The sequence below is a fragment of the Lepidothrix coronata genome, unplaced genomic scaffold (assembly GCF_001604755.1).
Source record: "Lepidothrix coronata isolate B3197 unplaced genomic scaffold, Lepidothrix_coronata-1.0 Scaffold11, whole genome shotgun sequence".
Classification (NCBI taxonomy): Eukaryota; Metazoa; Chordata; class Aves; order Passeriformes; family Pipridae; genus Lepidothrix; species Lepidothrix coronata.
Window position 1 is genome coordinate 1,884,723 of NW_016690191.1, and position 144,179 is coordinate 2,028,901.

The 144,179-nt window shown below is 39.5% G+C and overlaps 3 long non-coding RNA genes across 3 annotated transcripts; 2 read left to right on the forward strand and 1 right to left on the reverse strand.

Annotated features, from left to right (window-relative positions):
- The first annotated feature begins 12,313 nt into the window (after nucleotides 1-12,313).
- LOC108492582 lies at nucleotides 12,314-16,296 on the forward strand. The gene is made up of 3 exons (XR_001873160.1): nucleotides 12,314-12,492; nucleotides 13,363-13,437; nucleotides 16,016-16,296. It is a non-coding gene; the product is annotated as an uncharacterized LOC108492582 (long non-coding RNA).
- A 22,003-nt stretch (nucleotides 16,297-38,299) lies between these two features.
- On the reverse strand, nucleotides 38,300-57,540 carry LOC108492540. The gene is made up of 4 exons (XR_001873140.1): nucleotides 57,456-57,540; nucleotides 43,792-43,922; nucleotides 41,468-41,602; nucleotides 38,300-38,422 (listed from the first exon to the last, which is right to left on the reverse strand). It is a non-coding gene; the product is annotated as an uncharacterized LOC108492540 (long non-coding RNA).
- Nucleotides 57,541-65,120: 7,580 nt separating this feature from the next.
- Nucleotides 65,121-68,629, forward strand: LOC108492556. The gene is made up of 3 exons (XR_001873146.1): nucleotides 65,121-65,210; nucleotides 65,471-65,513; nucleotides 68,563-68,629. It is a non-coding gene; the product is annotated as an uncharacterized LOC108492556 (long non-coding RNA).
- The last annotated feature ends 75,550 nt before the right edge of the window (nucleotides 68,630-144,179 follow it).

Consider the following 144,179-nt stretch of genomic DNA (forward strand, 5'->3'; position numbering starts at 1 on the left):
AAGCCAATTTATACTTTAATTAGTTGTAACACTTTACTTTCTTATTTGAACAACTGATACTTCGAAAAAATAAAAGCTAAAAACTAACTCTCAAAAACTGAGTGAATACTCATAATTTTCTCTTTAATACTTGCAGGTCTTGGGTTATCTCATGCAACCTTTCTGTGTTGACTGCTCTGTGTTAGTTTTGCTCAGACAGAAGGTAGAGGTAATGGATAATTTCTTTATGGATGAAAGCAACAAAGTTTCCTGATGTCTAGTAACTACTCAATACCAGCAACTTACACATCCCTCTGTGCTACTACTATTGCTTTGAAGCAATTTATTTAGTCACTTGGACTTTAACTACTCAGATGCATTCCTTCCTGCTGCAACAGCAGGGATACAGGAAGGGGTGTTTGAAACCACGCGGTGATTTCCACCCTGGATTTCATGAGGGGTTATTCTTGTCTCAGAGATGACGCATTCAAATATCCTTCTACAGATTCCAGGTGAGTTAGTCACATTTAGATGCTTCCAAGTAATACACAGAAAGGTGCTGAGAAAATGACGAGTCCCTGCCTAGTCAGAAAAAAAAGCTCAGCAAAAGTAGATCAGAGCAAATTACACGGACCAGCCCTCAAATTTTTCTAAGAAAACCTGGGACCAAAGGGCTTCTATATTCAAAAATGTATGGCCAACAGGGATGCACAGTATTTACTTTACTGACTGACCCATGAGCTGCTCTCTGTCCCCAGAAACAGTTCAGGAAATGACTGGAAGTATCTGAAGACATAAAAAGGATAATTAAGTTTCATTGTGGAAATAAGAGGGTAATCTGTCCAGACAAATCTAGGATCTAGTACTGAAAGCTATAGTATCTGGATATAAAAAATGAGTAATTTTGAATAAAGATGTCTATCAGGACTGTAAATTCAGAGAGTAAAAAAGTAGCTTTGCTTAATAGACCATCTCTCTCTCCATCTCCCTCTAACTCATTTTCTTATTCTCTTTCTTCCTTTTGTGTTATTGCAAAAAATGCGTGTAAAATCTGATATTGAGAATGCTTTAGCTTCATTTCAATCTTCTCAAAATGTTTAGTTCCACTGGGAAGATTCTCCCTGTGAGATAACCTCAGCCGTGACCACGAGAGGCTTGTGGGGTGACTTATTTGCAGAGGAACAACTGTATTTTGAGGTGTCTCTGAGGCAACCACATCCCCCACTTTTCTGAGGCTCTCAAAGATGTTTTTGAGCTGGCATGAGAAATCACCTGGGACTCAGAGCAGACCACAAGTGCTTAGGACAGTGTTTTCTCTGCACCTTTTTTAGCCGAGCAGAATCACAGCACTATAACCAAATGTGAGTTTTGCCTCATTCTTAGGTGCTGTGATTTATGAAAGCCCACTCCAGATGTAATGAATGTATAGATCATTTTGACCAGATCATAATCCATTAGTAAATAATGCTCCCTGTAAAGGTGTGGGTGAAATAAAGAACTTCTTGCTACTATTACTGTATTGGTATCAAGGATTACCAAGGAGGCCAACATGATCCTGCAGCTTTGTGCTACTGATATTTAAATACAATGCAGAATTAACTACGGGGTTTGGTTAGCAAATTCCTTCCTGGATTAGGATATCCAGGATTTATACTGCTGGAAACAGAACCCAAAACTATACAAAGCTTACCTGTCCCTTGGCTTTACCACAAGCCCCAACTTCAGCTCACCGACACTCTCGCGTAGCATTTAAAAAACTTTCCCATTTGGTTCCCCTGATTTTGGTAGTGATATTAATAAGCAAATCACACAGAAATTTTCAGAATGAGTTGATCCTGATAGAGCAAACCCCTGTAACACCTGTGACTTTTCTTCACTGTCCCTGGAGGAACCCCAAGGATACCAGACTAAGACCTGAGGCCAATTGTCAGCACAGTCTATGGGCCATGGGAAGGTTAGGTTTAAAGACGACACTTAAGGGAAATCTATGTGACACATGCTGTGGTGTCCAGAGATTGGAGACTATGTATTGTGCTCTAAATCTAGAGAGGAAGTCACTAGGAGGAAAAAAAAAAAAGAAAGAAGCACGGGGGAATAAAAGTACTTTTGAAAGAGAAGAAATCTACATTTCAATGAAAATCCTTTCAAGGCATTTCAAATAAGAGTCTGAGAGAAATAATTACAAAGTTTGGAGAGAAAGACTGTTAGCTTTGATATCTTTTTCTTCTATGAAGCAATTAAAATAAGCAATTTTTCAAATACTAAGCAGAAAATTACTAATGGCTGAACCCAAAAGCTTTCATTTCCTTTTTGGGGCCTTTATTCTTCTAAAAAAAGACAAAAAAAATGGGAAGGTGGTTTTCCAGATAGATTAATGCATAAAGCAGTCGCTAGTTGGATGTCATAAAAACTACAGCAGCATAGAATAGCTGAGATTAAGAGCTAGATTTAAATCATGCAACAGTCCAGTTAATATCAATGTCTAATTAAGAAATGCATAAGAAGTCTGTAATGTTGATTTGATGGAGAAAAACTCTAATAGGGTTTCTTTTGGAATTTTCCATTTCAATTGCTGTGTAGACTTTTAATGGATGTCCTATCCAGTCTTTGGTATTAGCAGGAATCATGCTCAAATTAAAACCAAGGCCTAAAATGGAACACAGGTAGACAAATTAGCTGGTCTGGGAAGCAGTCTGGGTAGAATGACAATGTGAGCTCAAGCCGAAATTTTAGTACAAATAAAAGAGAACTAACGTCTCAAATCTGGTGTGGAAACCCTCTCTGCTTATCGTTTTAAGCAATTTAAAACCCTGTAATTTGAAACAATGCAATGTTAACCCATTTCCCCACCTCCCTAAGCCTGCAGAAATCCAATTCATACTTAGACATCCAGACCACTTGGCATTATTAATTAGTCTTTTTTTATTTAAAAGACTTCCCATAGTTATGCATATTAGTAATATGTAGAGGTGGGTTCCTCTTTGCATGCAATGGGATTCAGAGCTCACAGGTCCCTGTCATTACCAAAGAACACCATTAATCTCCCACCTCTCACTGGGTAACTAAAACTCTTAAACCCTTTCAGCAAAACTAAACCTTCAGCATCCTCTGTGTCCCATGGATCATCCAGGACATTTGGGCTCTGGATATGAAAGAGGAACTGGTTGTGCGATGAACGTCACTAGTACCCTAAAGTTGCTAAACCAGGAGCAGTGTAACTCTTGGTATGCACAAATCCACTTTGCAAAGAGGGGGAAAGCACAGTGCTGGATTAAAGCAGAAGTGTATTTGTTATCACCACTTTGTTGTTGACCCAACAAATCCAGGGGGAACTGTCTCAAGAATCCAGGAAGATGGCAAACTCAATATAACCCCTCTGAACCAGGCAGCAAGCACGCTGGGGAGTAATTGTTAAGTTCATTAGAACACATTAAAATACAATACATTGGCCACGATAAAGAGAGCCATGTGATTCCACCTCTCTCTATGTTTCTTTCCAGTACTAAATCCATCCAGAATTATATCATTAAGTCTTATCACTTCCACAGAGAGTGGAAAAGACTAGAGGTAAAAATCAGAGTAACAGTGAAATTTTGGCACTCCTGAGCCACTTCTTTTTTTAGGTCATTGCCTGAAATGTCACGGTCCAAATTCATGCCTGACATTGCTCCATTGATCCGTGAGGCACAAATATGTCGTGTTAAGCAGTGATACTGTGGCCCTAGGGGATGCCCCAAGGATTTTTCTCCTTGAAAGACATGGGAACTAGGATGTTCCCAGTGAGGTATCTGCCTTCTGAATGATAGAGAAGGTCTAATGTGAGGACATTCAGGTCATCAGAAGAGTCTGATTTTTTACTCTGCTCCTGACTGTGTGACTGGGGAGGTACCATGGGTAGGGATGCTGATAGATGATTGTTCAGGTGGAGCACTGCTCTAGCAGGGTGATTTGTCTGCAACCTTTGTTAGATTTATGCAATGTTTAAGGAAAGAACAAAAGTATGAAGCAGATTGGCTTTTGCAAAAGAATGCAACAGAAAAACAAGCAAACCTTAACTTGTCCAACACACTTGAGAGCCACAAATTCTGTTACAGTTTTTCTAAATGAGAGGAATATTTCTCCTTTCCTCCATAAAACCATCCTTTTAGACATTACTGCAGTCATGACCTCACTGCAGTTCCTGGATTCTTTCTGAAAAGATTGAAATGAACTAATACACCAGTGATCTCATCACGGCATAAAGGACATCTTACACAGGGGAAAAAATAATCAGGAGAACTTCAGTGCTTTGTTTGCAGCAAGAATAGAAAAAGCACTATAATATCAGTGTGGAAAACACTAAAGGTACAATGCCAGAGAGGCATTTTTCCATCTTCTTGTAAACCATTTGGATTTGTCCTACCTGATCCTGCCTGTCACACCTGTCATCCTTTTAGCTGTCTCCACATCAATCATCTTTCCTTTTTTCCTGCCTTAATCTAGACCTTCCCATATCTTTTCTGTGCCCTTCCCACCTGTTTTACTGTACCTAATAACTCTGAATTGTATGTACCACTAGTCTCCAATGCATCCAAAATGCATTTTGCAGGGTACACACATGCAATCATGTTACCTCAAGGCATCTACACATACTTTCATCTGTAGCCTGTGTTGTTCTGGGGAAGAACACCTTTCCTATGTGTACACACAGTTCTCAGGCCAAGGGGTCATGGTTGATGGCAGATCTCATCTGCTTTGGAGCTGTTGAATCTTCTAACAGAAATCAGAAAGATGAGTAGGGTCAGATGCTTTGCTTTCTTTGGTAGGAAAACCTATAAATTAATATTCCTGTAACTAAGAACCCTTCCACATTTTTAATATATCACATTTTGAGGTTGAAAACTAGAATATCCTCAGAACACGATGAGTATAGACTCAATAATGTCATCTTATCTTATCTAGCCCACAGGTGCTCCTCAGCTCTGCCTTGGGATGGCACCATGAAGCAATGAGGTGACAAACCGGTTTCCTTTCTCAAGCCAAATGTCACGTAACTGCCCAGGGGCCTGTTTTGGTGGGGGTTGCACCCCCTGACTTTTCAAGGAGAGATATGCTGCTGTGACCCATCCCCACCCTGTACACCTTGCTGAAGGAGATAAAACTGCTCACTTCCACCTCTGACATTTCTCAGCCAGGAAGAAAGGCAGGAGGCATCAGGATGTAGGGAGATATCCGAGCAGCCACCTGACGCGCTGACAAAGAAACCTCCAAAACCCATCAAGTGGAGATGAGTTCCCAGGGCTAGAGCAAGCTGATATAAAGGATGATGGTACCCTTATACCCACCCAAAAAATTTACTACTCCTAAACGGGGCAGCAGACAAATCCGTCCAACCCCAAATGCTCTGCAGTTGATAGATCTGCTTTAGTGAGGAGAGCCCCAGTCAGTGGTGAGTGTTGTAGGAGAATGCATGCTGCAGCATCAGTAAAGTCCAAAAAGTCCAAGGAGCAGTGCAGAACATCTGTTACCAACAAGAAAATAGTATATGAAAAGCTGTTGTAATTCCTGGCCCCAACAGCCTAACTGGAGGCACAGACTTCCCAGGGCAGAGAGGACTTGGAGAACTCGGGATGTTCAATGAGGTCTCTTCCTGCTCCCACAGATTTACCAGGTCAGCTCAGTCCAGGCCAAAGTTGCCGGGAAAGGTCCTGGGCTCTACTCCAAGTTCATTGCTCTATTGATTGTGAAGAGGTATTTATTGTAGGTCAGGATCTTGAGCCAAGGCAGCTGAAGCCGCACGGACTAAATCGTCTATTCCCCACCTACAGATAAAACAAATGGCCAGTTTTGGCCTAATCATCACTTCTGCCAGAGGAAAGAGAAACTCTTTGAGGTAAGTTCCCTTGGACATAATTCTTTCTTTCTAGGTTAAAGAAGGGCTGGAGCTAATACATATCCTGAGTTGTAATGTGGATTTGCACCTTTCCTGTTAAATATAGCTGGTTTGTGTCCAAAGCATCACTCCTATCCCTAATGCTCTCTTATATTGTTACAACTTCTACATTAGTTGCAGGTGTGAAATGCCAACTGATCCACACTTCTCGTGCTGTCAGCAGGGGAGTAATGTATGTCAAAGGCCTGATCCTCAGAGGGGAGGTCACCTGGATCTCCATTTGCACATCTGCTTTCCTAAACACAAAACTCTGGAGGTTTGAAAAGCTCCAGTATTCACAAAATGGGATGAGTTCACTGGAGGCCATACATAAGAAACTGTTTGTGCTTGTCATTCAGTAGGCAGGCCACAGAATTTTCCCTCTGTACAAAATACTTGCTGTTTTACAACAGGCAATGTTTCACTAGTCCTTATATGTGGATACTTGTATGTTTTATATTAATAAGGAAAAGAGCTACACTTCCCCATGTTACAGGATATAAGAGAAGTCAGGATACCAACAGGATACCAAGAGGCTAAAATAGAACCACATATATTAAACAACTCCAGAAAGATGCTAATATTCAGCATGTTCCTGCTTGGAGTGTGCAGACATGAAGATCAGGAAACTGCCTGATCAGAGATCCTGGAGGGACAATGTTGCTGGAACTTGTCTTAAAAGGCATCCCGGTTTGGTTCTGAGGATTTCAAGAGAAGCTTACAAATATTTCTGTTTCTTCCTGCTGTTGGGGGATTTTTTTCATACCTTGGAACAAGACTTCCAAAGGTAATATGTTTGCACCGGATGCCTAGATAATGGTTCTTGCTCAGGGGACCTCTAATACAGAGTAGTGCCTTCTACACTTTGTATAAGATCAAAGACCAAACCTACATATAGGGCTAACTCTTTCTTGATTTCTGCTAATCTAGAATATCCCTCAATATCTGCAATAAGGATTACCACAGATAATCTATACAGAAGATCTTTTTGTCTTCACATTTTTGGCCTTTTAATGTCATCTGTTTATGACATCATGATTCTGGTTGCTCTGGACATATAGGAGATTTTAAACATATGCATGCAAACATCCTTCACCACTATGCACTATGTTTTTTCTCCCTCAGCTGACTACTTCTAAATATTTTGGATAGTAGAACCAAAATTGATTTTACTATCCAAAATGAGAAAATAGGGAATTGCTCATCAGCTTTATGTTTTGTTACGTGGAATTTAGACTTAACATCCCCATAGTGACTTAGCTGGAATTGAAAATAAGCTCAAAGTATATTGGGGAAAGCCATGAGCTGAACACAGAGGTCAGAGCATGTTCCATGAACACCTCAAATTCCAGCCCCGAGGAATTATCGCTTAAAAAGGACATCTCCACAAGGAAGCTGTTAAAAATAATTTTCACAAGAATGAAGAGAGGTTCACTTTTAATATCAAGGAAGGGAAGCACTTGTTTTTAAAGAAAAGTTTGATTCTGAAAAAGTCTCATTATGTTGGTAAGTTAAAGGAGCTGTTCTGCAGCAGACAGAGTGGTTTGTTTGGCTCTTCATGGAAGTGGCTGTTGAATTCTCAGGTGGCCTTTCCCCTTGAAATTTACACCAGAAATTCAGGGCAAAAATTTCATGTTTGATCAGAACGACTTCATTACCTTCCTGACTAATAGGAATTGCATATGTTTCCCTGGGCTGCAGATTGCAAACCTAATAGACCCATGAAAAGAAAGGGAGAAAGAAATACTGATTTTCTTGGCATGAAATACAGAAAAATTGAGCCTGAAAAACGTTTGAGTATAATATGCTGAAAGTTTAAAGAAGCATTTATAAAGAAACATTTTCCAAGAGCATGCCTGTTAGTTTTATCTCCATTTTTTTGCCATGTATAATTATGAGAAACACAGACAACTCATAAGATTTTTAGTTTCTGTTGAGAATTGTCTTTTCCAAGATAATTCTGTACACTATTACTTCAGCCCACTGGGTATCATGTAGGTAAGGTATAAGATTATGCACATGAATATTTCTGTCTACCACTTATGTGTGCTGAGACAATATCAACTTATACTTTCTCCTGTCATTGGTCCTTATTCCATAGAGGATATTCTTAATTACCAGCAAGACAATTTGGTAATATCATGTAAAGTGTAACAGCATAATTTCTGTGATGATTTACACCTGCTCAGGATCTGAACACTGAATTTTAAAACATATTTTAAGTTCAGAAGATCGATGATATTTTTTTCTATGAGACACTGTTTCTATTTTTAATAGAAATACTTTCATTTATTTAATTTATTAGCATGGTTCTTCTAAGTGAAATGGAGCTTTTGTACAGGAAGACACCATTTTTACACATTTGCACTGCCCTGAAAAATTTAGAGCACACTTCTGTACTGGATTAAATCAACTCAAGCCTAAATGCCTAAACACTATTTTTGACAACGGTGCATGAGGGACATACCTGTACAGGGATTCTAAAGAACAAAACCCCTAAAAATATCTCAGTTGCAAAGAAACTGTATTCCTTTTTCCACTTTGTAATTATGGTTATATATATTCTTTTAACCCTTGCGGGTTTATTCCTAAATCTGTTAGAAATGATTGAAATTATTCCACTAACTCCAACAGACTCTGCTTCCTGCTGCATTAAAGGAGACATTTGTGTATCAGATTTGCTGGTGATGTCCCACTAATGAAATGGGGAATTTTATAAACAGGTCAGGGAGGGTAAGTGCCCAATAAAAAGATGTCAGATAGAGATCCACAAATTACAGTCTATTTGTAACAGAAATAAAACAAGGAATGCTTACTAAAGAGTCATGAATTTCTTTATAATTGCTTCCACATTTGGGCCAACTTCTTCCTAAATCGTCTACAGAAACCCTGCAATTCATGGGACTTTTGATAGTGGTTATGATCACAACAATACATCTCATTTATGATAAAAATTACTTACTTTGGAAAGGATTGTTTTTTCCTCAAATTGCTTTTCTCAGTCTTTATTTCAGTCTCCAGCTATTTTCTTATCCTCCTCCTCATTTTCTATTTCTAATATAAAAACCCGAGTTCTTATCAATTTGAAAAAGAAATAAAACTAAAGAAAATTCAGAACTGTAAAGCAAGGTCTATTTTAAAGTTCCAGCTCAGATAATAAGACTGGTTTGTGCTGTACCTCACTCATGAACTCAGTTTTCCATAGCGCATTCAGTGTTGTAATAATGCAAATCAAATACAATTTTAATAACTCCTTCCATTAAAATGATCTATTAATGTTTTAAGACTGCAACACTTATGAGCATGATTCTAATTGCATGATTTTGCTGCAGGCAAGTTTCATAGATCTGCCTGATCTTTGGATATTTGCACTGTTTGGATTATTTTAAATAATTAATTTTTGGAAGCGTTTCAGTCTCTGTAACAAGAGTTGGGTTTGATGGTGGTTGTCTTGTCAGTAATTGTATGTATCTGCTTCCATTCAAAGGAAAATGAGACAAATTTAGAACTCTTTGAAAGGAGATCACTGAGGTGTATACTGTGACAAACATTATGAAGAGCATTGTGAAGAGGGGAATATTTATAGACTATGTTAATACAAGGAGCAAAAGAGGTTTAAAGTGAATAAAATTTTCTGTCATGCAGCACAATTAAATTGCAGGATTTTCTGCCACAGAACACCAAAAATATAATCAGGCTAGAACTAAACATTCTTGGTTTATGAAACTTCTGTTGTCAGTCTGTAATGCACTGAGTGATAGGAACAAGGAGAATACCTTATGAGAAGAATTAGTTTTGACTTCTGACATTTTCCCATATATGTGCTGGGGGTTTCTGCCACAGAGATCATAGAGTCATAGAATCATGAAGGTTGGAAAACACCTTTAACATCATCAAGTTTAACATTAACCCAACATTCTAGGTCTGCCACTAAACCATGTTCTTAAGCACCATATCTATTTATTTTTTTAACACTTTCAGGGATGTTGACTGCACTACTTCACTGGGCAGCCTGTTCCAATGCTTGACCACCCTTTCAGTGATGAAATTTTCCCTAATATCCAACCTAAACCTCCCCTGGCGTGACTTGAAGCTGCTTCTTTTTGTGCTATTTCTTGTTACTTGGAAGAAGAGACTGACACACACCTGACTGCAAACTTGTCTCAGGGAGTTGTAGAGAGTGACAAGGTGCCCCCTGATCCTCCTTTCCTCCAAACACTCCCAGTTCCCTCAGCTGCTCCTCATAGGAGATGGTGAGGGGATCGCAGGACCTTTGGTCGAACACAGCTGCTGCTTCTACGCAAGACAACCCTCTCTCCAGAAACATGTGCAAAACCTCAGGTTTTCCTGTCGTTCTGCAAGGTGGGATGAGGAAAACGACCGCGGGAAGAAGGTAAGCAGGGCAGCAAGAGTCAGGAAGAAAACATTTCCTGAGTGGCTGGTGAGGGCCCTTACCTTGACACTGTCCCCAGGGTTTATCTCTAGTGGTAGGCTCTTGGCTCCCCTCCTTGTACGTGCTGTTCTTCCCCTTGAGCATCACTTGAGATCTACAGCAGAAGGTTCCCTCCTTCAAGATGAACAGAAACATCAACACAATCTTGCGCTCTTGATTCAACATTTCTTCCGTAGAGAGTTCACTCCAACTTTTGCTCATGACAAAATGCTTACAAGGAGGCTTGAACAAACGAGCATTAAAAGTAGCAAGTGGTAATTTACTTTGGGGGTTAAAAACAGCTATGTACCAAAAGTTGCTAATTGTATGCTTAGAAGTGATCTATTGTCAGCAAAAAATAACGTGTTTTTTAGTAAATGGGGCTGAACCCACCCCAGTAGTGCAAGTTCTTCTGTCTGTTTGGTGAATTCTGTGTCTGGCATGACAGAATACGAGGACATTTAATCTGAAATATCAAGTGTGCACTTTCCTTGCAGGACAAAGTTCTAACAGACTTGCTGTAGAGTTTACACAGTGGCAAAAAAAATAGTGTTCAAGTTGTGCAAAAGCCATGATAAATTTTTACTTCAACAGAAACACTTTAGATCAATCTTATTTGAGAGGAACGAAAGGGGTCACAGGCCCTAAGAAATGCAGGCTTTTCCATAAATGGATACTCAGAAGCATGAATAATTTCAGCAATATTTGAGAATTTCAGTACTGGATCAACTCAGCATGAAATTCTCAATTATTCCTCCTCAGAAGTCATCCCAAACAAGAACACCCTAATATACTGAATTGATCATAAAAGTGGATTATGTCTAGGGTTTTTCATGAAAAATTTGTGCTGAAACATGCCAGACAGGCAAAAAGATTGGGATTAAATAACACAGTCTTCATGAAGCTTCTCAACTGGAAAAAAGATGTTAAAGACTTTTCAAAATAATTGTAAGTGTCCTGATACATGTTTTTCTAAGTGGACATTTATTTGCTTTGATATATATTTTAATTTTAATTTTTAATTTATAAGTGAAAGCAAAAAATTTGAAATATTTTGAAACTCCTGAATCAAATGGCTCAGTTATATTTTTTTACATTTTAGCAGCTTATTGGTTAGCCACAGAATTAGCTGAAAAAAAATGAAATCTTGAAAACTCCCAAAGGACAGAAAAAAGCACTTCCCTGTCAGCTGTAAAATGAGAGAAAATTATAATGACATTTTCATTTAGCACAAAGATTTACTAAAACACCCACATTTTCATAGAAGTTGCAAAGACTTGAACTTGGACGCACTTTGGGTTTCTCCCCAGGTGTGATGCTTACTTATGGTAAATGATAAAGTTTTTACTAGGCCTGGTCACTCTCAGATAAATAGCTGGGGATATTCCAGCCTCTACAAGGGTAATAGCCTCTGTTTCATATGCTGGCATAAGAAAGAGGGCAGGAAGCATGAGCAGGAAATGTCGCAATTTTAGTCCAAACTAATGCGTTTAAATAGAAAATTACAATTCTTAAATAATTTAGAAGTGAGCTGTCCAAGGAGAAAGAGCCCTGGGTGCCAGGAAGGGTTAAGCTTTGTAGGGGAGAGAGGGAAGGCCTGTATAGCTTCACTGTGCTGGTGGTGTAGGGCAAGAACATTCTGAGATGCCTGCTCAATTTGTCAGGAATTTATCTTCTGAACCATTACCTCCAGCTTTCCCCAGAACACCCTCCTCAGCCCTTTTATCTGCGAGCTATCTCCAAGTTAACTGTCTGCCTATTGCCTTGGCTGAACCACACTAATAGTCAGCTAATTACATATGAACACTCTAATTTGCTTTGTCTTTCTCAAAAAAAACCCACTCGTGTGCGGGCATGCACGTGAGTGCACTTCTGCTCATGCCATGAAGTTGCACCAGCTGCAGCACGATAAAATTCGTTGCATGTTTGCTGCCCCCTCTGATGCTGCTTCCCCCCACCAGGCCACCACCAGTGCTTGTCATTCCTGATTTGCAACATCACCTGTTGCTCCAACACCAGGCTTCTGTAGAGCAGAAAACTGGAGCAAAGAAGAGAAATACGTGTTTGTCATTGAACTGAGCTGAGAAGAAGGAAGAGGAGAATGATAAGATCATAGCCTGCAGCACTTTGTTTATGAGAACATCCTTCCAGTGATATATGTCTGCACCAGGTGAAAGTATTGTGTCACCCCTAACATATTTTAAATGCCAGGGCTGTCATGCAAGAAGACAATGATGAACAAGTTTAAACAGAATATGGTTTTGTAGCCATGTACAGAGTTACCCTTTGAAGGTTTGCACTGGTAGTGCTTCTCAGCAAAATGTTTCCAAGCTCTGTTATGTTCCCCTTCAGAACCTCTCTCGCGCAGAATTTATACTAAATGGAAATATTTCTATTGCAGACAAACCGATGGGGTTATACAGAAAGCAGTGTGTTTCCTCAGGCAGGATTTTCAGGCCATTTCACATGTCCTCATATCCGAGTTTCTTACAACCCCTTGGATAGGAACCCTGCTCTGCTTAGCAAATAGGCAAATAAAGGTACGTCTACGCTGTGCACTGAAGAGCAGGGACTGGCCCCAGGTCACTGCATGTCAGAGGTTTACTCAGACCAGTCCTAGCATGCTCCAGTGGACTGAATCCCCGTTAGCTACTGGAGCTCCCAGACCACATCACCTGGTTTGATTTCACACAAAAGAATTCCGTTTGCGTGTTCTGAGGCTGCCTGGCCTGGTGGGACGGGGTAAGCAGGGTCATTTGGAGGGTTCACTTCAAAAGTGCACTCCTGGGCCAAAGTGAAAGGCTAATGTAGAAGCACCTTTCCTCACAAAGCAGATATGCCCAGAGCTATCATCACATGGCAGTTTTCTTCCCAGATATTTATCTCGAGCTCAACTGCACGAACGCCGTCCCCGTGTTATAACACTATTGCACAACATGACTCATTTGCTCAGACTGACAGCTCAAATTGAGCCTTGGGAAAGCCAGCATCCAACACATGATATTGAATATGGGCATGACCATATCCACCTTGGATTTAGGTGAAAGAGCTTTAGCCATGGGTGTCACATGGGAATGAAGACAACTGTGACACTGCGGAGCTGTATGTCTTTGAGGTGAGTTAAGGTCAGAGGCACTGCATGACCCATACAGGACAGCATTAATAACTCTTTACAACAGAGAGGAATGGGAGCTTCTCATTGCCTGAAAAAACATTCAAGGAGGTAGGATTTCTTAAGCACTTATTAAGGTCCTGTGTGGGCTTGTGTAACGTGTTCAGCGTCTCCCCCTCAGATTTCCTTTCTGTAAAATGGAGATTCTTTTTTTCTCACTAGGTTATTAGGAGGATTTTCCTATTAAGATTCATCATAAATGAAAGTATCCTCCAAACATTATTTAATCACCTGACTGAAAATTGTCTCCAACTTCTTTGGGCAGAACATCAGTTTTTATAGGGACTAGTCACAGTGTCCAGCTTAACATAAGGCTATGGGATCACATGCTGCATCTTTAAGACAGAGTTTACTTCTGAATCAGTAAATGTACTAGACAAAGCAGCCATTATTTATGCATTCCTGCATACATGGCAAGGTGAAAATAATAGAATAAACATCATATACTTCATTATGATATCGGTTTACACTTCCAGGGTACACAAAAAGAGGCCATTTCATCAAGCTAATTGCCTGAAAGTAAAAGAGAGAGAACTTTAGCTATTAGTCTATTATGGGGCTTTTTTCTTAATCACAAATAGGGGCCGTGTGTCCCCAGGGGGATGTGTATTCTAATTTACAATTGAACTACAGATCAGAGCAATCAATCTTGTGCAGCACTTTTACAGTGTAATTGCTGCAACATAACAAATAAAAAAAAAAAAAAAAGCAGCCTAAGTCGAGTTTCAGCTTGAGGTGGAGATATTTACCAGGCATTGGTTCGGGGTGGGAGGGAGGCAGAGAGAGGAGAGAGGCGCCAAAGCCATGAATATGCAATGAGGGCTCATTAGTGCCCCAGTGTTGCCATGACGAATGGCATTATCCCCAGACTGGTGCAGCCTAAACATGAATTTTATAACGACCCATTTATCATGACTTGTCATGGGTTTCTTTACTGTACTTTCTACTGACTCTCACACCTTCCACCATTAGCACCTCAGAATCCCTTCCTTTTGTTCTTTTATCTTATTCCAGCTTAGTTTTTGGTAACGATTCTCCACCGATAAGGGGAGGAGGGCTGCAAGCAGCAATATGCTGCTGTTGAAGAGTTTAGAGATTCCCAGGCTTAGGACCCACCGCCAAACATGTTGGTGGTCTTCAGTCCACTTACTAGTGGATAAGTGTCCTTCTTGTCACAAATATCTGCAATCTTGTCAGTTGACTCAGCAGAAAGGTCTCCGATTGACCGAGCATAGAGACAACTATCTTTCCATTCTGGCAGATGTGATGGATGAATCTGTTTTGTTGACCTAGGCCTGTCTAAAAGTGCTCTTCCTCAGCCCACTCCAGCTACATGCACAGTATAACAATCCACCCCTCATCTTTACATTGAAAAAGGATAAATAAACAAAACCTGCTTTCTCCCCAGTTTCACTTAAACTAAAAAAAATTGTACTAGGTGTAAAATCTAAGTGATAGGAAAAGCATTTACCTTGAAGGAGCAAGAGATATTAGTCAACCCTACAGGAAAACAAAATTACTGTGAAGTAATTAGTGTCTGACTTTAGCTCATTTTTTGTCACTGCACGTTGTCTCTGTTTTGCTGCTGTCCCTTTGGCCTACTGGATCCCACATTTAATATACCACTGCTTATAAAGAAATCCCTGTGGCTCAGAAGGCTGAATTGCCACTGCTGGGCTAGGGCCTGCTCTCTAGTATATAGAGGCTTTCATTTCCCAAGTTATGAATCTGACATCTCATGGCCAAATCCATGCCAGTTTATTTCTGAGAAGTCTGTCCTCATTATTTACCCCAAATAGTTTCACTGTCAGTCTGTCTTTTTTTTCCCACTGTGAAGTGGCTGGAATATCTGAAAGTATCAAGCCTCTCTTTGTTGGATTTTACACTTTTGCTATTACAAGAATTTGTCTTTGGGGATAGAAAAATCAAGCAACTTATTTCCAGCTATTACTTGGATAGGACTTCATGTTCTTAAACAAGTTGTGAGCTCCCATGATCTCTGAAAACCACTCTCCCGAGGTCTTACATCAGGGTAGTCCTACAGTTCTTTCATTACTCTACTGGATGTTTGAAAATATTAAAAGGCATCCAACATCCCAGTCCAGCAATTTATAGACTCGGAGTCTGGCGCCGGAGCCCTCAAAGCCTCTATTTCTTCCACAAAATCCGCACTTCGCTGTTATTGTCGCCAAGACAGGCACGTGTTTCACTAGGGGTAGTTTGTCAAAGCAAACAGTCCATTATCCAAAGATTCATCACAGGTTCCCGCTTCAGCACAGGATGGAAGAGAGGTTGGATGTCAGAAAGGGAGGTGAAAGGAAGGCTTCCTCTCAAAAAGGTGCATTTGGGAAATGACACACCTTCATTAAGCAGAGTATAGCTGATTAGGCCAGCAAATGCTGATGTGTTCTTGCCATTTTTTTTTTTCAAACCCCTCTGTGTTCCTTTGGAATATATATATATATATNATATATATATATATATTTATACATGTGTATGTATATCTATGTATTTTTTAAAGTCCCAGACAGCATCTTGCACAAGTCCCTGACCTTTGATGGAGAACTCCAGCTCCCACTACAATACAATGTTCTGTTAATTATCAGGAGACAAAAGAAGAATAAAAATCTCTTTTAAAGAAGCAAACTAGAGAAAATTTCTAATATTGCAGAAAATGTCCACTGCCTTCACAAGGACTTGAGACACGGCAAATATTATCATTTTTCCTAAGAATAAATGTTTGCCCTATGACCCAGGTGATCTGATCATCTACTGAGTGGGCAGAATGGTGAGTTGTCACAAGCAACATGGTATAATTAAATTATATTCATTTAACTCCTATTAGGAGTATTAAAACTTACTGTAGTCAGTTTATAAAATCAGGTTGATACACCTGATTGCCATCTGTAGTTTATATGATAGAATAAGCAGATTCCTATTTGAGTTGATTGTAGTAATGCACAGGTCCCATCTATGGAGCTTATTCCAGTATTTTATACCAATACTTTCTGGTTCTTTTGAGGAACAAACCCATCATTCTTCCACTCACCCCATCAAAGACGTGAACAATGAAACAAGGAATGCTAAGGGCCAGTCAATGCAGATGATATTGATCTTGATGTCACTTTAATGTCCAGTATCACAGCAATCATGAAATCACATCAGAGATTTCTAGTTTGAGATCAACAACCATATGGAAGGCAGCTGCCTAAGGCAGGAAAATGTTCGCTATTCCTCAGTCAATCCACAAATGGCAACTATTAAAACAAAATAATTGCAATCTTTAAAATATTAAGTCCTTGGTTCTAAACCAACAGGCCTCTAATGATAGGAAACACACAAATTTCAGGAAGAAAAAGACAGCTTTCATTGCTGTATGAATCCAGCTTCCAATAAAAATATCAGATGTGAGATTGTTTCATAGAGAAATTAAAAAATAAAAGCAGAATTTTCAAGTGGAGTAAAAATTCATAAGGTGGGACCAGTTGTTTATCCCAAATACAGGGGAAGTTTAGTGACTGACTACTGTAGGATCAGAAGTAACCTGTCAACAGACTCACATGAAAATTCTGCTTCAGATATATATTTTAAAGTAATAAAATTCTGTCCATATTGTAAAAATCTGCAAAATTATATGCAGTAGTTTTCTATATTTACAAATAGAATTCACAAACTTAGGATGAAAAAGAACCTGGAAAAAAACCACTTCAGGTGTGATTACTATTTAATGCTTTTCAATATCTGTTCAATTGCCATATTTAAACGAGAAAATGTAAAAAAACCCGAAGAGATTCTATTTCCCTTTGTAAAGAGACACACTTTTAAAGACACGATAAAATGTTAACCCTGAACACAGAACTTATTCTGAGTGAATACTGAAGTGTCTGAAGAGTGAGGCAGTACCAGGGGGATCTCCCTCTGTGCTTGTGAGGGCTACTGATTGTGCTGCATAAACCTAACCAGCTTTTTGGGCTGTTTCCTTTTTGTTGTTTCTTTTCTGTGGAGAAATTCATCCCTCTTTCCTCAGCTGTGTTTCAAATATGGCCCAATATTTTTTCTCCCTTCAAAGCTTGGCTTTAGTCATCCTAATGAGCCAACAATCTTTTCCTCTGGATATCCTTCAGCATTGTCTTAAAGATTCCCCACCTTTCTCCAAGTGGAGCCAGTGGCTTGCTGCTCCCCACTTTTAAACAAACAAACAAAATGTCTTTCTCCCCCCTCCTTCCCACTTTCCTTAATGACATCTTCAGTCATTAATGAGTTAATAAAAATCTCAAAGTCATCTGGGAATAGATAAGGGGGAAGAAAGAAGAGTATTGTACACATAATGACAGGCTCCCTGCTGGCCCTAAGATGTCATGGGTCAGCCATGTCAAGAATGTGTGTGCCCAATCATCTCCTGATTTTTATCAGCAAGGCCTGAAGCAGAATCTGACACGCCAGTTTGGGAGTTACAATGAATAAACAATGACTTCTTGGATTGTTGGCGGCTGTATGATAGAGTGAGAGGGTTTATATATACTAAAACATGATGACATTAGCAATCAATATACCAATTACTGGACAAGTTATTGGACGAAGAATGCACATGTCTTGAGCTTTGTGCACTTTGAGCATGCTACCAGCCATGGAGACCACAGAAATAATGTTATTTAACCCTTTCCAAACTAGGTATGCTAATACCTAACGATGCCTTAAAGTTTCTGAGAGCATGAGATACAGGAAAACCTGGTCTGATACAGCACATTAGGCCTTTCAGATAGAAGATGTAAGCCTGACAAATTTATTTTTCATTACGACTTGAGGAAGAAAGGAATAGATTTTTTTCAAGTGAGCAATTGATTCTAACAGATTTAAATTGTTCTCTGTAAAATTTCACCCAAACACCCCCCAGCACATTACAGAAACTTCATCACTGAGAAATTACAACATGTCTTTTATAGGTTGGTTAAGGAAATATCTCAACAGCTCTCACCTGCCTGTTCTTCAGTGGAGAAAAGAAGACAAAATTCTAAACTACTTTTCTTATTCCTGTGTGACTGGAAACACATTTCTGCATCTGATCAATGATCAGCCTCTTACATTCTTTATTCAGCTCAAAATATTCAGTGTTTATGAGTTTGTTCTCAGTTATTCTGGAAGTGATTGCGAAGATTCAATGCCAGTGTTTTAATTGAAGCCAGAATATAATGGGATTATGTAAACCACCTAATTTCAAAGTACAATTTAGAAAACAAGTACGGTGGAGATCAACGCAGCAGGCAGATCTATTGGATCTGTGGGCACAGCAGAAATGTTGTCTGGATTGAAGTTAAATGGTGTCAACTCTCCATTAAGATGGATAAGTCAATGATGTAATGTAAAGCTCATGGGTTTTGCCCTGAAAAGCGTCGTTAAAATGATGTGGAAAGACAGGTTTTATGATGGTTCCCCATCCTTTTCTGTGTAGAATGACAACTTTTACTGCCATCTGAGAAGCAGCAGTGCCACATACCCTTTGACTTTTGCTCAGGTGAGAGCAAACAAGGCAGGGTGTAAATATAAGATTTGTCTGCCAGGGCATCAACCAGCACAGTAGAAATTGTGCAAAAGTAAGGAGGAGAAGAGTTCAGACATCAGAGTGGCCCCGTGTATGTGCTGTGTATCAGGGGCTGAATAAAATCTGAAGATACATCTCTTATAGATAATTTTTGTGATGTAAGGGCTAAAGTGTTACTCTAAATTACAATCAAACCTGCTCCTGTTTCTCAGAGCACTAAGCACTTCTCAGAGTTGTGTTGAATGGTGATGGCAGAGGGACCAGCCTCAGACAAAGGGGGAAAATAGATGAGACTGCATCTGGTTTTAACTGCAGTGCTTATGGAGTGTTCAGCTGGATCCTTTCAAATGGCTCTTCCCTTCCCATTGAGTAAGTTCTTGAAAAGTTTAAAAGTGAATTTGTCCAGCATGTGTGATATGAATAACGAAATGCTTTTAAATGTAAATGTTTCATAAAATAACACCATTACCATACATTACAGTGAATACAGTTAAAAAAACAACTCAATAATCCCTCCTCTGTAATTTACAATTAACTTTTTGCCTCAAGGTAACAGCTACATTCACAAAAATAATGGTAATAGATTGACCTTGTTATGAATGGATAACAAGCTGGAAACAATATAGTTTGTCACAGAGCATTAACTGTTACTGTTGAAATTGTAAATAATGTGTATAGAACTTACAATGTGAATGGCTCCCCTTAAAAATATTAATTATGCCAATTAAACACTTGATGCATAATGGATTATTCTGAAACCTATTTAAGTCCATGTCAGACTGAGTACACCATTTTCTAAGATCCCATTCCCAGACTACTGGAAAATTTGTGGCTTTGCTTTGATTGCTCAAGGTGGAGGAAGGAATATCGCCTTAAATTAAGGATATATGGCTGCTTCTTTTATTTGGATTGCTTGCATGCTTTCTCACTGAGTATATAGCATCAGCAGATTAGACTGTCTGCAGATACAAGATGCTTTTAGGCTGCTTTGGAGATTAATGAAAAGCAAACCTCATCCAACAGAGCTGGCCATCACTTGAGGATGTCCATGGGATACAGAGCACGCCGCTGGCTTTTATGCTGATTTGTAATCACTGATGATGGGACAGGGGAATAAAGATCAGTTCTGCTGGTTTCTCACACCAGAGTGATGTAACTCATCACTCACAAGCTGGTGGAAGCTGAGGGCTGATCTCCTTCTCCTTGTGTGTCCTTTGGAGCCCAGGCTGTGCTCATCCAGGAGGAGGAGATTGCATCACATGGCTTTAGGGAGTGATCCAAACCTTGTACATAACACATGGCATATTAAAAATTAGAGTTTTCTCCCATGCCTGAGGACCAGTAACTCATGAACAAGAAACTAAACCACATTTTTTGTGCTTCCCAGACACAATTAGTGCTCCTCAGCTGTGGCTCAAGACCGGACTTAACAGCACAATACTTCAGTGTTCTGGCCAATTACCATGTGTAGACTGTTGCCTTATAAAGGAGGGATTCCCACTAGATTATCCACATAGAGAAAGTGATACTAAAATGACAAGCCACCAAGAGGTCAAATAACCAGTTGCCAGAAGTTAAAATAACTAGACTGTGGAGCAGCAATATCTGAGGAGCTGGCATGTATCCCAGGACTGGTTGTCACACAAATGAAAGAAAAGACAGCTGGAATCTTTTTGGATTGACTGTGAATATAATGGAAATCTACCACTTTGGTTTTTCAACCAAATGCCTGAACTGGGAGTTGAGGAACTGATTCAGTAAAATATGAGGTCTCTTTATACCTCGTTTTTCCATGTGTGAGCTTCAACTACTTTGTTTAGCTTTATCCTTTGGGATCAAGGACTGTTCAGACAGTCTAAGCATAAAGAGTCTGATTACAGTGCTTCTGTAATCCAAGCTAATACATTACATCCTCTCTTGCCAAAAGGTGTGTTCTCCCATCTGGGCAGAAATAAAGGCACTGCACATGTAAAACTGAGCAGGCACCTCTACCCCCACGATGGGGTCAAAATCCCAGCACGAGGCTGGGTAAGCAACACTCGGATTTCCCTCCTCCCACTGCTTTTCTCTGGGCAGCTCTTGTTTCACCTTCAGTTAAAGTTTAGCTCTTTGCTATACATTCAGTGCCATCTCTTTAAAGATGTACATCTGAATGGGCAAGAAAGTTAGGGATTAGCAATGGACAGAGGTCAAGTCCGTCAAGACTTTAAGCATGTTGCTGGTTGTAAAAAAGATTACATTACTGGCAGCCCTTTGCCAGATCAGTACATCGATGCTGAATGTTAATCCTTGCTGGGGACAAGATGGCTTGTAAATGTTACGGGAGAACATGGCTTTTCCTGTAGAAAACAGGCATTTATGGTTAAAACACAGATTGTTTTCTCATGCTTATGTTTGCATTTCATGCCAATTCGCTCTTGCTAGCCATGAGCCTCGCTTCAGTACTTATATTTAATCACTTAAGATCTTTATTTGTATAGCTAAGGAGAGTATGGTTGAGTTCTTGAAGCACTGGGGAGCAGAAGAGCCAGAGCTCAGCCTCAGTCTTTGCCAGAAGAAAACTCTAAAACTGGGCAAAGCCTGTGTGCTTGCTGAATCTTAGTTTTCTCATCTGTAAAATGGAGCTCTATTTAAAAAGGATCCTGTAAAATTATATTTATGACAGTCAGAAGTACAGTGTTTATTGGATTTATAAAGCAATCTACCTATTTTACTGCGGCTAACTTTATATCTGTTACTAAGTAATGTCCTTTCCTACAGTCATAGTATCACTGAATGGTTTGAGTGGAAGGAACCTTCAAGATCATCTTGTTCCAACTCCTTTGCTGTGGACAGGGAACCTTCCACCAGACCAAGCAGGATCCACCACTAGGGATGGGACATCCACAGCTGGACAGTTTTGGGTGAGCTCAAGTTTCCAGGTCAGATGTTTGCACAAGGACAGCCAAGGCATAAGCCAACACTGGATTTTAAAATAACAGAAGATTCAGTTGGCCCAAAGTTTATTCTGCTGTGGACTGAGAACATAACTGGGTGTAAGCAGCAGCTGTTATTAAATGTGTGCAGGACACTGGATATGACTGAACATACTCAAGAAAATTAATGTTGTACAGTAGATCTCCAGCAGCTGACAACGCTCATACAGCTATTCCAGTGACCAAACTCTAGTAAATCCTTTGGCTGTCTCACCTGAAAGGGAAAGAAGCAGATTTGGGTGCAAACTACCCTCACACCTGTTTTTGGGATCTAGAGATCCTCAGTGTCTCTGTGCCTCAGTTTTTCATCCTATTTTTGGAGGTAATGAAACTCTATGCTAAGGCAAAATCAATAAAGCTTCACTTTAAAGGGTCTGATGAGGTCAAGAAAACACTAGTGCCTAATGCAAGTGAGTTCAACAGTAAAGGGGACCATGTAAGTTCCCAGGTAGATTTGATAACAGAGTTCATAAAATAAGAAAAGCAAATTCAATCTGGGGAAACCTGAGCTTCTAGGTTTCATGCCACGTACATTTAGTAGCTATAAAATTAGAATACTCTGGTGGAAGGGGATTCAACATTTTTTCTGGCAAGAAGTAAAAAATGATATGCAGCATACTAAGTATTAAATTGTGTTAGTTCAGTTTTGTTATGCAGATGGATTTTTTTTCCTTCTTCTCTACTCTTTAAAATGTTTTGAATTAAAATAGCTTACTCAAGGTCACCGAAGGCATATGGTCCTGCTCAAAACTTTAAACAAAACATTAGTTTTTACAACCTTTTGTAATTTGGTATTGTATACAACATGGTTATAGACGGAGTTTCTGTAATCTTTGCAGTGGGTGACAGAAATATGAGAGCCAAATTTATAAGCCATTTAGTGAAGCATTTAATCAATTTCATGCATAGGAAATAACTCCGATTGCTTTGCTTTATCAATCTTGCTTTCTCAGAGACCTGCAGTCACCCCAACCTCAAAACACTCCAGTGGGTGTGGGGGGAACCATATGCAAAACTCTAATGCTGGACACAGTGTCAGGGACTTCTGAGGACTGATTAAACTTGCCAGCATCAATAATCCCTCTTGAGGCTGTTCATATATATTTCAGAAGGAAGGCAGAAAGCCTAATATTTATAGGAAATTGCAAGGCCTCTTTTTTACAGAGTTTTTTCATTAAACACCCTTTGTCTGGAATGAGTCTTTGACACTGTGTAGAGTTATGCAGATTGAGCTTGCCTCTAATACTGAAGTGTTTGTGAATGTTGCCTTTAATCACTTAAAAACACTTAAGCACCCTCACATGTCCCCGTTTCCATAAACTATGACTAGCATATCATTTGACAAATTCAGAGACACTGCTTGAGATGAGACTGCTCACTGTGGCCACAGTAAGAGAGACACAAGGTCTAGACTGTCTTGAAGCCCACATAAATGTCAGACCCATGACTGTAACTGTGGGATTTATGAGACACAGTTGAAGAATTGAAAGAGTTCTTCTTCTTCTGGTCTTCAACCCATGGCTCTGCATGGACCACCTGACCATTGGCACTGGACAAGAAGCTGGGAACAATGTTCCTCAGCCCTTCCACAGGGCAACTGGTGGAACTGGAAGTTTCTGAGCTCTGTTCTGTATCTGGGTGTGTCTGTACTCACAAGGAGATGGGACAGGTCTGGTCTACTGGTACATCCCAGCAAGAATTACTAATCTTTCTACAGAAGGCAAAGGAAAACATTGTCCAAACTAACCTCATTCCCTTCTCCTATATCTAAAATCCCTGTCTGGAGTAAGAGATAAGGCTTAAGAGACTGTTTCAGAGCACACTTTCTTCTCATGTACTACAACAGCTTGTACAATACCCTAAGCAGAGTACTACTCAGTGACTTTTTTTCCTCAGTGAAAAATTCCTGAAGGAGCAAAAAGCCAATCTCTCTGATAATCATCAGCTGCTCAACTATATTAAATTTAGACAAGGCTACAATAGTGCCAGAGTTGTCCCCTGCCCTCTAAAATTAGAACTGAAAGAATGGTGGGCATAGTGCTAAATATATAACTCATTTAAAAATAATGTGCTCTCAGGCTTTCGTAATGCTTGAAAAACTGATCATCATAAATCCCTAAAGATCTGTTTGCACAGCCAGCCTGCCTCCACCAGCCCCAAACATGTTTCAGTAGGATATGTCCTTTCCTGAACATCCACTTTTCTTTGTGGTATATAGGAAAACATGCAGAAAAGTTTTGCTGCAGTTAAACAACAGTCAAACAATACACCTCCTAGTTATCTTTGAGGACAGAGGCTTAACCTGGCCTCTGCTTTCTATGCAGAAGCAGAAAAATGCTCATAAGCACTAATCCTGGAAGAGTTGATAGGGACCATCCATTTGAAATGATCACAAGTGTGAGTTTTAGCCCTTCAAGTTGCAGAAAAACCTCAACAATCCTCTACATAATAAAAAAAGACCCCCGACAGATTAAGAAGCCTCATTTTTCTCCTGTTTCTCAGCTCTAGCAAAACCTTGTGCTAACAATTTCAGTATCAATAAAATAAGTAAGGTGGATTAGGAATATTTTTTCATAGAAACGAGGGCATGGAAAACCTACATCTTTCCCAGCTTCAGGCTTAGAACAACTTCTAACTAGAAAAATCCCTCTCCTTTCCTTTCCAACTCCCTTCTAACAGCACACAGGATCCCTCAACGGGGAGGGGTTGCATGGAGGGGTTGCATTGAGGGGTTGCATTGAGGGGAGCAGCCCTGGGGCTGCACTGAATTTATAGCAAGTGGGGACCTGGCTGCAAATGGGACCAAAGGAATTCTGAGATCTCACAGGACTTAGAAATCTCTGTCTCGTGAGGCAAGGGGTATCTTGGAAAATTTAGGCTTTTATTTGCCAGCTGTTTCTCTTTTTGTTTATTCGAATTATCAGAGCAACACACTGTGAGCCTTTGAGAATGACAGGAAGGGATGGGAAATATTTGTTTGGGAGTACTGAAAGTACCAAAAAACCCACTCCTCTGCTTAGTGCATTTCCTCCTTGAGGTGGGAAGAACACATCTTGACTTTATAGAAAGAGAAACCAAACTTAGCTGGAAAAATTAGAGATGGAGATTGTGTGTGAAGTTGGGGGCAGGGGTTAAAGGAGATAATGCTGCTTCACCACAAAGTCTGGCTAAAAAGTAGTGATGTGGGGTTTTTCCTTCTACTTGAGCTACTCTACCCCCCCTCTGTGCTTATGGGATGCTGCAGAGAGCTTAGGTCTGTGCTCATGGTCTCTTGTAGAGCTGTGAGAGGTGCCTGTGCCACGAGAACTGGGTCTGGACTTGATCTGCTGCAAACATAAATGCTTGTTAGGGAAGCAAACAGGTCATATTACACTATTCTTGTACCTTAAATAAATCAAGAAAGGTGTAAATGTGCTAGTCATGAACTTATTTCTCCCTTGGGCTACTTTCATGAGATGTTTCTTTCTCTTCCTTCCCGCCCTCATTCTACCTTTGCTCTTTCGAATGCCATCAGCTTATTGGAAGGGTTTGCTGAAAATAGAAATATTAAAAAGGCATGTTTTCTGTTTGTTCATCTGGAACATTCTGGGGAGGATTAACTCTTTGAATTCTTCACCCCATAAATATGGGGATCCCTTTTTAGTTTTGCCTTACAGAAATATTAAGGTAATAGAAGTATAAGTAAAAGTAACTGGAAGGGGTTTTTTTTTCCTACATAGATATACCTTTTGCAACCTTAAGCACCATTTGATTTCCTTTCTTTTCTTTCTTTTTAGATAGCAACTTGGATAAAAAATACTGTACTCTTCTGCTGAAGGAAGTCAGATCTTTCCTGGAAAAGTTTATCACAATATGAATGCAGGTTTTTGTGGGGAGAAAAACAGTATCAGAAGTCAAGGTTAATTTTTTATTTTTATTTTTTTAAAGGGACATAGTGATTAACAAGCAGGTGTCAATGGGCTGTTTGTGATGAAACTGGTGTTTTTGATGACCTTACTCTGAAAATTATCATTGTGCCACTACTGGGAACTATTTGCTACTCCGTAGAATTCTCTGAACTTGGTCTAGAGCTGCTCAATGTTTACTAATGAAAGTAAATGAGAATTAAAGAAATGCTCCTACCTGCTTTGTCACCAAAGGTGGTTTTCTTGAAGCAGAATAGGCACAATTTGAAAAGCTCAATCAAGTTTTTTTACTGTTTAAAAACCACAGTATTTTATGGATGTAATTTATAAGCAGAAAAGTAGAGGGCTATTCCCAATATTATCTTTATCTTCTAGACATAAATAACAAACAACTCCAGTAATCAAAATTTACTGCAATTGTAATAGGTTTTGGCATCGTTTATGTATCGCAGGGAATGTTAACATAATGTTGACTTTCAGGACTGAGGCCAATTTTTTTGGTTTTCCTCTCCCTCTTTTTTTTTTTTTTTTTTAGGCTGGGTTCATTATATATATATATAAAACCCCCAGTATATTTGTGACTTTTATGGCATTTGGGAGATTAATTCTCATAAATAACACTGTTTATATCTCCCAATCAGAAAGTTGAAATTATCTGTGACAATGTGAACACTAAAAAGTTGTATACTATGAAAATATTTCAATAATTAATGCATGCACTATCTAGAGCAATTGACAGTGAGGTCATAAACATAATGGGCCATCTGTGTTTGATTTGTATCCGAAAATGCTTAAAGGGAAAGGCAGGTAATTCAGGCTTCTCTTACAAATGTAAACAGGCAAGATTTTTCATCTTCTCAAAAGGTTGTTGAACCATTTCATTACTTTAAAGAAGAAGGGTAAAAAAGGTTTTTCCAGGCTAAAGCCTTTTAACATACTTGCATTTTGCTCCTGTATTCTCTGACAAGCAGCGCACACCAGTGGGGCTTTTAGTTTTCTCTTAGAGTACACAGAGGGTTGTCATTCTCCTTTATTTACTTTATATTGTTTGCTCTATAAAAAAATGCCACTTCAGGCTCCTGAGCAATCCCACCAGCTCACTTTGCATTCTGGGACCTGGGTTTAAATAGTTTCCTTTGGACCTTTCCAAGTTCAAATCTGCGCTGGGCTGTTGAAAGACAGCAGAAGGTACACGCAGGGATCTGGCTCGTTGTGCCTTTATGACCCTTCTCGGGATTTGTCCCAGCTTGTCTTATGAACCTTTTCTCCCTTGTGAAAGTCGAGGTTCAGGTTACCTGCATATCTGGGCTTGGATTTAATTTAGCACTGGATTTCTGTGCTGTAATGGGGGAGAAACGGATTGTCCTGCTATCGTCAGGAATAACTCTTTATCTCTGAACTTATATGCATTGGCATAAAGCCAATATCAAGCTGGAATGACTCAATAAATAAACAACCAAATACCCCTCTTGTTTTCACTGGCTGATCCGATGACAGTCGGGCTCCTGCTCTTGGCACCGACTGAGGCTCTACTGAAGGAAATGCCATTATCTTTCCTGTGCCAGGCAGAGATTAATACATTCTTAGAAATTGAATCCAGACAGGACTTCTAAATGATTTCATGTGACCTCCTGTATATCAGGGCTATTAAATACTACAAATTACCTATGATAAGACCAGAGATTGCAACCTATTTAAAACTCTGTACATTTTTTTTTCCCTTCTGCTCTGCCCTTTCTTGTTCCTCAAATATTAAGTGTAGGCACAGAGTGGGTCTAGCAAGGTAACACTAAAATCCAGAGAAACTGGCTTAAATATATCTGGGTAATCCCCAGAACTCCCTCACTCTCCCTGATAATCTGATCTGGGCTAATTTCCTCCTCAGATCTGAAACTGGTGATCAATGTGATCCTGAGCATGAAAAGAACAGTCACCAGCTACCACCTGTGAGATCTCTCCATTGCTCCCCACCCTGATTTTGACCATCTCTTCAACATTTCATATCTAGCAATGCAAAATCTTGATTGTAGCCAAGGGAAAAAATACTGGAATGAAGCAAGGCCAGAAGCTGAGTTATATCACCAAGGTGTGAGAATTATTCTTGATGTTGCAAGTACCTGTTTAAAGCTCAGAACTCTGAAGCATAAATATTTTTTTAATGTTGGACCACAAGGGCAACAAGAGGAGACAAAGCAAAGCCCCAGATTCACAGAGTGGCAAGAGAAAAACTCTGGTTTATGGATGTTGAACATATGCGTTTCTCTCACCTGCATAAGCATCCACCTTCTTTCCCCATATCCTCTCAAATAACAGTGTGTAGAAATTGCTGGGTGTTCCAAGTCAGACCATGAAGAAGATAAATTCTGTGTTGTCTCAGCTGAAGTGGATAAACACCCTTCACCTTTGTTTGCCCATGTTTATCTTCAGCTGTACTGTTGTATCTACAGATTGAAGAATTTCTTCTAAGAGCTAAAGAAGAACATTTTTTTTTTTTCCTTTTTAAAGAGCAAATTTTGCCTTAAACACTTCAAGCCCACCAGCCTCAAAGTTTAGCAGGTTGCAGCACTGGGAAACTGCATCTTACTTCAAAGCTTGGTTTCTGTAACTTCTGTTTCCATTTTTGCATCTTGTCATGTTGTTGGCAGCGAGGTCAAATGCCCCATGTTATCCAATATTCTCCCTGCGTACAGGTCCCACTGCTTAGAAATCAAGTCCTCTTCCTTCTATTTGTTAAGCTGAAGAATTTGAGTCAATATGTTGCACAGAACTGCTTGTTTCTAGCACCTAGATTCTTTTATTCTCCTATGGTCTTACTTTAGTATGTCTCCCTTTAGAAAGTAGTGTTGGACCCAGCTGTCTAATGGTCTATATTACCAGTTGTTTTTGTCAGAACAAGACAGTTTCCTTGTTTCTACTTGAATCTTACTTTTTTTTTTTTTTTTTCCATTCTAGCTCTAGACTCCAGAGAGTTTTGGCCTCCTTATGCTGTAGCACTGAGTAGAGGTGGAGATTAAATCCTTCAGGTTCAACTGTTTTGAGACAGTTTCCTGCTCCATAAAAGTAACCTTGTTCCCTGATTTTTGCTGTATTTACCAACATTGCAGTAAATACAGAATTGCTCTGTATCAGAATCTCATCCTTTACCACCACTTGCTAAAATAATAATTCTTCCTGTCATCTGGAGGTTTTATTAGCAGGATTTTATGTACTTTGTGAAAATTTAATAATAAAGTTCATGATACTGTAAACTGCAAGTTATGTCAAGCCAAAGTAAAACCTGACCCAGTCATAGTCTGTGACAGATGCTTAGGGGAAGATTTTTAGAAGGAGAACTCTGTGCCTTCCTGATTTCATAATCAGCAGTTAAAAGACAGCCAAATCTGATGTTTAATATTACTCAGGGAAGCTTCATGTTTTTAAATTCCACATATACTTTTGTTCTCTCTAGTATTTTTGAAAATGAGTTCCGCCATTTAATTCACACCGAGGAGAAAAATACATAGCAGGTGCCCTACACTGTATTATGAAAAAGAGTGAATAATCATTCCCTACTTATCCTCTCTATTCCAGTTTTTATAGGTCAGGTATTGTGTCCTCTCTTTCTTTTTCAGATATTCTGTACTTAAAAAAGGCAGGAAGGTGTTATAATTTTCTGCACCTATTTTGAGTCAGAATGACCAGAACTACCATGGTTTTATACGTGGCATGAGGATATTTTCTTCATTTTCATTCTCTGCTCATATTCTTGTATCTTATTTTCCCTTTTGTGGGGCATTGAATTGATGCTTTACAGTGAATTATTCACAATCACTGAGATCTTTTCGGTATAGATGCGTCTACAGCCTGTGTGTGTGTCTGTATTGCACTTGTATTACTCTCCACCCAGTGACACTGAATTTATCCTGTTTTTCTAATACTCTGGCACTTAGTACAGTGAGACTTTTTAGCTTGGATAGTGTTGGATAATTCTTTATCATTTATCCATATATGACCAGCATAGTTGGTGACACAGACTCCTGGGAGGACCCTGCTCAATAACTGCCCCTAGTATGAAAAGTGGGTAATTTTTCTTGTAACCATCTCATCCTCTAACAGCTCAGTTTAAGGCATTTTGCTGTGAAACCTCCTCAAAGCCTTTCTAAATATCTGTGTGCCCTTGCTGGAGTGAAATTACTGATTCCTTCAATAGAACTTTATTAAAAAGGCTTTGTGCAGAGCAAGGAAAGATTCTGAATATCACTTGGCATGAAAAACTGTGGTGGTTTTGCTTGGTTAAATTTAAGATAATTTCAAAAGGAGAATGTGTTTTTCTACATAGGACTGTGATCTGGCATTTGGGATATACAGGTTGTACCCTTTCTCTGCCAAAAATCTGTCTTACTGAGCAAGTTGTTTCGTTTTCCTGCAGTGCAGTTGCTCAGAGGTGCAGTCATTACTTATTTCTTCCTCCTCCTCTATTTAGCTTCTAAGCTTTCCAGGATAGGGGCAGCATATTTATATCTAGAATTTTCTTCAAAACATTTTGTTTGGTAACTCTGGATGATGTCATAAGCCAAGCTGATAATGCTTTTGTTAAGGTCAAATAGTCTGATAAGGGCATTAAGTCACTGTTTTTAATCAAGCTCCATTTCACTCTTTCAATTAATATATATTTTTTAATTTTGGTGATACATTTTCTCAATGGGAATATTTGTTTTGGCCACTAAATCAACCAGCAGAATAAAACATTCTGTGTTATTTCAAGCAAAATTAATTTGCTTTTATTCTGCTGTTTTAAAGAAGCTGGTTGGACTCTAGCAGTAATAATATCAGCCAAAAAAAAAAAAAAAGCTAGGTACTTTTTTCACGAGATTTCACTTAGGTGTGATAATTAAAAAATGGGAAGAGGACAAAAAAATCACGGTGCCTCTGCACTGAAGATGTTGTGCCTTAAGAGTCTGAGTAATAACTGTTGGGTCAGTGACCATAAACCAGTCCTATAAATGCAGAATATAAGATCTGAAGGGGGGCATTTCCTCACAACGAGTATGCCACCAGCTAATGGTAATATCCAGGGGGTCACTCGTCCTTCCTCCCTCCCCATTTAAAGTGACACCATCCCTGTTTTCACTCTGCATCTATCATAAAGACACATTGATTTCCTTTCGGAGGAAAACACATATTTCTTCCCTCCTGCTAAGAAGATAAATCTGACAGATTTTAATCAAATGTAGTTGTTCACAACTATAGAAATGTTTCCAGTGTCNTTTTTTTTTTTTTTTTTTGAAAAAGGAGGGGGCGGTTCTGGAAGTCAAGTTTATTTGGAGAGTGCACCTGTGGTAAAAATCTTACTATATGCACCAGCAGTTAACATTTGGGAATGCCCTATGGGCAGGTTTAACTTTACTGCCCTCCAACATAATGCCTGTCTTGTAGTGGTAACCATGAATACTGTGACAGTTAAGGGTCTGTCAGTGGTTCTGTCATAAACTCCCCTGTTTCCAGGGTTTTTATAACTCAGTCATAAAAACTCTCTCCAAGCTAAAGCTTAGCTTACCAAGGCAGACCTGATTCTGATCTTGGAAAGGCAGATGATACATATCCCTCTGTCTCTTCTGAAATTAGCTATGATCCCCAAGGAAGGGCTCTCACAAACCATGGGTGCCATACATGTCCAGCAGTATATGATAGATGAAGGGAAGAATTGTGTCTTAGAAAGGCTTTCATCCTCTTCAAATGGCAAATAAATTGGCCTTTTTGCTTTGAAGCAAGAGAAGTCAAACAACACAGTGCTTTCCAATTTAAATTGTATTTTTGCTTTAACCTTTTATTTCTTAAAGTAACTTTAGGAGTTCATTACTGCTTAGCCTGGGACGTAGGAAAATATCTGATAGCATTTAGAAATGTGGAAAATAATTCACTATTTAAGTATTAGTCTGGATTTAAATCAGTAGGAATGAATGTAGAAGTGGAAATCCTGAAGAAAATGATCACTCAAATCTGAGTAGAGCCAATGTTCAGAGCAACATAGAAACCATGGCTATTGTGACCCGGGAAGAAAGGGAGTGGTGTTAAAAATGTAAAATTACACTTTGAATTTCTGCTAATTTGTCTATAGACTTAACCTATCTTGTAGGCAAGGCTGGCTGCAACGAGCTCCAGAAGTAGAGCAAATATTGGTGCATAATAATAATATTCTGTAATGGCTGCTAGGATAGGTTTGTAAATAGGTTACTCATTCCTCAGTAAAATTAGAATGTGATAGATAGATGCTAGCTGTACTACAGTTCTGATGCTATCTTAATTCCCACCAATTAAAAAAAGTGCTGCAAAATTTTGGATACTGGATATATTTGGGTTGTGTGTTTTTCTTTTCTCTTGGCAGCAGGAAGAAGTGTTAAACTCTGCCAGGGTATCCGCAGGCTTTCCATTCTATGCTGGTAGTTATCTCCTGATGCTTGAGGTGCTCCAATCCTCTTTATCCCATTCCTGAGTGCCCCAAACCTGAACACTCATTAAATCTTTTTGATTTGAACCTCCATTTACATCTGATCAATGATGAAGAGAAAATATAGGAAATACCTTGAGTGTGACTATTTAGATCAAAGAACAGCAGGCCAGTGCTGAGTCCTGCTGAAGTGTTTGGCCAGTATTGGCTAATAACTGACTAATAAAGCTCCACCCATGATCATTTTAAGCCTGTGCTCTATAATTTTAAGACATTTAGAGGTTCTCCAACATTCTGAATTTGGTGCAACAAGTCTTTCCACTCCCGAGTCTGATTTCAGCCAGTCTCCAGCTGGGTAGTAGCCAGTGGGCTCAATGGCTGAGTTTGATGGGGGCAAGAGTTGCATTAGGCAACCTGCTACAAGAGCTGGCACCTTCACACACTTATTCCTTGTGCCAGCTTTTATCTCCAGTATTTGACATTTTTGCTGTATTAGAATTTGGGCTCCCAGGAGCAGGAAGATAATGACTCAAATCGTCGCCTCTCCTACAATGTTGTTATTTCTGGGTGCCACACGAGGCGTGTGGTGTCTAGGAAGGAGGGAAGTTTTACATCAGATATTAGGAAGAAATTCGTTGCTGTGAGGGTGGTGAGGCCCTGGCACAGGTTGCCCAGAGAGACTATGGACTCCCCATACCTAGAGGTGTTCAAAACCAGGCTGGATGGGGCTCTGAGTAAACTGGTCTAGTGGAAGGTGTCCCTGCCCATGGCAGAGAGTTGGAATGAGATGAGATTTAAGGTCCCTTCCAACCCAAAATATTCCAGAATGATTCTGTTGCTACTCCAGTGCCTAAGTGAAGAATATTTTCTTTGTCCCATCCTCTGGTTGTCATTTTGGTGAAGTCCATTTGGCTTGACCAGGGGAATAATGTGGGCCATGACATGAGCTGGGAGAGGGGAAGAACAATGTGGTTTGGTTCCTGTTCCTCCCATGTTCTGCTCCTGGGACAGTCAATCTGCTTGGTGCCTCCGACTGCTTCATGCTCCAACCCAGGGGGGCAAAGGAGAGGCAGGAAAATGCCAATCCATCTCTTCCAAAGAGACGTTTATAACAGTCTAAGGAAAAACTATGAAAAATGAAAACAAATTAAGTAGGAAGGGGAAAAGCGCCTTTTATTTGCTATTTTACGCTGATAATGGAACATTAATTTAAACCAAGATCCTTTTTGGAAATGAGTCAGAAGTAAGTCCTGGATAAAGCTATTCTTATTTTTAAAGAGTATTTCTGCTTCTGTGTTGTGGGGGACCTTCACGGCTCCTATCTCAAATCAGATCATTCAAGCCTTACTCTTGCTTAGATCTAAGCCAACAAGATGATGTTTTGGTGACCAAGGTTTCCTCTAACATTTCTGCCTTTATGAATCTTCTCTCTTCAAGATATCAAGGAAGTTTCTCCTTTTAAGGAGTCTGGTCTCCCAGTGATCTTGGGGTGGATTTGCACATTTAAGTCCCATCAAATGCTAATAGGAATTCCTTGGTCAAATCCTCTGCCCTGTCCCTCTTCATGCCTCACTGGGAGAAAAGAACCATTAGTGTGTTTAAAAGTAAATTTCAAGGTTTCTTTTTTGTGTGTTCCAATGGCTGAGGTTTATTCCTCTCGTCCTTTTTTATTTTATTGTGAGGCACCTTGAGTTATTTGCATGATAAGACACCCTGTAAATGGATTATATTGTAATGCATTGTGTAGGTTTAATGCTGACAACAGCTTGGTTTGGAAGTAAGATAGCAACTTAGATTTTTAGTTTCTGATGTGCCGTGCAGAGAAATGCCTTTTGAGAAGCATGAGGCGAAGCAGGAGGGATGAGGAGGAGGCAACCAGAGTTAAGTTGTATGAATAACACGAGGGAAAAAGAAGAGCTGCATACATTAACTTCTCAGCCTCCAAACTGGAGAGAATCCACAGCACAAATGCGAGTGGCTCCCCCTTCTCTGTTCTAGCATTTAATGTCTTTTTCCCCTTCATTTTTTTCCAAGGGTAGCAAAGGGATGGCAGTGTTTTTTGCTAACAACCTTTCGCATGTGATGGGTGTACCTTTGCAGTCACTGTGCCTAGAATGTTATGTCATTATATACTACCTACTTATAAGCTGAAGTTGGTCCCCTGGAGAAGCCCTATATTTCAGAAAAAGTGGTGAAATGAATAAAAAGTCTGGTTTTGGGGGGAAGTAGGTTGCCCTTAACTCTCACTGGACCATGTAATGGGTGCTGGTGCAGGACGTTTGGTAGTCTGAGCATAAAGCATGGAAAACATACATTTCCCTGGAATAGCATGTTTAAATCCTGCAGAAAGAGCTTGGGTTTTCCTCAGAAGGTAAATATGCAGCTTTCATTAAGTGGGTCTTTTAGATAACACCATAAAACCATAAACTTGGTGTGGAGACTACTTGCCATGTCTGCTGAAGTCCTGTACATGGCTGCATTTCTTGTTGCGTGCATGAGATACTCTGTGCAAGTGGCAGAAATATTCCTCTTTCTCCCTTTCATTTACAATAATAAAACTTTCAAGTTTTTTAAACTTTTGTTCCATACAACTCGAAGCTTGAATAAAACAGCCATTAAACCAAAGGTGATGACTCTGTTTCACTTGTATCTTGTTGGCTGAATTCTTTGTGGCATCCAGCACCCTTGTGCTGGTTTAAAGATCTCAGGCATCTCTTCAGCTTTTGGGATGCACATGGTATCATTTCACACTAATAGAACTGTTCACATATTAAATTGCAGTTTGATAGGTAATGGTAAATATTTTAACTAACTGTTTATTACCTATAGTGGTTGAAGCTGAGCAGTCATGCAAAATTTATGCATCACTTAAATTAAAATGAAATGCTGCTTGGAATCACTTTAGGTTTCATTTTTTAGCTTGAAGTAGTCATGAATAACATTTCGAAAAGCACTTTGATCATTGCACTCTTAAAAAAACAACAGAGCGGAGAGGGGAATATCTTTTGGGAAGAAGCCTTTGAAATCATAAAGTGTAACTAAACTTAGTCAGCATACTGTGACCTGTCAGGAAAGAGCTGATCCTATTAAAGCTCCACTGCATGCAGCCAAAATACTTTAAAGAGAATTCTGTAGATTTCTGTGTTTCCTGACGTCAGCGTGGCACAGAGGGAAGATTGGCTGCTTGCGGGTTTCTTTTCTTTATTATTTTAAGTGAAAAAGGCCTAAGAAGTGCCACCAAAGCCTTCCTGATTTATGCCACTGTATTGGTGACAATGCAGTTTCTGGGACACACTGTCACTTGATTCAGCTTTCTGAATCTGTGACTGGAAAAAGGCAGATTTTGATTTACCAACCCATTCTTTTCAATTAAAATATATAGAGCTGTTTGTCTTCCCTGCAGTTTGGATAGACTCCATGGTTATGAGGAAAGAATCAGGCACTAACCCTCCCTTATGGATGAGTGGTGTGTAAATCTGGATTAATTCCAGCAATCTAAGGGAAGTAATGTAAGGATATGTCTCACTTCAGTGCATGGTCTTTATGCCATTGCACTCCTACGCTGATAAAGAGATGCTGTACAGTTGTATATCCAACAGCAGGCTCAGGGCAAGAAACTTTTAATATTAGTTTAAATTAAAACAACTGGTGCTTTGAAGAGAGGAAGAGGTTCTTTGTGAAGTGCAAATAAATTCTCCATCTCTCTCTGTGAAGACGTCACTAACAACTCATTTAAAATCTTTTCATAAAAAGAGTGTTTGTGTTCTAACAAGAAGTTTTGCAATCTGGAACAAAATGTTACTGATTGGGGAATTTGGATCTCAGCTGCTCCTGAATGACTCCAGATTGAATTCCATGCATGTCAGTGCTATTATTCCAGACTTGCATAAGGGCAATAGACCATTTGTTAGAGAAATCAATGTTGCTGAATTGTTATTTGATTAAAAAAAGAAAGTAGAACCTTCTGTTGTCCCCAGAAGCAGTAATTTGATGGCCTTTTGCAGATGAAAATGTCTGATGAAAAGTAGGTGAAAACAAAGCTGTGCAACTGGTATTGCATTCCACAAATTATGTCATGTCACGTGCAGTGTCCTTTCCTTTCGTGGGTTCACCTGTTTTTGTGGCTTCTGCTCTATGCTGGGTGAGAGCATTGGATCTGAGACACCTTAAGATGCAGTAAAATATTGTAAAATAAATCAGCCAGCATTTGAAACCTGAAAGAAATTTTGCTTTGTATACAGGGATACAAAGGCTGATAGAACACTACTGTTATCCGAAAGAAAAACAGAGCGATCAAAATTGGCAATAATTCTTCCATTAAGTGACAGATAAAACTTTAATTAAGACAGCCTTCTCGAAGCTCGGGATGCTTCATGTGTGACTAATTCTGACTGGCAAAAATATTAATTTTAAGAAACATTAATTAGCAAATTCTTGTCTGTGACTGAGAAGACAGTTGTTGCATGCAGGTGTACGTGCATGGGTACATCCAGGCTTGCACATTGGAGCGTGGGACATGCAGTGAAAAGGAGTGAGGGTTCTCACATGGCCCCTAGTATTTAATCCAAGGCTGTTTGGTGTTTAAACAATGTGTCTGAAGACATGCACACATGAATTTATCTGTACAATAGGGTACATTTAGCATAGGTAAACACCAAAGAGCCAGTGGCCAACGCTGGCTGTTTGCACGTGGGGCTGCCTCAGCACTTTCCTGTGGTTCATCAGGTGGGCACTGATTTGGAATTTCTTTATTTTCATGTGCCTCAGCTGAGATAAACTGGGTGAACTCTTGTGAGACCTCAGCAGGAGTACTGCATCCAGCTCTGGGACACCCAGAATATGAAGGGTGTGGACCTGTTGGAGCGAGTTCAGAGTAGTCCATGAAGATGATCCAAGATTTGGAACAGCTCTACTATGGAGACAGGCTGAGAGAATTAGGGTCGTTCAGGCCTGGAGAAGAGACGGCCCTGGGGAGACCTTACAGCATCTTCCAGTGCCTAAAGGGGCACCCAAGAGAGCTGAGAGGGACTTTTAACAATGACATGTAGTTATAGGACAAGACACAATGGCTTTAAACTGAAAGAGGGCAGGTTTAATTTATATTTATGGAAAAAATTCTTTACTGTCAGGGTGGAACAGGTCGCTGGAAGTGTTCAAGACTAGGCTGGATGGGGTATGGAGTGTCCAGGTCTAGTGGAAGATGTCCTTGCCCATGGCAGGGGATGGAATGAGGCGATTTTTAAGGTCCCTTCCAACCCAAACCAATCTATGACCCTATGATAGCCTGGCCCCACTGGTTCAGGTTCCTGGCAGCCATAGGGAGAGGTTACAACTCTGACTTTCTCCTTCAGCTGAGGCCTCTGGGTCTGTTTTCATCTTCCAGAGCCCTGGAGTTTCCCCATGGCTTGTGGCCTCAAGGGACTGCACAGCTGCTTGTCCTCGAGCCTGATCAGACCGAGGTCAACGGCATAACTCGCCCTCCAATTTCTGGGGACTAAGGTTACACCACTGATGTTACAGGAGAAGTGCTAAATGGCAGAATCAGCTGGATGGAGTGGCTACTTTAGAGTAGTTTAGCCTTGTGGCTTGAGCATTTGGGTTATATTTTAGCAAGTGAGATGACCATTCTTTACAGATATTAAGAATGCAGAGCCTTGTGAATAGCGGAAAATCCAACATTTCATGGATATCACAACTCACGCTCTTTTTTCCGTAATACTAGTGTGTTGTAATTCTCTTTTGCCCTCTATTATCCTTTTACACTGCCACAGAATGTACTTTCATCTTTTGGAAATGACCCTTTAATGCAGTGGCTAAAATTTAATTTAGGATGTTTTGTTTTAAAAACTGTGCATTTTGTCGCACAGGAATAACAATGGAGATTCCACGGTTTTTATTGGGACTGTTAGAGAAAATATGCATTTTTAAAACAAATTTGTGGGATGTTTTTCCTGACTGCTCAATCTGCAAACTGCTCAGCCTTTTAGACCAGGCTGTGTTCCTGTTGAGGTGTGAGCTCTTGCTACCAACACGAATTCCGATATCACATCCTTCCAGTGATGGCTTTTTTGCCTCCTTCATGCTAAAAGAAGCATAAAGTAATTAAAACTTAACTTTTTTTATAAGATATGAAAAGAAACATGATTTTAAAGCACCTTGGGATTTTTGTTTTGAGAACCAAACATCTTTTTTGAATAGAATTGTTTCATTTTCCCCAGTGTAAAGCAGAACTTTGAATTTTGAATGAAGTTCCCCATCCTGTGTGGGCCCTAATATGAAAGTTGTTACCCACTCTCAACTCTTGGAAGTTTTCAAACGATGTTTAACTGGAACATCAGAGACAGTCCCTTCAGCTGGTCAGAATAATTTCAGTTCCAAATCTCTTTATAAAGAAATGAAAGAGCAGATGTTTGTATCTTTTTATTGTCCTAGTGCCTAAGTTATTCAACTGCAGTAGCTACAGAGGGCCTTTTCCAGTATCACTGTAACTTTTAACATTTTTTCTGTGTGGTTATCAAAGTTTTCTTCCATTCCAGCTACTGATTTTATTGCCTAATGCTGGCAATACTCCGTTATCTTTATCTCATCTTGATCTGCGCTTTTTATTTGAGTTGCAAAAAGACCACAGCCACAATTCAGCCTAAGAAGATAAACTAAAGTAATTCAAGCTCAGTGAATGGTCTTATTCTCTTGTGTTCGTACTTTCATAACTTACTACTTGTCTGATCCATTTTCAGCTGTAATGTACATATAATCAACCTTTTCAGACTCCTCACAAGAAAAGCTTTTGTTCACTGGGCAGTAATCAGTATTAAAGGCCTTTAAAATGGGGAAAGTCAATGACACTGGCTCATTGTCCAGATACATTGTTGTTGATGAAGAGAACTGATATTACTGTGAAAGACCAATTTCATCTCAAAGTTTCTTCATCTGCCATGATCACAACATTTTTCACATATTGTTCTTCACAATCATCTAAGTTGGTGTCCACCTCTGATATTTCATTCCAGCTCGGGTAATTTTTTCCCCAGAATAACTACAGAATGATTTGATGGCTTGGAATAAAGCATTGAATGGTCTCAGTCCATTAATGGAGCCTCTACAGACACCATTATATATGAGCTATATATATTACAGCATTTGAATCAGTGAAGAAAAAAATCTTACAGCAAGAAGACACTTGATTACAAATACAGTTGTGTCATTAGTAGATTTTAAACGTAAAAGAGCATCTCTTTAAAAAAAGAATAAGAGGAGTGAAACCATCAAATTTTTTTCTAGGGGGGAACACTGTACTATAGGTCTAATTATAAACCTAAAACTGGTACCAGAGACCTCAAATCCTTTAATATTAAGCTTGTGATTAGATGCATTGATGTTTGCAATTGTTGGGGAGATAATCAAGTATTCTTCTCCCAATTTTTAAATGTTTATATTTGACCCATTACAAACCGGATTTCTACGGTGTCAGGGAGAAACACGGTCCTTTAAATTTTACAGTCAGCAGTCAAATGTGCAGTTTGTGATGGTCCCCACTGCTTTACATCCTGTTGACTCCAATTACAGTCAAGATTTGGATCTAACACAAAGGTGGGGAACTCCCTCACGTCACTCAGACCCGTCCCACGGAGGAAAAAACACTCAGTGGAGTTTCTGGCTCTGATTGCTTTCTGTTTGCCTCAGGGTGTCCAGTTTTACAAGTCTGTGAAACAGCTTCGAAGGTAGTTGATTTTGGGACACCTTTTTGACTGGAAGTCCTTCCAGGAGCTGACCTTTAGAACTAACTGTATCAGACACAGGTTTATACCTTGATGGTGCCCTAAATCATATTTAGATGCAAACATTACTATTTTTTAAACTAAGCCAAAGGCTGTTAGGGGCGATGGCTTTTGTTAGATCCCATAGTAAAGCTGGAAAAACTACTGGACATTAGAAGCCTTCATTACATCTGAAACACAGCAGCAGACTTGGCTAAATACAGTTGAAAATAGTTGCCACATGTTCACTGTATTAGTCAATTAGACAGTTGCTGACAGGGGAATAGTTGGCATCCACAAGAAAAGAATAAAACAAAAGCTTCTTTTCAGATTTTCCTATTTCTATCTTTTATTTGAAACAAACATTAAACACCTATTTCCCCATTTGTCCTTTTTTTTTTTCCCTCTAAGAGGATAACTAGTAGTTTGGATTTTCCCCTTTATTTTTCTTTTCCCTCCTTTTGCACTCCTCATCCTTCTTCTCCCTATTTTTCTTATTTTCAAACTAACTCTTACAAATCTTGAATTTTGGAGAAGTTACAGAAGAGAACAAAGGAAAATTGAAACTCTCTAAAGTGGTTAAACTAGTTTCATTTTTCTTTCTGCTGTTATAACTTTTCCAAACCAAACTGAAATTTTGGATATCGTTCACTTATTCAACTAAAGTAACAAAAAGGAAAAATGAAAGGAAATGGACAGGGAACAAAAATAATCCCAGTGCTTACAAAAATATCATGTAAACAGTAGGAAAAAAAATTATTACATTTCGTACCTTGTCAAGGGGAAAACAATGGAGTTTTGAATTTTTTAATGGAAAAGTTCTTCCATTTTTCAGCTGTTCTGAGAAATCCAAAGACCTCAGCTGATTTCATCACTGGTGTTACTGCATTTCTACTTGTCTTGGATCTTGCTTTTACAAGATGCTATCACAGCTATGCTGTGTCTCTTCTGAATTAACTGAGCTTTTCAGCTGCATATTTCAAGTCTACATGAGTCAAATGTTCATTGGACTCATCAGTCATCAGCTCCATATATCACTAATGCCAACTTTGATACTAAGATGACTCATGTCCTAATTATTTTGAATAACAAGTGTGCTCTTGTGGTAGGACAATATGATTTTGCTTGCTACAAAATGGATCAGCAGAAAGTGGCCACATAATGCAGGCTTGCAAAACAATCATGAAATTACACGTTGGTACAAAATTGTTCACTGTTCTTAATTTTCACAAGGATGATTTTTACCCCCAATGGGTCTGTTAAGCAATTCAACAGGTAGTTGAAAGTCTAATCTTGACAATAAAGTTCATTATTTTAAGTTACTTTTATGCTGTAAAATTATTTCATGTGTAAAGTACTATGGAAAATACCTTGGCAAATGATCCACCAAAGAGGCTGTTGCTATGTTATATTTTGGTGATCATAATTTCCTTTTTGATTGTTCAACCTCTGTAATTCAATAGAACACTGGCAGTACCACTGTATGCCCACTGCACCTTCTATACCTGTTAACAAAAATGAGGAAAAGAAATCTCAGACAGTCCTGGCAAGATTAATCCATTAACACTTATCACGCAGGAGAAATGTGGAGCCTGAGGGCACTGCTGAACTAGGCTGGGCTGTGGATCACGGTGACTTCAGTGGTGGCATGTCCTGTTCAGAGCGTGGCACAGGATGATGAGTGGAATGAAATGCTTTGGACTGTAACTGCCTTCCCTGTCCCGGTTTAATGCAACACCTCAAGAATTTTCCAAGAAGTAGGTGGTGCTGATCTTTGGTCTCCTTCAGTCTCATACCAATACCTGAGCAAGCTGCTTTAGAGTCTCTCTCTCTCTCTGCTGTTCTTTGGTTCACTGAAGACCTTATCTGTACTTACAACATCAAACACAGCAAGCCATCTCTTATTTGCAATCTTTAGATGTTATCAAAGTGGTTGTTATGTTACAACAACGTCTTTCACATTCATGTGACCAGGAAGGCCGTTTTGCAGTTGTTACCCCCACCTCTGTATCCTGTAGCTACATGTTAATAGGTGGAATTATTCAGCAGTTTTACAACTGTTTTTACCATCGATTATATTACTACTTCAATGAGCAAAGTTTTACTTCCGAGTTAGTGTCTTTGGAAGTTTTTCTTTCGTTCTTTGAGATGGGAGGTTGTCTGGACTGCCCACGTTGTAGGCGGGAAACAACAAAACGCTTGGCAAAGTTATGACCCAAATCCCCATCAACTGAAAAAAAATTGTTTCTGAGATGAGGTTGCCTATTTCAGCTCAGATGGAAAACTGGAGAAGGTAAAACATAGAGGACCATGTGGACCACACAAAATGTAAACAGGCAGCTGATCTTTGGCCTGATCCAAACAAATGCTGTTGAAATAATTGAAAATATGCCAGGTGACTTCTGTGGGATTTGCAGCAGGTTCTAAGCTGGCAACCACCCTTTCTAGCAAACAAATCTTGTCTACTTTTAGGTTTCAGGCTTATAGTTAATCAAGTTACTGAGACAGAAATGTCTTTGGCACAAACATGTTTCTCTGTTTCTTTTCCCTGCAACTAATAATGTTTCTCCAGGAATTGCTTCCAAAAAACTCAAAGGCCAGTATTTAGATAAGCAATATCAAAATGCTTCAGCATTAAGCTGCGGTAAGTATTTCCTCCTGTTTGTTGTAATAAAGAAGGTTTTACACAAGCCATGTAGTCTTAACTTTCACCAAGTTAAATAAAGGTTTAGTAAAAGGATTTTGTGCCCTTTTAACCCCCAATAACCAGAGTGCATCCTGTGTGACCATTCATTACATATGAAATGGCTGTAATTTATACCAAATGGGGTAGGTGAATTCAAACAGAAAGATACCATCGATGATAAAAAGATAACACTTCTCTGTAACAGATGCTTCATTTTATGATGGAAATGGGGAAGCTGAATGCTGCAGGTGCCGGGCTGACACTAGGCCTGTGGAGAATCATTAGAGCCTCCTCAGAGATCTAGGTTTACTCTGTGTTTAATCAGCCACAGTCAGAAGAAATGGCTTCATTTCAGCTTGATGAGAGCCAGATTACAAAAGGAAGATAGATGGCCAATAAGGTTCATCACTATAAGCATATTGTCTTAATTTGAAGAAACAAGCTGGCATTCTGTGCTGAGGAAAAGTGAAGTGCAATATGGCTAGTATCAAACCCTAGTTATTTCAAGTCTCTATGCTCCCCACAATGGAAATATTCTGGCTGCTCTTCCTTTGACTAAAATAGTAAAAAAAAATATTGCAAACACTGCAAATGACCACATTTACTCATGATACCACTGCTTTGGGTTCCAAAGCACTGAAACCTCTTGAAGTAGTTCTGCTCATCCTAACAATTCTCCAACCACTTATTTATACATACATATGCTATAATCATAAATATATTTGAGTGTATCCATGAGTGAAAATGTTTGAATTGACTATTGATCAAAAAAGGTCTCTGAGCATAATATGAACACACAACTCCTAAAAGGGTCGTGGTTTAGCCATCTATCATGACTTCCCACGACAGCCATTGGGACAATGAGGCTGTCAGCTGGGGTGTGATGGGGGATGGGACTTTCAAAAAAAGATAGGAACCCAGACCAGGGAACTTGTCCACACAAAAGATAAACAAAACTGGAGCTCTCTGCTTTCTGAGTGAAATACATGATTCATTGCTACTGCTTACCTTATCCTTAGTGCTGGCTTTTTTCCCCTTGTGCACAGATAGACTTTTTGTATAAGCTATTTCTTCAGGGCTCTCCAGAAGAAAGAGTGCTCCTTCAAGCCAGGGAGTTCTCAGGATAAGAGTAAGGGAGCCTAACATTAGGATGGGAACAGAATCCAGATGATTTTATTGAAGTCAGAACCATTTAGCATCAGGAAATCTTCGATATCCAAACTGACTTTTCAACTCATTTTGAATTGTGAATCCATAGGATTTTTTTGTTCTATGGCACATTTAAGCACTCTAACAAACAGGTTTACATATCTAAATTGCTTCCCACAGATCTCTTAAAGGATGTTCTCTGCCACAAGACTAAACAGATCATTCATGCAGAACTTGAGATGCAAAATCTCTCAGTACTATAACTGAGGTAAATTTGGAGTGGCTGCAAATGGATCCCTGCCCCAAAAGAAATTGTTAATTTGTGGAGTTTGAGAAGTTTTGAGACTGCGATTGCTTCAGGGAGATGTGTAGAGTCAGGTTTGGTTGATTTGGGACAAAAACAGCTGAGAAGAAGGATATGGGGGATCTAACTTGTAAATATCTTGGTTCAAAACAAGAATTTTGTGCCTTAATGCAGTGGATGAAGCAGAAGCACTGATGGAAAATACGAAGCAAAGGCATGATAAAGTCAGAAGAATTGGGCCAGAAGTCGGTCTTAAATAATATTTTAACAAAGTCTCAGAAGATATTATGCTTTGTGTGAGGCATGTACAGCCCAGAAGAGTCACCATGGCAGAGGAAATGGAAAAAAGATGAGCAGAGGACTTCTCAGATGCCAATACCTGAATAAGTATTCTGAGATAAAGAGTATGTTATGCAGAATAGTAGTGTTGTTTTGCTTTTGTCCCTTACACCAAGAACATTACTGTTTCTTTTGGTCTTCCTTAAACTAGCTTTATAAAAAAAGCTTATTTATTTTTTTCCACCTTCCTTTGTTCTAACTTCACCCATCTTTGCATGTTAAGATGAAAGCGAAGCAACTCCCACTGACTTTGCAGGTCTGAAGGGAATCAGGAATTTGACTCATCAAAATTATCTCTCCTCCCACGCTTTTCCCCCCCTGAAACACTGAAGGAACACACTCCTTTGTCCCTCACACGTTTTCCTAATGTCTATTTGGACTCAAAGCAGAGAGCTCACAAGGAGGGAGCCACTTTTAAAGCTCAGACCCGGCACATCTGTGTTTCTGCAGGACCTGCTACGCTGCCAGCCCGAGACAGCTTGAACGGCCGCCTCATTTTATGGCTGCACTGACACAACCCTGCAGTGAACCATGCGACCCCTGAAGTGTTTAGAAAGGTGCATTTGTGTAAGGGAGACTTTTTTTCTCTGGAGTAAATCAGAGTCTCCAAGATAATCTGCACAAACGCATTATTGACTCGTCCCTTTTCCCCAAGCAAGGAAAGCTGCGTTTTTCAGAAACCGATCCGCTGAAGCATTTGCAAAGTGGAGACTTAGGAAGCTTAACAATTGGTAGAAATATTATCATCAGCTATCAGGGTAACATTATCCAGCCATTCCCACCCACAGATACACACACACGCTGGATTTCGGCTTAGAAAGCCCTGCAAATAACGCACTGTAGGTGTGTGGTCCTCAAAGTGTTTAAATGTTTGAAGATGAAGTGAGCAGGAACATCTTGCGTGCACCAGCTGAAAGAGGGTTGGGAGGAGTGGGGGGTGGATTTCCCTGGACAGATGATAATTCTCCATCCTTCTATGTGCTGCCAAACTACCTCAACTGGTGGGGGTTTATAAACTTTTTTTTGGTCTCTGAAGAGCAGCTCTTCTAGTGTTTTTTGGAACACATCAAATGCAGTACAATTAAACAGGAGAAAAAAAATATTCCCAGGGCCCTTCATTGCCTTCCTTTCCCCTGTCAAGATATTACTTAATTTAAATGCTGCCAAAGTTAATAATGAAAGACGACATCCTCCAGTGTGTCAGAGCTCAGTGCCCAAGCAGAAAAGCAAGAGTGCCTTTCTGCACTCCTGTCTTTGCTAAATTCAACCTGGAAAAAAACTAGAGCAAATTCAGGGATACTGTAATTAGCAGGATTTAAAATGGTCTCTGCAGGTCACTTTTCTTGGCCCAGAATTGCCCAAGAACTCGACACCCGAACCAAATATCTGATGTGCCTGTGCCATCACGTGGTGCCTGCAGTGTAAGGCTGGAGGTGTCACCAGGTGTGTGTCACCCACAGGTACCCCATAAAAACAAACTGCCTCGGAACAACAGCTTTCCCTTACAAAAATGATGGAAAGTGGGCAGAGCACAGGTCAGAGATACATATCAGGATTTAGTGAATAAAACCACAGGGCTTTTTGAGGGGGAGGAAGAAAGGGAGCTGGCTCCTGCTGAGGACCTGGGAGGCTTTGGGGTGAGGGAGATGACAGGAGTGAAGGCACCCTCCATGTTTTCTCCCTCCTCCACCGTCTCACAAACCTAATACACTGCTGAGGTGATGAACAGGGCAGATGAACGGTCCCAGACCTCACCTCACTTCTTTTTTTTTTTTTTAAAGAGGAAACTTTTTCCCTTTTCTAAAAATAATTTGTATGTGAATCAAAGGGGAAAAAGAAAGGTAACGCACAAAGATACAGAGCAGCTTGTTAATTAGTGTGAGGTGCTCTCAGTGCTCCTGTATATATGGAAGGGCTAAAAACGTAAAGTACTGAGGTGACATTTTTGCTGCTGCTGGGCCTGTGGAGCATTACTGTGACGTGCAGAGCTCCTTTGCCTGGGTAACTCCCTCCCAAGTCATCCCAGTTGGGGTCTTGAAAGTTGCACAATAGGATTTGAGGTTTTGACACTGAGGCTGGGGATTGGGATTTGTGCTGGATTTGTGCAAGAAGGAATATTCTCCCGCAGCATATCCACTCTGTGGAGGTGACATTCAGTGGGTTTGCACTCTCCTGCCCCTGTCCTTGGCAAAACCCTATGCCAAAGCCTTCTTGTGGGGAATACTTCATGTTCTCCATCGTACAGCTTTCAGAGGTTTGTTGGTACAAAACGAAGGACCTTCCCAAGGTGGTCCCTCTTCTCTCTGGTCTCTAACAAGGTAATCACAGTCCCTACTCCGGAGAGCAAAGCAGGAGTGTTTCAAACCATGGTATTCACCTATTAAAGGTCAAGGTTAGAGCCTGCCTGGCTGTAGACCAGCATACCTTAATCACAGCAGCTTAATGGCCTGGTTCTGCAGCCGATGGAGCAGAACATCATGTGATGTCTATCACTGACTTCCCAGCTACCACCTACAGCTCAGTCATGGTTCTAAAGCAAAGCTTACACTCCTCCCTCTGGGTCTGCAAGAAGATGCTGTAACCACCTAGATCTTGTGTCTCTGAGACCAAAAAGTGGAGCAAGGAGTCCCTGTAACACCTTAAACTGAAAGGAGGAGGGAATTCACTTTAGCAACCCCCAAAGGGAACTGCAGCAGTGTTTAAATCCAGTGACTGTTCTGCAGGAGATGCTGCTTGTGGGAATGGATATTCCTCTCCTACAGCTATGGCTGGAATTTCTGTCCTTTTATCTTTGTCTATGGAAGCTTACACTTTAAAAGAAAAAAAGCACAATAATAACCTAAGTTGTTAATCAAATTAACTGGGAAGCACTGCATATATGTGATGAAACAAAAAAGTTGCCTTTGTCCTGCACAAATACCAAGAGCAGGTTAAACATTCTGTCTTCAGTGAAGCCAATGACATTACACTTAGGATAGTACAACTTCTATCTGTACCCTTTCTTCCCTAAATAGCTACTGTTTATCAGCTACAGGTTTTGGGGAGTTAGGTGGTTGGTTCGATGGGAGATCATGACCTGTATGGTACCAAAGGGGACCAAAACAAAGAGAAAGTTATTATGAGCTTTGAATGATTTGATACAATAATACAATTAAATTGTGCGGAGCTTCTAGAAAGCAGTGAATGGCCGTGGCTGGATCCATCACCCAAATGCCATGTACCTGCTTTCCTGCTGTATGTCCCCTCATTTCCTTGCTAGGTAGAGGGAAGAAAAAAGGCTGGTAATTTATGACTCCTGTTAATACCGTAGGCTGGATGTGTTGACAATATATCAATAATTATTTCTGGCAAGACCTGAACAGCATAGTATGGGTCTCTGTAGGATGACTCATTTTACCAGAAGACAGATATGTGTGACCTGAGTTTTATGACAGATGTCAAATATATCGAAATGTGGTGTGAGGAAGATCATCTTATTGGCAAAGTAATGAGAAGCCAGTGGGAAGATTAATGTTAAAACCGAATTGTGTCGTGCCTCCTTCACTCTGTGATTTTGATAAGTGATGCTGAGGCAGAAGGGAAGGGGTTATCCTCAGCCCTGTGTGGGCCAGGAGTGGGAAAAGTTTGGAGGAGCAATAATGTTAACCAATGTGATACCTTAACTTTCATGGGGAGATCAAAACCAAACAGCTTTTTGAAGGGGAGGCAATTGTTGGGAGGGTTGATAAATGTGGCGGTGAGGGGGGGACGACCAGCAAACCAGACAGCGTGGCCTAAATCTTTCAAGGTGACTGCTGTCGTGACAACTTAAATGGGTCTTATTTTCAGCAAGTGTTAAGCCTCCCACCTTCTGAAAATCAAGCCCTCGTGTTTCACACTGGCTGCCACCGAGCGGAGATCAGCTGCCACCTTGGGAAGCGTAGGCTCAGGAGCCTCTCCTCCAGCAAAGCCAGCACAGTGAGGATTCCTTTGTAGAACTGGGCTCTTTGCTGCTGTATGAGAGGTCCCTGTCTCAGGCTCCCCCATAGATGCACATCTGTGATGCCTTTGGAGCCCTGGCATGGGCTCCTTCCAACCTCCCTGCCGTGGGCAGAGATGGCACCTGTTAGTCTGTGTTGCTCAAAGCTCCATCCAACCTGGCCTTGGACACTTCCAAGGATGGGGCATCCATAGCTTCTCTGTGCAACCTGTGCCAGTGCCTCACCATCCTCATAGTAAGGAATTTTTTCCTAATATCTAGTCTAAATCTACCCGCCTACAGCTTAAATCCATTACCCCTTGTCCTACCAAAATATCATGCCTCCATCCTTGCTCCTGATGGAAAGACAGTGGAGAGCTGCCTCCCTTGGCAGTGAGGAAAAAAGTTGGATTCATAGTGGAGGCAGGAAGAGAGACCCACTCTGTGACTTGATCATATTTGGTTGTGCAGAACCATTCTAACACTCTTTGGGGAGGGAGTATTCTGTTTACCAAAACTGCCACATTATCCAGGGAAAAAGGTTTTGGAGAAAGCCTGTATTGTGATGCGCAGATACTTTTTTTCTTGTTTGTGCAAGAAGGCCCCTTTCAAGTGACACAGGTGCTTCAATGTAATAACAAGGTCAAGCTTGAAAAAAAATTATATACTTTGAATAATTGAGCTATATTTTTAGCCCTCATTTTGTGATCTGTGTCACATATATATATATATGTGTGTGTGTGTGTGTCTCATTTCCCTGTTCACCAGAGACACTTTTGCCATATTCAGGTTTGCTACCTAGAGAAGAGGCACATGGGCACTTGGTGAGCTAAAGGCACCTCTTGACTTCTTTCAACACAAAAAAGTGTTGCAGGACTTTTCTTGCTTTTTCTTTTTCTTGGAAAGGTCATGATTATAATTTCATTACAAATAGGACAACTTTCTTTCATTCAGCTCTAATAGTGGCACAAATTTAACTATATTGTGCTAGCAGGCACTGATATATTAATTAAAATATAGACTAATTATTTACCCTAGTTAGTTCATACAAATCTCAGTAGTGTAATCAGTGGACTCCCTTAAGGATTTTTGTCATATTCGGCAATAGAAATGGTTTCTCTTTTTTACTCTACTCAGGAACAGTTAGTTTGGGGTTTTTACTTTCAGGTCGGTGGTTCAGTGGCTGCCACGGACCTGGTCCCTTGCAGAGGGATCTTGCAGCCACAGCCGGACTGATTGGTGCTAATAGGTGGATAAAACCTATCAAAAAGTTACTGTAGGAGCTGTGGCACTGAGGTGAAATGACTCTTCCCAGCCCAAACTTTGAGGAAATTCCTGACCTCGCTCTGGTTGCTCTGCGGTACATTTGGTCACACATAGCCAGAATGGTTTCTGGGAAGTGGTGCTCTGATGTTCTTCAGCGTGAACAGATGTGGAACAATGTTTACACAGGGAAAATGTTCAGCCTGTTTCGTAAGGAAGAGAAAGGAATGCCTCCTGGCAAAACAGAGGCAGAGCTCCGAGACAATAGGGATCTGAGCATTTGTTAAAAGGACAAGAGAGGCTGACAGTCTGGAGCTGCAACACAACTTGGGATGCCCAACTTGTGTATACTTAGGGATTATTTGCTGTCAGGTGTTTATTTTAAACACAGGTGGTATGAAAGTTGCAGATGGCCTTGCTGAAAGGGAAGAAAAAAACGTTCAAAGCAAAGAGGTGCAGGAGAGGAAGTATGAGGTGAGGCTGAGGAGGACTGAGACTGACCCAACCTGCAACTTCCAACCCCGGCAATCTCATAAACACCTTTTGTTCCTCCAGCATATAACCATCATCTTCAAACCCTGTGTCCAGAGCATGTAAAACTGAAAGAGTAGGTCAAGATTTCCTAGGTTTTTTTCTCTTTATTCTTTTCTTTAAGTGCCAATCCCTACTGTCTCATTTTCCCTTCACTTTTCTCTTTTTCTCAACAAGAAGACTGAGCAGCACTGAAGAGAAGAAAATGCATCATCTAAGCTGCTGGAAGAGACAGTGGTGAAGGTCTGTACAGCCCTTCATGCATGCACTGTAATTAAAAAGTGTGTCCTTCCCCCTGCTGAAGAGAGGGGCTTGACAGATCCAATTTGGGGTATCCAGTACTAAACCCAAGTTGACTGTTGTTGGTATCAGTAGTGTGGGTAGCACCTGGGAACCAAGTTCTCTGCAACAATGGGAACTATAGCCTTCTTTAAATATATATTTCCTGGAAAGAGGCACTAAAAAGATCAATCAGAAATTAACACATAGGCTGAGAATGAGACTTTCCCAGTGAGACAGTGCAAGACTACATAAAAACCTGCCTTAAACAGCAGAGTCATCAGCGTTCCTGGCAGTGCAGCCTGAGCATCTTTGAAAATCAGGTACCCTTTAAGAACATTTTCATCACAATATAACCAATATACATATTATTACATTTCCTTTCCCTGTTCTACTTCTGGTTTAACCACGTGTGAACCAAGCTAACATGATTAGACACCTTGTTTTTCACCACTCATTTCTGTTTGCAGTCTTCCATAAAATGCTTCAAGTGAATTTTAATATGTTGATGGTACTTACTGGAGAGATTAATATTCATAATAAATACCCCTTAGAAATAATCTTCAGCAAATCCTTTTGACAGAGGAGTCAGGGCTGCTAATGACAATAACTACTACAAAATGCAATTTGGTCAATTACTTTAATTAAATTTCACTCTGTAATGTCTTCTCATTTATATAGTAAACTAATAGGGGAGAAGTACATCATCCTTATTTGCCTCCACTTAAATGCCCAAAACTGTTTCCTTATGTTTTGTTTTACCATTTGCAGCTCTCTCAGCTTCTCGGAACATTTGAGATAATTATGGGTTTTACAAATAAAGCTTATTCTTCACCGAGAAAAGTTGAGACTTTCTTTTGAGTATGCTTTCCTAGAATAAAAACCTTGGCTACACAGATCCTAATCTGGTATTTACAGACTGGCTGATTTTGGATGGTGCCAGCATTCCAGTGTAAATGGTAAAAGTGTCTACATTTCATCAAATGCTTTTTTAATTATATTGTTTGAAACTGGAGTAAAAAGGAACACAGCTGTCTGGAGATTTTGGTAGGATACAGGTTATAATGAACTCATGAGAAATAACATAGCTGTCTTTTTAATGCACTTTACTGCACTGAACAAGGAATTTTACACTGTGGGCAACATTCTCAGCTGGAGTAAATTGCCATATCTCTGATTTCCTCACTGTACAATGGCCTGGTTCTGAGCTCCTAGCTTAAAAAAATGTAACTCTTATTTTCAACAGTTCATATAACAGGAGAGGATTTGGCTTGGGTTTATTATGGTGCAATTGTGTGTAAATATTAAGGTCATCTGTTATCTGGAAAAATGCATGAATTAAGTTAAAATCAGTAACTCTGAGCCCACACTGTATCAGTAAAATCAATAAAGCTGTTTCTGTGAGCACTGTGAATATTCATGTCAACAAGGCTTACGGGAATGTAAAGCATGCACGTATGACAATTTAGTGATAATTTTAGGGGCAGCATTGTTTTGGGGAGCTGGTGCTGCAATTCCTCTGCTACAGCATTAGCAGCAAGTAAAGCTTCAAGAGGGAGAAACAACTCATTTTTATTACAGGGCGAACTGAGGAGGGGCAGCAGAGGGAACCCCTCTTAGACGCTGAAGTAGAAACCACAGTTTTTTCCCCTGTGGCTTCACAGAACTCCTGCAAACTGCAGCAGTTCTTTCAGTGGGCTTCCAATTTCTCTGCCCATGCTATAAATTTTGTTGGGAAGATGAAGTCCTACAGCGCAATTAACTCCAAAAGTGGTACAAAGCAATGGCGCGCAGATACCGGGCTGCAGTACTTAGCACTTAACTCTGAAATTCTGATAAGCCCTATCAACTCAGGGTTGTGTTTAATGTTCACTCCTGCTTATATACTGAAGATACAACCTAGCGGTCACAGTGTTAACACTCCCCAATATCTATTACAATTAGTTTTTGATTAAGAAGCCTAGCATGGCTTTTGAAGCCTTTTATGTTGTGTCAAATGGCTAGTGATGGAGTGAGATGCACAGACACCTCCCAGTAACAAAGCATCTTGTAAAAGGTTTCAAGTGAACTATTTTATCATCCTAATGGAAACCAGATGACTCTAACTCCCCCTTTAATTTCAACTATTTACTGAAGAGTCCTTGTTTTGAATTACTTAAAGATTTATTCCAAACCACTATCTCATGCATTAAGAATCACTAATAACAAAGCCATTCTGAGCGGAGCAAAGCTTTTAAAGAATGTGACTATGCCATTGCATTTATTCTTAAGTTTAAACCTCGTTTTTTAATGGCTTTCACATTTTTATATCTCAGTTTATTTTCTTTTTTTTTCTTCATTTTATTTTTATTTTTTTTTCCTTGAAATTCCAAACACATTTTTCCCCATTCATTTCCAGTCTGCAGTTTCTTGCCCTGCTGACAGGGACCGCAGGCTGGAGCTTGGATGGTGGAACTGAACCTATGCATGTGCTCCTTCCTCCCACCCTCTGGAGAGCCTCTATTTTGGGTCTCCTGGGTGGGCTTAGAACAGGAAGGAGTGCCAAATTAAGGCTCTGGGGGGAAATTGTGTCCACCCTGCACAGCTTCGTTATTTCTGCTGAGCAGTAAAATTTTCAGGGGACGAAAGTGTCGCTTCACATTAAATGTTGTGGCCTGATGGCTGGATACGCCCCAGCTTGGCCACTCTCCCTTGGAAAAACAGGAGGACCAGAGGGAAATCTGCTGCTTTGCCCTTGCCCACTATCTCTGCCAGGCTCATCCCTTCCTCCCAGCCACATCTCTCCCTGCACTGCTGTAGAAGGAACCCTGAAATCACTGGGATTAACTGGATTAGCGGTGCAAAGCGAGTCTCCTTTCTCTGCTGCTGCAGTATCTGCTGCCTGGGGTACAGACCTCCCCATTTCCGTGGAGCCTTGCAGAGACACAGAAATTGCTCTTAATGAGCACAGCCATGAGCTGGTTTTCATCCCAAAATGTGACACTGTTATTTACATCTGCCAGTATTTTACCGAGCTCTCCAGCTCCCTGTGGACACTGTCTTCTAAGATGTTTCAGGCGACGCAGCTGCAATGTTCTTTTGCCAAAATGCCCTTTTGACTCAGACTGTAAAGTTCTTCAGTATACATTTTAGTGGCATTAAAAGGATTAAAGAATGGCATAGTTAATTAAAGATAGATTTTTTTTTTCTAGTAAATTTATGAGAAAAATGTTAAGGAAGAGGAAGGTGGAGAAATACAGCTGTCCAAAAATAAGAAGAGGCTGTATAATAAAGTGTAGCCATTAAGTGTCTTGAGAATCTTAGCTGTATTGAATAAGGAATTTGGACAAATAGAAGATGGCCTATTTTAAAAACATTAAACAGGCTTTTGTTGCAATGAACATCAATAACTATTGACCTTTCGTGATCATGAGTCTTCTGAGCCACAAAAACAGTTAACAAATCAGACACCCACTCCAAATGGAGAGCTTTTTTATCCTTCACAGAGATTTCAACTGTGTGAACACGTATTTTCAAATCTAGATCGAATCTAGAGGCCTTTAGTACCAGCTTTGCATGTACTGGTCTTTGGACAGAATTAGAGTTCTTGGTATGATGAGAGGGAGGGAGTGAAGTGCTTTAGGTGGGGTTGAACCTCAGGTCATACAAGGGCATGCAGTGATAGGACAAAGGGGAATGGCTTTAAACTCGCACAGGACAGGCTTAGATTAGATATTAGGAAGCAATTCTTCACTATGAGAGAGGTGAGGCCCTGGCACAGATTGTCCAGAGAGGCTGTAAACAATCCATCCCTGGAAAGGTTGGACGGGGCTTGGAGCAACTTGGTTTAGTGGAAGGTGTCCCTGCCCATGTCAGCAGGGTTGGAACCAGATAATCTTTAAGATCCCTTCTAACCCAAATCAATCTATTATTCTATGATACCAAACAGGATGCCAAAAGGCGAGGCATATCTGACATATAATTGTCTGAATCCTAAAAACATCAAGGACAAGAATGTATCTACAGCTTGTCTCCTCTTATTCTACCATAATAAGAAACATTTTTACAGTGGTGGATAAAACAGGTATTAGTTAATAACTCACTAACATTAACTACATTTCAGAATAACAAAGTATATTTCATTTGAGGAACAGGGAACAGGAACCACAAAATAAAATGGTCATATGTTGATGAGATGACAGAAAAGTTGTTAATTCTCAGTTCTTCAGCCAAGTTATTAGGCTGAGTTGCATTGTAAAACTGAGACTGCCTATAAACTGTATGAACACATAAATACTTCTGCGTTTGTAAAATCCGTATGCTGGCACACAGAGATGGTGACTTCTGCATATCACTAAGAAAACTTTAATAAACTACATTTTGGTAGAAGTCAGGGAGAAAGTCTCTTCTCCTCCCAGTATAGCATGAATTTTGTGTTATATCTGCAGGCCCGCAGTGGACTCCTAGTTCTCCAAGTCCATCATCAGAAACCCTTTCCCATGAAGTATTCCATCAATTTTCTTTGGCAGGCCTGAAATGTCCTCTGCTTTCTGACTGTACCTTTTAGATGTTTCTGCAGTTTTACTTAATGTTCAGATAACACTGTTTTACTTAATATTCAAAAGCAGCATTGTTTTTAAATACTAGAGAAGTGTAATATTTATCCATAGAAATATTTTTCTACAGTTCCTCATAGTGTGAGTACTGATGATTATTGTTGAAGAACTGGAAATTTCACTACTTTCTAACATACAGTTCTATATTCTTTGAATAATTTTTAGTTAAAATAATAGTTAAAAGTAAGAAGCCAATTGATTTGTGTCCACTGAAGTTTGCACGATGAAAACATGACAGGAGAGATGCAATTAGTCTCAGATCTGGCTGCCTTTATTTCCCAGCTTGAACAACCAGGGACCTGTTTACAGCCAAGTTAACTAGGACTAATTGTGGACCTAAAAGCAAGGCCTGGCTTCATGGTAATTTTGGTATTGGTCTGGGATAAACAGATAGGGCTGCACATAGAAGCTGCTGCTGAGCTGGCAAGCCAAAAGGAATTGAGAAAAAAAACCTCTCAATTTTTAGGATGTGGGAGAGAAATGCTGAGGATTTATATTTTAGGAAAAAAAAATGTTGGGAAAACTTTTACCTTTGGCAATTTAAAGTATATTTTGCTTAGAAGCAATAAGCAGCTCTAGTGATTGCTGATGGAGTATTAAATCCAAATATTCATATATTTTAATGTCTTTCCATAATGAACAAAAGCAATGTATTTGAGGATGAAACCAATTCTTTAAATATTTCATATTCTACAGGGTTGTCAACAGGACAGCATCAGTCTGAGAATCAATTGCAGGATGAACAGATGTGCAATACTTTTTTCAGTGATTCAAATAAATTTGCTCTCCATGAATTAAAAAATAGTTTGTTCATAAGTTGAGAGAGAAGAAAAAATGAGAAACGAATGTCTTAAAATTCAGGCTTCTCTAGGTTTAATTTTTAGATGATTTTAAAATATGGGTCCTTGCCCTTTCCAAAGTTATTTCTATTAGCTATTTTCCTAAGCTTGCTATAAACTGCCAGTTTTCCTCTCTGTTAATTATTAATATGACCTGTTTATGTACCAGTTATCCAGCTAACCATTAATGTCTGTTTACTCATTGATGACCTTTGCAACTACATGCCAGGCACTTGGCTAGTAAATGTCAACATTTTTTAATAACCTAAAAAATACTCTTCATAGCTTATCTACCTAAAATTTTTTGAAGTGAAAAACAAAAATTAAACACTACTTACAATAAACAGACATTTGTATAAGGCTGTTTCAGCCAAGTGGCACAGTGAAAGTAAAAGAAAAAAGAAATTACTGATATTCTCTGCTTATGGTTTTGTTTTAAAATACATAACAACAGGAAAAAGTATAGGTGCAGAATGCAAGCATAATAAAATGTTTTTCAAAAAGAATTACTATGGATAAATCTTCATGAATTTTTTCCTCAGAATTTCAGTATTAACCTGAGCACAAGTAGAATATCTCTTCCATGTGTTCTGGTAATAGCCAAAGGCTACACTGAGAACACAATCACATTAAACCTGAAAGTGGTGACACTAATTTTTACCCATGATAGAAAACTCTATCTATACTTTTGCTCACTAAATGTACCTAATTTAAAAAGACAAGCAGTAGCCCAAGTAGCCCAGGATGAAAAAGAATATGAGGGCACTTCCCACCCAAATTGATGTGTAGGATGGCCTCATCCAATCTGCAGTGGAGATAAGTGGAACAGGCAGGTTTCTTTTTCCTTGGTCCACTAACACCCTTTTCTCACAAAGGCCTTGAAATATTGTCTCTGTGATTACAATTTGCAGGTTAAAAATTGGCTTCCTATTGAAATATTTTCAAATATTAGCATCATCCCAACCATAAGTAATGGTGATGGCATTTACAGAGATTGCAGCTTTGATATATACATAGTTATATGTTCACATTTTCTCGTTCATTGGAGTTCTAACTTCAGTAAAAATTAGGTTTCTTTTTTTTTTCTAGTTACAGCCTTGAACACTTGCTGTGACTGTCACTTTACGTTGAATTTATTGTTCAGCATGTAAGTTGTGAGGCTGAGGAGCAATCTGTCATAAGCCATTGTATCAATAATCTCTGAAAGGGTTTGTTTTGGTCCTGGGTGGGAGGTAAGCTTTCTAGATTTGTACCCTCAGTTACAGAGACAATTTGGGCTCAATAGTATTGTTTCAAAGGGATTTGTCTGGGCTGTAACACATTTACTTAAGCACTGTGCTTCTGTACAGGATGGTTATACAGTACTTCAAGCATATAAATGCCTTTCAGGTTTTCTGTACTGAATGATAACTCACCTTGTCTTTCTCGGTGAGGTAGGTAATAAATAGAAATCTGGACTGTAACTGAGACATTCTGACTTAGTTAGATCTTCTGGTGTCCTGAAAAAGACAAGTAGACTCAATTACCATGCCAGAAACTACATAAAGATTGTCAAATTAAATCCAAAAACCTATGTTTAAATAACGGTATGACAAAACCTGAAAAAAGACAAGAATATCAAGCTCTTCTGACATTTTGACCTGAAGTTACAGCACTGTGGAAACAAAGAAAAATATTCTTTAAAACGTGCATTATTGGCTTGAAAGACTGAGGGGTAGGACTCGGTCAAATCCATTTTAAGCCTAGAGATATGGACAAGTGGAGCTGCAGCCATTAATCCATTCTGTGTTGCTGCTTTTTGTTGTGATAATCCCATGGTTTGTTTGTTAAGCATGTAAATACAGAACTAAAAGGGAAAAATAATGCTATGCTACACTTTCTTGGGAGTGTTTTCCACCAGCACCTTGATTAAGTCACCAAAAGCCTTGTGAGTTGGATGAGTGTTATACTGAATTAGCATCACCCACGGCTGGTGGGGAGTCATCCCAAGGTTCAAGCACAACAGCTGTCTAATGGTGTATAGTGACACCACACACCAGGGTGGAAACCGAGGAAGCAATCCACATCCAATTGGAACTGCGGGGACACCTGGGAGAGAATTTAATTATTTCTGTTGGAACTTCTTCAGAACATTGGCTCGGCACCCCAGCCTTGCAGAGCGCGGCGCGGAGACTTTAACGAGCTGCGGTTGTGGAGGGGAGGCTTTCTTTTAGATACCACTGAAAGACAACAACTCAGCACACCTCAGCACCAAGCTGGAAAATGAATCCACTGCTGACTCAGAGGACAGTGCACAAACCAGAATTGTCAGCACTGTTCCTTGCAATAATGTGGGCTTCCTTGGAGGTGTCTCATCCAAGACTGACCTAACTTGATGCATTTTAGCTTGTGAGACAAGGGGCAAGGCTCAAATGCAATATTCCTGTTGGGAGTGGTGTTCTCTCTTCATCTGCTTTTATGCAAAATGCAATGACATATTTAATCAGGGCTTCCCCCTTCCTGCACTAAGATGCTTATTATTTATAAGGAACTGCTTAAATTTTCCAGATAAATATGTATTCAGAGTCTTTCCAAACTATATAATGTGCTCTATAGATCAGAGCAACTCCATTTAAAATTGTTTTTTAAAAACACGAGTTATAATTTGATAGACTGGAACAGCTCTATTGGTTTCATAGATAGCTGGGCATTTATTTTCCACTATAAAGATCATAATATTTACCCAATGGACCAGAACAGCTCCTTCTTAGCCTTTACTCCCTCTATTATGCCACAATTATTTAAATACAGATTCTGCTTGCATTAGTTATTTTGTACCCAAGTGGATGGGGATCACCTGGGTGAGTGAGTAAAAGAGGCAGGGGTTGTCTCATACAACCCATCATCTTCTGAAACACTGGCTGCAGATCTAGAGATAATAGGAAGAGATTAAGAACCGATTGCTGTTTTTATTTATAATGCATCGTTCGGTTCTCCATCCAGTTCAGTGTGAGAGCAGGTTATTCAGCCATGAGTTCTGTGCATTGCAGGTGGGAGATATTTTAAATGCCTACATGCTGACAAGGTGAGTGGTTAGGTCATGATTTTGTTATATACATATAAGTGTGTGTATATACGAAAGCACAAGAATAATTTCTTATTATTATTACTTTCCTGCTTTATTTGTGTATGAGCTCAGAAGGCAGGAGCATAAATCCATACTGCAGGCATATGCACTATTTTGTTATTTATTTTTGGAGAGCCAGTAGAGTGCTTGATACCATAAGGACTTCAGCAGAGGAGATACATGTTCAGAAGCACTTCCCAATGGTATAACTAGAAGTACTTCCAAGTGGTATAAAGTAGATGTTACTGCTGCAGTGGTTTCCTCATGTGTGGGCAGTGTTACCTTAGACTTTCAAAAACCTGGGGATTGATTTACCCACCAAGGAAAATTAGCAGCTGTCAGTGTCATCTGTGGGCATTGGCCTGGGGTTCCCTGATGTTAAACAATGGCCATTTACATACATTTTACATGTCCTTTTATATCACTTAATTTATGTCCTTAATTCCCATATTTAAAAGAAACATTTTGTCTGCATCATATTCCCTTATTTTTCATCAGGCCTTATTCTTCCTCTCATTCCTTTTCATATTTTTGTTTCGTAATGAATTAATACAGAGAGTCAAATGTAGTTATTATGGAACTCAGAACAATACATATCCAAGCCATTTTAACTTGTGCTGAAAGGTATGATCCATCAGGGAACACCCTTCTCTAATTTATTTTTCCAGACTTTGTGTCTCCCTAGGCCAGTATGTCCTCACAGCTCTCAATATGTAGCCATAGAAGCAGAGGTAGATACCATATTTGGTGTGTATGGTTTTCTTTGTTTAAGAGGTTCACCAAAGGTGGTGCATGGTATGATTGTATTTTCACCTACACATGATGATGGCTGAATTGCAGGATGACTAAATTGTTGAATTTCTCTTTTTTTCCACATTATATATTTTATCCAGCTCTGTGATTCCTTTCTCTCACTGTCCCTTTCTTCAAAGAAAATGTCCTGTCATCAAGTTCTCAGTCCTCTATCATGTTCTGCTCGTGCCTCCCCATAGTCAGCTGGTTCAGTTCCAGCTCCACTACAGGCCTCCAAAAACACAAAATATTTTCTTTCTTCCAGAAAGCTAATTCTGATTTATATCCCAGATGAGCAATTCAAAATGCATATGAACAGTGAAACATAGTTTGGGTTTTGAAGTTATGCTGAGTTACAAGAACTGAAATCTCGTGAAGTTCTGCAACTATCTAGTGTGGGGTTTGAGCCAAAGGTATTCTCTGAACTAAACTACTTAAACAAAAAATTTTTCTGATTGAAAAGGGAATGGATGAACATTGAATGTCTGAGCTGCAGAGGTGTGCAGATAGTTACAGGGTGGTTACATGGTCAGTCTGTCCATAGGCTGCTCATAAAAGGCAGTTCTGGCCTTAGTTACATACTCTTGCAATTTAATTCATATTTGCAACCGGTATCTGGACAGGTTAACCTGACTGAGAGCTACTGTCTTTTCTACCCCTCAGTAAGGTTGTTTTTCAGATTGTTCAGTGACCTGACTCTGCTGGGTGTGCATTCACACAACTGCCAGCACCCGGACAATGGAGATTTCAGGGACATGCAGCCCACAGTGAAGATGAAGATGAGACTGGCAGCAGCTTGGGCACCAGCAAAAAGCCTCTCTCTGGGCTGTTTTGACCAGGACAGCACTACAGTCATGGAAGTTAGGCCCATCCATTAATGTCTGTCTAAACAGGGTCATTGCAGGGTCTGTTGGAGGGATCTAATTAGAGGTCTGTTTTTTCTTTAAAAGTCCTTGCCTAGTATTTCCCTTACTTTTCCAAACACCCTGAAGTAGACAATACATCACAATGAGGTCAAAGCAGAGGAAAGGGGAAAAAAATGATTCCCAGCAGCCTCAGAACAATGACAGTTTTCATTTATTATCTAGAAGTCATGTGAGTTTTAAAGTCACCAATCATCATCAAGAAAAGAATGGAGCTAGATGCTTGACAAGGAAGATGCTGTCTGCAGCAGCATAATATTCAATTTACTGCCAAGGCTGCTGACTTCTGAAGCAATAGGAGGATAAGTGAAATAATTGATTTCTTACCTCAAAGGTAACATGGCATAGAATTACTCTAGCTATGTTCATTCTCTCTTTTTTAAGCAACTTTCCAGATTGTATTTTAGTCCTTGAAAAAGTAGAAGTTCTTAAGGCTGTCTTGGAGCCATATCATGAAAAAAAAAATCTTTCTTAGTATGTCAAGGTGCAAAGAAAAACCTGAAATACATACCTACCAAAACCCAGGTTATGTTGTCTGCCTGACAATGCAAACAGCCTGGAACAAAATATAAACTGCCCCTTTGCCATTAATTGTATTCTGCCCTGAGAGCAGCGTGTTCTTGTTGAAGCTTTGGGTGGAGGCTCTTGCAGAATGAGCTGAGGGCATCGGATTTCCTTAACATGACCCTGCCCCATTCCTATGCCTATATATTGTCTATTTAGGGAAACATTCCACTGTCCTTGCTCATGCTGAGCAGCCCCGTGGATATAAATCATCCTGCTGTGGAAGCAGGCACAATTCAGCGTGACTAACGGACCCTTCTGTGCTGATGAACATTAATGGATGTGGCATCATACATCCTTGTAGAGCTGAAATCAGTGGGATTGCTCACAGAGTAAAGTGCTACTCACTGTGAGTAAATGCAGCAACAAGTCACCTATGGATAAGTAAACTGTTTGGGATAGGAGTCTGCCAAATGATAGAAAAGCACTTTCCTGAGCTTAATTAAGTCTTAACTTATATGTTTATGTCAATAATCATGCTTCGCTGTTGGAAAGAGCTGTAAGAACGGTAAGCCAACAAAATACATAGGTACAATTGTATAATCTTACAGTGTGGGACTGTGTCTCTTGAAGTAATTCTCAAACATGTTCAATAAGGGGTAGTTTTTAATGCTCAGCAAGTGGTTAAATTTGACAAACTTAAATATTTTCCAAAACAATTTATGTTTATTAATGGCTACTACAAAATCCATTTGCCCATAATCAAGTGAAACTTGAAGGTGCTGCCTTTCTTAAGTGCCAACAGTCAACAATATTAAAGTAAATAGTGGAGGACATTCCAAGATAGTATTAACACAATTGATTTATTGATGATTGCACAATGGGAGGTTATCTTTTGTTAATTGACTCTGTAAATAAGCTCATAGACGTCTCAAGCGAAGGAAAAAAATCTATTGCTACCAGAAAGTCAACAGGGTGAGTTGGCTGTGCCACTCCATAAAGTGTCTGCTCTGCTGTAAAACTCTGTGTGGCTGGGTAGTGGCTGAGAGGCATTTCTGGCAACAAAACCCAGCAGGTGCTCATGCATACATGGTAAGGGACACTCAAAATGTTGTTAGCTTGGGCCATCCTGGCTGTGAAGAAGACAAGCATGGAAAAAGGAGGGACTGTCCTGGAGCTCACAGGTACATTTACAATCAGATGTCCAGATCTGATCTTACTTGTACTACTTGATTTTTCCAGGTGGTATATGGAAAGTCTATTTCTTCACTCTGATCCATCTCTATCCCCGCAGACCTAAGGCCAAATCACTGCTGGATCATCCAAGCTTTGCTGTTAGATACCTCTCCATAAAATGCTTTACACATGCTTAGGTCTTATTATTGCTTCCCTTTATAGTTCCTGATCTCCATCATATTCTCTTCTGGTTTGAGCAGGGCATTGCCCAAGTTGTGTAACACATTTACCATCTCCTTTTTGCTGTTTCTTGTTTCTGTACATTTAAAGTGAATAGTAGGGACACTGCTTCCCCAGTGGCTATGGACTATCTTGTTCAATAATGTCTAGTCTTCTTGCCTCAGCAGCCCAGTAGTGACTAAGTAGCCTGATTTTTCCAACTTTTGTTTCCATTTTTCCTGCAACAATATTTTTTTATCTCTTTTTGATCTCTCTCTGTTCTTGTTCCCTCTAGTAATCTCATTCTCCTCCTGCTCTGACTCCATCTTGATATTGGGAAAGAGCCACAATCAGTCTGAATCTCCTACTTCACTTGGCATAAAATCCAAGCAGAAAAGTCTTTTGCTCCTAATTTAACAGCCCTGAAATGTGAGCAAACATAATTTGTGCTTTTGGCAGACAACAGCAGTAAATGGGTGGAACAGGAGCTCTGTGGCCACAGAGCTACTGTGCAGGGACAACCCAGTAGAATATTTTTATTCCTGATTTGTGAAATGTCATGAGGTTTCAAAGAAACTGGCTTGTAGTCAGCGACCCTTATGAATCACCTGCACTGAGTCATGTTCCTTTCCCTGTCCTATTAACAACCTCAATATACAAAAACCAAACAACCTCTGCCACTTCTCCAGAAGAGCACCCAGGCTGTAGGAACAAAGGCCCTGCTGTTTCCTAATCTCAGAAACAATTAAGACATCAGATTAATAGAATCTTTAAATGCTTTGGCGGATGCAGGTGGAATGCTTTCTATTTGCAGGACTATAAAGTCTATCAGTTCCCTTAGCACTAAAGGGCACAAGGGCACATAAAGTATCAGGCTTGCTACAAGACCAAGCATGAAGTCTTGCACTAAAAAAAAAAAAAGAGAATTAAAAAAAATAACATGTGTCAGTTCCTGTACATCTTGCTTCTGAAACTTCTAGACGTCACTGAAGCCCAAAATTTACCTCTGAGAGGACAGGGAATTCCCTTCCCTCATGAGATGTAGTTTCCTTTTTTATCTCCTTCCCCTTGTTCCTCAACACAAAATTGCATTCAGTGCTTCACTTAATGACTGTAATGCCCTTGGTTAATAGGATTTCACTTCAATTCCTATCCTTCAGCTTGACACTGGAGCTCGGTGTGCATCTAGTCTTAGCTGAGTATTTTAAAGTGCTGTCTGCATGGAAACAGCATGACAGTCGATTCTCCCAATATTCTGAGCAGTAATCCTTGGAATTACCCTGGATCAGGCAGAAGTGAAGATTTCATCTAGAGGACTCAGATTTCTCTGCTGGGATTGCAGCTCATGCAAAGATTAAAGGCCATAACCACAAAGATATTTAGGCACTTCAATAGGAGTGAGATGCCTGGATACCTCTTGTGGGACTGGCCTTAGCCCCATTTAGCACACCTGCCTGACATCCAGGAGTCAGAGCACTGACCCCCAAAACTGGTGGGAAATGTTCACTGATACACTTTAAAACAGCTGCAGCATTTTTTGTGGGGACTTGAATATTCTGGACAGAAGCCCTGACTAAAGAGAAGCCATTTTGGATCATTCAGCTGGGAGAGGTGAACTTTCTTTCCCCCCCCCTCCCCATTTTTACAGTTCAGGAGAAGACGAATTTCTCATTTTTCTTTTCAATCATCTGATCTGTTGTGACCCCTCCTGTGCACTTTGTGACACCAAAGCGTTTTTCCATTCTTCATTCCATTGCTTTGGGATCTATAAAAAGAATGACAGTGTTGAGGGATTTCTGAACAGACTGTTTCGTTCCTGTCACTGTCCCAGGAGGATCAGAGCTGTGGAACCTTAGAGTTAGGCTCATACTTCCCTCTATCCAAATACCTGGCTCAGAGATAATGGCCTTTGTTGAGGAGGCCTTAATATTCCTGAGGCAGTACCAGAGATGATGTGTTTTCCCATTACCTCTCTCCCTCATGTTTGGTACACCCTTGCTCGTATGGATTCAGTAATCCAAGCCATTCTCTGGAAGCATCAGTGACTCCCATTTACGTCTTTGCCACCTTTTCTAAGAATGTGTTCATTTCATTGATCCCATGTTTCAACGCAGCAGTTGTCCCTGCCATTATCCTTGACCTAATCATAGCATTTCGGGATCTGCATGTCTCATGGTCACAGATGAGCACATGGACAGAAACTGCCTTACAGACCTACCCATATAGCTCGCTTTAGATCCACGGGAATGGCGTGTGAAATTCCTGCCAGGTCCAGTTTCTTCTGAGCAGTGAGGGCCAAGATAGTTGTACTTCATAATCTGCTGGAATGCTTCTTAGCTGGCTTGGCATAGCCAGTCCCACAGAGGGGAGAGGGGGGAGAGGATGTGCTCCAGCCCTAAGATCAGATGTCGGGCACAGGTGCTGGCAGCGGAGCAGCGCCGCAGCCCCCGGTATGAAATCGCAAGCTGGCCTCGTTCTACAGACCTTCTGAAAGCAGCCCAAGATTGTGTATCATGAGTTATGATGGCAATATAAAACGGAAAGCTTGACTGCATCTGTTAGTTAAAAATTGCTGTGAGAGCTTGGGAGGCTGCAAGCTCAGTATATTAGTGAAATCTCAAACAGGGTGGCTGCACTTTACCATCCTAATTAAACTCCCTCTTAGTTTTTGTTGCCCAGGTTAATTTTTATTTGCCCTTTTTCTCACAAGCTGACTCAGATTAGCACCATTGATGGAGACATCTATTCACCACGTAAGCTTTGAATCTGGATTTGTATCTTACTTTCTTCTTCAACTGTTGTAATGTCCTTCGACATGGAGCTGCTGTTTGCTGTCCCAGGGGCCACGTCTGGGGAAGAGATCTCCTCTCACAGTGAATAAAGTTTTAGTTGAATAGAGATGTGTTGAAGAAAAGTTGGTGTGTTATTCTCAAATGGGCCAAGAGCATATGTAAATACTGGCCCAGCAAATCCAGTTTTGCACTTTTCAAGCCAAGAAGGAGTTTTGCAGACAGATACAGAGCACGTGCAATCTTTTACACCTTCATTTTTATAGATGTATATGATTTTTTTTTTCCTAGGGGTCTGGCTGGTCATAGAGGTTCTGCTGTGTGTTATTTTCTCATCTTGTATCACAAGTGAATTATCTGGTCCTGTTCCCATGCAAATGAATGTTAGACATCTCCTTGGCTTCCAAAAGGCAATGTCAAACCTAAATGAGGGAGAGGTAAGACGGTGCTGGCACAAGGCACTCCTAAAAGCCTCTTGAGTGATCCAGGAAGCAGCATTCATAAGTGTTCCTCTTTCCTTTAAGACACTAATGAGTCAGTCCTTAATCACAAACGGCCTATGCAGAGCACTACCCTCCTGACACAAGGGCAAGCTTCACCTCTGCAGACCTTTAAAATGAGCCCTCTAGGCTTTCCTTCTTTTACAGGAGATAGCTGACCCCAGTGACCTTGCTCCTCTCCAAATCATGAGCTCATCCTATAGATGCGAGGGTATATAGTACTCCTTGCACTTCCTGTCTTAAACCCTGGTCTTAGCCTTAGCACAGGCTGCCCAGGAGATGGCCGTGTGTCCCATCCCTCTTCCAGCACTGGTAATGCTCCTGTCATGGGTGAAACAATACTTTTACATAGGTTGCACATAATTTTTTTGGGGGTGTGAAGCACTATGGGTCATTTTGATATAAAGAGGACTATATGAATGGAAGTCCTTATTATTAAATCAATAAATAATACCAAAGTTAGCTCCTTGCTGTTAGACATGCTAATTTTCACCTTGGTTGCCACAAGCACATCATGGCATGATTTTTCCATTTCCTTTATGCCCTTGATGGCTGAACAAACTATCAAAAATTATTCTTGTAGAGATTTTTATGTTGGACAAATATTTTCGGTGCAAGAGGGGCCTTGCAGAGTTGAAAAGGGAAACTTGCCTTCCTAATAACTCGTGGCTGTTGTGGCTACTATGCAAATCTCTTTATCCAATCAATCAGACATGAAATAAAATACACTGACCTGATGCTTGGCTAGCATGTAAATTCCAAGTCACATGAGGCTTGGGGAGTTACAGTGCAGAAGAAGGAGTTTTCATTCCCCATTTGTAAGATGATATCTGCTGGGCTCATTAAGCGAAAATATTTTGGGGCCTGTGTCTTGCAAGGTAAACTTGCTCTATTGTGCAGAAGAACATTCACTGAAATAGCTAACATGGATCATCTGATGACATTAGCTTCGTAAGTAATTTCCATGATGTCAAGGGTACACTGGAGATTAAAGGGGGATTAAGGCCTACTTGCACAGTCAAAGCAGCACAGTAAATTGACTTGACTTGGCAGGCTGCACCTAAAAGTTGGCAAGTTTTCACTGACTAATCATATAAAATCCAGGTTTGTGGTGTTAGTTGGACTACACTTTCACAGCGGCCAGGAAACGTTAAGCTTTCAAGGTGGGAGGTTTCAGGAGGAAAAGGGAGGGGAGACTGATGAGGAGACTTTTGCAATGTCAAGGTGCCAAAAGGTGCTAAGTAAAATAACGACCCAGTTTTACTGGAGAAGTCTCTGCCTTTCAGGAGCAAGCTGGTTGGATTTCTACCCAAAGGGCTTTTCCTCCAGCAACATTTATTTTTTCCCTCCCACTTGCTGTCACAAAATGCAATCTCCTCTTAAAGGATCAGACCCTGCACAGGAACTTCACTGAATAAAGATGAGTTTATATTTTAAAAAGGAAACAGCTGGATTGCAAAAGCAAGGGAGGTAGGCAGCTCTAGTTTCATTAGCTAAGGGAAACTCAGGGCCCCAGAGGAGAACAACTGGGAGAGCAGCCATGACAGAGAAAAAAAAAAAGGAAACAGAAGATCATAAAGAACTAATAATGAAAAATGGAAAGTGAGAATGAGCCAAGAAAAACACACAATAAATAGATTTAAAAAAAATAAAAAGTTGTGGAGGGAATAGAAATGTAAAGCGATGAAACAGGAAAAGAGCAGGGCAGAGAGTATGGATTTTCTGGAAATAAAATAAATAATTCTGAGAATTCTCAAGAACTTGATGAAAACCTGGAAGCGTCTCATGACTGATCTTTTGATCTCCAAACCGGTGGCCCCTTCAATATGAAAAAGAAGGAGGAGCACCACATAAAATTGCCCAGCAATTTGTTTGCTGCTTCCGCTGGGAAAAACAGAGTGAATTTGGCTGGGCAAGAGAATCCAGTCTCCATCCATGCTGATGAATTAGGGTCCTCTAAGAGCAGTTTATAAAAAAATGTATCTCATGATTGTTTAGAAGGATCCAGTCAACTGTTTATCTGTGCAGTAATCACTGGATGATGAGTTGGAGGTAACCTGGGTGTGGGACTGTGCACAGTGGGAGCCTCTGAATGGTTTCAGATGAAGAAAGAGTAGAGATTGAAGGAAGAGTGGGCTAGGAAATAAAACAGATACTAGTCTGTCCTTCGTCTTGAAATCTGTTCATTGTGATAAAATATATAAACATGGCCAGGACTTCATAGTCCAAGAGAGAACAGATTTTTTTTTCAGCTGCCCTTCAATTAGATCCATAATAATCCTGCAGCTTGATATGGTTTACAGACGACACTTTGCCCAACAGAAATGGTGCTATTCTTTAAATTGTGCTGTGCTCATTAGGTTTTAATAGGAGCAGTTGTTTAAGGGGTGGGTGGGGGTGGGAGGGGGAATGCACTTGGTGATGCATAGTGGAATGTACATTAATCTTGTTAATGACAACACAGTTAATGGCTGGCAAAACATTACTTTTGAATTAACCTTTCTCTTGTGCAGGCTATACTTGAGAAACAGAGCCAGGACACTGAAGATACAAGGAAAGTGCATGAAGACAGGGATACAGGATTTCCTATGATTTTATGTTGTTCTTAATTAGGAAGCATATTGGCAGCAAATGCTAACATGTGTTGGGATGTTTAGCTGTAGCCAAATAAATGTTTTCTATTACAACTCTGAATTCTTTGCCTAGCCAGAGCCCATGCTGTTCTGTTCATGTCTTACAAAATCCCTTTATAAGTCATTTTGGGGGCCAATTTTCTGTTGGCTTATGCAGCACAGTTACTTTGAACATATGTACTCAGACTCCAGAAGGGTCGTTGTCCTCACTTTTTTTTTTTTTTTTAATTCTAATATTTTTTTGAGTGATAAATGGGGAAGCCCTTCTTATGAAATGCTTCTGTAACCCAATTAAACAATAGCCTAATCCGAGCATGCTCATTTAAAGCAAAAAACTAGAGAATGGATATAGCTGGTTTTCTCTGGTCACATGTTCACACATAGACTGAATGAAAAATCCATAATGAATTGTTTATCTGACATTTAATCTCTTTCTCCTGTTTATGAATGGTCTGCAAATACTCTGCTGGATTTTTGGTTTAGTATTTTTTTTTTTTTTTTGGTTCTGTTTATCATTTCAAGTTATTAGTTAAATAATATCTGATACGATTTGTAGGTTATCTGAGAACACTTTGTTATGAATATTCACAATTTATAACTCTAGTTACTTCACTGAGGTAAACAGAAAACCAGAGTCTGACTCAAGCAGTGCAAATGGAAATTTAGAGTTTTTCCTTTGCAAGTGTACTGCTACATTTACTTTAATTATTATGTGATTTTCTTCTTAGTTGATCTCTAGGTGGGAAATCTGATTCATGTCTCCCACCTCTGTGTTTGAGTCTTGTATGGTCAACTTATTCTAGTTGTGGCAGAATATTTCTGAAAGCCCGTGTTGCTAGAGGGGGAAAGAAGGTGCTTGGGGACTGCCTGTATTCTGGTATGTATGAAAGACAATGAACAATGGAGCTAAAAATATCTCCCAGCCATATAAGTATAGCAGTTGTTCTGTGCTGCTGCAAATATCAATTTATGGTGAAAAAGAAGGAAGACAAGCTGCAGTATTTAATTACTTGTGAATGTGATTAGTTGCTTGAAAACTTAAGGACCATATCATATCAATATCCCTTAGCATAAAAAGAAACTTGCTCTTAAATTTCTTCTCAAATTGGACCCCATTAATCGCTGTAAAAGTTTCAAGACCACTTGGCTGAAGAACTGGGATAACAGGAGGTTTTCAGGAGGACATACTCTCTGACTGGCATTCCCGACCCTCTGTTGTCTCAGTTTCCCATCTTCTGGCTTCACCCTATCTGTGGTAACCTGGCTGTTTCTGGGCTGGGTTACTGTTACCAGTTTGAAATCCTCCCTGGGCTCATGTTCCACTGGACTGGGATGCTCAGGAGAGCATGGAGGAGAGCGAAGTGGCACCAGCAGCTCAGCCCTGCCTTAGAGCTCAGCTTCAAAGAGAGGTAGAGCTGCTGCAGAGGGCTGGTTGTGAACCAGCAGAGATTATAACTAGACCTTTGGAGTCCAGGCTGACATTTAAAGGCTTGAGGCCTGATGTAGAGCAAAGTAATGTCAATCTTTAAAAGGGCGGCCTGGGCTGGTTAGTGGGAAGGAATGTCAAAAGAGAGTTTATACGAGTCTCTTAAAGTTGAAGTAAATGTATTTCATTCCTTTGATACGAGCACGTTTCTTCTTAACTTACCTGTAAACCAACGTCACAAGAGCTAGAGCTGGTTAACAGATGCTTGGAATGACAGGGAGGGAAGCACAGAGGCTGGGAGGCTGGTTAACATTAGACTGAGGGCACATAACATGTAAGCCTGCCTTATATCGGAGTTAAATCATCCCATCTGATGTGCTGGGAGCTGGATCTCCACGCTTGTTCTTGTGGCTCAGAGAACCATTGAGTGGTTATCCACACCTAAGCCTTTTTAGGATCACCCATTACTCTTATTAACAACAGCGAGCGCCACCAAGAAGGAAAAAAATAATATTCTTTCCACAAAAAGGTAAAAACATAATAGTGAATTAAAGTTCTAAATGATAGGACTGTTAACATAATGCCTTTTGTCTAGAATGAACTATAAAACACACATATATACAATGAAGAAAACCCTGTAAATGTGTAATGGACAAAAAAATATATATATAATAAAACTGTTGAAAGAATGCATTTTCTCAGCACCAAGGCTATCCATAAAATTTTTACAGTTTTTCACTATATAACATTATCCTTCATAAAAAATGATATTTTAAAGCAAAAAGGTTGGCAAAAGAAACAATTGGTAGTTAACGGAAGGACGGGATTACAGCACTATGCCTTTGCTATGAACGGTGGAATAGAAAATGAAAAACATTTGGGGCATTATATGAAGCCCAGCAGTCATGCTCCATATGGTTTGAAGAGTTGAGCAATGCTTGACAAAGATTTTATGACTTCATTTTCTTAACATTGAATATTATTCCTTCAATCTAGTCCTCCTGCCCCATTTCTTGCCTTAAATTTCTCCTGTTTTTCAGACAAAGAAATCTGTTTTATTAGTATGTATCATTTATATTGAGTTTAATCACATCTGGTTTAATACACTGTTTTGTTGCCAGCAAGGCCTTTCTGAGGAATGCTCTGTAATGAAGGTATTGAGGCAAAATTGAGGTAATCTGGTCCCCAGACCCTCTAACAACTTCTTATGTGACTTGATGCAAGTAATTTTATCACTTTCTATTTCAGTTGCCCACCTGTAGATTAGAAAAATAGTACCTCACTACTGTGGTAAACAGACAGTAGTGTGATAAATTTTAGGATAAATAGCCAGATTCATCTGTATAAGAGGACAGGTCAACATTTGTGGATAATTGGTTTCAAGGCACAGAACTTCCTGTCTCCAAAACCTGTGCTCAGACAGATCAGACTACAATTTTATATCTGTTAGCCCATATAATGACTTTCAAAACCAAATACTGCTCCCCTCTGTCATGAAAAACATAAAAAAATTAGTCATTCTTCAGTCTACAATCTACTTCCATGTGTGCTGCCATTGGTGGAAGGAAGTCCATAACCTTTCCCAGGAATACCTTTGGATTATCCTTATTTTGGTTTGACATTTAAGTCATTAGGCACAGCTGGGGATTGGGCCAAGTTGTGCATTTGCAATCGTAAAATGAGAATTCCTGCTGCCAAATGGACACTGTAAAAGAAAGGATATTTGTGTCTTCCCTCCAAAAAAATCTTAGGAGATTCATGGAGATCTCAACATTAGTGCACAATCCTCTATGTAAGAGAGAAGCAGCATGTTTACTGCTACTACGATGACCTAAGCCGAAAAATTCAAACCTAGAACCAAACTTTGTGAAAGTCTGGGTATTTGGATCCTCAGTCTTAGCCTGGAAGAATCTTTAAAACAGAATTACTGTTATCATTTATTACATCAGTTCAAAAACTGTGCTATACAAAATAGACCTTTCCTGAAACATCACTTTTCATTTCATTTCTTTTACTTCACAGTGAAAGGCAGCACTCCCCTAACCCTTCTCCTGCTGCAGCTGAGTGCATGCCCTCACATGTGGATCTCACATGCAGTGGTATTTTGGATGGCATGTTGTGAATTAGGTGGATAGAGTATCACTGGTGGTATGTTTTATCCCACAGACTCAGTCCACTGGAGAGCACTCAGCTGGTTAATATTTCATATGGATTCTTTGCTCTTTTCTTTCCAACCATCTATGTAAACTTTAAGACAGCCGGTCTGGTTTTAGGAGGTGATTTCCTCGCTGTGGATTAAGGATCCATTTGTGAGTCACTCTTCAGGCACTTCAGAAGAGTAGATTTCAGACCTGAAAGAATGTATTGTAAACAGAATAATGTGCTTTCAAAATTAGCTCCTGTACCAAATTATGTATTTACTTAATACACCTTAATGGCTTTTGAAGAAGCCATTAGGCTTGATTGCGTAAATAGTACATATACCAAAATATGTATTTAACCTAGATAGGGCAGTTTCCCATTGTTGGTTTTCCTTCCTTCTTTACAAAGTTTTATCTTCATGGCCTTTTGAAAGTCTATTATTCTTGAAGAATTTATCCTCCAGGAGGTTGTTTCAGACAGTGGCAGCTGAGGGGGCAGGGAAGAGAGAGCGTTCCTGAGTCTTAAGGTGTAGGAAGGAGGAATAGCTGTCAGAGGGGCTGCAGGACCTTCCACACTTTGGAGTGGGGAAGGGAGAAATTCAAGTATTATTGAGCAAACCAATTCTCTTTAAAGGCAGAATCCTAGAGGTCTCTATGTCCTGACCCCAAATGAGGGAATAGGAGTGAGTTCATGCATCAGTCAACTTTATGTTTTTGGATTGGGCTGGAAGCAAACAGCCCTACAACTCCATGAAAAAGATGAGTAGAAAAGAAAGGGCCTCTTCTCTTTTCCCACCTGTGAGGTGCAGGATCTGCCCATGCTGGAGGCACCCTCCCATGGTGGGACTCTCAGAGGGCTCCCTGGGAAGCTCTTTGGAGATGCCTTAGGGTCAGGACACTGTCTGACACAGCCAGCCTGGTATTTCAAAGTGCCTTATATGGTGGGAATTCAGACAAAGAACCTAAGCTTTCTATTTGGTTCTCCACCTGTATATAAATATGAAGAACTGGGATAATGATCCTTGACAGTGGCTTTTTAAGGATAACTTAATAGAATGGAATTCATTTTGAGAATATTAAATGTGAGAGGACTACTATACCTGTTGGGACTGGTGGAAAATAAGTGGGGAAATAAGTACAAACAAGCTAAACCCGCTGTGTTTCGCTGTTTAACTGCTGCCTCCTGTAACTGGCACAGCAAGTAAACCATATATCTGCTAATGCTGCAGGTGTACTCTCAGCTAGCTCATAATGGAAAAAATATCTGTAAATAACTGCTCAGTTACAGCAAATGCCAAAAATTACAGTCCCTGCTATCCACAGGTGATTCCACCAATCCTAGCCACGTTCATCAGTTTAGAAATAATAACAATCTCACATGAAAACTCCAGGAAAAGATGTTATCTTGCTCAGAAAATGTGATGAGAACCAGCAGCTAGGTGCTAAAAATAGAAGTGTTGTATGAGGCCTTGTAACTTTGGCACATAGTTATGAAATGCAGAGTGAGAGAGGGTATGGAAGGCATTGCCAGCGCTGGGTAAGAAAGCAATGTATGATGGACACACAGGGGTAACGAGTATAAGGGGAGAGAAGAAAAGTTTCTCAAGTTTTAATGGAATTTGCTATAGACTTGTGTGTTTTTGTGGGCTCTGGAAAGTTCCTGTCTATATTAACCAGTCTATTAAACAAACACTTCTGCAAACAGTCTGTGCAAACTTCTCGAGCTGGTTCACCTGGGTCAACTTGTAGGATGGAAGGGGGCAAGGAGACTTGTTGGTTCTCTTAAGAAATTAGTTAACTACAGGTACAATCAACATCATAAAAGTGAATTCAGTGTTATGAATCTCTGACATGAATTGCTCTCCTGTTAAAATCTGTTTTTAACAATCCTCTTGCCTATGTAACTTCAGACAGGTATCTCCAGCTAAAGTAGATTTTGGATATGCTTTAAATTTCCCTAGCTTTATTTCTAAAAAAACCTAAATTAATTCCATATTTAAATGAGGAAAGATAATAAAATAATAATAATAATATAATAATAATAATAATAATAATAATAATAATAATAATAATAATAATAATCATGAAGAACTGGACTGTTGCTAGTAAATCCATTAAAGATGAAGTTTTTCATCATTAACTCGAGTGCAAGCGTGACCAGAGAAGTATACCAGAAATAATTTTGTGCAAATATATTCAAGCAATGTTATCAACTGCAGGCCAAAAATGCACTTGGAGCTGTATTGTTCTTTTTCATTGACTTTTTTTTGACCACAGGAAAAACAGGTTTTAAAGTACAACACAGTAACACAGTCTAAAGGAGTGAAAAACTTGTAGAGCCAGTTTGTAAAGGTGTGCTAACTTGTGACCCAGACAGGATGGTGTTTTTAAAATAAAATTACAACAAAGAAGTTCTGTTGTGCTTTTTCTGTATTCCCTGCAGGAAATCATACTCCGTCTCCTCCACTCCTGCTCCCCAGACCTTCTTCCTATCTCTCTTCTCATTTACTGTGCCCTGCTTTCTCCTCTCATATCTACAATCTTTGTACTTTGTTGCTTCCCTGGCCATCCCATCCCTTCTGAAATACCTGAGGCTGCTTATTTTTTCCCATTTAATTTATTCTTACTCTCTTTATTAAAAATCCTAATTTTTTTCCTCCTCAGTTTTTTACTTTAATAAATATTTTGGATTTTTTTTTGTGCCAAATTACTTTTTTTTCTTGGTGAAAGGGTGAAAAAGGGCCCTGTAGAAGACTAACTGTACATATATATAATGTTTTCTGATTTATATGGTTATATTCCTGAAAGATTTTTAGATATATTTCTTGATGATATAAGGTTTCTAAATAACCTTATGTTGTAAGATTTTTTTGAAAAGTGAACTTAAAAATATTTCCTAAAGTTATTTGCAAAGTTTAATTGCAACTAAAAATATGGCTCTGCCCCTTTGTCCCCTGTGAAACGGTATTTTTATTTTCAGTGTTGAGGGAAGAAAGAGAAAACTGAGCTGCTCCATGGTTTACATGAAACACCATTTATAGGGTAGAATTTTGGTAGTTCATAAATTTTCCATCACAATGACATACTTATCTTTATTAATCTGTAGCTACTCCCTTAAAAACAGGCACTTTGCACCTCTTCTTCTTTTTTTTTTTTTTCCTCAGGTACTGGGAAATTGTTCATTCCTGGTGTTTCATCAGGCATGTCAAAGACAAATATTTCTATGTGCATCTGTATTTGGGCCACCCATCCTGAATCTGTAGCTGAGCTTTTCATGCCAAAAGTCTTCTGCATTAAATTTCATGCCGCATTTTCTCTGGGTTACTTACAGGTGCTATTTTTCTTGTTTTTATTAAAAAGCTCAAACTGAACTGTATTCTTAATCTAAAGCATTTTTTTTAGGACCTGTTGGCCAGTCTGAGTCCATCATGTGAGAGAAATGCAGTTTTGCCTTCACTAAAGGACTGTGGCTTCAATTGTAAGAAATTTGCCTACACGACTTCTAGCAGTTTATGGATTGATAACTGGACATATATTTGTGTTTACAGGTTTCTACAATTCTGCTCACGTGAGCATTTAGAGACATCATCAAAGACCTCTTTTCATACGTGTTCAAAGACATTAGTTGGCTTCCAATCCTATCCATGTGAATATGCATAATTTAAGAAAAAACTGAGTGCTGTTTGGAATTATTGTTCCTCAAAAATTCATAAAGATGTCGTGAAATGCTTAGACTGTATAACTTTAATTGAAAGTATTTATCCAGCTCTGATTTCAACAGATGTCTGAACAACAGGGGAAAAATAACCCCCACCCTGTAACAAAACATCAGTTTGCTTCCAGATTTCCCATGCTAAAGTTTTTATGGCGGTCATTGGTAACACAAGTGTATTTTTCTCTCATGCTTTTATTAAAACTTCTCATCTTTTTTTAAAAGACTTCTTTTTCCCTTATGCAGAGATGCCCTCTCTGTACTGTCTGATTTTCAGTTGAAGGTTGAAGACCTTTTCACACCAAGGACAGGTGTTTCTGAACACCCATTTTTAAGAGATATGGGGAAAAAAAATGCAGTGAAACATTTGGATCCATCTGGATAGATGTGGGAATGTTATGATCGTCTGAACATCTGGATGAGATGGTAACCACCATCAAGCAGTTTGGCAAATAGTAGATTTGCTCCTGCTCTAGCTTTCTCTGCATGGTCCAGAGGGGTTTTTTGCCTAATGATATGCTTGGTCATCCTTCTCCAGTTCTTTCTGACCCCATTCTTCATCATCACCATATTCCTCTCCTCCAGCCACAGAAACTCCTCCACTGCTGTCATTGCTCTCCAGGCTCTCCTCAAACACTGTTTTTCCATAGGATATGAACAACTCCTGTTGTTTTACATCATATTGTCACTGCAGCCACAGGCATGTGCCTGCACTTGTCCCTGAGCAAGAGGGAGAAATGTGTTTCCTCGTGCCTGTGCTTGTAGCATGTGCAATCCAGCCTCTCCCAGCACTCATCCTGCCTGCTGGGATTCAAACCTCAGCAGTCAGTGTGCAGAGATGGGATTGTGCAACTGGGGAGCTGAGCTGCCCTGGGGGGATCCAAGAGTTATGGGTGTTAAACATTGCCTCTTCATCCACATTGATGCTGCTTTTGAGCAGAGCATGGCCTGATGTGAAAATATTCCCTTAGCAAAGGGACTGGGCTGTCTCTGTGGCCACTGGTGTTGAAAACACTACGTATTACGTCTATAACAAAAATATTGCCTTAGGCTCCATTTCCCAGTCAAAACTTATTTAATAGAGCATTGAGAGCATCCCATGGCAAGATGAAGGAAGGTACCAAAACTGTGGTTGGTGTATTGTGCCCCATGTCTGCTGGGCAATGCCTGGAAACCTGCTCAGTGCCACTGTGTCATTTGATGCTCCAGTGCCTGTATCTGGCCCATAAGCACATGCTGAAATTCCTGAGCATGTGCGTAAAGTTAAGTACTTAAATGCTTTACTGAATAGGAATTGACTGAACATGTGCTTAAGTATCCTGCTGAATTACAGTATTAATCATTTTTACAGCTGACAAAATCACTGCCCCAGAAAAATATTCTCCAATTAGAATGAGCAGGATTATTTCTTTCGTTTGTGTGAAATAAGCGTGTTCCCAGTTGTACTGAACGTGTTCTGTTTTCTGTGATATTAGAAATCTTTTTCCATAAGATTTCATATTACTCAAGAGAAAACTTGAGAAACTTTGGAGTTGATCAGGTCCCTGGATTTGGATTTATATTAAGAAAACATTGTAAGAAAAGACATAACGGGCCAAAAATATGCACTTACTTCTTTTCATTGACTTCACCTAAGGGCACAAATTGGGCCAGCGTGTGTGTTCATTAATTCTCTCTTGTGGAAGCTACTTTTTCCATATGTGATTTTAATTTGTTTGTAGATGCTGAATGCAGCTTTTCTTATGGTAGAGTGCTCCTTTTTCCCCCCTTATTTCCTTCACAGTCTTTTCATAATAGAGTTCAAAATCAGAAAAAAACCCAACAACAAACCAAACCCAAACCAACAAACCAAACTCCTTTGTGTGCGCAGCCAGTTAAATAGATAATAATGGTAATTTTTCTGCTCTGCTAATGATGACAATATTGATATTTATCAATAACAAATAGCATGCAAGTGCCTTGGTGAATAAAGTATTTTGCACAGTGGGGTTTTATATCTATATATGAAACACAGAGCAGTGAAGGCTGCTACAGGCAGGTGAGGGAAGCTGAGCAGAGAATTGCCTCACAGCAGAGAGCCCAGGAACAGCAGAGGGGGAATTTAGTGCTGCCCAAGAGCAGAAATAATCCCTGCCGTAAAAAAGCTGCAGAATCTGTAATCTCAGTATCCAGCCCAGCAAAGACCGTGGGTCTTGGGGTTCAGTTAAGTGATCTCTCACTGGAAACGGTGTGGGACTCACTCAGGCTAATTTGGGAGTGGGAAGGTCCAAGGAAAACCTGAAGGTTGGAAGAGCTAAGCCCAGGCAGACTGGATTTTTCCAACCTGCTGCTTAGACAGCTATGCAGTCCCTTTGGTGTTCAGCCTGTTTTGTTTTATTTTTTTAAGTCTGCAAAGGGGACTTTGAGAGGCATTATCTTCAGGAGATAAATTTACAGCTGCTTTGCTTCCTATATTGTGTTTACATTTTGAACCTGTGTGCCTGAATATTACCTGTTGGTAAAGCTGACTCTGTAATTATTGATTTTGAGGCTTATGATTGTTCGCTAGACAAGGGGAAGGGGGAGAGGGAAGGTTGATCACAGAACAACCAGCTATTCCAAGACCTTTGGAGGTGAATCAAACAGAAGCAGCCCAAACACTCTGCTGGAGCCAAGTACTGTATCTTCTTGTTTACTGAGGCCAATTTAGGATGTGATCTTTGAGTTTTGTTGTAGCAAATGACTCAAGGTATAGCCAGAAATATTTATAAGGTGTGTCATGTTCACTCTCAGAGGCCCTGGCTGGAATAGGGACCTGGTTGTGGGCTGATCGTATGAACATTTTGGGTGCTAAATCTAGGCATGAGGGTGGCTAGAGAGAGCTTAGTTGCTTGCTGTCATTGCCCATGGTTCTGACTCATAGCGTGGCACTAAAACAATTCTAAGTATGGGCAAGTTCAGGGTTGTCCCTCCCTAGATGCCACATACATCCACTGCTCTACTCACAGGATCACAGCCTGTTGTGCTTATAGTCACTACCAGATCCAAAGGAGACAAGATTACCTTTTTAAACAAAACAATAAAGCAATAAACAAACCATAAACCCGACACTCCAGATGTCTTTCCTATGTTAGATAACACAAAACCAAAGAACAGCCGCAAACACACACATTTTTCTATTTATTGTTTTAGTATCAGCTAGAAAATGTTTCCATAGGAGCGTCCACACTAGAAAAATCCCAACTGTTTGAATCACAACCATGTGAACATTTTATTTTCTCAGGACTGAATGTATTTCCTAAATAAGACAAAAAATTTTAAGTTTGCATTACTTTTTACTTGAGTTTTCAGCAGCAGCACCAACATGTGCAATCCGCTCCCTACTTGTTTCGCTTGACATGTTTCATGTTACAGAGTCTGTGTGAGAGACTTTGAGAGGTGTTATCTTTGATACAGGAATTTATGGCCATTTTCCTATCTACCGTATGTTTACATTTGGAATCTGTGTTGAACATTTGTTATACTCACTTGTTGTGTCTTGTCTTAAATTAGATCATAAACATTTTGAGGCAGGGACCATGTCTTCCTGTATATTGCTGCTCTATTTAGGCCTTACTGTTACAGATGTGGAACTGACTGGGAGGGATTGTTACCATAAAAATAATTCTGCTAGGAGTTCTTTTGTCCTGATAAAGAAACGTGCAACTCTTCTTATCAGAACATATCAGAGAGTAGGGTGCTTAAAAGTGATTGTAGAGTAGTAATCACCTTTGCAAATGCTTTGAACCTTGGTGTTGAGAAAAGGGAAAGGACAAAAGTTATATTTTGATTTATAGAGAGTCCTGACAAAACCATCCCCAAAGTTGCCAATATCCAAATATTACCTACAGACTTGCACGTGCACCTAACAAAGGTTTTGAACAATTACCCCTAATTGCCCCCTTCTAATATTCTCGGGAACAGAAAAATCTTCATTATAAGAACACACGGCTTGTAAATGAAAGGGATGAAAGCTCATGAAAGGACGGAGGCAGACCATACGTCATCCCACACCTAGGCACAACGGGATGCATTAAGGAAGCATTTATGGAGAGGCATTCCATCAAGTCAAGGTGTCAGAGGACATATGGTCTCTTTCACCATTAACTCTGAATTTCCATACCTTTCCACTGGTCCGTATTAATCTCACTTTGTGATGCTCAGCTTTGTTTGATGCCGTTAGGGTTTTGCTCTGAAAATGCCCAATATGCACACGCAAAATTCGTGAAACGTGATGACTGAAAATCACTTTTTTTGCAAAAGAGAAATAAAAAAAAAATAAAAATTGGGTCAAATAGAAAAATTTTCAGCAATCAAGACAGCAATTAATAAATATAGGTGTGAAAACACAGGTTTATCAGTATAGAAACCTACTTGACCCTGTTTCCTGGCTAGAAAACATTGTTAGTATATGTCTTTGAAATACAGTGTAGTATATTGATACCAATTTGTCTGGCATGTGAAGATCCATCTTAGTCACTAGTTGTGGTCCCAAAGATATCACTGGGATGGTTGCAATTGCTAAGAAAATACACATGTGGGGATGCTTATGACAAATATTATGGCAGGGGATAGTACCACCTTACCTGGAGGTAAAGGTGACAAAATGAAATCTTACTTTTACTCCTTCTTCTAAAACCACAATGTCACAGGATATCCTGAGTTGGCAGGGACCCACAAGGATCATCAAGTCCAACTCCTGATATGACTCCAACCAGACACGCTTCCATCTTTTAACTCCTCAGTTGGCTTTGGGGACCTGCTACAGAGGCTGAAGCAGGGAAGAATCTTCTTCCTTTTTGAGGGGGCTTTTCTACACTCTTCTGCGCAGATCTATCTGTAGAATGTCTAAATTTAGGGAGAGGACTGTGTGCTAATCCTAAAAGCGAAGCTAAATTTCCCTCTCTGTGGATCAATTGTCGTCTCAGAAGATGTCACACAGACGCCTTCATCATCAAAAAGATGCTGAAAAATAGTTCCTACACATGTGATCGGACTAAATAGAAGTTATCAGTATTATTTTTTAAGATGTACTCTTTTTATTTTTGGCATTTCTACAGCTAAGCAATGATTGTAGCCCAAAATGTCTGTGAGGGAAAACTTGAATGTAATGACATTGTGTTTTTCTTGCAAATAATTGAAATAATGCTAAAAATTCCAAGAAGCCCTAATGCTGAGGAAGGGGGAGAAGGAAGGAATTTGTGAAAGTGCTAGGTGGGAATAAGAAAGCTTTTAAGACAATCATTATAATAATACCATCATAATAATGGCTTTATCTTGAGGAAAAAAAAAAGTAAAAAATCATCAACCAAGCAGCCACCACTGAACCTGGGACTAAAACAATCTCTCTGAATTTTCAATTGTCTTAAAGCACTGGTGTTTTGTAAGGTAAAAAAAAAAAAAAAAGATAATAAGAATACTTGTCTTGGTTTTATCATAACATCTTGTTTTTCGTGTTACCTTTCTTCTGTCCTTGAGACTTCACCCGGGGTCCCTGAAAAGTCTCAGTCCTCAGTCAAAGTGGGTTGAACACACATTTGGGTTGAGGAAAATGTTGCTGTGGTTAAGGAATTTAAAATCAGGGGTCTTTTCATCAATATTTAGAAGTGCTGATATATACAGAAGAGTGGGAAAACTCCCTGTGTACACCTATTCTCTTACATTTCCCTGGCAGAGAAAATGTTGGCATGTCATTCCCTGCATGCTCAGGTATAAGTAACACTTACATGTTTAATACATGTAAAATCCCCAAAATATTTCCACAAAGAATATTGCTATTCCCTGTACATTTCATCTGATGCTCACCAGTAAGAAAAAAACCAAAATAGTGGACTGAGATTTGGAATGAAAAGTCAAACGACTGTAGCTGCTTCACATAGCCTGAATCCTAATGACACATTGTCCAGTGGTTTAGAATATATGCATTCAGAGGATCAAGCTATTAGAGAAAAATTCTCCATCCCGAAAAACAAGCTTATCACTGAATCAGGAGTTGCCAGTAATGTCTCCTCTGGGATGCTTGTTTTTAAATTGCCTTTTGGGAGGCTTTTATGGCTGCATCCACATGAGTGCTGTGATTCAGAGCAGTGATGCTGTTTTGAAGCACATCCCCCAGACTGTCCCATTTACTGTGCAGTGGTTCACTTCCCAGAGTGGTTTTGCAGCACATAAGGTGGATTCTGTTTGGAGAAAACTAAACTGGCGGCTTTGATCCAGGCATGTGCCAAATGTTCTCCAACCCCTATTACAGGAATAAGAGGCCAAACCAATGACTAGACCTCCAGAAAGCTTGGAATCACACTCTGGGATATTTCCATTCAGGGATTTGGGCTAAATCAAGTTTAAGCAATCTTGTCTCTCTATCTCCCCCAGAGTGCAGATAAAGAACCCTCAGCACCAACTGCTCCAATCTATTGATCTGCTCCTGTGGCCACAGCTGCCTTGAGAAAGTAGATGTAGCCTATGACATCTTGAAAGTATTCCAGATTTTAGAAATGTTTTCTGTGTTATGTTAGTTGTTTTCCTCTTCTCTGTTCCTTGGATCTGGTGCAAATATTCTTAAATGAATTTTAAATGATCTGAGCTTGTGCCCATTTTATTTGTTGCAAAATTTAAGATCAACCTAGTTTTTTTTCCCCCTCAAAGATAATACTGCACTATAAATCATTTGGGTGATTTTTTTTTTCATTTTCATTGAAATTTCTGTTTTTGAAGGCATTTAAGAAGACGATATATGTTTCTACCCTCAAAAGGATGAAAGAAAATTGTGAGAGCTCTAAGAAGCTTCTCACAACACTTTTGGCCTTGGGTTTTCAAAGCTGTCTAATATTGCCTCACAACTGAAAGAAGTCAGCTCCCAGGTCTACATTATGCCAGTGGGCACCAAAGTTTACGAGAAGTATAAGCAACTTGTGATATTTCTATCTTTTGGTAGACCATGTTTGCATTACAGGTTACTTAAATTGCGATTTTTAATTTAGATATTCATCTCTTTTGTATGTTTTTCCTTATGTGCTCAGCCTCATTAACCCATCCTGTTGACCTGCATCATTCTCGTGTTGACAAAGATAGGCGGTATGAACCTTAGAATGTCATAAACACCTCTAAAATGTGACCCTACTCGCATGCAGTGGGGAAGGTTTGACAGCATTACACCAGTCATCTGATAAGCTCGGGTCAAAAGTCTCCCAATTGCTTGCCTTTTGTTTGGGTGTCAAGGAGGCAAAAGCTTTTCATGTTTTTAATAAGCAAATTAATGAAATACTTACAGTACATTGCATACATTAACTCTTAGGTAGCTGGTTTTCTTCTAGGGCCATCGTCCCAAAGGTCAGAGGCCATAAATGGAGTCTCAGTTTTCCAGGAAACAAAGAGGACAGTATATTTCAGTAATCCTTTCCTGCATGCAGTTAAGATTCCCCTTTTTTTTTTTTTTTTTTTCCCACTTTGGCTTACTTTCTAGAGGCACAGTAACACTTGCCAGCTAAGCCAGATGTAGCATTTCAACCAAAAAAATGCACCGGATGCACGTTCCAAGTTTGCCAATGGCTATGCATGAGGCTGGAATGTCAGAGCAGGAGCGGTGGATTAGGGAGATTGTGTTCATGTTACTCAAAGCAGAAGGAGCCCAGAAAATGTCTCTGGAAGTTCACTGCTCCAGTCACTTTTTCTTCTTAGATATAACACATTTGTTTGGTAACATTTTCGTGCTCCTTACAGTCACTCATTATAGAGTTGCTTACACTTTCAGGATATTAACCAATTAGACTCATATGTGTGCTCCACAGTAGTTTAGAAGGTCTGATTTTAATTTCTCTAATAAAAAGAAAATGAAGAGACTTTTGCCTGCCTAAAGTGACATTAAAACCATGACAAAATATCTTGACAATGTTTTCTGCTTTCCTCTCTCCTCCAGACAAATTTATGATTTCTTAATTTTTCCAAGCAAAAACTAATTTAATGCATAATCAGCATTAATAATGCACCTTTGGCTGGGATTGATCATCTACCTATTCCTTTTCTCTGGGGTCAAATGACCCAGTATAATTTAAGCCATTATGTGGTGTCTACTATCTACCACTTCCCATTTTTCATCCTCAGCCACAAAACCATGGTGCACAAATGGGTGAGTACCTTCAAACTCCCTTTGCAGATAGAGAAACCAAAGACAAGAATTTAACTGAAAAGCCAGGGAAATACAAATCCTGATGGGAGCTTTAGCAGGGGGACTTCCATTGACTTCCAGACTAGACATAGACACCTGAACTTCTGTCTCCTAAGGCAATTCACAGTCTCCATGTCAGCGGGACACCAGTAGATGTAGCATTTACTAGATGCCTTCCTCAATCAGGTAGTTTGAGTGGATGAACAAACCCTTGTCATTTTAAGTTCATGTTTTTGCCTGTATGAAAATGTTCCTTAGATAGCCTCTGGTGCTTTAAATCTAGAATCAGATTGTTGCATGCTATAAATGCAGTTCAAGATGTGCTTTACTGAAATTCATTGGATGCTGCGAGTTTCAATGAGGAAGGTTGATGGAAGTAATCAAAGCTACTGAAACAAATTGACTTCTCAGACCTGTGGTAGGGGTAGAAAATCAGCTCTTCTATTAAGTACCCTACTGACATGAGAAAAAGGGCCAAGTCAATAGAATATTCAAGGAAAAAAGGAAGGATACTCTTTCTTTCATGTAACTGAAAGTCTGTAAGCATCTTTAAGTGATGTTTATCATCTCATTTCATACAGATTTCACTCTTGACATCCAAACCAGCAGCCACAGACTGTTTCTCTTGCAGACTTAAGTAACTAGTGTCTGGAACATTAAACATTCAGCAAAATCCCATAAAATGAGACAAGGAGCTGTAAAACACTGGCTAGAGTAAGCTCTCCCTGCAACAGGCCATGCAATCCAGGCTAAACCGAAGCCTGCATTTTGGGAAGCATCTTTCTTTATCCCAGGTCACGCTAAAGCACTTCTTTCTCTATGGTTCCATCTACAGCTCAACGCACAAATGTTCCACAATTTACTACTGAAGAGATATCTAAGTTACATAAAAGGCATAAGAGATACAACCATGAGATGATTTTATCCCCTCTGCACTGGTTGGACTGCTTTCATTCTAAAATGAAATAAAAAAAAAACGCAGGGAAAACTGCCTTATTAACAAAAGCTATTAAAGTAATCTAAGCATCACATTAAGCTTTGCTTGCGCAGCAGTAGACACAATAAGAAAGACATATTACAGTCATTTAGATGCAAGATAATTTACTATTTTTAAGATCTTATAGCATCCTTCTCCAAGTTTTTTTCTTTTACTCTTTGCTGTTTCTGAATATTTCGCCCCTTCCCCAGCTCTGGTTGCCGAGGAGCACGACCACTTTTTAGCTGGAAAACCTTATCAGAGTACACGTCAATTCTTTGCTATCAAACTGGGTGGTCATGTCAGTAGGGATCTTATAAGGGTTTATCCTAAGCCTGGTTTGTTCAATATTCACTAACCTCTAGGACTGTGCAATAGAGCGTGCCCTTATCAAGTTTGCAGGTGGCACTGAGCTGCCAGGGTGTGAGTGCTTTTGGAGCAGGATTAGAATTCAGAATGATTCTGTTAAATTGCAGAAGTGACCTGCAATAAGACAACTTGAAAGTACTACAATAAAAAGGGGGGAAATCAAAGATACTACTGGTGTTCTGCAAAAGTGAATCAGGGGGGTTAGAGCTGGACCACAGACTGTAAGTCAACAGTAGGATGCCACTCCATCCCCGTGATGAAATAGGAGGACAGCATCTATTCCTGATCCTCTGGTGAGATTTTGGCTGCAATTTTGAGTCCAGCATTAGGCACCACACTTCAAGGTACAGACAAATCCGAGAGAGGCCACAGGACAGCAACCAAAATGATGAGAGGTTTAGAAAAAGTGACCTATGAGGAAAGGTTGAAAGAACTGGTTTGTTTAGTCTAGAAAAGAGAAGACTGAGGAGGTACATGATAACAGACTTCAAATATTTAAGCAGTTGTTATAAAGAGGAAGGGGATCAATTATTCATGTCCACTAAGAATTGGACAAGAAATTAGGAATGTCTTTAATTTGCAAGAGGAGGATTCCGGTTAGAAAGCTTTCTGACGGCGCTAGAGCACATTAGCAATTTCCACAACCTCCCTGGGTATTAAAGGTTTATAAGAGTGGGTTGAACAAACTTGGTAAGGGATGATCTGCTTCTGCCTCAAAGAAGTGCTTAGGACAAACAACTTCTAAAAGCCTCTCCTGGCCTTATTCTTATAGTGTGTAATATAGATTTGTAATGTACACATCCCTGTTTAATTATACAAGTGCTAAATTAGTGTCTGAGAGCACACTCCTTCTTTACTTACCTCTCCTGGTATGTGATGTACTGATAGTGGGGAAATATCTGGACTCTGCTGTTTGCTAAAAGAGAATTGCTCAAGAGTTTTAAAGGCATTTCTCAAAATGCAACAGTGGAAAATCAGAACTCATGCCTGACCTCATCTGACAGCTGCTACAGCCCTTATAAAGGGATTAACAACCTGGACATAAAACAAAGGTTATTGCCAGTCATTAAGGTGTGATACTGCTCAGCACAATTAGGACATGTCACAAGTCTGCATGGGGCTATGCCTGAGTGGAGAATTACAGAGAAAAATGATGATTTACGGATCTCTGTGAATAAGCCCTGATGCTGTGATGAAGAGGAGACTGAGCAGGGCTTGGAAATGTCCTGAGAGAAGCTGGAGGCCACTGATGCTGTGCTACAAGACGTTCACCTGACTCTATGCTTGCTTGTTTTTTTGTACTATCTACATTACATATATATATGCATGTCCTCATGGGATCCTTTATGTCTGCAAAATGTGTCTGTAGGATGCTGTACAATGATCAATAGGAAAAGCTGAGTCCTGGCCCTGGCAGAGTTTCTGGCTCTGATTGTTTCAGATGACGCCTCCCAGCCCAGACAAAATCTGCTTCTCTGCTGAGTAAGGAGGTACTTTGGCAGCTTGATTCTCCAAATCTGTATTTAGCAACTTTCACTCCTCAGAGACACATGCAAAGATGATTATACTACATGATAGGTATAAAGAAATAAACCCATTGCAATATTATTGGTTATTTTTTGTAGCAATTTAGGGGTGAGCCCGTGTGTTTCAGTTATAAAAGAATGACTTAGCTTATAATATGCTAAGTTCTTTTTATTAGTTGATTAATTTTTCACTTAAATTCTGAAAAAAGTCGTTATTTCTTCATGTTTAAGCTTTCACTTCTGCTGCCTTCTTTTGTAGTGCTTTTCTTAATTACCTGCGGTAATTTGCATCAGCAAGAAGCTGAGAATGCTTTGCATGTCTTTAGTGCCTTCCCTCCTCCTTAGCTCTTGATGTAGCTACATAGAGAGAGCTCAGCACTGTAGCATCTGGCATCTCGAATCACTATTATAAACATTAATTAAATAAACCTCTCAATACTTCTGGCAGGTGATGAGAGCTCCTGACCTCTGCTGAGAGCTCCGGTGCCCATTTTACAGGTCGAGAAACTAAGGGTATATTTGAATTGTGAGATTTGCAGATACTTCCCGGCATCCAGGGTCCAGGTGCATGCCCTGGCCACATCCCAAATCTGTGCTGGGGCAAAAGCCAGGCTGTTTCTCCCTGAGGATCTTGGTTTCCGTAGGAAGGAGACCTGAGTGCTCAGACGGGGAGGGCTCGCTAGCACGGCTGGGTGTTGTCAGGCTGTGGGCTGAACTGCAAAGCCTTGTCCCCACAGTCTAGACACAACCAAGGCAAGTTAATGGATTTGCAGGAGGCTCGTGGTGATTCTGCATTAAAGGTGGGAGCAGAGAAAAAAAAAAATTCTTGGCTTCCTCATCACGCGCTTCCTGATGTTATTTAACTCTCAAGGTGACCACACTGGTTTTGCACATTTAACAAGTCCAATGCAAACAAGATTCTTTCCCCCATTTTCATCAGCTTGGAGATGTTTTATTTTCAAGAGTCTACAAATGCAAATGTACAATTCAAATAAAACCACAGCAGTGACTGCACACAATAATAGCCTCACTTCATTTTGGAGTAGAGCTTGGCAAATGTGGATACAACCTAAACAAGTAGAAAGGTGTAGCACATTCTCTTCCTCTTCCTGGCTGCTTCAAGCAAAGGCCACAGGTAGCAGAGTCTTTTCAAGCCCATCTACTCTAGGAATGAACTGGAAGATGGCTTGCAAAACAGCAGCATCTCAATGCTGCCAGATGCACGTTCTTCCTTTACAACTTCCAGCATGTTTTAGCAATTAAATGCAGTTTTTCCTTGATTAAATATCAGTTTATCAGCCTGTGGACAATTACAATAGATAGTCATGGGGCACTATACCAGTTAATGCACTTTAGACAGAATACAGGGGTCTTTGCCTTTCAAATTAGAAGTTATGTTGCCAATAACATCCACTCTTTCTTTGACTGCAAGCTTGCCTTTCCACGTTCCTATTTAATATTTTCTCCCATTTTTCCAGTACCATATTTTAGCACTGATCTATTGATTGAGTGGAGTGGTCAGACATGGTCCAGTGAAATCAAAGAGCATCAGCTCACTGGCCTCTTCAGAAGTGCTGGATTAGCCCTGTTGCCTACAATTTAAGAATGGATCCCTATCCAGAAAAGCACTTTAACACGTGATAACAGTTAAGCGTGTGCTTAAGTGCTTTTCTGAATCAGGGCCCATATAAGGAAGCACTTCTACCAAACATTTCTAGCTAGTTCAAACAGTGTCCAACTTTTACAGATATTAAATTTCCTTTGAAATATATAAGCAGAATTCCTTCCAATATTGAAAAGACTTACTGAATTCTTCCTTTCAAACAATTGTTTGGAGGTTTGCTCTGTTATTGATATAAAGATTGATTCAAGTTGCAAAAGAAAAAAATGTGTTTATGCAAATATTAAGTGCCTGAAAACTACACCACAGCTGTTTAGTTTTGGATGAAAGTCTTGGCTTGTTGTATAAGATGCATCACCATCTATGAGATTTAGGGAACATCTTTTGTTACACGGTTATTTCAGTGGAAATACATTCTCCAAAACATTATCTCCCAGAACAAATTCACATTTCTCCGCATTTAACATTGTAAAAATATGAAAAGCTTCCTGGCATATGTATTCCTTGTCAAAATGAGTCAGAACGAGATAGTGACAAAGAAGAGCAAAAGTTTTGGGATAACTTATGCCCTTAAAATTTTGCAGCATGGGTTTGTGTTTTGCTGACAGGAGAGTTACATCCCAGTGAGAGGGTTCAATTTGCCCATAAGAGGTGGCCATCAAGTGCAACAAGTGGAACAGGATGATTTAATTTCATACGTAAACAATAGCGATAAGAAAGAGAAGCCTCCTACATTGCTTTTTGTCTTTTGTTGTGTTAACTCCAGACCATGCATCATCTCTAATGAGCTTGATAAAGCATAGCAAGGAAAATGGGCCATAATTCATCATGATTTCCATTTCAAAAGTGACAGCCAACTTCACAAAATAGTCCATTTTGCAACAAAAGAAAACCAGCAAATGATAATGGAAACAATATCCTCAAATGAAAACTTAAAGTCCCCTCAGATCCGACTTCCATTATGGAAAAGTGGGATAGGTTTTTTAAGAGTACTCAGAGATTCTCTGTGGTTCATCTTGCAAACAGAATATTTGATTTTTCTATGTTGTTCACCTCAGAAGAAACAGCACCCCAAAATTTTATTGAGTAATAAGAACTGATATATGGAGAAAAGTGGGATCAGCATTTTAAATTGTTGGAAAATATAACATTAGATTTAATTCTTTCCCATAAAAAAGCTATGGCCCGTGCTGCAATGGAAGGTATAAATAAACTGCATTCAATAACAATAAAGTAGCAATCTCTATGTTTTGGGGAGCTTCTGAGGAATTTTTTCTTCTTTGTGAAAATATCCAAACTATTTTATCTTTTTGCTTGTTTGTTTGTTTGTGGTTTTGTTTTGGTTTTGTGGCTGCAATCCTCTTTTAGAAATCAGTCTGTATTCTTTCTGGTGCCTCTGGGTGCTTTAGATATCACCACCTTCACCATCTACACATCTTACCTTTAATCAAACAATTGGGTTTCATAGGAGGGGTAAGGCTTGGGCTGGAAATGGAAATGGTAGCTTGGGACATGAGGGAAAGAAGAGGTGGAGAGTGACAGAACAGGGCTCAGTACTGGAGCCCAGCACCCTGACTCCTTTGCTTCTCAAAACCTCCTGAGTTCCCTAAAGACACTTCAGATTTGTCCAGTGGTGTCAGATCTACCATATATGATGTTGATAGACCCTAAATCTTTTTTTTTTCCTAGTATGTGCCATTTTTCAGACATGTCATGGATGGACAACATTGTGTTGCAACTAGGAGGTGAATGATCACTGGCAGAACAGGGTGTGCTGGTTTCAGGTCATGGAAGAGAGAACCTTAGTGAGACAGAAGACCGGTTAACAGCCTGTCCAGGATGGTCTCCTGGGCTGAGGTGTTGTATCCCAAATTGGAGGTGAAACTTGTCAAGGAATTGGGAGATGCTGCTCTTCAAAAAGGCAGGATGCCCCTCTTCTGGGGCACCATCTGCTAAGTGTCTGAGAAGTCCCACCCCACCTGAACTGGGCTCACAGGTCACATTTCTGCTTCTGTGCATGAGGCAGACAAGAAAAATTCTGGTCTCTGATATCTCTGCTGAAGACAGAGCAGGCATCCATTTTCTGTGAATACTTGGAAATACTCAATTAAAATTAACTGTTTGGAAAACACTAGTTTTTTACTAGTTGATTGATGGACTGGGATATTGTTACAGAAACAGAAGAAACAGCAATGACTGGTGTCAACGTTGAATTTATGTGAACCTTCTAAGAAAAAATTATCCAAAAATTATACTTAGGATCATTCTTTTATAGTAGTTAATTAACATGTGGAACTCACTGCCACAAAATACAGTATCTTTGAGGCATGAGTTTAGCGGGATTAAAGGGATTTATTAAACACTTATATGGATAATGAGACCATCCGCAGCTACATTACACAGGATGAAACCATACATTAGGGATATAAACAATTATGCTTCAGGACAGAAGCCAACTACTGACTAATAGAGTTAAGGAGGAAATTCACTCCATAATTATCCAGGATTTTATGCACCTTTTCTAGAAGTTCTCTTACCAGTACTGTAATGAATGGGGTACTGCCTTACAGGAAAGGTTTGAACACAAGAAATATAGGAAAAATAACTAAATTATTATTCCTTTTATGTTTAAAGAAATTTTCTTATTTTTTTTCCCACCTTAATAGTAATAATTAGTCTTTTATTAAAAAAAAATTAGAGAATGAGAAAAAAAATTAATCTAAGACTTATTGAGGCTTTTGAAGCAGACCCTCTCTTCTTCCATGTATGAACTGAGTATCATCAGTTGTTCATATACTTTTTTTAAACTAAGGACATTGGTTTAGCTGATGTTACACCTATTTGCATAATGACATTATTACATGATCAGCACTTGTTTCTTAAGTTGATGTTTTGCATCCCAACATACTGCTGGTTTAAGGATACTATGAGCATAAACTCGCACTGAGGTGCCCAAATATATGCTGATATCCACAAACCCAGCTTTGGGAAGAATTTTAAAATATTCCCTGAAAAGGGCTTTGGGATGATTTGAATCTCTAGGCATTAGTACTAATGCATCCAGCTAGGACTCAGTAGAGCCAAGATTTTCCATGCAAATACTTTGCTTACTTAAGGTAGCCCATAGAACATATTTCCCTGTGATCCCCTTTTCTGCTAAAGGCTAGACTTCAGCCTAGAGGAGTTGTGCCCTTCTTTTCCCAGCCAAAGGGGAGGATCTTCTAGCATCATTTAAGGTAGAGCACAGCCCACAGAAGTAGAAAGAATGCATCAGATGGGATTGAATGGCCCTTGACCTATTTCAGAAGCAAAATATTTTCAGTATCAAATTGTCTTAGAACAGAAAAGCAAATGAACAAACAATATTTGACTTTTTTTTCCCTATGCTACTAGTTCATCAGGAACATATGCATTAAGTCCTCTGAGTCCTCTATGGAGCTCTGGGTATGACAGCAGGGAATGTATCACCTCCCTTCCTGAGCATCCCTCTAAAAGGCTTCTTGCTGGAAAGGGGAAAAGAAGTCAATACGCTCTTACATTTTTGTCAGTGAATTTTTTTGCAAGCTTTAGCCTCTTGAGAAGCACTTGCTTTCACATTCCTGCACCCTTGCTGACAGAAGACCTGAGCACATGCATTAAATCTGATGCATCCATTCAAAGGATCTCAGATTTGCCGTGCACACACATGGCATCACTGTACACCACTTTGCACTGGCCATGGCTGTGACTGCCAGATGCTGGATAGCCGTGAAAGGTTTGAAAATCTTAAATAAATAAGCAAGGCTCTCAAATGCTGCCAAGCCGAAAGTTTCAAGTGGAAAAGCAGACATTTATGGTGAAACCCAGCCTCACAGTAACTCATTGCTACTTCTCAATGGCTCCCTTCAGCATCTTTTGTTCCTCAAGGAGAGGATTCGTGGGCTTTAGGTCGTCTCTGCTTGTGTTACAGGGGAAACTGTACTTTTGGTGCATACAGGCAGAGGGCTGTGCAAAAAATACACGGCTTTTTAAAAAAGCCTGTGCACCTGTACCTCTGGGACCAGCATCAGAATCACTGAAGTCAGTGGAAAGACTCCAGAGAGCTCTTCTACCCATCAGAAAACATAACTATGACTTGAATTAAAGATAAAAACGCAGTAATAAATAGGAAAACAATGAGAGGAGCAGGTGTTCAGCATATTTGAAAGGCAGAAAAGCAAACTTTTATGTTCTAGCAGGGATGCTCTGCAATGAAGCTGAAGTCTGTCAACATCCAGATATGTTTCACACTGTATGTTTGGCATCACAACAGGTGGTTACTGCCAGATATACCAATGAAGAATATTCCAGATTTGTCAGCTACTGCACAAAGTCTTTCCACCAGATGAATTGGGTGTATTTGGCAGCAATCAGTTGGTAAATAAAAAATGATCTGGAGTTCATAACTATTGTAGCTTTAAAAAGCCAGCTAAATAACATTGTTTTTCAGCAGTGACATTCCTCACCCAGAATGGAAGTCCCAGAGAAAACAGAAAAGGAAGAAAGCTCTGACAGTCAATAAATCTGGACAATGTTGAATGAAATGGTTAAATAAGTAGGGGACTCATTATTAAAAATGTCCTTTAGCAGTCTCTTTACATTTAAAGAATAAGACTGAGAAATGAGGTAAAGCTTCTGTACAAAGATAAATTTGGTAAAACCTCCATGTTAATGTCCAGGGGATGGTGTGTGTGTACTCTAGGGCTGATTTTTTTTTGTACTCTGCTTGGTCTTTAACCTTCTGATTTTCCACTATGTTGCACAGCCCCAATGGACAACTTCAGGCTGTTTTTACCTACAGGCACAGCTTTGGCTAAGAACAAGGTTTCAAATTGTAGTCTGCTGGGATTTTATTTGTAAAGAAAATTCCTTATTCACTAGAAATTTGCTGACTACTTGAAAATGGAAACTGTTTAAGGAACGATCAGTTTGGATGATTTTCCCACTTCGATAAGAATCTGGGAAGAAAAAAATTTGAAATTGCCAGCACATTCCTTTCTGCTGTTTTCAAAAGAAAAGCAGCCCAGTACTAGTACCTACACGAACAGTTCAAAATGGTCAAAACAGCTGTTTCAGTGGCTGGCTTCCTCTTAATCTCTTATTACAAACCCATGATTTACTTTTTTTGTTTTAGATTTGCAGTCTCATTTCCCTCCTAACAGCCTTATCCGTGTTTCTTAACCAAAATAAAAGCTTTGTCCTATGCGACTTCAGGCTAATTTGCCTCATATTTTTGCCCTTGGATCAACTATTGTGTTGCTTTTGACAAAGTGTTTAAATACACCAGATTGAGGTAATGACTTTAATCTGATGGAAATTATTTATAAAGCTGTTATATACCATTAAAAATTATAATACCTGGTGTCAAATTATGTTGATAATTTCCTAGCCACATAAACCTGAGGAAGAAGCAATAGCACGTGACATGTGACATACATGTTTTTACCATTGTAAGGCCCAATTTTAAGGGAAACTGTGTTTTTTCAAGACCACAGCTTCCCCCTTTGCTGCAACCGAGGGCATTGCACTGGTGGAGCCTTATTGGTGTTTGTTTCAAACATTAAGTAACCTTGGGGAAGCCTTTTTCTTCCTTCTGCAGTCCTTTCGTCCGCTCACAAAGCAGGTTTCAGGTTTGGGCCTGCTGGTTGAGGGGAATGCTTAGCTTGCCTATTTAAAACACAACTGGATTTTGCTATTCAAATGTAGGAAACCTAATTACACATTGGTAAATTCTCTTCAGTCTACCAAACACAGAAAAAAAACAGTGACAGAAACTGAAAGGCCAAAAAAGAGAAAAGAGTCCCTAAGACCTAATGAATCCAAACTAAACACCTCTCCACAGAAATGTCAAACATTTCTCTTAGCACAAAACAAGGCTTAAAGAATTCCCTGCTTTTGTCTCTGGGCTAATTCCTTAAGCAGAGAGGGGGATTTTCTTCTGGGAGTGTTATTTCACAAAGAACTAAACAGCAAATAAACAAAAGACTCTCAAAGAGTGAGAGAGTATAAATAAAATTCATGACTCCTTAAAGAGTTTACACTGAAAGAATGTGGGGGATTATTTACAATTAAAGCATAGTCTGTGGAATACAGTTATTATTACAAAAATGAATAAGAGGGTATTTCATTTAGCTCACAATAAGAGTGCACCTGGGTCTTCTCCATTTGTTAAAATTAGAGAAAACTCACTTGCCCTCAGAATCATCTGTTTGGTTCCTTTTAGCAAACTCTTTTTCATATTCCAGTCTGGGTAATCCAATTGAAAAATCTTGTTTATGAAGTTGCAAATTATCTGTGTTGTAGCTTCAGAAGGTGCAGGAGGAAAGGACAAAAACCCGGGAGAGCAAAATAGGAAAGCTGAGAATTTCCCTCCTTTAAAAGAGGAGAAAAAAACCCAAAATGAAAGTTGCTTCTGTTTTTCTGTGAAACGTATTCTTCAAACCCCCACCCCCTCAGCCAGTCCTGCAGACATGAAATAAACTCAAACCCTTGTCAATAAAAAGAAGTTTTTTTGTTCTTCAATCCTAGCAGAAGAAAGTTTTTAGTAAAATGAAAAGTAACAAGAAAGGAAGAAAAACTTGGGGGGAATCTCCCCTCTTCCTTTCCAAGTGGACTATGAAACAAAGGAGCAAGTTAATAATGGAGACAAGGTTAGCTGAGGGATAAGATGAACGTGGAACAAATACAAGATTTCACTTCCAATAAATTAGGCAGACACAAATGAATGGTTATTAAGATAAAGAAGCATAGGTTGAAGAAGTCACTTGATTATAAATTATAGAGCAATTAGTCCTCTTTTCCATGATTTTTTTTGGACTAGGCATTTTGTGTGCTACAGCAAATGTGTCATAAAACAATGCTGATAGTGATATTGTTGAAAGGCAAGGTAGAGTGGCCAAATCCCATATATATATGTATATATATGTTTGTTTATTAATAGGGTCGTGAGTGATATACAGGGGTGTGTATCCATATGGATGTATGTACCTCTATGTGTGTACATCTGTGTGGGTGTTCATAAATGTCTGACTACAGAATAAATATCACAAGACACATCCATGTGCTGTCCTACTAATTCCTTATAAAACTGACATATTAATACAAATTAAAAAAGAAATCTATATGAGTGTCACGGACTGGGCTATATCCATCTATCTGTCTATATTATGTCTCTCTGTCATGTTAAAAGGAAAGCCTTGTGAGAGAGGTTAGGCCATGGAGGCTTATTTCATGTGCCTGAGCGACAGAGACAGAATTTAAAGCTTTGCTGAATTTGCAGCAAAAGTTTTGATTGAGTCTTATCCTGCCATGCCTGTCTCGGCAAAGGATCCGAAACATTTGGCTGCACGCGATTAAATGAACAGTATTTATTTTTAGCATCTGCTGCCCCTGACTCAAACTTTGCTACTAAGAAAATTCAGCTCTATGGAAAAGAATTTGAATTCCAGCTGGGCAGTTTTCAAAATAAGATGAAAAGTTAAGCAGGCAATTGGTGTGTATTTAGGGCTCAAAACACCTTGCCTCCTAAGAAGTCTTGAAGGAGTTAATCCCTTCTCAAGATAATCCACTAAAGAGCATCCTTCATTATGATGTTAAAAGCAAGGATCAGTGCTGGGGGAGTCTAACAATAGGACAGGGGTGCTTTTCAATCCCCATCACATTCTTCCCAGGTTAGAAACAGAAACTGCTGTTATTCCAGCCGAAAAACAGGACGGGTTTCTCTCTTGGTGTTAAATATTCAAATTTAAAAAGGGAGGGGGAAGGAGGGAAAAAAAAAAACGATGGCTAATCCACTGCATTAACTAAACTTCTCTCTTATTGGGTGTTTTTCTGCCAGTCTTTCTGACTTTTATGACAAGGTGGTGAATGCGGAAGGGCTGCGTCAGAATAACTCACAACTCCCTTAGGCATCAAAAGAGTTTTTGATAAGTAATTTTTTGGTGGCAACACGTGAGTGGAGAAAACCTGAAGCAAGTCAGTTAAACTTTACTGAAGGAAAGGACACTACATCCCTTTACTCTGGACAGGCATCAGACTTCTAATAAAACATAGAGCAAAACCCACATGTACCAAGCTGCTTCATGTTACTTATGTGAATAATACCTGGTCTTCACTTAGTTTAATACTGGGCACCCTGTTTTTAATGAATGAAAACATAAGAGGAGTGTAAAAGTACAGGAGGGTTTTTTTTTTTAAGACCTTACAAACATATTTGGGGATGACTTACACACATGCACATACATGAACTTAATCACAGTTTAATATAGGCGTTATTAAATTTAAGTTTTGCTAATTTACCCAAATAGAAAAAAACAGTGTAAGAACATTCATGAAGTGAGAGTTTTTATCTGTGTTGGATAAGATCTGGACAGTAAAAGAGAAAGATTCAACCTTTAAAGAGTGCAGTCAGAAATGAAGGAAAAAGAGCTATTACTTTGATAGCTGGCCATACAGTTGATTTAGGATATGATCCAAGTCCTGTGGATCTCCAATAACCACAATTGGTGTTTGGATCATGTCCTTGGAGTACAATAACAAGTTTTTGTAGCATGCATAATTGATGGGTTTTAAGGAATCTCATGTAAAACATGTTTCATTGTGCCTTGGAAATGTCACCTTAAGGAATTCTAGCCCCACATCAGGGCCCAGAGAGACAACAATAATATTTCAGTCATGATAATTAAATGCTGTAAGGATGGTTATTTTCCTATTTGTTGTAATTCCAACTAAGAAGAGCTCTGATTGAGACCTGGCAAGAAGTGGTTGAAAAATTGCTCTTCCAAAGGGGGAAGCTAAAAGAGCACATGACTCAGCTGTAGATAGTAATTTCTATTCTTTGTCCAATATAATCAGCAAACGGGTGGTAGCTCCAGTTCACTGCTGAAGTCTGCAACAACAGCAACCGAAGACTTCCTGACACAAGGCCACGGATTCTCCTTAGTGTAACAGATCTTTTTGCAGGAGTAAGATCACATCTGGATAGAAAAGCAAACCTTGCCTCTAGGCTGAGGTCTGTGCTCACTGCAGAAGGGTTAAACAACATGACTTTTAAAGGTCCCTTCCAACCCAAACCATTCTATGATTCTCTGATTCTCTGATTTTCTGATTTCCATTGCTCTACATAGCTGGATCACAGGGCATCTCTCTTCATCACCTCCATGCAAGAAATCGAGTTGGACTTCTGCTTAACTAATTTGGAGGAGATGATGCCTAAAGTGGAAGTGTATCTGAGCTCATGGAACCTTTTATGGTGATTTCTTCTTGAGTCTGTACACCTGATCCAGACCAAACTGGAAGTGTGTGAAGCTTTACTGTGTGAAGAGACAGAAAATATAAACACTGCGGATGCTACAGATGTCTATTAACTCTTTGGATGTTGCAAAGCTTTCCAGGCATGGAGTAAAGTCTTATCTATTTAGAGTGCAAGCAAACGAAGTTCTTGTGTTTCTACACTGGTGATCTTGCTTGACAGATGAGTCTGGAGGGGATTCCATCCCTTCCAGTGTGGAGGGAGCTCACAGCTGCCATGCTCCCTCCCCGCTGATGATACAGGAAGAAGGGAAATGCTGCAATTTACCCACTTGCTCAATTTTGAGTTCTCCTTCTGGCCTCTCTACATAGGTACCTGTTGAAATAGGAGTTCAAGGCCATGGTTCTGTTGTCCACAACCATCACTTGAAATACCCTTACCCAAACCAATGGCCAGGGAAAGGAGTTGCTCTGCTTACAAATCTTTAGAAGACATGATGAGCCTTGCCTTTAATAGGCATCAGTTTTTAATTTTAACTGCCCCAAATAAGTCGTGGTTATTGGAAAAGGATACAGGTGTCAGAAGTCCTGGGATTATAACATATATATACTCTGGCTTTCTGACAAAAGCAGATGATTTTGACAGATTGAACATTTATAAGGGCTTTTAAAGACCAAAGGCTCTGACCAAGATGAGTTCTTTGGTTAAAAACAGACACTAAATAAACAGAGGGAAGGACACAACCTGAGCCCTTACAGGAGCTTGCTTTTGAGGTGGAGTCCATTTCAGGGTAATAGGAATGGCTGATCCAAGTCCTGCCCTTCAGCTGCTTTCAGTTTCTGGAATTAATTTATCAAGCTACATTTAAGGATTAAAAGATGGCGCCTGACATTTTAGAACAAACCAGAAAACCCCAAAAACCCAGACAAAAAAACCTGTCACAATTCAGCAGAATTTGCAAAAGAAAAGAGGTTGTATGGGATAAAGGAAGGCAGTCCAAAGTCCTCTTAGGTTGATGATCTCTTCAGGTCACGGTTCAAGTTATCTTGATTTTCAATTGTACCCACCCAAGTCTGTACTCCTTCTCCCTAGCTATTTTTTTTAAAGACTTTAAGTCGCTGCCTAAATGCTCTTCTCCTTAATGAGAATGAAACCGACTGGCTTTTATTAATGAATCCCATCTTTTGTGCATAGGTTTTAGTTTCTCTTTAACATCTTGAAAAGTCATTAATTTATTGCTAATTTAAAAGAAAAAGAGAGAGCGATCCTGTTGGTTCGAATGAATACTTTTCCTTTGGTTGAACCAATAATTCAAGCTCCTGATTATACCAATTAAAGACCAATTTGAGGAAAGGCCTCCAGCACTGAGCTGCAGCTGCCATTTAGCCACAAATTATGGGCCTTATATGTGGGTGGACATGAAACTCTTTCAGAGAGAAATGGATTGAGAAATAGGGAAACTATTGTAGGGATTTTAGCAGAAGTGGGACATTAATTGGATACATTGCTTGAAGTCAATCAGAGATTCAGCTACTCTGTGGGCCTTTTGACTTCAAGACCCTTCTCTTTTTGTTCATGTACCTTCAGCTAGATTAATCACAGTGACTAAACAAGCAGAGATATTTTTCAGGGCCTTTTTTTTTTTTCATGTGGCTGTGAAGAAGGAGCAGCCTATTCTACAGTGCAACAATTGCTGAAGATGGTGAAAATGAATGTGATGGCTTCAATCTCACAATTAATTCTTTAGATGCTTTAAGAATATATAAAAGTGATCCTGGAATGAAAGCTTTTGTTTGTTAATTTGATATCAGAGGCTCCATTTTATTTAGTAAATGTACTGATTAAAAAAGCGTTGAAATTATAAGCTTTTGGTGTGGTTTTCTGCTATCAGGGAAAGAAAACGCTCTTGAGAAAATGTCTCTCAAGCTTTGGATCTGTATTAATAGAAAAGTGGAAAATATTAGAGCAGAAACAACGATCAGAACATTACTAAATCATCAATAAAATATATGGTGTTAATGCTTATAATGGGAATGTTTTAAGAGTACTGTGTATTAGTTGCCATTAGACTATACAACTATGTGTTATCTGAATGCTATTGTTCTAGATTCAGTCTTTCCAGTCCAAAGAGAAAATTGGTGGCAGTAGTGGGACTAGAAGTGCACTATACTCAGCCTCCAGTCCTAAGGCAGATTTTTAAATTCATTTGAAATGCTGGAAGTAGAGTACAAATAAATGCATGGACATAAATACTACTTGTGTGAGCTTCACAATTCCAGATTCATCATATACCCTGATATCCAGGGAGTTGTTTTTCCATAGCACTAGCACCCTTGAATGGGGCTGGTGTTTTTTAATTATTTTTTAGTCACAGTGTTACAATTCACCTTGATTAAGCCTCTTACAATTCTCAAAGTGATCAGGCGACTACCTGATCAAGAAGCTACAATCTATTTCTCAGTTATTTCCTAAAAACTTAAATGAAGTCTTCAAGACTCCTTTGTTGTTAAGTGGAGATTTGCAACCTAAATGAATCAAGGCTATGATATAGTGCCTGCAAACAGACACTGAAAAAGACCACTTGCTTCTCAGCTTCTTCAGTTGGTTTTCACAAAATTACAGTCTTGGGCATTTGTTTTTAATATAATTAAGAACTGATCTGTGTTTCATATTTTAGATTAATGGGACCTCAAACAATCTTCAGTGCTTTCTCTGGCTTAAAATTCAGTTAAAAAAAAAAAAAAGGAAAGACTTCTGTTCTAAATTTCCTTATTTCATTCAAACTTGCTAATTTTATCCTGGTTAGGAAGTGGGATTAATAAAAACTACTTTTGATCCACCCAGAGGAGGAAGCAGTGGAAATGCTGCAGGAAAGTTTTGTCCTCTTAGAGGAAGAATTTGCTTTGTACAAATATACTGCCCCAACTTCTTAGTCTTTAGAGGCCTCTATAGCACAGATGTTGCTCTGGTGATTTCTCAGTTGCGTTGGTGATTATTCAGTATGAAAGCAATCATGAGTTTTCATCTCCACAATAACCACATTCCAGTTTTTCCCTCCATCTAATCTCTCTTCTTAGGTCCTGCTTCACATTTGGTTTCATAACCTTTACGTGAGGGTTCTGTCGTAACTGTGGCTGATGAAACACCAGACGCTAAAGGAAACAGTGCGATTGATTTTTATAATTTATTTTATTGTTTGCCTTTCTTGGTACTCCACAATCCCTGAATGAGACAGAACTGGTAAAACTGAAATGATTTTGAATTCAACAGGTGAATCAGAGCGCCGAGAGTGTCCCTTGCCCAAAAAAGCTCTCCGCTTTTGATCTGAGCTCAGCATTTCCACAGCAGGGAGAGGTGGCTTTGTGTTGAACTGGGTATGTATCTGCAGGTATGGGCAGCAAAACAAGTTAACACATCTTGTTGCAGGTGGGTAGTTTCGTGCTGCAGCATCCAAAGTAACCATTTGAAGGGAATGCCTCAGAAAAAGAGTATTTTTCCCCGAGAATTTGTAGATTGCCCATGGTTAAGGAACCACATTTCAAACATCTTATTCTATACTAATTAATCTCTAAGCCTTAACATTTATCTCTCCAGTACACAGCATACATATCACTGTGAGTTTCAGTTCTGAAGTCTGATAAAACTAATAAACCAAAACTGCCAGAGGTGGCACATTAAACTGGTAAAATGGTTTTCATCTTAATTGGATATGAGCAGTGTTATCTCTAATAACCCCAGGATACTTCTAATTGGAGTTTTCTTTTCCCTTTCTTTTTTTCCCCCCTTTCCTTTTCTTTCTTTCTGTTCCATTCTTTTCTAACACTAGTGTCATTGACCAGTGTTAATATTTGAGTGCCCCATCTTCCAAACCCCCTACTTGATGTTTTCCAAAGCAAGAGGCAGCCTGATTTCAGCAATTGCATTTGTATTCCATTAACAAAGGTGATTTCACGTGTGCTATCACTGGAGATTTTAATAAGATAGAGTTATTGATGTTTGCTAATAATGTTTTGAAAGTTGGTTGTCTTCACTGCCCTGAGATTCACCTCAGGCCAGCAACTTCTCTATTTTCAGATGTTATTGCAAGACAATGCCTGTCATTGTTTAGGCTCAGATTGTCATTTTAGAGTAAATCTGTGCTCAGGTTTTCTAGGGTGGTAAATTCATTCTTATTGCTTCCTGCTCATTTTTTTAAACTCCTGTGAGAAGAATGTGTATTAATTGGTAATACTAAAATACCAGGTATAATTAAAAGGCATCAAAGATTTCTGTAGCCAGCATCCTTTTGTTTTTATTTCACCAGGGTTACCAAGAAATCCTGATGTGGATGAGGAAATATTCACACCATCAAAGCTCACAGTCTGTAGCAGAGAGCAGAAATAGCAGCATGGGCTGCAGGGGAGATTGCACAAGGACTGCTCAGAAAAAACCAAATTTTGAAAAGTTTTGTTCGCTATTTTTTGGGATTCTCTTTCTCTTTTTTTGCTCTTTCTTTTACACATGCAGCCCTAAATTAGCTATTTCATTATGCCAATTTTATATTAAGTTTCTGTTGTAGAAAATCCACTTCAATTTCTCTATAAGCTACACCTGCCTGGCAGTACAGGTAATGAATGCTGTTGGCTCCACACTGAAAGGGATGATAAAGAATTAAAAGGACCGACAGGACAGAAGGTCTAAGAAAAAGAATTGTACCAATAGCATAAACTACCTCATTTTTTCAACAGGGATTAAAAGTTGAAGCCTGCATATGTTTTAAATGTGAGAAATTTTACTCCTGAGACATATTCAGGAAGATATAATTCATTTTCCTGCAGAACACACGTGCATACACACACACAGACACAAAACACGTGATGAAGTCAGTACCATTCCCTCCATCACTTGTGTTTCTGAGCAAATGTTGTCAAATTCACAACTTACTATTTTTCTGTATAATTAAAAGTATCTATGCAGAGCTCATTAAAAGAATATAGAAATGCAACAAAACCACTTCAGAGTGCAAAAACATCTATTAAAAAATAATTGCAATAAATAAAATTAGCACAAAGACCTCTCCAGCAATTTATATTTACATTTCAGGCAATTAAATCAGCAATACCTGGCGTGTGGATTAGAAGGGATCAAAGGCCTTTCACAAAAAGAGCCTTTTATAGTATCAAAGACCCTGTGACATCATGTTTGCCTTTTATGCTGAATTAGATAATTGCAAATAATTGTAACTCTGAAAGACATTTACTTTTATGGGAGATTTTTTTTCCCTTTGCAGGTCAGTGGGCAACCCTTTGACCCAACATTGTAGGACTAAAGTCTCTGTTAGAGAGACAAAGAATATTACTTACTTTCTCAGCTAACAACATGCAGGATTACTTCTGTCAATAGTCAGAGAGAGCAGAACAGAAATATCATGATATACCAACCCTTAGAATAAAATATGTCAGATTTTTTGCTGTGAATAAGATAACCAAACAAGATGGGGTTTATTCTATCTATCTATCTATCTATCTATCTATCTATCTATCTATCTATCTATCTATCTATCTATCTATCTAGCTATCTAGCTATCTATCTATCATCTATCTAGCTATCTATCTTTCTTTCTATCTATCTATCTATCTATCTATCTATCTATCTATCTATCTATCTATCTATCTATCTATCTATATCTGTCTGTCTATCTATCTATCTATCTATCATCTATCTAATCTATCTATCTTCACCCATAGATTTCTCTGGGATTTACCAAATCAAATACAAACTAGAATTAGGAATACATTAGACAAGATATTCTGCTTCACATTCCTGTGCTTGAGTCTTTCTTCTTCACCTTTACACCCTCATTTTGCATCTGAGCTCATGGCAGCAGGCTAATCTAGGGGGTTTGGGGCTTTCAGTGGTTGCTCACAGGACCCAGGTGATGGAGGGGAGCCAACAGGCTTGGTGTTAATCTTCAGTATTAAGTGGAAAATTCAGCAATATATTTCAGCAACAGATCTCTGCACCTACTAGCCCAAATATTAGAGACCTCCTGGTCTGACACACAGCCCCTGTGCTGGCCCAGGAGCCCTCGTTGCATAAGACATCTGGGTTCATAGTTAGTTTAAGGAACTATGTTATGACTCTCATGACATTTTCCACTTCTAGGCAAAACAGGACTAACATGAATTTGATCTTCTGCCACACAATAAAAGTGAAAGAAAATATCTGGGACATGGACATTTAACCATCAGCCTTGCTGAGCTTGGAATTTCCACCCAAGTGTAGTGAAAAAAGTGCAATAAGGATGTCTGTGACCCCAGTGAATACAAAATATCCATCTGTTGTTCATCACTCTAAGGAACGATAACTAATAAACTCCTGGTTTTGCTGTCAAAAGGCCTAATTATTTCACCTGTTCTAGGAAGCAGCTGACATTGCCCCTGTTTCCATGGACAGGGTGGAGACCTGGCGTGGGAGCTTTGGTGTCAGCCTGCAGCAGTGATGCCAGGTTAAGGGAAAACTTGGGAAGTGTCAGTCGGTCCGAGAGCTGTGGGATTCATGGAAACCAAACCTTTCCCCTGTGCATTAGCCCTGCCCTGAAAAAATGACTTGATGAAATGCATATAAAATTTGGTGTCTGCTGGAGAAAAGGAGAAAGAGGGGAGGGACACAAGCAAGGGAACAAAGCTGTGAACAGAATTAGTTGAGGGTTACCTTCCAAAGTGCTGCTGTGCTTCAGTGCTGCCACAAGTTACAGCCTGCCAAGGGGGTAGGAGACCAAACCAAGATATATTTCTTAGATGGCTCAACTGTCTCAGGCTTGGAGGTTCATTAGGAAGTGAAATCATCTCAGGAATACCAAAACACCAGGAGGCAATAAAGATGATGTAGGTAATGCATTCTGATTTCTCCTAGCATTAACTCATTTAAAAAGCAGTATTAGGTAGAAAACCAGACTTTTATAAGGTTGTAAAACAGCAAATAAAAATACAGAAAGGCACACTGACACTGGGTATTGTTTGCCTACAAAGAAATCCGAGGGGACAGTAGTTTGTTTAGTTTAGTGTGATTCTGGGGTAAATAGGAATAGACATTTAGGACATTAGTGGTGGTCAGTAAGTGTGGACTGGACATGAGAACAAACTGCACTAAATATTGCCCAGGTCAATGATTAATATATTCCCATAAACTTGGTAACCTCAGAGTTTCCCCCTCCTCTGCATTTTTCAGTTTAATTGAAATTAATGTGCTAGCTTTAAGAAGCTATATAAACAGCCAGAGTTATTATACATTTGACAGCAGACAACTAAAAGATTATATTAACAGAACAGAAATGTAGTGCCTTTCTTAAACAGAAGCTGCTTCCAGCAAATGTCCTTGGGAGCTTTAATAAACCCTGTGGTTTATTAAACCCTGTGGTTAGTGCACATACCTAGGCAGGAGCTCCAGGTAGGTACTGCACCTTGGTGCTATGCATCTAGCTTAGAAGCTGGACCAATCTGGAGTGAGAGAATTGGAGACATATGACTCCAGAGACCTTTTCTAAATGAAATTATTCCAAGATTTTCTGTTGGTAATGAAATAAAACAGTTCTTTGCCATTGTGAGCTTGGGGCTGGCCAAGCAAGTGCTTCTGGCAGCTCAGTGTGACTTCAGGAGAGAGAAATGCCACAAACACCTACTCAGGAGGTGAAGACATAATTCCTCTGCTTGCACTCACTTCTTTCATTACAGCCCCCAAACTGTCTTTACATTCTCACTGTTCCTGTCTGGAGCAGCACCACAGCATGAGGGGAGGCTGCTCAGACTGCCTGGGATGGGTAACTCCCAAAATACAGATTTTTTTTCTTCTCTGTCCACCTGCTGTGGTGTCTCATGCCCATCAAAGGTGGTGTTATTTCAGGATCTTCCAGTTGCCAAGCAGCCTCCATGCAGTGGAAGCTTTCATGTTAGAGCAAGCAAACCACCTCCTGAGTGGTTTTGGTGATCATGGGATTCTCACTGAACTCTTTAATTTTGGGTCTATAAAATGCCATAGGTGGATTCATCTCTTGTTTAATTATTTCTTGTGAACAAACTTCTAGTAAATGGATAAATCCCTTAATTTTTGCAAACAACACCATCACCAAGGAGGCACATGAAAGCAAGACATAGGAGGACTTAAGGATTTAAATATCCATCAATTTAAAGGGCAGGGAGTCACCTAGGTAAGAATTAGGTTCTTAAATACCTTTATGGAGCTGCCACTTGATGTTTAGACAATGTAACTAAACCAATCTCCCCTGGGCCCTGTAGTCACAAAATACACTGTTTGGTTTTCTCCTTCTTCACTTTCTCATGAAAAAGTTTAACATAATTTTTTTTTTTTTGGCATTAATATAATTTCTTTGCCCTTTTCCTATAGGAAAATTTTCTTTCATGCAGCTGTAGTCAGAAGACTGCTGAAAAAATCTGCTTTGTTCAGAGAATATTTATATTGCAATATCAACATAGAAATGTTTAAAACAGCATTGCTGCTGCTTCTGCACCAACTGCAAAGCTGAAGGCATCTATTTTCCATGCTGAAAGTCAGCATTGCTCTATTTACCATGATAACCTGCTTCTAATAATGTTCAGCTTTTCACTGGAACTTGTCAAGCTCTAAAATATTGTGATAATTTTCCGATGTTGTACCATCGGGTGCAGTAGAATTTCTCCTGGGCTGCAATTAGCCAACAGCTTATGTTAATTTTAATTAATTAACTTAGGTGGATAGTAATGCCATGTAATAAAACATTTTGCTCAGTGTGAAACTTGTCCATCACATTTGTTTGTGACCTAAGTTAGTAATTATGTGTGCTTAAGTCAGTGGTAAATGGAAATAAAATGATGCGTCAGAGGCAAAATGAGGTAATTTGTGTCAACTGAGTTGGTTGATAGTGTTATAAAGGTAAAAGACACAGGAGTGCTGGTTAGAAACTGGTCATTATTTTGTAATCCAAGGAATCTCTCATGATGCACATTCAGTACTAATCAAGACACCATTTTCTGGTGTGAAGAGTCTGTCTTGTAGCACAATAAATCTAACTAACACCCCAACTAATGTACAAGGTTCAGTGAGAAGGTTGACAGCTGAATTAAGATGAAATTGCTGTCGTTTTGTTCCTCCTCGGCCTCTGAAATCTAAATGATCAGCAAAAGTGAACATCAAACTTGTGACTAATTGTTGAATGATTGAATTGATTAAAACAAAAATTGTTCAGGGAATGATTTTTTTATACCAAAGTCTTCCAGTGCATTATAGAACCTGAGATCACACTTGCACAGTATTTACAAAACTTGCCAGTTTTCCCATTCCAGGTGTGTTTTGGAATTAAGGGTCTCTGCCTCCACTACTACAGAATCTCACCCTGCTAATAAATTTGAAAATTGCTTTTTTCTCCAGAACTTGAATTTTTATTTAAAGGCTAATATCCTGTCTGCTTTATTTCAATTGGCCACTCATGTTTTTCAATGTTGCCTTTGGTTTCAGAGTGAAAGAATTTGTTGTCTGTATTTCTGCAGTTTAGACCAAAGCTAATTAATTAGTTAAGCGTCCAACTATTCTGACTTGCTTTTGATGTCTAAGTTTCCAAGACATAAAAAAACCCAACAACCTCAGCAAATGAAAACAAGAACACAGGATTAAAAATCCACCCTGTGGATTATCTGCAGTTTTTTTTTTCCTAAAAGGCTCAGCTCTACTTTTCTCTTGTTGGAAAAAAAGTACTTATTAAAGAGACTGATGATGTTCCTCTCAGTACCTCTTCAGGCAGCGTGACAAGCACAGCAGTGGATGAGTGCAGGTATAGGAGTCTCTTCCACTGGAGCTTCTTGCAAAAAAAAAAGATAACTCATTTTCTTATTCAGGCTTGTATCTGACTCTCATGCTCCCTCCATATGTCTTTTTGAACAGATTTCAACAGGTAAAAGTACCCTTGATCAAAGACCAGCTCATTTCAATATGATGAGTATTAATTCACTTTGTGCTAGAAAAAAGTGAAAATCACATATAATGCTGTGGAAATTGTGTGTCTGGTCCTGACAAGAGCCTGGGATACAAATAATAGCAAATAATCTAACTATCATCACCTTTAAATGTCAGAATCACTGAAGGACGGGTTTCTTTTGTTCTTGACAAGTTGAAATTTTTGTTTTGACACAATGCAAAAAATTTAGCTTGACCTGAAAATATGCAACTCTCTGAGCATTTGAATTATTTAATATTTACTGAATTGAATAGAATTCCAAATAAAAAATGCTGTTTGGAAAAGAAATATTGAAACATACAATCTAGAAAATATTATTTTTTTATTTTTGCATTTATTTCCATGTTAAATAGATTGATTTTTTTTCAAGAGTTTGTGTATTTTATTGTCTCCTTTCTTATAATAAAATGATATTTCTTGAATTTTATTCCTAAAAATCTTTGATTATACAGCATTTACCTTTCAATAATTTCAGCAAATTGATATGTTCCTTTCAGGATTGAAGAAATTAAAAATTAATCCCGGTCTTCCAATAACCAAATGGAGAAACAGCAATATGGGGCTCAGTTAACTTTTTTCATGCCCTCCCAGTATCCTACTTCTTAAGAAACTGCATTTCCTATTGGAAAATCATTCAGATGGAAAACTCTTGCTCGTTGCAGGTTGGGAAACACGTATAAATCTGAGCTGGAGAATGGGAACCTGCAGCGTGGGATCTCTCGAGTAGGTTTTACAAGGAGAGCTATGACTGATTATTATGCTAATATTAACTTCCAATTGTTAATGAACCTTTCATCCTGAAGGATCCCAAAACACTTTAGAGACCGAAGAGATCTCTCCCACTCCCAGGGAAATGCGGGCAGCTCTTCTGGCCGGTCTTTGTGACTTGGTGTTACTCAATAGCAGAAAATAAACCTCTGCCCACCCCTAGACCAGCGATGTTTAGAAATGCAAAAAGTAATTACCAGGCTGGACTGCTGCCAAGGCCCTGGTTCTGACACTCTTGTTCCTGCGAGTGGAAAGTGCTACAGTATCTTTAAGTGACCATAAGTCAGAGCTTGGGTCTGGCGTCTTATCAGAGACACAGAGGCACTGGTACAACAGGGAGACTCAGGGGAGGATGGGAGCTACTGCCTCACCCTCAGCGTGATTTCTTGTAGCATCTCCAAGTTTTACCTCGAGACTCTCCCGCTGGAAATTGGGCAGATGTAACCCTGGTGGTTCAGCAGAGACGAAATTGGGTACGACCTGACTTGGGGTCAGGTCCACGCTGCTGTTTGCAGTGGATTGAGCTTGTCAGGCCTGGGTGCAGACAATACTTTTTTAAAGTCAGATTTTTATTTTTGGAGATCGATGATGATTTTCTACACTGTTAAAAATCTGGGCTTTTATTTTGTGTGCATGTTCAGAGTTTAGCTGAAACGTCTGTCTTTCCATGTACCAAATACTTTAAGCTGTAAGTGGAACACAGCTACACTCCTCCAAATCCAAATGACAGGTGTGAGGAAAAAATGTCAAAACAGTCAATGCTCTTAATGTTAGAAAGATTCAATTTGTAATTGTCTGGATCAATATAAGGAGCCAAGATTTCTTAGCAAGGTACATTCCCTCTAATTGAGACTCATGTAAATTAACTTGTGTTTACTGTAAACGTTCTTGCTGCATGAAATGTGCTTCAACTACAGCAGCACTGATGTTTTCAGTGATGTCAGGAAATGCTGCCTGTTCAGTACTTTTATTTGGAGTTTGAAGTCCATTAAAGTGACTTCATAAATCCAAAAATAAATCCATTTATTTCTATGAATGCTTATAGTTAATGAGCGTGGGGCATTTGATTTAGAATTAAAGAGGCATTGTCACTTTGTTTTAAAGGCCTTAAATTTAGGCTTTATTAACAAAGAAGCATCTGCATTTTAAGCGGATCTCTGGAGTGCTGGAAACTTTGAGGCAGTAACATAATGTCAGGTGCATTCAGCAGCTGAAAAGCTACTTTCTAGGTCTGAGTAGGACCAAACTTTGGTGATACAAAAGCAGAGGGGCCGATCTGACCCGGGGTGACGGGCTGTGCTATCTTCACTGGGCATTGATTTGGGAGAGTGCTTAAGCATCTGTTTAGTTTTCGCCAGAGGAGGATATCTAGTAGACTATTTACACGTCTAAAGTTTATCACCTGGTAGATCTTGGGCTTTATGGGCTCCCCTTGGGAATTTGACCTGAGCAAGGACTTGAGGAACAGGCTCCAGGATTTCAGTGTAGCCCTTGCTGGTGAGCAGCCTGCAGCCAAATAGGAGAGCTGTTAATGGTAAACATATTAATTTGAGAGCAAGCAGCAGCCACAGCCCCAGCAGCAGCAAAACAGCAAAGTGCCCTGCAAAGCAACTTAGAGAAGAAGGAGGCAGAAGATCACAGGAATAGTGCTGCCGTGGTGGAATTCTCGCAGATCTTTTCTCCCTGGCTGTTTGAAAAGCCGTGGGAGAGGGAGGCTGCCCCACAGGACCTCTGTGTGACCCCAGTCCCAACCAGCCGCCGGCAACTCTGTGTGTGCCTGCCCATGTCATGGCAGTGCACGGATGGCTTGACAGAGTTTACTGCTTTCTGGCTTATTTTAAGTACTCTTAGAATCTTCCGCATCCTCTAGCAAACTGGGGCAGCCTGACCTCTAAGCCACATAATCTGAGCATAAGTTAAAAAAGAAGCCCAGAATTTTCCCGTTCCCGAATAGCACCGCTGCCGACGATCTCTGATCCAGCTTTAATGTTTAATTGGATGACCGGGTTTTAAACAGAGCATTCTTTAACCCGGCTGACTCTGCCTGCCCCCATCCCCCTGCCCAACAGCAGCCTCACTCCAGTTATCAAAGTGTCATTAGTAGAGACAGCTGCCTGTAAACAACAGGAATGTCAACACAACTGTCTCGGTCAACAGGAATTTAACTTTAATCTGTTCATTACTTAAAGATACATCATCCTCTTTCTGCGCTGTTATCTGCATCACTCGCAGACAAAGGCGGAGAACAAATTGACGGCGGGAAGGGAGGTTGGACCGTTCCTGCCTCAGCCAAGCTGGTTCTGTTCATCATTTCCAGTCCCCCCATCCAAATCCTTGCAAGTTCCCCTCCTGTATATGTATATATATTTGCTGGATTGCGGGTTGAGGGGGGTCAGGAGTTCCTTGTTTAGCTGGAAACAGATACTACATATTTATAAATGTAAACTTGGAGCGCAGCCAGGCTCCTGCATTTAAGTGATTAACAAATGTTTCCCTTCAAGTGGACACCTCTTGTTCTAAATATATTTGACAAGAATGTAAAGAGTCAACTGGAGGGTAGGCAGGGCATACCGCAGAGGGTTTTCTGCCGAGGATCTGCCAGGCATCCAACAGGCCCGGGCTCCGGTGGCCGGCGATGCCAGCCGAGTTCAGGGCGGGCAGGCTGCCAGCACAGCCCGGCCTCCCCGCTGTTTAACGACAATGGATTTACTGCTTCTCTGCATATTGGTGTTATTTTGTGTAAACAAGGTTAACACTCCTTTTAAATTAAATACACCACCTGGTGACTGGATGCCTGACCTTGGCAGGCGGCTTCCACCTGGGTCTCCAAAAAAGGGTGGGTAACCCCGGCTGTGCCGCTGGCCTTTCCCACCCGCTGGCGGCCTTTAATGCCTTGTCCTGTAAAAGTGTGTCAGTCTGTGCAGTGCAGAGCGGTTCTGGGACTGCTCCCACCTCCAGATGCACAGGACAGCCACGAATAGGAAGCTATTACTTATGAGCAAGAGTGTTTTTCTCTCTTAACCTTCTGTGTAGTGTGTTATTCTTGTCTAGCCTGGAGCTGCCACTTCCCTCCTGCTTTCCCCCAAACAGTTCTCTTGCTTAGTCAAAAATCATCTGATCTTCCTGGATTTTCTGATTTGTCTGTGGACAGAAGGAAAGTTTCTGGCCCTGGTTTCCTCTTCCCCTTCAAGAGAAGCTGAGCAAACATGAGAGTAATCTCCCTCTCCAACTTAAGAACTACCTCCCTCTCCAACTTAAGGGCTATCTCCCTCCTCCCTTTCCAAATGATGATCTGGAAGATAAAGCATTCTTACTTTTGCTGAAAGCATCATCTGTCTTGCAGATTCAACTAGGATGTTTCCTGGGCAGCTGATTCTGCCACTTTTGATAACTCTGGAGGTTAATGTTGATGTCATTCATCATGGTGTGTTAAAAATGAAGACAATCCTATGCTGGGTAAAGAAATCTGAATTTTATGCTTTAGAATTATGTATCTACAGCTAAATAGTAGCTAATTGACTGATTGAAAAGCTGAGAGAATTGGGATTGTTCAGTCTGGAAAAGAGAAGGCTCTGGGGTGACATTGTTGAGGCCTTCCAGTACCTAAAGGAGCTGCAAGAAAGCTGGAGAGGGAGTTTTTACAAGGTCATGTGGTGAGAGGACAACGGGGAATGACTTCAAACTGACAGAGGGCAGGGTTAGATTAGATACCAAGAAGAAATTCTTTACTGTGAGGGTGATGAGGCCCTGGCAGAGGTTGCCCAGAGAACCTTTGGATGCCCCATCCCTGGAAGTGTTCAAGGTCACACTGGATGTGACGTTGAGTAACCTGGTCTAGTGGAACGTGTCCCTCCCCATGGTGAGGGGGTTGGAATTATATGGTCCTTAAGGTCCCTTCCAACTGAAACCATTCCAAGATTCTCTGATTCTGTCATTTAAAACCTCCTGAAGACCTCAATACACAGACTATACAAAACCTGCAATTCCTGTGCTCTTGCCATGAATCCTCAGAGAGTGCCTATTCCTATGTGACTTTTTTTTAAAGTGTTGGATCTCAGTGATATCCTTTGATGGTAAAATTACCAAATTATTTGGATAAAAAGTGTTTCTTTTTATTGTTAATCTTACTAATTCTCCCCTTGTTCCTGTGCTATGAGAAAGCGGAGTTAAGAGTTTTCTAATTTTTTCCTGGAAACTTTAAAGAGAAATCTTAATAATTTCAAACAAACATTTTAAATACACAGATAAGAACACTCAGATAATGAAATAGAAATGATGGGAAGTAATCTGAGAGATTTTATTTAGACTAACAGTGATAAGACATTTTTTAAAAGAAAGTCCAGACAGATAGGTACCAAATATGTAAAATAATATGCTATAAATACATGTGCTAAATACGGCTTTGCTTAAGCATTTTTGGAAAGAATCCCCATATTCAGTGGCTGACTGCTAGAACATTCTGTAGTTTTACAAAAAAAATGCTTCACATTTAGAGGTGAACTGTTCAAGTTTTAGTGCACGGATGTTATCCGGATCACAGGCAACTTGCCTGTTACTAGGCAAAAGGATATTCCAGTGCTGAGGAAAGTGATAGAGTTTTAAGTGAGGAATAAAAAGCAGAGTTTTTCAGAGAGCTGCCACATTTGTTGTACAGATAAGGCTCGTCTAATTAAACTATCACTGCAAAGTCCCCAGATTCCCCAGGCCTTTCTTTTGCTCTTAGCTTGAGTTTGGATTCGGTACTCCAAGAAATTCAGTCTCTTTGAACTCTTTCTTCTTTGTGTTTCAAGGATTGTTCTCATCTGTGCTATAAAGAGCCCCTGTTATCTGTAACAGAGTGCGGGAGCATCTACCCTGACTGGACCACACAGTGATAGAGCTGGGAGCCCTGAGCAATGCCTCAAACCCTTTCACTCCCTCCTGTCTGTTTTCTCTCATACAGAATTCTCTCTCCATAGTCTTACGGAGCAGAACTGCTTTTAATGAGGTTTATGATAAGCTCCTGATGTCCTTTTCCTGCTTCCAGAAGCTGTTTGCTAAAGGACTCACCTTTTGTTTCTTTAACAGCCAGAACTAAAAGCAGTTCTGCCATCACAAAGTGTCAGCACTGTTGTAGGAACTGAAAAACGGGAAGATCACACAAACCACAGCCAGGTCCAATGACCAGTACTTAAACCTTCAGAAAAAATGGTCTGCATGGGTCAGTTTTGAAATAATTTGCCTATAAAAAAGTTGTTTTCTGTAGGTTTGTCACTTTGTATTCAGTCTGCAGTGGGTGCACCTGAACGGATACACACATAAATTTAGGCATTATTTGTTCCTTGAGCTACAAAGCAGACATCAAACACCATATGAGCTAAATATCATTAGCAGGACAAGTACTGCTGAATATGGAGTATGATTCTCCTTGTAAGTACATCAGAGAACTAAAGAAGTGAGAAAAAAGAGTTATCTAAATTAGTAAACAGTGCTGGCACACAAAAAAACGGGATAAACTGACAGTGAATAAATCTAAATTGGAAATTAGAAGAAGATTTCTAGTCAGTGGAGGACTGATACTCTTGAAAAGCCTTCTAATAGGTGCAGTTAAGTCAAATAATGAAAGTAGTTTTAACTTGGAGTTCAATGCATTTATAAATGGGATTACAAAATGTAGACACATAGCAGAGAGCTGGGTTAACTGACCTTGGAAGTTCTCTTCAGTCTTCTGTCACATTATTCCTTCTAATTATACTGTGGAACTAACCTCCAGCAGGACCTTTCTTCAGTTTTCTGTTCTAACTTACCCAAGCTTCAAATATTTTGATTGAAATTTTGCATTTTTGGCATGGAAATGAGCACTTTTTTCCTCTTTAAAATTCCTTAGAGTGAAATTATCTGTGCATATTACAGAAAAACTTGTTGTTATGCTCATGCATTATAGACCAGATTAGTGGAAAAGATTATGTTTCCATATGTGGAGGGTGGGAATGAAACTTGGCAAGGTGGTTCTCTTTATGCAATTTGCTGCCCTATGGAAAATGTTACCCCACTTTTCATCCAGATTCTAAGATTCTGAGAAAAAAAAAGAAGCCAGTTTATGTATGGTCAGCAGAAAGTTGCTGGAGTTCAGTAGCCAAGTTTGCAGGTAGTTCATGCACTGAATATGTGCTAATTTTTGTGTATAACCAGATCTTACTATGACTGAGAAGAGCAGGAGCCTTTTTGTGTCTGGGATAGGAGGGATGGAGCTGGATTTCTGCTAGATCTGAGTCCTCCTCTTTTCTGAGAGCTGCTGTGGTGCCACAGCTGAGAGCAGAGATAATTTTCTTGCTGCTTAATTCTTCCCAGCTGGAGCTAATGCTGTGTGGAGCACAATGAGGAATGGACACACTTAATTTTGACATTTCCTAGATTTTACCATGGAACTATCAAGAGTGAGCCAGGAAAGGACCTCAGAAGATTATCTAGTCCTTTTCTGTGTTAGGACAGGAGAAGAAATAATCTGGAAAAAGTTTATGTGTCCTTCTTTTTCTTTAGAACCTCTAGTGCCACAGGTCCCTAAGTGAACTATTCTAGCACTCAATTTTATTGAATTTCCTTAAATATTTTTTGATATCTACCCCAAATCTTATTAGCTTGAGTGAACATGTAAAAAGTTTATTCCTTTCACCTTTATTTTAATTTTATTATTTATGAAGGCTACTGCCATTCCTTTCCTTCTCTTATTGAGACTGAGCAAATCTGAGTCCCTGATATTTCCATACTGGTGGAAAGGGGAACCTTTGTATTTGGTGCAAACTTTTCTTGCATTGCAGTACCAAAGAAGTATCCCAGTCCTCCAGCTGGTATCTGATGCTGGGAAGCATCAGATGCTCTACAGATTGCACATCATTTCAGTGGGACATTTTCCCTTTTTTCCCCTCCAATATCCTAGAATGGTTCATTCAAGTTCAATCTGTCACTAATGACATCTCCCAAATCATCTTCCACAGAAATGCTCCCTGGCTTTCCTACAGGATATGGTGCTTTGCTTTAGCCCCTCTTGAACCACTTGGCTTGTTTAAGATCATTCCTTCAATGAACCAAGATAATTTTGTACTTATTGAACAACTGCATTAGCTGTACCGTTAGAACATTATTTGTGAAGTTTTGGGGATTTGGCTTGGCAACTTTATGACCACGATACCAAATCTTGAATGATTTGTTCAGGTTTATAAACAAGTTAGTAAATACAGTCACTGGTGTCTCTGATGTTGGAAACTTATAAACTCTCTCACTCACACAGACTCGTACACACAGGAGTTGGCACATGGTTGGCAGAGTGACTTCTAAACACACAGAGTGTGTGTTGGAATCAGGGCAGTTCTCATTCAGCTTTTCTTATCTTCTGTGCTACCCTGCAGTGGAGTAATGCCAGTTAGAGAGGCTTGGGAAAACAAGAGAACTTGAATAAAATGTAGAGGGTCCGTTGGGATTTCTCCATATCTATTGTGTTCCAGTTTCACTCCCTCTTCCTCTTCCTTTGCTTTTCCTTGCCTTGCATTGCCTTGATGTGTGTGTGTATCTGTATGTGTGTGTCCATGCCAGCAGAAACCAAATTAAAAAAAAAAAGAAAGTTAATTTGATCATTCTTTCACTGTCTGTGTTCCTCTCTGAAGTTCCTATTGTTTCTGATAGTTCCCTTGCCGTGGGGACTGGATTTTTGCCAGCTGGGTGCCAAAAGCCAGTGAAAATAAATAGATACATACTAGGGATTATAGAGATTAAAATACCTACCATTCTGAATTACCCAGGGGTAATTTAGAAATACCATTTTGTTAAAGGCACCTGATCTGCTTTTATTATACACTAGGTTACTGATGAATGAACCAAAGGAGAGATAATTTTTTTAAATCCTTGATTAACAGTTTATGTCTTTTTCACCTGCTTTTTGAGAAGATGGATGTGATGAAAAACAAGATATTTCCTGTGACTCACCAAAGAGAGGAAAAAAAGTCAAAAGTAGCATAATAAATACCGGTGTTCCTGAAAACCAGGTGATTACCTTAGAAAAAAAAAAGAAAAAGAATAAAAGGCTTAAACTTTTCCCCTAAATTTGGATTGTATAATCTCACAAAATTATTAGCAGGTTGACCATATGTCTCAAAGAGACCAATCTCTCCTTGAATAAGCACTTCTATCTCTTCCATATCCCTGGGCAAAACCAATGTTCTGGAGCTAAGATTTTGTACTTAACTATAAGATAGTTGAGTGGATTTTGCTTTAATAAGATTAAACAGAGCATGCATTTATCTGCTCCAGGTAATGTGGGAAGTGCAGAGACGAAAAACACCCAAAACACTATAGGGAAGAGGAAAGGTTGAAAGTAAGGAATTAGTAAGTAGACACTGGAAGTTAGTCTTTTGTTACTGTTGCTGTAGATTCATCTGTTTCAAACATGCTGATTATTTGTGAAAAAGTTCAGTTTGCAGATGTGGCTTCCAAGGGCAATAAAATACAAAAAAGTGTTGCTCAGAAGCACAATGAAAGACTACAGTGCTACATCTATTGCTTCATTACAAGGCAAACTTTGTTTATCTTGAAAACAATTACAGTAATCAAGTTTATGTAATTTGCAAGAGTTCTCATCTTTCAGTAGAATCTTCTTTAAAAAAATCAGTAGATGAACGAAATTACACAGGATGTTTTGCACAGGCTTTCAGTATAAACAGGTGTGTTGGACTAAAATGGAAATACATATTGACAACCCAAAAAGTAGAGTTCTGGGAGAGAGGGTTACTCCCTGCCTATCCATGAAGAAATGTTGTGGAAACCTCCTTTGCTAGGAGTTGCCACAGCACTATAAAATGAGGCATACTGCATAATTCCACACTGGGCTGGAGATGGGTTTCATGACTGAGTGGATTTTTAATTTCTTAATTCTATCACCCCTTTCTCTTCTCCCTATTAGCATGGTCCTTCAAAATATTTCTCCCATAGAAAAATATCTCCAAGACAAACTGGCCTTATGAAGAGTCATGGAGAGCCTAATCGTATTTTTCTCAGTGTTTCAGGTGAAGGCCACAGGTTCCCAAGGATTATATGGCGACAGCAGAAGAGCAGAACAAGAAGCAAGTTTGGAATCAGATGCTTCCTCTAGTGTTTCCAAAGGAAACAGTTCCAGGAATCATGCTGTTGCCCGTGTTAGAGCTCTGTGGAAAGACCTATTACACTAAGGATACTACAGGAGGTATAGAAGCAGATCAATATGTGTCTAAGTGTTTTAGCCTTACTTTTATTATGTTTGACAGCGATGACAACATGGTGTGCATGTCACATATAAGATGACTAATGTGTGTACATGTGTGAAGCCCTTGCACAAACAGGTTTTCCCATAAACTTTTAGGGAAGAGCAAGCTCCCTGAGAGCAGATCAGAGCATGGATTGAATCTAAAAACAAAATAAAGAATGAAACAAACCCCAAACTAATTTCAGGTCTTATGAGAAGCTGTAATGGCACCAGTGTCTGGAAACATCCACCACAAGTGGTTTCAATCCTGAAAAATTTCCAGGAAATACTTGTCTTGAGTTGTGCTACAAAATGTGTCATCAGGATGCTGCCTGTGTTCCTGACCAGGAGGAGAGTGAAATGTGAGAAAGCAGGGAAATAAAATGAGAATTTTTTTGTGCAAATTGATGAAGTCCTCTTGGGTGAAGATTCCCTTCAACATGCCAGAAATGAACCAACCAACATGAGCCATTTTTCTGTAGAGAGCTCAGTCTCCGTAGTAGGCCAGCAGCCAGATGAGGGGTATAAAAGAAGAGTTATGGTAGTTATAAAGAGGGAAAAAATTTGCAAACACTGATAATAATACTCCTACACAGGAAGGTTTGAGCCAGTCACACTACTCCCCCCCTTTCCCAGTGAGATTCAGAGTTACATAGGAACAGGAGACTGTTTTGGCTGGGATTAGATAGCACAGATGGTACCAAAATGTGTAACACCTACCACAAGTTCTTTAGTTTCGTATCATCTGCACAACAGTTCTTCTTGGCCTTTTAACAGTTCGTTGAATGGAGGAAGAGGAGAAAAAGACATGGGACCATTGCTGGAAATGTGCAGCAAGTACTGTTATATTTTATCTTTTGGGGATTCCATATAGGAGCACGTAGATAGGCTCATATGAAATCTTGCATATATCTTCTGTGAGATGGTGTGAAACTTCACTTGGCTCTACTCTTTCAAGAATCCCCAAAGCTTGGCAAGTAAACCTCACAACACATTTGAGAATTACATCAGTAATCATTTTGCAGATACATACAACAAGGTACAGGAATTTTAACCAGTTTTCCCAGAATCACCTCAGGAGTTTGTAGCTAGCTTTGGTGTCTCTTATTTCCACAGAGCTTCACAGGAATCCCATAGACTTTGTTTTCTGACATAAACAGCACCAGTCTTTATTTTTTTTTCTCTGGCTTTGGAGGTCTCCTACATAACCCACAACAAAACTTTCCCTTCCTGTCCTAATTTTTCAATTAAATGCTATTGTAGCAATTAATCTACAGCTTGTGAACCCAGGAACATTTTACTGCTGATTCTAATATTGTGTTTTTTTCAATTCCTCTAGTTGTTACCTTCCTCTACAAAAGACAACTAGTTTCTGAGCTTTTAATGGGTTTTCAGGGGTTCAAAAGAATATACTTCTTTCCTGGGGAGAAATACAAATATTTCCAAACACAGGCACTGAGGTGCCACTCTGATGGATGTACTAGAAATAATAAGAATTTCAGGTTGCCATTTTCAAGGTTGCCTGTTTGATTTGTTTGCAGCAGGTACTCAACACTCCTAGATAGCTTTGAAATATTCATTGCAATGTTTTTTAACAATTAGGCTGAAAGCATGGAGTGTTCTCTGAGAACTAACTAGGAAGAGCTGATGGCCTAAGTCCTCTGTCTTTTGAATACTCAGCCAGACAATTTAAAAGCATTTGAGATTTTTTCCCCCTGACTAATGAGAGACCTTTAGCTACAGAGAGTAAAGGAAGACACTGAGTCTCCAGATTAAATGGAGAACTGTGTGCCTTAGGACTTCTAAGATGGTTAATGCTCAGGGAAAGATTACTCTAACCACATTTACAGTGAGCTCCCTACAGATGTACTCAATGTGAAACACGGATGTCATTGCCTTGATTTCAGCATTACTCCACTGTGGAAGGACGTTTTGGTTGCTGGCTCATTCTCATGCAGGCTTCTGAAGAACTTACATTTAGGATAATGACAAAACTTTAGTCAGTGCAGTATTAGGTCTGAAAATGTATCTGTGCGAATGAAATACACAATTTTCAACGTGTCAGGAACAAGAGGCAAATTCAAGGTGTAATTCAAAGTCATTATATCACTTGCTGTAAATATTGTTTTCATAAAGCCAGACTAATCATATACTCAGATAACCCATCCTATTATTTTCACAGCTCCAGGACTCCTGAATCACACCTACTTGAACCTGAGGGATTAGAGGTTTTGCTTTTTAAATAGCATAGGTTCTGGGCTGGCTGTATTTTTCAGACCTCTTTGGAGAAGCAGAATTGATTTTTTTTTTTTTTTTTTTTTTTTTTTTTTTTTTCAAACAAAAAAATCATTCAGGGCCCGAAAATAGACATAAGCGAGCCTCCTCCTTTTGTAATTGTGTTTTTGAAAATCAGCCACATAAAATCTTTTGTAGCTGTGGGCTCGAAACTCTCTTTTGTGGAAACACTGGTGCACTGTAATTGGTTGAGTGCTGCTATCCAGCCTGAGAGGGTGACCTTTCACACTCTGCCCTAAAAGAACACTATAGAAAGAGAGGTGGCGTAATCTGGGTTAAAGGCTTCTTACTAACATGTTGAGAGCTTGTTTCACACACACACAAACAGTTGCACGAAAGCCCCAGCCTGATGATAACTTAGCACTTCAGCATGGTGCTCTTGAGACAGCCCTCTTCTGAGAGAATAAAGAAGGGCCCCTTAGTTGAAATGCAGGACTGAAGCTCTTCATAACCACTGGGCAACTGTTACGAGGGAAAAAGAAAGTTAAAAGAGATGAGGACAAAAGGGGCTATCCTTGTTACAAGGCTCTGGTTCTAGACCTGAAAAACCCCCTCTCCCCTAATCTTTTTTTACTATTTTTCTCTGTATAGCGCCAGGTTTTGACAGGGAATCTCTTGTGTTTCTGGGCAAGCGTATTCAGTGCTGTTTAAGAAATTTCTGTGGACCTGCCTTTTTCATAATCTCCTCATACAAGGAGAAAGAGGAAGAAAGAAGGTGAGCATCTTTGCTTACTGGATTAAGAAGTGAAAATAACGGAATACTTCTAAGGGTAGGCACTTGGAGCCAAGATGTAGCTCAAACAGTATAAAGACACTGTGCTGTTATATTTAGCACGAGGCAACAGGTGAAGGTGTGCCTGCCTAGGCTGTGTGCAGACTTGAGACTTTTCATTTGGCTTCAGAAGGATCGAAATCACAGCCACCATTCCAAACCACCAACACAGGTGAAGGTCCTGGGTGCCACAATTGTGATATGATTCCTAATCTTCCAAGCCCTCCCTGGGTTTAGCTGTGTGCTGGTGGGTTGGGGAAATGGCTACTTGCTTCTCAGTAGCCCACTCACCTCTCCATTTTTTTAATGCTTACTCCAACATTAATATAGTATATCTATCTCATTCAGCTTATCAGTTTACATTTAATTTTTCCCACCTAATTCCTTTTCTAGGTTTTCTTTTCCACTATGAGCAATTTTCTTCCTTACAAATTCCCACATATTCTGGTCACTCTGCTATTCCAAATTATTACTATTGTGTATATATTTAATGTTAATAAATTGTCACACACACTCAGTCATTCCTGCTAGGAAAAAATAAAGGATATTTAGAAATTGCATTAGTGCATGTTCATATCTACTCATATCCCATATGATGTGCTCAAAGTAAAATGAGATTATAAAGTTCTATATTTATTACAATATTAGACTCTTCCATAAAGCACTTTTCCCAACTAACAGATAATAGGACTGGGAAGTTCCAAAGTCAGTGCTGAAAATCTGATTTGAGTCTGGACCTTACAGACTATAGCCATGATCCTTAACTACATGATGTTGCGTGTCAGGTAGTGCAAAGTGCCCGAGTTTTGCCTTTCTCCAGTGTTTCTGTTAGCTAAATGTTCTTTGTGTCCTTTGCAGCAGTTAGGCTTTGTTGGCTGTGTCTACATTTCTGGCTCATTTCCAGTCTTCATAATTACTCTTTTGTACTTGTTACTTCAAAATCTTTCAGGGATGGCAACTAAATTTACAACTCTCTACTCCAGAAAGAAGACCCAGAGATATAATGAAGATTGCAACCACCAGATGACTTTGCTCCATAATGGAAAGCCCCAACAGTGGCCATCCAGGCTGGAGGACAGCTAATCACTCTGGAGTTGCAAAATCTGGCTCTGAACAAAGCAAATTCAACACATGAAGCTTAGAATCTTGTGAGTTAAAACTTGACCTCATTGCCTTTGGAGGCTGAGGTTCAGGTTCCATTACTTTACAGGAAAGAATATGTGTGATGAGCTCAGCACAGCCTATGGTGGGGATATTTTGTCACAGCACAAAATCACTGCACAATACAACATGATTGGCAGCTGCTTCCCAAGAGAGGCCCGTGGATACAGCAGGAAGGGTTGCAGCTGCTCATGATGGAGAGACATTGGCAGTCAGTGACAGGGACTTGCCCACAACGTCCCTTTGAACCACCCAGAGCGCTGGCTGGCCTTCCACATCCCTCACTTTGGGGTTCACCCAGTTCTTAGCCTCACACCTACAATTTGGGAAATAAATTGCTTTACCCCTGATAGATAAACCAGTTTACAGATAGGAGCAACTGGGTATCCAAAACGTATTTATAGAAAGATCTGAACAAAATGATTGCAGCAGGGCTGCGCGGAGAAGTGCTGTCATTAAAAAAAAAAAAAAAAAAAAAAAAGGAAAGGGAAACTGCAAATTTTATTTCTAAACCTTTCCACCAGGAAAGGTTACGGAATTTAGGGAAATGAGCCGCAGCTGACATGCCTGACAAATAACTCTCCCGGAATCCATAAAGTGAGTTTATTTGTGCCATCTTTTACAGGAAGGGCTGTGCGTGAGCTCTGTGGCATTGCCGCTGGGGTTGCTGAAACACCCGGCTGGTGATCAACATTTTGGATGCTCATGAATAACCGGAATATGAGCACCTTAAGCACAAATTCAACAAAGGTTTTTTCAAGTTCATCATCACATAGGAGATTGCATCATTCATAGTGGCATTTATAGCCATCAGTACTATACAACCCATGGTAACAGATGACATTGCATGCTGAAAGAGGCCGTGAAAGGTCTTTCATACTGTTTCCTGCTCCTAATGACAGCTTTTACTGCCAGTTAGGACAGAATCCAAACACATGAAGTCATGATGGCTGTAGGTGTTGATTTGGATATTAAATGTATAACCTAGCTTGTGCAGCACCAATTAATAGAGGCAAGCTTTTCAGTGCACAGTGCAGAGACAACTGTAGGTGTAGGTACAGAGGGAATGAACACAAGGCAGGATATTACCCTGTTAAAAACAATTTGATGTGCAGAAGTATTTTATACTAAAAATGTGTTTGGACACCCACATACATAATCATTTGGACATCATGTCCTTAGAGTCTATTCCAATTTACCATCAAAGAATACACATGTTTGTGGGTCCAACCAGCGGGTCTCTCAGCTGGATGTGGGCGACGTTTATACCTTTTTGTATAGATATTTTTGTTTGTGTGTATATATTCTGCACGTGTATTTTCATGTTTAGCCAAAACTTCCATGCCTATAGAAAGCTCATGAATATTATATAGCTTTTGTTCATGAATTCATTCACGAGTTTTATAAATAGTGATAATTTGCAAAAATAATATGTCTGAAAGGCAATACCGCTTTACCTATGAATGACCTCTTTTTCTTTCTCTTTTTATTTTCCCTAGTTTGGAAATGTTTTCCCAAGCAGTCTGTGAAAGTGTTTACTGGTCTATTTGCTTTTATTAAACCTGGGGCATTAACAGTATGAAAGTGAACGTACGTGCTCCCTATGTATAGTTCCATCTTTTCCAGCCTATAGCTAACAGCAGACCTTTAATTGCACTGAAACATGATCTCTGCCTGGCAAATCCGTTGGTCAGTGCAAACTTCAGGCCACGCTGTGCTGGCTGGGTCCTGCATTGCCTGCGGGTTTGCTGCTCCCCAGGCCCAGCCTGGCGTTGATAGCTCGTGGCTGGGCGGTCTCACATTCCTTTTTGGAATATAATGTGTGTGTGTACCTGCGCGCGCGTGTGTAATAAGTAATACGGGGTAATCCCCTTCCGATGACAGAAGCTTCAAGTGGTTACAAGTAGCAGACCTGTTTTCAGATGCCTGAGGTAGCTGTCTATAAGGTGCAAGGTAAAGAAATAATTAATTGCTGGTTAAAATGGGGAAAATGATATACGATAGCACGCTTTTATTGCGAGTGCTTTGATTCAACACGAGGAGGGGTTTTGGTGAAGTGTAAAGACACAGAGTATTTTTCTGCAGTCAAAGGTTGAATTTAAGTAATCACCCAGTGCAATTTTACCCATATCAGATGTTCACAACTACAATGCATGCAGGGGGAGGAAAAGAAGTGAAAGATGGAAACAGAGAGAAAAAACATCCCCTAAATTCTCAACATGCAGTCTTGCTGAGTAACCACATTCATAACTGAGTGGGAGTGATTTGTTCTGACAACACAAGACTACTAATTTTGCTGAATTAACAACTGACAGTGGGTGGAGGGGAAGAGGGAAAAAAAAAAAAGGGGTCTGTTATGGACATTCCCAGCGTTATTAATTACCAAGTGATTGAAGAGATACGTGGTCTACAGGATCACAAAAAGTTTGGTTACGTCTTTTTGGTGTGTGGCTTAAGTAACTAAATATCTGGAGCAACAGACTTAAAAGAGCAAAGTGCTTATTTATATTTTAAAATTAAAGCGGGTTTACACTTGCTGGTGAAAGGGAAAAAGTCAGAAGAACAGCTTCGATTCCTTCTTCCTTTTAAAGCAGAGGGCGTTTCACTAAGAGTCTTTAAATTAATGTACACTTTTTTTTTATTCCTCACATTTGGAAAGACATGAAACTAAGATTAATCTCTATTGAAAAGATTAATATTTTTAATGCAAACTTTGGAATCCACTTGGACAGCCCAGAGTTTCCAGCTGTTGTTTACGCTATTAGTTAGAAAATCCCAGTGCCATTCTTTTAAAACAAAATTAACTAAAAAAAGCTCTATTGAGTTAATTTTCTGGAATTATGTTAATAAGCACAATTTACACCATGCAGGTTTACTTTGTGGTTTGTGGTGAGTTTATAGAGGTTTTGTCAGTAAACCCAAATGTGGTGACAGCAAAACCTTTCCAAAGCACAGACTTTCATGCTCTAAGCACAGAATTTCCTTTTGTGGTCATGTGTGACGTGGTTTTTGGATAATAAATGTCTGTAATAAGGTTTCCTTAGGTTGGCTCGCAGGGCCTGAGCCTCTGTTTTTAGTGGCTGCCTTTGGAGGAGTTTTGGTTACATATATTTTCTTAGAATTTGAGCACTTCTTAGAGACAGCATTTAATGACCTAGAGGCTGATCCAGAGACACATTGCTCACTCACCACCTCAGACCACGAATGCTGACAATGTACCTCTGTATTACTTTGACTAGTCATTAGGACATGATTTTATCCAAAAGGAGCGGTAGATGAAGGGGTGTAATCTTCAGGTGGCTTGATGGCCTATTGAACGTGCATTTATAAGCAATTTTGACCTTCTCTAGTTTTCCTGCTCAATATTTGAAGTCCCTAAATTGGCTGGAAGGAGCTGGCCTCTCTCTGCTGTCCCCTGGGATGGCAGCAGGGTGGGAGCACAGCCGCCACTGCTCAGGCGCTCTGCACCAGGAGCATATGTACAGCAGAAGTTTTCCAACTTCATATTTCATAATTCCATCCTCCTCAAATCTAAACTGGTGAAAGAAGAAATATCCCCCTTGTGACAGTCTGGATCATCTAAACTGATACTATTTTTGTGGTGGAAGGGAGGGCAGAGAAAGGAACCACATTTGCTATAGAAACTGCTTTTTATTCCTACATAATAAAGAAGCAGATGAAGGACTGATTTAAAAAAGGAAAAAAAAAAAAAAGCTGAAAGAGAAACCAACATGTTGCCAAACGCAAACCTACCGAAAAACCCCAACAAAAAGCCCAACCACCGAAAAAACACGCCTTTTGTGAGGCACTCTTTGTTGCAAATCAGTAAAAGTTGATTCCTGTAATGAATTAAAATATTCCAAAAGCTTAAAGCTTCTATCACAGTTGACCTTTAAGGCATGTAGCAGCAAAGAAGTTAATACACTTTGCACATGTTGCAGAGCAACAGGTGGTAGAAAAACCCATGCGGGCTCCTTGCATTCCTTACTTTTCAAACTGGTGGCCCCTGGTATTCTGGGATTTACACTACCTCCCCCAGGCTCTGACTGACAAGCTAATCGGTGTGCTGGGAAGCCCTGAGCTATTGATTCCACTGTAACAGAACACCTCCCCGTCAATGAAACTGCAATGAAATGCTTCAACAACGAAGAAAGGGAGGCATTAGGCTGTTGAGCAACTGGAAGAAATTTGCTTGTAGGTAGTGCGGCAGAAATGAAAAGGCTCTCGGGGGCACAAGCTTGAAAAGCCAGGTTATTAAAAAAGCCACAAAGCTGGAGTCTGGCTGAGTGGAGAAAAATAGTTATGGCTCAGTTAGGCGTATCTAAAAGGAGGAGGGAGGGGAACGCAGCTTTCAAAATTGCGTTAATCCCCCATGTACTTAATTTCTTTTCTTTTATGGAAGCTTGTAGTATAGCAACAAGTATTCAAGCAGTTAATAATTTTAAACACTTTAGCTTTCCGTAGGCAATATATCTTTAGCCTTAATTAAAATTTTATTTTAGGAGGGGGAAAATATTAAAATGACATTCTGATCATCCTCTAAGATGGAAAATATATGATAATATGAATATTTTATTAGACAAACTGTTATTAAACAGCTGGTGCAATATCTTAGCCACTGATTAGTTGGGTTTGTTTGAAATGCAGGTCACTATTTCTTAATAATGGCCCAACATTCTCCCACTCACAGTAGCAACCACTGACACATCACATACCAACACAAAGGTCTTAATATCTTACACCAGGATCCTAATATCCCAGAACTGGATTCCTACAGTGCCAATCTAGTGGATGGTTCTCCTTTTGGTGTAAAAAGAATGCCCAGCTCATCACCTGGGCAGGATTCTAAGGTAGTGGGTCTGGATTAAGAGATGTTCTCTTTGCTTCAGGAGAACTGAAGGGATGGTATTGGGTGGTGAACCAGCTTGGTTATTTTAGTTGGGATGGGAGTCAGAGGGGAGCTGTCAGAGCAGAGCTTTGAGGCTGGAATTTGCAGGAGCCTGAGTTTGCTGACCTTCAGGCAACGTGTGCGTCCTATCTATTTACTCAGTCTTTTCTCAAGTGAGCTGTCAGTTTTTCTTTTGGAAAGTTCTCTCCCCTCTGTGTGGGTCGTGGAGTACAATAAAAACTGCATAGGCCTTGATTGCACATGAGGCAAAACGACAACTTACTTAGGCGGCTGGATTAATTTTTCAATGACACTAAAATAGCTGATATTGTACATAAAGTAAAACAGGCAAAAGTGGTCTTTTAGGAAATTTCCCATCCCATCAATTATTGCCTGTTGCAGGTTCAAGAGTTTTACCTTGAACAAAGAGTGGTGTTTCTTTGTTGATGGTGGTGGTACTGTCTCTCTGAGTCTATGAATATAAATATACATAGGGGCTGTCATCCTGTACTGGAGTGCTCTGATATAGAGGGGACAGGATCAGTTTGGTTTGCATCTTAGCTCATGTTTTGAGTGTGCATGGCCCAGGTCTGCTCCTTTGCCCACAGGAGCTGTGCTGGGGTGAATACCAAGCACCCATGATGGGCAGAGCTGGGGAAGAAATGCCTTGTCAGCTCCACAGTCAAAGCAACATGGAGAACATACAGGAGTTAAAAAGAGAGTCAAGGAGACAGAGAAAGTATTAAAAGAAAATAACCCTAAAAACTTAAAAGCACAGAAACCCAACTCCTACCTGTACTGAAGCCAATTAGAATATTGACTTTGATTTCAGTTTGACCAGAATGGAAAAAAAAAATAAAATCCTTCTTTTATTAAATATATTCTGTCTGATGAAGAGTGGCACATGCACAAACAATAGGTCTTTCCTAAAGCTGACCCATATATGTTTGCCTTAATTTTGTTCTTGTCCTTGGATAAAATTTGTCTGAGGTTGATGAACATTCACTGAAAACTTGGATTTGTGTCAGCAACATTAATTAAGCTGAATCCAGAAATATGCAGCCCAACACAGAGGAGTTCTGTTTTACATTTGTGCAGTCTGGGCCAAACTCTCATGGACTTTCCACTCATCAAAATGAAATGCTCCTGCCATGAAATGTATATGAGCAACGTACAACTGAGCTGAATAGCAGGCCAACAGCTGTAGACCTTGCTAATAAATTCCCTGAATACCATGTTATCAATGTTCCCGATGTTCTTCTAACCCCAGATATTCCTCCTAGTATTTTTTTTTAGATTCATTCGTTTTGGTCTGATAGACGCTTAAATTTTAGAGACTGGAGTGGTTATCTGATGATGTGAAAAAAAAAAACAAACCACTGGAGAACATAGTTGTGTTCGTTTTTAATGTAACAATTTTGCAAACTTTTACAGCAGTATTATTTTATGCTGGGAGTGTTATCTAATAGGAAAAACAATTCTGGACAATTAATTCACCAATTAGACACTAGTGTTTTACAAGTCACTAAAAATTTTAGTCATGATTTCTTTTTAAGGGTCTGTAAATCAATCACATTTTTTTTTCTATTGTTCAAGAAATTGAAACATTAAAAGCTTTGTGTCTTTTTCCAATCTATAAACTATGTGCTTGTGTAGCATTTATAACTGGACAACACACATCTCTCAGGTCTCCCTCATACAAGTTACTGACAGGGAATGTATTTTCTTTCTGCTTTTTTGCTTTACTATGAAATTATTTTACCAATTTTTGTGAACAGGCTGGGTAGAAGGAGGAGGCCTGGAGATAGGGAGTTATTTTCTACTAGTCACACAGAGAACTAAAAAAGAAAAAATTTTCTCCAGATTATTTAAGTCAGGAAGTTTAAAAATAATTAAAAATGGCTGGAACACATTGGAGAAGATAATCATATCTGTTTATTCCAGGTGATTGTTAATAACCCTGTAATTATTGACTATTATTAGTGAAAATGTAAAAGCAACTAATAGGTTGTTAAAAAAAAAAAAGAGAAGGTAGAAACCTCAGAAATTTAATGCAAATGGGGTTGATTCCTCTTCAATCAATGGGCTTTTAAGCTTCCTCCAGGCTTGAGATTTGCAGAGAAGTCAGTACTGGCATGGCTTAGAGCAGCTGTTAATGCAACACATGCCTGTCATTTGCTGTTGACAGGCATTAATAAAAACCTAATCTGAGGAAATTATGAAAAACCTACATATTATGCAATCTGGTTTATGTTTTGGCATGTGGCAAGCATTGGTCTGATACAAAGAAAACCATCGTGTATAAACTTTACTGCCATTGTTTCCACTGTAAGGGCAATTACCTTTTAAATTTTTTAAAAATTTTTTATTTTTAACACATGTTTAATTGCCTCAATATTTAAACAGGGTTGCTTTGTGGTACCATGGGTGTTACTTTAAATCTTTCTTTTACAGAAGCAAGAATTCTGAAGAGCAGTTACTGACTGACTCTAGGTCAGCAATAGGGAAATTCAATTCTGGTACATCCCTTTTGTATACTGATCCTGCTCCTCTTTCCCAAACCCTGACTTCTCTGGTATTTTTTCAGTAGTCCCATTCCCTTGGACTTGAAATCTTTTAAGAAACTTCTCCCTTTTTCCCCCTCTGACTATTCTCATTAAGGAATGGAGCCTTTATAACCACATAAACAAGAAGAACCTACCACTGCCACAGACCTTTTCTTCTCTCTGAGATTCTTCTTTCATATTGATGATGATAATATACATTTGGCCACATGCAATTACACCTTCTCCCGAGTTTATCTGGAGCTCCTGGGAATTCACTGGACTTCCCTCTGTCCCTACAGGCACGTTAAGCCTTATTTACTAGTTTCATCCTATACAACAGAAAACATGTGTTATCTCTTAAGGCAACAAAAAGTTCCATTATGCTTTTAATTTTAGGTGTGATAAATTCTTTCTTGCTTGCTTGTTTCTCCTTTTCTTTCCTTTCCCTCTCTCTTTCTTTCTTTGTTTTTCTTTGTGTGTGTTTGTAAACTCTGTGATAAAGTCCTACAATTTCGATATATTTCTGTCATTGATATCTTGCACTGTTAAACTCTTCAAAATATCCAAAATAGGAATCCATAAGAGAACTTAAAAAAAAAAAGACACAAGGAAAAAAAAAAACCAAACCACGAAGCACTGTCAATACTATGAGGGTGAAAAAAAAAGAGGGATAAAACAATTCTATAGATAATTCAGGCTGGAATGTGAGTGCTAGGGAAAGTCTTTGGACAAATTCAATACAGATTTGGCCTCCAGCTCTAAGCTGGCAATTCCAGTAGAAGAGCAGACCTCTACCCTGTGGTAAAGAGGTACAGAATAATGCCTCTTTGAATTAGTTTCAAAACGTTGCTGTGATGCAGACGAATTGCTCCTCGATGCCGGAGTGCAGTGCACCAACATAATAGCATATTGTTAAGTCACACTGCCATTAAAGGATATAGTTATTAATCAAATTAAGTCAAAACACAAAGCAAGTACAAATTAGTATCAGATGACATGTCTCACTGTGAGCAGAGGAGAAGGAATGGAGGGGACCTGCCATTTTAAAAGAAAACAATCTTTCATAAAACTAAAACAGAAGGTGAGGGAATATCCTACTACACAGTAACTGGCAGCTGGTATGTGCTATCTGGACAGTATTTGTCTTTAAAATCACATGACAGTCCTAGAGTTCTGCAGTGTAATCAGTGCCTTTCAGAAGCTTGGGCTAAACTCTGAACAGTGTTTGTTTCTGGAGATGTGGAAAATGTTTACTAAGAAAGATAAAAGTACTTGAAATTTAAGGGGTTTAACATTTTATTATTTTTTTCCATCCTGGTACGTATTTTGTGAGAGTAATTTTTTAGCTTCAGAATAAATGTTAATTCTCATTGGAAGATTTCTTGGGGGATCTAAATTGCCATTTCCATAAATTTTGTAGAAACGTATCAATTGTGGGTTGTGAAACTGGTCCAGGTATTGGGCATGTTGGTCTAGATGGCCTTTCCCAACCAGAAACAATGCAACAGTTTTGTGCAATTTTGATAACTAATCACACATGAACACATGGGTTTACCCATCATTCCATGGACATGTGTGTATGTTCCCAAGGACCACAATATTAGCTTCAACATTCCAAGTTCTTCCAGGTACAGTTAAAATTGGTGGGTAGTTTATTGAAAACAGTGATACTTACAGTGCCTAAAGGTAAGGGAACAACGTTCAGCAGTGTTGTAGGATTAGGATTTTGCATTATGATGTGCACCCTTGCAGTAAATTTAGTTTCTTTATGGATCATCAGAAACAGATATAAAACGGAAGCACAGCCTTCTGCACGGCAGGAAAATAGGCCTTTTCCTGCTCTGTTTAGAAGCCATTGTGTTTGCTCAGGCATTATTTACATGGCTATCACAGAAGAATCTAAAATTATTCTAAATTTTGCTTACAGATAAGGTTGTATTTTTCCCCATGTGTTGGTTCAGTTTTGAACAGGACTGGTAGGTGGCTCTGTGAGTTACTTGTCAACGTTGGAGTGTGTTTACTTCATTAGCGATTCCTGAGTGTGAAAGTTTGTTTCCCTTCTGCTCTTGCTTCCTGAGTCTATGGTTTCCTCATCATCGTGACATTGCCAAGCATGGTGCTAACTTACTACTTGTGCACAAGAGAATGTCATCACACGGGATTACAACCTTAAACAAAAGTCACAACAGCGAGGCACTCAACCTCAGGTGAATTGCTTAAACAGTGCATGTTTGTATTAGCTCAAATGTTAATATAGGCTGCTCTCTGCCATTATTTATTTGTTATGGGTGACAACACCTGGAGAATGTATCTTTCAGAACTGGGTGAAGAATAAACACGGGTCTGACTCAGTTCCACGCTAATAAATGCACTGAGATGCCACATAGATTGCAATTAGTCTACTTGTAAGGTAGATCCTGACAGATGAAGGGGAGACCTACAGGATCTGCAAATAGGGACATAGCAGGAAGTTCTGCAGGGATATTTGTACATGATGATAAGTTTGGTACACTTTGTTGAATCACTAATGAATGGCAAACCATCTCCTTCCTTAACTGTGGCTTTTTGGTGATAATTAGTTAAAAGGGTATCTCAAGGGGGTGTGAGTCATGATGAATGGAAATAAAGAGAGAGGATGGCATTTCAGGGAGATTTGAAATCTTGGAAAGACACAATCTTGATAGGTTAAGCTCTAGTAATCTTTGCCCACACTGGTGCTTTATGTTCTTCGAAGGTCAGGGCATCATTTGCTTACACCATGGCTAAAATACAGTGTAATGGGCAGGACTGGGAAGATATTTCCAGGGTGGTATGTTGATAGCAAAGATTTAGAAATCTGAAGGAACAAAGGGTGGGAGGCTCTTGCCAGATAGATGCAGATCTCAACACACAGAGAGACTGCTGTGCTGGTGACTTTAATACAGACTGAGGACCAACATGTGTACTTCAATCTTTGCTCAGTAGGATTGGGTTTAAAAAACACCTTAAATTATTTTCCTTGTTTGTGGCTTGAATGGGAGGGGAATACAGCAATCACTGTAGGGTGTTAAAAACAAATCAGCCCTCATGTAATTGGGCACAGCTTCCCTGAAGCAAGTAGAACTGCACCTGCTTCAACCAGGGCTTCATCTGGTCTGTTGAAGGTGATTTTGAGGCCCACCAACACCTTTCAGATGGATCTACCATAAGTCAACAACTGATGATATCAACCTTCAACCCCACCAGCAAACAATCCTCATTCCAGAAGAAGTGTTCAGAGAGCCACATGGGAATAGTGGGAAATAAACCTGTTTTGAGCAAGAATGGGCTTTCCACAAATAGCTGTGATTAGTTCTGAATGTTCACTCCATCAGTGAGCAAAGTAGTGCAGCAGTATTTTCTATTGAATCTATAGAGATATAGGGGAGATACCAGAAGATTATACAAATTAAGGAGAATGCATGTATGGTCACATATTAAGGTGATAATAGATTCAAAGAGCTGTTCCTGACTGCGTCTAGATGAAGCAATTCTGATGATGAACCTTAGTTAAAAACAGTTATCGAGATACAATCAGCTTTACACATTAAATATTCCTACCCCAAAAAGGAAACAAAACAGAATCAAAGCTTCTAATCAGTTTATGATCCAGAGATTTTTGCCAACCAAACTTATTGGAAGAAGTAATGTAAACAGTAAGATGCAAGCAAAGTCAGTTAAGTGGAATTTAAGCTGTCAAGCTACACTGTAGAACTCCATTACCATATCTCCTCGCTTTTTTTTAATAGTATTCTCTGAAAAGCACTAGATGTAATAAAGTCAATTTAAAATTTGTTCTACCAATCTTTTGCATCTGTAATTTTCCCATTAAATGTAAATGCCCATGAGGCATGCTATTTGCATTACATTGCATTTACAGTCTTTAAAACAAACTATAAATCCCCTCCTTGTTTCATGTGATTGATGCTGTGTGTATAAATACCACCATAAACCTCAAAGGGGGCTAACAGTGACAGTAAATTAAAGTTTTCAAGTCTGGCAGCATCTCAGCACTTCAGCCCTTGATCTTAAGCAGTGTTGTTAACCCCCGCCTCATTGCCCTCCTGAACTCACCTTTTCCCTTCCCCCCTTATTTCCACCTTCCCCCCCCCTTTTCACTATTCTGTCCTTACTCTGATATCCTTGGGAAACACCTTTCCATCCATGCAAGCTGAACCAAGTCAGGAATATGCTGTTAATTAAAAAGGGGCTGCAGCTGTTTGCCAGATAGAACAAGGTCTTAACTTTGCTGTCTTGGTGTATCTGAGTGTGAAACTCTCAGGCCATCTTGGCTTTGTAAACAACAGTCAGCTACAGCTCTCCTGATTATCCAGCACCATTCCAATAATTAACTGGCTTTCAGTTAATTTATTATTAATTGTTTCTCTGGGGTTTTTTTGTTTGTTTGCTTTTTTCCCTTCTCATTTCTGGTTGCTTTTCTCTGATTTACTTTCAGGCCATATGCAGAAAAATTGAGAATTGAAAGAAACCTCCTCCAAGATTGAGGAGTGCATCCTGCCAATATTAAATTTTCCAGTTAATAGGTAACCCCAATCTTCTTTATCAATTTTGCAATAAAATTGACCTTGATTTGATCCTATTGAATCTTGTCTCTGAAAAATATCAGTTTATCCAATGGTACCTGCCACTGTTTAAGTGGGAGACATAATTTATACCAAAATTATCCAAAAACTTGCTCTGTGGGCCAAATCCAGCTCCATCATAGATGAAGTGTACTGCAGGCTAATGTTTGCTTACCACCACTATGGGTCTAGTTCTCTTTTTTTTCACATCAGAACCAAGCACTGACAACTCAACACTCCATCCTCTAGTCAGGACAAAAATAAAAGGGTGGTTTTTTGTTTTCTTAGAAATAAAAAATATTTATGACAGAATACCAACACTACCATAGAACATGTGCTTATATCTGTGGAGCAGAGGATATTCTTTCCCAATCAAGGAGATGTTTGTTGGTAAAATTTTTAAAGATTGTGGTCAAAGGTGGAAAGGGGAGAGGGAAAAAAAAAAGGTGAAATATGAATGGAGATGAGGCTAATTAGTTATTTTAGACTGCTAATCTCTACCAGAAATTCTCTGAGAATCCAAGAGCAGGTAGAGTGTCCCAGGTGGGTACTACTTAGGATTTGCATATGTCTCAGGGGAAGGCTGTGGCAGGTCTCCTATCACTTTTTTCTCCTACCCTTCATGCTCAAGTGGTTCTTCTCCTACTTAGGAGTGAGATTTCTATCCTATCTATGGCTTTGTGAGTTGCTGTCTTCCGTAAGCCTCTCTATGATATAACCTTTAGAAGTCAGTGATATCCAAAGTCCTAATAAGCTACTTTATGACATGGAAAGCATTACAATTAAAATACTTTCCTGCAGTCATTTCTGAAGACCATAATTTTTTGGTATAAATTAGGAATATGCACGATCATTTGTATCACTAAAATGACTGGGATACATAAGAACATAAAAGGAATAGAAATAAACTTGAAGATGTGTTGAAAAGTTTGGGACCTGAAATAGAAGAAGTGGTGCATTCAGACCAAATTCCCTTTAAAACAAATTTAACAACTACAGAGGGTGTAAGTCATTGGCATTTTTCCCTGGGGACAAGTATGTCATGTGTGTCTTTGCCAAACATCAATAGTTGTATTCAACAATCTGCACCAAACTGTGCAGAGCAACGACTTAACAGGTAAAACTTTGGAAGCTGATAGCTCTTCAGCTTCCTCTGGAAGGTTTCCTATTGGTTTTGTCTTGAAATTCAGTTACCCACAAGTCTTACAGTACCCAAAGAAAACCACAGTACTTCATGTCTTTGGGCAAAGAGGTGCCCAGATCACGTAAAGCCAATCCCAGGTTTATTTGTGCTTTTGACTCACATTTAGTAATATTTCACTAAATCTTGCTAAGTCTGGATTTTATAATAAGCCACCAAGCCAAGGCTGGCTGCCACAACCTGGTCTTGAGTGGCCATATCTTCTCAGTATTGTCTTAGGACTGTTGTCTTAAGGCTGATGATTAATAGTTTTGGGTTCTCCATGCTTTTGCTGTGAAGGATTTCCCATTAGCAGTCTCACTGGTGCAAGGGACTCTGCACAAGTCTGAGTACGTGTGTAAAACCCTGGCATGAGGAAATGGCCAGCAGCACGGACACAGAGAGATGTCAGTCTGGGAGTCATTTTATATATAATCCTTAAAAAGATGCTGATATGGAAGTACTTTTTTTGACTGACTCTCCTTTTAAAAAGGTTAAAGTACTGGTCAGATAATAAAAACTGTTAAAAACGTCACTGTTTTCATTCACAAGCGTCCCTCTTTTAAACCTTTATGATGGATTCTTGTGTCCCTTCTTCCTGTTTTGCCCTTTAATGCTCCTTCAAGTTACTTGAACACCCTGTTCTTTCAAAGTTGTTATAGCAATTTGATTGCAGTCAGATGCGTGACGCCTTCAGCAGTGGTCTGGGGACATGGTCCCTAATCTTATGAAGAAGTCACTGAATGGCTCTTTCAAACATCCCTTGATTTCCTTATTAGAGGGAGTTCACTCAAAGGCAGAAGCTCAATGTGTGTCTTGCAGGTCATAGAAATAACTCAGGACATTCCTTCTCCTAGAAATGAATCTCTTGAGAGCTCAGTTTGCTGCAATCAGATTCAGATTTACAAAGCAAAATGAATAAAACCCAATTTTGATACTACTAATATATAAACACACACGCATCTATATATTTTAAATACACTTAAATTTCATTAGCAATGATTGTTTAGAGAAACATCATTACATTCCTGGGCTTGGGAGCCTTCTCCAGGGTTGTGAACAATCAAAGATTTATTTGAGCTTTCTGCACACTGGGAAATGAAGACACAGAATCTCATTATCATGTCTATTAAAAGGCAGAATCTGGGGTACATCTAAGAAAAGATGTATTACTTTTTAAACTGCACTGCAAACTGTGAAGTACTACAGGGACTTGAACTATTTAAAAATACTCTGGGCTTATGAGTAAGAAAAAATAGGGTCTCTTTCCCAAACAGTATAAAAATATCACACCATTAAGTTCTGCTGTTATTACAGTCTTGGAAATATGATTGTATCTACTTTTCCTTGAAGCTGGTTGATCCCTGGGTTTGATGCTGGGGTTGAGGGACCATGGAGGGCTACCAGAGTGAGTTATTTAGGGGACGATGCAGTGGGGGATATGAACAATGACCAGTTAAATTCTAGTTAACCCCAATTATAAACCTTCACCTTTGTTAATTAGATTAATTTATCAGCAGGCACTATGCTTACAGTGTGTTGGAGGTGTGTGATCCAACATTTTCACCATTTAGTAAAAGTTAAAATCTTTCATGTCACCAGTCTGTTGCACACAAATGGCCACACAATATATTACTGTAAAGGTAAGACCAGGTTAAATTTATCTATAAATTAGAAGGTAACATTTATTCTAAGGATCCTTCTTAGAAGTGAAAAATTTGCCTCGCAAGCACTTTCTGTAGTTATTAAAGATCTCCAAGCTATGAATCTGAGAGCTTAATTAAAAGCAACAGAGACATGTCCAAGGAAGGAAAGAAAAGGGCTGAACAGCAGTACAGGCAATTTTCTTATATTTTCAACATCTCATTCTTTGCTTGATCAGTGTCCAAAATTTTTCATGCATTGATGCAATGGCTTAACACACTGACCCCTGGAGACCTGAGCCCAGTCAAGGTCCTTCTAAGGCCCCAGGTGATGGTAACTGGGTGGCCTTGCAGAGCTGAAAGGTTGGTTATGTCTTTTGGTGCCCCGGTGGTCATACTTCCATGTGGACTTCCCATCAGAGAAACAAAGTTTATTTTACTGCAGGTGTGGAAAGCAAAGGGCAACCTTGAACAGCACCTGTTTGGTCTGTGTTGGATTGATAAATCTTTTTCACAAATGTGAGAATGACTGGCCATTTTTCATCCTAGCAAACACCACACAATTAGTTTGCATAAACAGAGACGAGTTTTGCTCTTAGTCCTACATGTGCAATAAATTTACACTGATCCTAGTAAATTCAATGGGGGAAATTCCTAATTTATATTTGTGAGAGGGCTGCATTTTGTCCATGAAATACTTCCAACACAATGACTTGAAGTCATTTGCAGCTCTTCATAAACTTTGTAACATCCCTGTGAAGTAGGTGAATGCTGTATATAAAAACCATATTTATATGTTTCTAATATGCAGTTGTATAAACTGAGGCTGGAGAGCTCAGCCATATCATAGTTTAATTTCCAACTGGAGTGAAGAATATGTAGTGACAATATTCAAAAGGGCCTGCAAGAAAATGAGAATGTTTTTTGAGAAATGTTTAAGAAGTGGCTACAAAACAGTACAAAAGAGCACTACAAATCACTAAAGTGCTTTGCACTCTCCAGGAATGTCCAAACACTTCCCAATGTCTGCAAAACAGGAGCTTCTCTTAACCCTGGTTCTTCTTTTCTAATTGTGTTTATCAAAGTTGCATGGAACTTTATATTTTGGGGAAAGACCTTTTGTTCTCTGACCACCTGGATGAAAGAATGCAGAAATCTCTGATATTTGTTCAAGAATCCACATTTTGTCTTCAGAAGTGGGTTTAGAATGTAAAATGTTTTGGGATATTTCTATGGAAATGTGTGTTTGCTTAAGAGATTGCTGCAGCACATTTCTGGCACTTTATTTCTCTACATTTCAACAGCTACTTGTTTGACTAAATTGAACTTAAAGGAGAGTATAGCATCTTCACTGCACCTAAGAGGCAGGGAGTAGCTGAACTGGAATAAATCCAGGAAGAACATCTTCATAAAATTGTTGCTCAAGGTAAACAGGAAATGGCTTTAGTCTTAATTAAGAACTATGTATTTGTAGCTGTTGCAATCATGGTGTATCAAATATCCAGGACACTGCCCCCTTTTTCATACGCTAAGTAGTGATATTGTTCTGCTACCCTCTCCTTGAAAACCCAAAGATCTTATGAGGCAAGCAAACAAAAATTCCAGATTATGGAAATTAATTAAAGCACACAATGCTGCCTTTCTCAACGTTCAGGCTCAACTAATTAGGGATTAGATTATTCAAGAGCAGCAGATCAATTAGGATTGCTTTCTGTAAAAAAACACACAGTGAAATATAGTTACCTGTTGAAAAGTGAAAGAAATTGTGCCCAGGCACAGTGGAGGGATCAAGGCACAACACTGCACGTTGACAAAATAAATTATGAAAACAATAATCATGTTTATCCAATCTCTTTGTGCAAAACTGTTATTTTGATTCTAGTGCCAGCTGTCTGAAACTTTAATTTAAGTGCTTGCTTGAGGCAAGACATTTGGGATACTAGTTTAGAATGTTTTATAGCCTAAGCAATATGTTTTACTAACCTCAAATCCTATGATGATGATTTTAATGGTAACTATAATATGTTCAAGGGGGTTCCAGAGTGATCTTTGATTTTACCAGAATGCTTGCATGCCTAATGAACCCCGATATTTTTTGGCTTCATTAGCTGCCAGCTCCCCAGGAGTCTTCTCTACAGGAGGTGAGTGCTTTATATTTTAAAGGGAGACATACCAAGTAACATGCTGCACTTTCTTTCTGCTGGTCTGAAATGTGTGTATAATCTGGGGAAATGGTTAAAAAAAAGAATTCTCTTTACTTTTAAGTAATACAGAAAGCCTGATAAAAAGAAATACTTTGTAATACACTGAACTATTCATTTCAGTGATTGGTGTCTATTTATATGCTGAAGAACAACACATTATCTCTTGAATTGTGGTCTAAGACTCTTCAAAAATCTGGGCTCCTTGCTGGTTGCTCCAGGGGCAGAAGGATTGCGTTGCAGGGGAAAATGTGGCTGAACCCGGTGGATAACCAGGATTCAATTGCTTGTGCTGGAAGTGGTGGCTGTGAGACATCACTGGATTAAAACTGTGGCTCTCTGGTTGCCCCCACACAGCCCACGGCATTTGTGCCTCAGTTTCCAGCAACACAACAGGGCTGAGGACCCTTGCAGGGGACAAGAGAACCCCCGTAATTGCTGTGATCATTGTTAGCACCAAGTGCTCGACAGATTTAGTGAATAAAAGTTTATAAGTGTTGCCCAGAGAAGTTGTGGATCACTGGATATCTTCAAGGCCAGGCTGGGTAGGGCTGGGAGCCACCTGGTCTGGTGGAAGCTGCCCCTGCCCATGGTAGGGGGGCTGGAACTGGATGGTCTTTAAGGTCCCTTTCAACCCAAACCATTTTGTGATGCCATGATTCTATGATTCTTCTTATATTCAGAGAGTTTTCTGAACCCACTGAAGTAGGTTCAGAATATACACCATTAATGTACATTTTTTAACTAAAGGGATTCCAAACTAAAGTGATTTCCAAATCCAAAGATTTCTTCAGGCTAAAAGTAGAGTTCTGTGTTTTCTTTCTTTTTTCTTCCCCCCACCCCCACTAAGTTTACTTGTTTTGAATGAAATATGTCATCCTTTTCAATGTGTTTTCTGGCACTTTAACACATAGCCTAACCCAGAAATTAATGTCTTATAGAAATAACAGCTTTGAATGGGATTTTTTCAAGCAAGGATTTAATTTGCTACATGTTAACACTGATTCATTCATGTTTTATCAGGGTAAAACAACTATTTCCACTAATGTTTACATTATATATGATTATACTACATAGTGTTTTTTTCCCCAAAAGATCGCATAATTTCACTCATTAAAATATAAAACTATCTAATTGAAAACAATCAGTCCTGTCTTTTTTTTTTTTTTTTTTTTTTTTTAATGTGCATCCAGTTTGAAAAACCCTACTCTTAAATCACTTTAAATGGAAAGCAGTTCTGGGTAAGTCTTAATAAAAGGTAAGTTTGGGCCTAGATCTCCTGGGTCTAGTGCATTAAATGTATGTGTCGCCTTCATGAAGCCATTAAGTCCTAAACTAATACTACATCCCCCAACCTGCAGCCTCTGGACCATTTGCAATACCCTGGGATGACTTTTCTGGCCTTTCACTCTTCCTCTGTTTTTCCTGATGGCTCCTCACAGCTCAGCTCAGAGCCATGTGCATAGTTCAGTACAATTGTCAATCAGATCTCTGTTTAACTTTTCTCTGTTTAACTTTTCAGTTTTCTGACTAAGTTTTTAGCTTTAGTATTATTGCTTTTGAAACCAATTTTTCACTCCCAAAGAAGCTGTCTTCCTCATCTTTTATATATACAGGATTTGGTGGGTTATTTACTCATTGCATATTCTTTTTAATGGTGGACATGCTCCAGGACAGAAATTAAACTACAAATTTTACCATGCAGGTTATGTGGCTGCAACAGAATAATCCTAGTTTGGAGTTAGTCCATGTAACTCTGTTTTATTTATTGATTTATTTTCCCCTTTCTGAGTCTGAGCAATGAACCTGAAACATGCTCACATAGTTGGATGATTTCATTTGGAGAAAGTTAGGGAAGTGGTTTTCTACTGTTTTATTTATTTATTTTTGTTGCTGGTGACAAAAATATAGAACTGAATGAGAGGTTATTTCATTCAGCCAATTTGTTTTCTCTGATGCAAACTTAAGGGTTCTAAGTCATCCTGGACTCCACCGAGTTTGACACCTGTGGGACAGCTTGGGTCGTTTTTATTCCATTAACATGAGCTTCCATTGCAACAAATCCTTTTCCTGCTCAAATTTATGTCAGAGATAATAACTATTTCTTGTCAGTTTTCACTATGAATGGGCTGAACTAGTTCTAATATTAGTAAACTTTTGATTTTCCTACATGTACAACAAAAAGGGAGTTTATTCTATTTGCATCTAAGACCAGCAGATGCCATGTGGTTTTGAATATTCACTTTAAAGGAAGTGACATGGCATTTACAGCTGTAACTCCTGGCTCATGATCTTTGCTAAGAGGTAAATCTATGAGGTCACCAGAAAATCACCACAGTCAGATTCTTTCCACTTCTTAGGCAAGGCTTCCACAAACCAAGAAAAGACAATAGAGAGGTGTTTGCAGGATGTTTTCAATGTGAAGAGTGATATACAAGTAAAAAGTGACAGTAGCTTTTTCCAAAGAGGAATTTCAGTAAATGATATCAAATTACAGAACTCACAGTGATCCCATGTATAAACATGCAGTCCTGTGTACAAATACATGACCTCTGAAATAGTTGATTATATTGACTGAGGTGCTAGAATGTGTCCAGAGAACAAAAACTGAGCTGGTGGAGGATCTAGAGCCCAATTCTTGTTAGGAATAGCTGATGAACATGAGGTTGTTCAACCTGGAGAAAAGGAGGCTCAGTTGTAGAGAAATTCCATTGCTTTTTTATTTAGTTTTCACTGTGTGCTAAGCAGGACTTTGAGCACTGAATGCTGGTTGGGAATGCCTTGCAGCACAGACACTATTAATAATGCTGGGATCCACATATGGTGGTTCCTATTGCATCTCAGTTACTGGATATAATTAGTAATCCAGTAGCCAGGGAAAGAACAGCAGTAGCATTTACATGAAGTAAGGTGCAGATGTACCCAGAAATCCGTAGAGCCCTGATGTGTATCCATAGAGGTACTGATGGGAGTTATGAGACCACAAACAAGAATTTGAGTATATGTCCATCAGTATGGTACAGATTCCTCATTATCCAATGTGATACTTTCTTTTCATCCTACTCCCATAAATTAAAAAATTTTTGCCTTTACATTTGGCTCCATTCAACAATGACAACAAATGAATTGATTGTGGCAAAAAGCATATATCTTAATATGCATTTTATTCTTTTGCCTATGTATTTCTGCTGAAAATCCACAACAGATCATAAAGAACACTTCTTAAATAAAAACACATCTTAAAGGCACCCTGTGAGTGCAATTAGAAACATTTCCCATCATACAGCAAAGATAATGTATCCTAAACGCTCTTAATTTCATACATCTGTTATGCTCTGTCATGAATTTTTTTTTCTCCTCCCAAGACAATTTTTGAAGGTTTCTGCCAATTTAATTCAATTTAAAGCTTTTAATGTCAGCTCAATGGGTCATGCCACTTTCTCCACATTTGTATTAGGCTTAGGGAAGGCAGAAATATGATGAACACTTTTCATCATATTCATGACAAATAGCCATTACATTTCCCCCCCGTTATTTGTTGACGTTATTTTGTAATCATTGTTAACTTTTTTGTCCCTTTAATGTATACACAAACATGCACATGGGCATGTACACACACATGCAGTATCATTTTACCTGGCATTTTCTTAGGCCACAAGTCCTTTGTATTGTTTTTAAAACTGCAAAGTGTCTTCTTCATTCACTTGTTTTTGAAATAAATCTGTAACTATTTTTGGACTGATTACTGAACAATAACTGTACATTAGTTTTTGACATTGTCTTGAAACTATGCTCAAAGACTCTGAATTGACTTATTATTCAGTTTTTAAGAGCTATCAGTTCTGCTTGTAGAACAATCCCCAAGTTCTGGAGCAAGTTAGATGGGTTAGAGTTATATTTGTCAGAAAATGATAATAACCTGGATATTACTATTTTTTGTTCTGTTTCTAATACAGTGTTACTGTGAAAATTGAGTTCATACATTATGTCTGCATCTGAGTAGTTACACTTTGACTAAATACCAGGAAAACACTCAAAATGTTTCTTTTTTTACCTTTGTGTGGGAAGAGTGGAAGGATGTAGGAGGCGTCCATATATATGAGGGAAAAATTGCACTATTTGTAAATATGTGTGTATATTATTAACAGTCTGTCTTTAGTTTCAAAGAAATTGTGTGAAGCTCAGGATTTCAACTGAAAAGGAAATTACCTGTCCTATGGGATGACGTATTTAAAGAGACACTGCACTCTGACAGACTAGTTCCTGACCATACACAGATTTGAGAAGTCCTTGGGTACTCCATGCCTGGGAGAAAAAGTTGTCATGAAGAGGTGGTGGTTCAGGATTCCCTGCTGCTAAGAAGTAAGATTTCCTCACAGTTGTCACTGGTGGCTACTGAGACAAGGGAGCTCCAGGACTGCTGCATGGGAAGCTCTTTGCAGCCTTTGCCCATGAGGAGACATGATGAGGTTTGCCTTCCTAAGCCCCTGGCTGAGGGTCACCACCTAACTATGGTGAACCTTCACCATTATCCTCACTCATACCATCACAGCCAATCTGTCTTGTCCATAATAACATGTTCTCCAACAGATTCTCAGTTGAGATTCATTACCAGTAATTCCTGTGACCATTTTTCTGTCATACTATAACACGCTATAACAGCTTCAGCTTTACTTGAGTGCAGCATTCCAAAGAGCTTCCCAAAATAAGTCTAAATGTTTCCTGCAAAGGCAAAGGCTACAGACATCTTCATTTAGACCAGTTTTGTTAGAGATGGGACCAGTCATGAGTGTAGACTTCTCCTCAAGAGCAGTTAACAAACCTCTCTGCAACTACCTATTACCCCCTTAGCTGGGTTTTTGTTTCCTTGATGCTCAAAATGAGTTTGCCACAGCCATATTTCTCTGGTAACGAGGTACAGTCTGCAGCTCAACATTTGGGATGTGGAGTCCATGTTTCCCCAAAGGCAGTTCGCAAAGTTTTGCA